Raw genomic sequence first — 104159 nt, 5'->3', positions numbered from 1 at the left:
GGAGAAGCCTGGGATTTCAGGCAAGAAAACAAGCAACGAGATCCAGGAGGATCTAGTCCCTCCTGCTACTGTGTTCTAGCACTTTTAGAGAACTAAGCACAATTTCAGGAAAAACAGCTCCATAGCAAATTAATATTTTACAAGCTCAAATAGGCAGGCCAGCTTTAAGGTTTGCATTACTGATTAGATTGTGAAGATTAGAGGAGGGTGGAATGACGCCAACACGCACATTGCTTCAGAGGAGCAGCAGCCGTTCGGTTCTCTGCCGCATTTGTGCTCGCTGCAGACTTCCACGGGGACTGTTAGCTGCCGTGTTCCCACGCGTGAGATGCCGGGAAACCGTGCACTTGGCGAATCCGCATAAGAATTAGGTGCTGTGGAAAGGGAATGCGGGATGTTGCGTTATGAGGTCTCAGCAGCAGACAACAGACGGTGGCAGCATCGAGGCAGGGAATTATGCATCTGCCTCAGAAATCGTGCAGCTTGGTCCTCCTTTCCCAGATGAAAATCCAGTCTGGGGCTCTGAGATCCTAGGCAGTGGTTCACCAAGCTGGTTTAAATGTTTTTCAGCTTGATTTCTGAAGGAAATGGGGCTTTTGGACATGATACTTTGCTTGCCCCTCTCCTCTTCCCTCTGCCCTACCTTCCCTCCTCTGGACTTCTAAAACTTTGCTGTTGTTTTAATTCAGCTGAATTTGGCCAAGGGATAAAGGTAGGGGAGATATTGAGGTTCTGTGCGTTTCATTTTTTAAAAAACCACACCACTGGGTAAAAAATTAAACCAGGTGTAGTCCCCATGGAAAGAAGAAGGATAGCATGTGGACTATTCTTGCTGGTCACCAGAGGATCTGTGCTGGGCAGAGATGCTACGACCAGCCGAGCCGTGGGGAGCTTTGGGTTGTGCCTGCATCTTGTTAGACACCAGCAAATGCAACTACAGGGCGTAAATCCATCACAAACTGGGCTGCCAGTCCTGCTGCTTGTGGGAGTGCTTCCTTTTAGAAAACATTGTCTAAGCACTAGTACTAGTCTGCTTAAGAGGAGCTTGTGGAAATGCACCTGCTGCGCTCTGGGTGAAACGCAATTTAAGCTCCCTAAGCCTCTGGGTTGCTATTTCCAGAGTGCAGTTTATTATTAGTGCCTTGCCCATGAGCTGGGAGTTCAACTCTGCTCCCAGCCTTTTATTTCTGGTTTCTCAGGAGGTGTGGGTTTTGGAGTTTTGTTTTTTCATGCACTGAGCGAGTTAGACTGTGACTTTCCTGCAGCTGATGGAGAGCTATCTCCTCTCCGTGTGCTCATGAACCAGGCCTGCTGTGGCATCAAACCACTGCTGGAAAACATTTGTGCCAAGAACTATGCAAAAATAGCACAAATAAACCTGATGGGTTTTTTTTCCAACCTCCAGATTTCTTATTCTATATATGGGACACTGAAGCAGAATGCCTCTTTTAGTTTTCAGGGGAAAAAAACATAGATTTCTGCAGACTCCAGACCTTTCAGCACTTCATAACTTCATTTCAGCTTCTTTCCTTGGGACAATTTGAAAATACCTGGAGTGGGTCAGCGCAGAATCTCTTGCTGGGATTTTAAATTATAAGATTTCATGTTGGCCTTCTACTCCTTTGAGGTTTCAGGGGGTTTTTTTGTTTGGTTGTTTGGTTGGGTTTTTTTAATGACAAGGAGGACAAACTGACTCTTTATATGCAAGCATCTACTTGTAATTTGGTGACCTGACCCCTTGAGCTGGATATTTTGTAGAGAGGAAAAAAAGTGTTGCAAAACTTCTGAATTTAGCAACAGTGAGGAAGCGGGCTTTGCAGAGAGAGGGGAAATAGTTGTCTTTTCCCATATACAGCCCTACCAGCAATGACCCCTCACCGGCTAAGGTTACTCATAGCCCACATTGCACACGCTGTTATGTACTCACCGATTAGTGGATGACCACCAATCTCTTAGTGAAACCACAGGCGCCGTTAAACTTGTCAGCCTCCTATTTATAACTTGTGCCTTTTGCATCCTCTTGGGAAATAAATGAAATGTGGCTCTTGCTAAACATGCCATCTCGCCAATCACTGCGGCGCTGGCGTTGTTGCTACACAAAAGCACGACAATGCCGTTTGGGAGAACGTCGCTGTCTTCAACTCAAGCGCGGCAGCAAGAGCCCCACGGGTCAAACTACTGAAAGGGGATGTGGCTTTTGCCTGTCTCATCTTCTCTCCCACTCTGGAGCTTCTTTGCTATCTGCCTGCATTTGGAATGATGGGCAAACGGATGAAGAGCTGTGGGGGACTCGAGGTCTGGTCTCCCTGGAAATGCACCGAGCACGTAAGAAGAGAGCAGGGAAGTGAGTCTCCTTGCTTTATTCTGACTTCATTGATATCGATATCTGCCAAGCAGCTGGGATTTTTTAACAGAGATTTCCAATGCAAACGTCTTTTGTGAGAAGGCCCCTGAAGAGAGAAGTTGTGTCCCCCACATGTGCTTGTGCTCACTTACATGTCGTAAACCTGTTTACAGGCACCGTTGACGGAAATCTGAGACTGGACCGGTGGGTAAATTTCGTGCACGTCACAGCTGTGTTACGCTGCTCGTTCTGCTGGGTACACGCTGCTTCCCTTCCTCCACGTGCTTCCGAGCACCTTGAAGCCGTGGCGATAGGCACCGTGCAGGGTTACAGCGTTTAGAAAGAAATAACGCTTTGCCATGCAGAATGCATGTTCCTGAATGAGTGGGAATAAGGGATTTGGGGGAAGATGAAGGGTCTCCTTTCCTGCCCAAGCATGGGATCATCTCTGTCCAACCACCCCCGGAGCTGCCATGTCCTCCAGCAATCACTTCCAGGCTTTCTCTGCTCTCCTCGGTCTTCCCCCAGAGCAGCCAGGTCCTGAGCCCATGTGCTTGCCTGCTCTCATGGGTGTTTGGAGATTTCCAGGGAGACCAGGCTCCCAGTTCCCCATCGCTTTTCAGCCCAACCATGAGCAAAGAGGAGACAGCCCCAGGGCAGGGGAAGAGAGCTGGGAGCCAGGAGAGGGGAGGAATGGATCTTCTTAAATACCTTTGACTGCAGTTTAATTCCCAGAGCACGGTGAAATGTTTTTCCCTTCATCTTTGCAGCTCCCCTTTAGGTAGTTTGAAGGTTGCCCTCTATCCCTGCAGACCGTGGCTAGGAAACCTCCTTTGTAGGAGAAATGCAGAGGCTGCATTTGTTTTCAGCTGGCTTCGCCATAACTTGCCTGCCTTGCGCACCGCAAAGGCACGACAAGCTTTCCCGCAGAGCTGAAGGCAAACTCAGGAACACCCCTAACGCTTGCCTACGGGGAACAGCAGCCACATCACCCGTCTGTGGCTGCTGTTTCCCTTTAAATTCTCTAAAAGCCATTCAAGTGTTGAGTTGCTCACTGAAATTTAATGTGGAGACTGGCCAAGTGATGGCAGCCTGCCAGGGGTTTCCATGTCTACCAAGAATGTTTTGCAGTGCACCTTGGGAGAGGAACATTACTTCCTTGAATTATTTTTTTTTTTTTTCCCCTCCCCTGAAAGTGAGTAAATAAAGCAGCTGAAAATTTAAAGCAGGCAGCTTTCATCACCAGCTCCTCTTTCCATTCACATGGCTACATATCCTGGCTGACAGGTCAACCCATGGTAAGACGGACTTTTTGCTCAGGTGGCGTTCAGCTGCCAGGAGATGCTGCTAAACTGTTGTTGAATTGGTCTTGTGGGAGATTGTGGTCCTATTGCAAAATATTTGGCTCTGTGCCATGATGAAGATCAGGGGGTTACAGCTTTGGAAATGGGGTGATGTTCAGTGCGTGGCGGTGTCTCTCTCCAAAGTTTATTGCTTGGGTATTTTGTAGGGTTAGGAAAGGACGCCTCCATGTTTAAAGCGCAAGACAGTTTGGGCAGGCTGCGAATTCAGCAAAATCCTGCCATCTCTGCCTCCGTAAAACAGGAATGTTGCTCATTTCCTACTTGCATCGAGGCAAATATTCACAAAATCCCTCCCAGTGCTGATGGGACGTGCGCTGCGAGAGCGGGATACAATGGTGTGATTCACTGCAACACCGTGGGCAAGGTGCCTTTGTTTCTCCGGCACCGTGTCTCCAGGCGGTTGGACTTCTTATGTAGCTGATGTGCCTCGCAGTTGCGGGTGGCTTCCAGCCCGGTGGGACAGGGCTGTCCCCATTTAGCCACTGAAGTGAGACGTTGGACACAGCCAGCGTGGTGCCGTGGGAAGGTCGCTCAAAGGCAAGGAGAGGACCACTGATCTCATGTGGCCACAGAGAGAAGGTTCTCTCCTCCTGGTTTGCTCTGCCTCCAGGGACAGTGTCGCAGTCACTCGTCATTGCTCTTACAGCAAAGGTGGGTTGCTGATGGCTGCCTGGTCTATGCTGCTGTCTCAGTGGGGGATTTGAGAACTGGGAGGGATAGGAATGGGGGGGAGACTGGGCCAGTACTTGCTCTGCTCTTCAGAGTTGCTCATGTGCTGGCTGGCACTCATCATCTTCTCCCATGCTGCCTGTAATTGAGGAGAGCCTTTCCCAGCCCTCTCAAATCAAATGGTGGCTTTCTCAGGAGGTACCCGTAAAACCCATCTGGGTGATGGGGGGGGACTGGTCTTGGCCACAAGAAATGTCTCGCGAGTTAAGAAAGAAAATCTAGTTGATTTCTGCTCTCCATCCTCCTTCAGTGAGTCTCTCGCCTATCTGTAGCTTGGCACCCTTGCTCCTCTTTCATAACTCCACATGCCAGATGCCTCTGGCTATCGGATTGCTCTGATCCTCCGACTGGCTGTATCTGACATAGCTTGCCAAGGAATGGGAACAAGGTCCCAGCATTGCAGCTGGGGTTGTGCCACCCTGCTCGGAGTGTTTGGAAGAGCCCTGGTAAAAGTCACCGTCCTCCTGCAGTCAAGCACTGTAGACCTCTGTGCTGTTCTGCAGCGCAAAAGATTCATGCAATTAAGTACTTGCTTATCTCACTGGTACGTCTTCTCTGCTCCAGCTCAGACAAATTTTCATGTCATTTTCAGAGCCAGAAGGGTTGTAATCATTCTGCTACAATGAAAGAGTAATACAATGCTGCTTTTATTATTACACAGTTTTCTGGAGACTTATCCATCCAACTAACCACTGAAAGGCTCATGGTTTCAGATAACTTTGCATAGAGGAAGAAGCTGTTCTGAGCTGAAAGATGACAGCTTGGTGCTAGCATAGGAAAGTGGGTTTGTTTGTGTCTGTTTTCCTGTTTTCTAGCTTCCTGCATGTATAGCAGCTCTTATGGAATTGGGACTGACTGACAGAGGCAGTTTTCCTTTTTAGCAAGGCCTTTGGTTAGACAAGCTACCACAGAGCAATAAATAGTTTGGAATCATGAGTCATGTTTCATTCTTGTAACTAAGTGGGCATTATGGGTTTATTTAAAAAAGGCTTCATTGTTTCTGTATTTGTTGTTACAGAGAAGTAAACCTCAAGTAGAGTCCCAGTGGATTTCTTGGACTGTCCAGCTGTCACTGTCGAAGGTAGCTGCTCTAAGGACTGGTATTTCTATCTGTTTTGTTCTGTGGAGTAAGAATTAGAATTGCTTTACTGAGCAGTAAGCACATTAGTCATGTAATGCCACGTAGTATGGTGTCCCAAATGAGCTTGTGTCTTTGGATATGATATGGGACTTGGTGCGCTTGCAGAGGTGCTTGGTGTCTTCCCAAAGTGTCTGTAAACCATATGGGCTTTCTGAAGTTCTGAGAGCAATGTAGCACCCTGAACTTTGCATAGCAGCTATGGCCAGATGGATGGGCATCCTGACTTGCCCCTCTGCCCTCAGGGTGGAAGCAAGTACCACAGGTCACACAGAGGGGGACACACCTTGAAATGGTGACCATCCCCACCATGACCATCTAGTTCTTCTCCCTTGGCAGCCTAATCTTCTGTGCTGTGTAGGACAGGGGGAGGATGGGACCGGTAGGCGCAGCTCATGATGCACAGTTTCAGCACCACCTCGTTGCAGCTGGAGTTTGTCCAACAGCCTAAGGAACTGGTACAGCTTGACTAACAGGCACAAGGAGACATGTTACTCTCAGGTACTTTTTGGTCCTTGGATCAGGACCAAAGTTTTGTCCCTTATGGTGGTGGCCAGTATGCTCCTGTTTGGTTTTGCCCCTTTCCAGCTCTTCCTTACCCTAACAAGAACCAGGTGCTACCTGGTGAAAGCCTTCAGCCAACAGCTACTGTCTGTCCAGGGTCTCGTCAATGCGTTGGATGACCTTGGACTTCTACAACTTACTTAAAGGTGTAGCGAGTCCCTGCCAGTGATGGACTTTTGGCAATGCTGGTGCTAAGAACTGGGACTGCCACAGACCAGGCACTGCATGGACATGTCATCAGAGACAGTCCCAGGACCAACTGCTGTCTAACAGAGGAGAGCCCAGGTGGAGTGGACTTGCCAAAGGTCATGTAAACAGCCGGGCAAATGGTATTTACTCCATTTGGCTGCTGAACTACAGCTGAAATGTCTTGACTGTGCACACTTCCAGGGATTAACTCTTGACTTTTCAAGCTGAGAGCCTGCGTGGGATCAATACTGTGACATTTAGTTTGCGTCTGAGCTCTCCGTCTAGCAGACACTGAGACTAGAGGTTGTAGGAAGAGTCAGTCTCTTAACTTTGTATGGGGCTTTTCTACATAAGGAAATGAGTGTGGTAAGGAAAGATGTTGAGTACATATCAACATCTTTTCCATGGCTTGTCTCCTTACACTTGTTCTGTGCCTGTCTTGCTCCTGGGCAGTCTTGCGCTGCGATCTGTCCCTGGTCTTGTCTGATATCTCCGTCTCTCATGGACAGGAATGCAGATACAGATAAATGACTGTTTGCAGTGCCTGTTACCTGAATTCTTCTGTGCATCCCGACGTGAGTCTGGAGAATTTCTAGAAGTGTTAGGCTTCTACACTGTTTTACTGCTGAATGGTAGCTCAGATGTAGAAAACATGTCTGTACCCATTGTTGGTCCCAGTTTCTTGTTCCTTGTTTTCTGTTCACTCCTGCCTTGATTGCCTCTCTTACCCTTTAGGGAAAAGGCTTGTGTTGCCTCAGTGAAAAGAATCGGGACAAGTTTGATTATCAAGAAGGTTGTGAAACTTCTTTTGCATGAGATATGAATAATTGCACACTTAGCTCCTGTTTCCATGCATAGTTTCCCAATGGCATGCACAAATACTGTGCTGCTGGGCTTGCAAGGCACACGAGTTAGAGAGTACGTGCTTGCATCAGACATCCACCTCTATGTTAGAGTCCCCTGAGTGAATCTGAGTACTTCAGCTTGTTGCTCCCATCTGCGGTGGGTGCTGTGTCTGATCTTTAGCTGGCTAAAGCTTAACAGATCCAATGAAGTCCCAGCTGCTATGACTGCCCTATTCCTTGCCAAAGCCTCAGATGATCCTGTGGCGTGCTTGTAGCAAGGCAGCAGAAATATCAAGTCGGAGCTAGCTGAGGTTATGGGCCTGGTGTCATCTTAGATTTGCATTGCATCCTCCATCTTCCAACTCAGTCCTCTTTTACTTGACACCGATGTGCATCTGAAACTCTTGGGATGTCTTGAGGGGTAAGTGAAGCTGCCAATTTTTTAAAAATAGCTTTTTGGAAGGAAAAGAAAGCTATATGATACTGGGATTTATGCTAGGAGGAACTATCTTTTGTTAGAGGGAAAAAAAAGGTTTATTTTTCTCATGTCTTCAAACAACCTCTACCTAATGGTAAGCAGCAGTTGAGGTTTCACTGAGTGATGCCGTGGGAATGGGAGGCTGCAGGCTGTTTGCCGCTGCTCTGGAGCATGCTTCAGTAACCCGTATCAAAGCTGGTATAGTCAAGGACATTCTTGTAACTGAGTGAGTCACAAAGCAGCTATTTCCAGAATGGTTGGTTCTTGTAACATGGGGTGGTATTGCCCCGGTGATAGAAAGATGTGCTGGCCAACAGAGCTGGCTCAGCATCGCTGGCCCCAGAACTCAAGAATTTGCCTGGGACCTAGTTTCAGCAGAGGAACCTGGACTATAAATAGGCTTTGGTTAAAACAAAACAAAACAAAAACTCCTTGATGGAAAAGGAAACTTGTTTCAGGAAAGCTATATTTGGAAGAAACTATGAGGGTGGTGAGACACTGGAATAGGTTGCCCAGAGAAGTTGTAGATGCCTCATCATCAGAAGTGTTCAAAGTCAGGTTGGACGGGGCTTTGAACAACCTGATCTAGCAAAAGGTGTCCCTGCCTATGGCAAGGGGGTTGGACTAGGTGATCCTTAAAGATCCCTTCCAACCCAAACCATTCTATAATTCTATGAAAGGAGACATTTTCTCACGGGGTACAATTTAGGGTGAGAATTGGTGGAGGTTTCTGTTCTTGTGGCTAAAAACCCTAAGCAGGAGGAGCAAGGTGAACTCCTTCTCTTAGAGTTTCCTTGATCAAACCTAGTTTGGTATTTCTAGAGGGGTAAAAGCTTTTAATTGCCATAAGTGGTTGAATGCCAATTTGCTGTGCCATCTATTTAAGGGCAGACCTCTTGGAGACAGTATGTTCGGTGACACTGCACTGCAACTGCCTCTCCCCAATCCCTTGAGTAGACGTTTCTAGTGACGGTGTTAAGCCTAGCTTTAATCTGTGTTACCCAGTGACACATGCAAGCATAGGAAACAAAGATTTAAAACTGAAGTCAAGCAGGAGAGCAAAATATAAAGCCTGAACCACCTGATATTGCCATCTGTAAACGAATGCTAGGAGCATGCCCTAAGCTCCTGGCTAGGAACCGTATCACATGCTCTGCGTTTAAGATCTGTGGCTGCGAACAGCCAGCAACAATTTAATTAATAATGATCTGGTCAGATAATGGGAGAGAGACCTAGAGCTGATAGGGAAGATTTCTGAAGACTTCTGTAGAAAACCACTGTGTTTATTTAATAAAAACTGTTAGTAGAAGCAGCTTAGTTCTGACAAAACTCCAGGTGTAGACTCCTTTTTTCAAAAAGAAAAGCTGCATCTGTCAATGTGCCCCTGATTGTTGTTATTGTTGTTTCATTTTTTACGATTGAAAGTCTCTCAGGTGTACATCCTTTTTTTTTTTTATTTCAAGTTTTGAAACCAACAGGACTTTTTGTGTTCAGGTTGATCAGGACTAAAACATACCTATTTGCAAAATATGTCTTTGACTATGTTCTTTCTTACCCCTGAATCAGAGCAAGATGGGGAAGCAATTGCAGTATTACATTTACAAGATGAGAAGCATGTCTCATACACAGCCTTAGATGCTCTTGAAACATCTGTGTCCTCATCGCTGCCCAGTCTACTGCAGAAATGTTCTGGACAGCAGAGCACTGTTGACACTTACCCTTTATCAATCTTTACCTTAAGAAATACTAACTGTCTATACAACATAGGTGATGGACCATGCTGTGTCTCACCCTCCATATCCAACCCAGACCTAATCTGGTCTTAAAGGTTGGATGTAAAGATGTCCACAGGGTGTTGAAGGTTCCCATCATGGATGAAGAGGAGTCAGAGCGGTCCTAGCTCTAGGATGGCTTGGTGGTTGCTCAAGTAGCAGCAAATCGCTGTCATTTTTTGCCCAGTGTTTTAAGGCAAAGCAACGAGAATTCATGCTGTAACCTGTGGCAATCTGGTAACTGCTGCATAACCAGCTGAGTTGTCCATGCAATGGGGACGGGTTAGCAGACGGTGGGAATTATCCTGGTCTGGAAGCTGGAGGTCTTATCTCTGTTGAGGACAGCATGTAGGGGGCAGGAATGTGAAGCTGTTCAGAGGAAGATAAAGAAAAATCTTGGCTGTCTGGTTTGCTGTCCATCCAAAGGAGCAAGGGTGATTAGGGCTGGGGAGAAGGGGGAGAAGAGGAAAAGCAGCAAATGAGTAGGGGTGTACTGAGAACTGGGCCGCAGAGATCATGACTTGCCTTGCCCACATCCAGGAGGGATGTCTCAGAGCTGAAATGCTGATGTAAACATCAGGACTTGGGGCTTCTGCTGCTGCTCCTTGGGGTTAAGGCTGAGAAGCAGCCTGGAGGTCTCAGACCAAACATGAGATTTGTGCAAATTCTGAGCATTTCCAGAGAACAAGCTGAGTGACTGGAAACAGAATTCTGCTGAGGAAACAAAAGCAAAAGTGAAAGAGGTGTCCCAAACCAAACTTTTACACCCCTCTGTGTCAACACAGTTTCAACACAGCTTTACCAGACTGGGGTTAAAGAGGGGAAAAACATGAATCCAAAGCATGCACAACAAGCCGCTTGACCAGAACTGTACAGAAACAAGCCACAAAGCTGACTGAGCTTGAGACCCAGACCCAAATGCAGTCAGTGGGTTGAACCAGAAGACCTTAGATGTAAGGTTGGCTCTCCAGTGTCCATCTCCCCTGGTATGGAGCAGAGCCCCTAGGCTTTTCATGCAATGCCACAGGGGAGCTGGAAATTCCCAAACCTTCCAGCTCAATAGGGAAACGCTCAGCACTGGGATCTCTGAAACCGTCTCCCCTTTCTGGAGGGGTAGGCATTATCATAAGCTCTGCCAGGGAGCAATCTCCGTCCGTATAGGATCTGGAGGCTGGCAAGTCCTCCTGGGCTCAAGCACCTATGCAAAGACTTTGAAAGGACTTGAGGCACCTGTCTGTCATCTAGTCCCTTGTGGGTGAGCACTTCCTCAGCGTGTAGAAAATCTGATTTCGATCCAAATTTTGGACTGGAAGAAAAAGGTCTGTAATTGCGCCAAAGTCCTGATCACCAGCTCTTTGGCTTTGCAGCTTGCAGAGCAGGTAGGAGGCCGGCAGTGAGCTCATTGCTCGCTCATCCTTTCCATTCCCTGGCTGCATCCTTCCCCAGTATCGTTCCCCGCTGCGTGTGAGGTTTGCTGCTCTGAGGGTCGCTGCTCTGCCTGCCTGTACAGTGTAAACCATTGTGTTGCGGCAGACAGTGAGTTATGGGCACATCCATCTCTGAAAAGACCCCAGGAGTCCGGGAAAGCGGGAAGGAAGTCAAACCAACAGAAGAACCTCTCCGAACAAAAGGTGATTGAGGCATCTCTTGTCTCCTCTTACACCCTGAGCATCCTTCCTATAGAAAATGACTTGTCCTGATCCCTCAGCCCAGTAAGTTTGAATAGTTTGTAAAAGTCCTTGAAATCCTATAGCCAGGGAGAAGGCAAGCTGCTGAGTCGTAACGTGTCGGAGCGCCTGGCAAAGAATGGGGCTTTGTTAGTGCTCTTCAGCAAAAGGGGAGGGCATGGGGCTTTTGTCAGGCAGTGTATCTGCTTTTTCTGGTGTGGAGAGCGAGTGCATGGTGGCGGCTGCTGCTTTGACAAAACGCCTGTGGGGATTTGCTGGAATTGGGGATCAGCTGGAAAAATGCTTTCGTGCTTTCGGGGGGTGGCTGTGCTCCAGTAGATGGGTTGGGGAGGACTCCGGGTCCTCCTGATAGATGGACTTGGGGATTTGGGGTTTGGTTTTAGTTTTTTTTTAGAAGGAGGGGAAATAGTTAGTGCTGGCTGAGGTGTAGCAGAGGACAGAGTTTGCATGCATCGCGTGCGGGCTGTCACACGCTCTCAGCAGCAGGCTCTGAATAGCAGGAAACGTCCAGTTTCCCAGGGTTTCCGTCTGTGAGCTACAGTAAGCGCAGAAGTCGCACGAGGGGAGAGACTGGCAGAACAAGGAAAAAAAACACAGGAGCTTCATTTGACAAACTGCTGTGGGACCGCACTCTAGGTGAAAAGGGATTAGAGCTGAGACACGCCACTGTGCAAAGAAAAACACATCCTCTCCTTTTCCTTTTCAGTTTCCTGTATTTTAAGTTTCCCCGACACATGAGCTGCAAGGGCATAGAATGCAAAATTTCTTGTCCTTCTAAAAAGGCAAATAACAAGCAATTGCTTTAGAAACCCTATTAGCACCGGTTTCGTAATTGTCTCTGTGGGTGTCTCATCTAATGAACAGGCCCAGATCTGTGTTTCAGCAAACGAGGCGGCTAGATGTGGGAGGGAGAGGTGGGAGGGGACAGCGGCCGCTCTGGGAGCACCGAGTATTTCAGGACTTGGAACCTCGCAGGAGTTGCTGCCGTAGCCTTTACCACGGGGGAATTTTAATTGGCTGCTTTATGCAAGGTACGTTGCTCTCTGCACTGGTTATTTCTGGGGTTTGTGACCAGCATTTGTTGGTTGGTTGTTTTCCCGTTGATCCAGAGGCTTCGTTTTTATGTTTAGCCATGTACTGCAGGAGGGGTGTAAGGTTAGCCTTAGCAGGCTGATTGGACTAACGTGCTGTGAGTAAAAGTCCTGAGGCAGAGTAAAGTTTGGGAGCGTTTCCTACAGGTAGAAATTTTACCTGTGCAAGCGACCAAAGGTGTGGAGTGCATTTTCCTGGAGCGTAAAACCCACTCGCGTGCACCCCTGTGCTTTATCTAGACAGCACGCTGGCCTTGCGTAAAGAAGGTATGTTATCTTTAAAGTATTTAATTCCCAGTATGGTCTAGACTTGAGGCATTAAATCCTCTGCTTGCTCTCATCTTGTGTTTTCCAGAACGGGATGATGGAGAAGCCTGTGCACGCGTGGTCCCTCTCCTGCAGGCAGCTGCCTGATCCTGTGTGTGTTGGGGCTTGCTCCTGTTCAGAGGGAGGGATTTTCCCCCTGTGCCAGGCAAGCAGGCAGCTTCATCTGGCAACACAAGCCTGATGAAGTAAGGCTGGAAACCATGCATTCACGTTGGGGTTACACGGCTTGCCTGGCAGAGTAAAGAAACCAATACCCAACTAATTAGTCAGGGTGAGAAAGGCTGATAAGCTCGCCTGGGTTTCTGCAAGGGAGGGAAGTGGTCAAAAGCTTGCAGTTGTCTTAGGTGATAAGTGAAAAGTCTGGGTCAAAGGCCCAATTATAGGGGAACAGTAAGACACTTAAGACTTTTAAAAAGTAACAAACAACTACGTGTTTAGAGCCAGAAGAGGAGGAGCTGCAGCTCACAGGAGGGACTGTTTTTAAACTTTAGCTTAGTTTAATTTGGACCTGAACCAAAGCTCTGTCTCTTTGTCTGTGGAAATTTCCTATGGCCTGGAAGCTTCCTAGACCTTGCAGCTGCTCCCTGAACTTCATAGTTTCATTACTGCCACTGCAATGACTTCAATTCCCAATGAGCTGCGAGACAAGGTTTTTGAGGATCTGCAAGAAAACCAGGCAGAATTGTGTCAAGACCCTGCCTTCAGTTCCTTGCCTTGCATTTTGGAGGCAAACAATATCAGCAAGGTCAAGAGGGTTAAGAAGATAAGATAAATTCAGTGGCAACAGGTCCATAGGCAGATACTAGGAAAAGGGTTGCACCCTTTGAGATCTCTAATGCAACGGTTGTTGGGGAATACAAGAGGAATGGACCTCAGAAAGTGGCCAAGCTTATGCTTGTTCTCCAAGTAACAGCTCTTACTGCCAGACTAGCAAGACCACTGGCCTGGCCTGGTCGGGTATTGTTTACATTCCTGTTGAATTGGAAAGGGCTCATGCAAAGCACTTTGAACTCAACAAACAGGAAATTTCTTGTGAAAGAGTTTTGTCAGAGCTTTGACCAGCTCTTCAGGTCATCAAAAGACTTGGGTTTTGGCACTCAAAGCACCTCGGTGAACTGCGGTGTCTCGGAATGATGATCAGAGGTTAGGAAGCACCGGCGACTCTTTGCAGGTCTGTCCTGCCTTCAGTGGCTTGTAATTTGTCCTCCAAGAGCACCTGAAGGGTTTGATGAAACACTACAAGCTTCCTACTACACTCAGCCTTTGGTAAAGGCCTTGGGCACTAGAGGAGAAAGGAGGAAAAATTTGGCAGTTCTTCAGTCGGGATTGTTGTTAATGTTCCTGGATTTGAGTGAGTTTAAGGAACCCAAACAGAAAGCAGAGAAAAGCTGGGTGCAGGGATTAAACTAATCCAAGCAAGTAATTTTTTTTATCCATTCCCATTCCTTTGTACGGACTTCAGCACTGCCCTGTTTCTGGCAGGTATTGGGGATGCTGCGAAGGGCCAAGGCTTTGCATGGGTCACTTGGTGGGGCAGATCTGGGAGGTTTTGTAAGTGGCATTTTGTAGTGACACATCGTTATCTTTTGGAGATTGCCTCTAGCGTAAGGAAACATCTGTGAGCTGGGAGGAGAGGCAGGTAGTGGTGTGTCAGAAGGCAGGGCAGCTAGAGGATGGATCCAGAGTCTCATTTGTGAATATTTGGTGGAGCCAGACATTTCAAAAGTGGCTATTGTCCCAGTTTTATCATGATTCTCTGTCTTCTATCACAGAGGAAGGGAAATCCCCTCCGGTCCTACTCAAGTTCTGGAGGTGCTGAGTGGAGAGGATGGTTCAGGGGGATGACATCGCTATACATTGAACTCCACATCATCTGTGAAGCAGTTCTGCTACCAGCTCTCCCGTTGTCCCAAGGGACACTCCTCTGATATTGTTTGTGCCTCTGGGTTGGTTTCCAGGCTGTAATTCAGACTCTGATACTCCGGGTCTGACTCAAAACTGCTTTGATGTAGATGGTAGCACATATTCTAAACCCCAGATTTGTAGCACTCTGTCATTCTTCTTGCTTTTTGAGGCCGTGCTGAAATCCCATTTGCTTTGGAAAAGCAGAGTGGGCATATTGGGAGTATGAGGCCAAGGGAGAGGAGCTCCTGCTCCCAAAGCTGCTACCAGAGCTGTGACACAAAAATTGTCCCTGGCTATTATCTTCTGTCTTTCCCACATTTCTACTCCAATGGAGAATTATTGAGTTCTCTTTTCTCATGATCTCCTTTCCTTTGCTGCCTCCAGACAACCTGTATTTGTTTCAGGTTTGGCTTGGAGTTTCATCCAGTAACCCCAAGTCATTCTGTGTTGCGTATGAGTTGCTGGGTCAAAATAGTTATGCTTCTGCATGCATAAGCTGCTTGTAAGTGATAACGATAATGATGATGGGAGCTACAAGGCCACGGGGGATTAAACCACTAAGTAAACGTCATCTCACCTGTGAGCCCTTATCATACGTGCCTCGCTATTTGCAAAGGCTGAATGACATCCTTAATTGTGGTGAGAGTGATCTTCTCTAGCCTTAGCTGTCAACAAGTAAAGGGTCTTACTTGAGCTGTTTAATTCTGTAGCTAGTGGAGAGACACCAGGTATGCCCAAAAGTACGCTCATCTCACTAAGGCTGGATTAAATTGACCTTCTTGTGTGCCTCTTTTTGGTTACAAAAGGTGTCTGGGATAGGTAGTTCAGCCTTCAGATACCCAGAAAGGGCAGATGGATTTTGTCCTTTGAAAGTCAACTAGAGGCTTATGGTTGTTTTTACTGGGGTCAGGAGTGAACTTCCTAAGGAAGGGACGTGAGCTTCCAGTTTGGGTTTGGGAAAGAAAGAAAAAAGGCTGGGTGAGATAAGGTTTGTGTAAAGCTTTTGCGTTCCCTGTTTTTGGAAAAAAAAAAAAAAAAAAAAAAAAGATAAAAACACACTCCCCTCCCCCACACATAGCTTCCTGTTTTTCCTGTTTTTCTGTGTTACAAAGACAAAAGTTGGAGAAAAAAAATAATTCTTCTTGGTCTGAAAAATCAATTAAGCAGCTTCAGTGTTTTCTGAGGAGAGTACTGAATGCTTGTTTGACCCTTTGTAAGCTCCTGGCTACACACTGCTATCATAAATTTCCTGAGTTTTTAATGTCATCAACATTTTGACAGCCTGGCATTGTCTCTTCTTTCAGTGCTTGAGGTCCTGCCATGCGGGTGACCAACAAACAATTTTATGAGTGATGCATAAAACTAGCACTATCAAGCCAGGCTATCTCACCTCTCATAATGCAGAAGAACATGCCTGGAGAAGAACACCACAAAAACTGGAAAGGGTTGTAGTAATATTTCCTCCACATGTGCTCCTTGCCTCCTCAGGGACTTCCTGAGCTTGAGTTGATGCCTTTGTTTTTATTAGCTTTTAATTGATTTTTCCTCCATGAACTCGTCCAGCTGCTTTTGACCGCATGTGTAATATTCTCATAGCAATGACAGACTCTTGTGGCAGTGAGTTCCATGGCTTAATTAGACGTGGTGAGGTCAAATGTGCTATTTGTCCTGAGCTGGCCCCATTGCTTGAGGGTAGAGGTGGTTGTGCTGTGCTCCAAATGTTTGCTGCCTGCCCTCATCTGTGCATGAACCTGGACCAGCCAAAAGCCTAAGGGTCTTGTGTTCAGAGTCTTGATGGTTCTGTCCATTTTCTTGTGTTTTTAAACTGTGCCTACCTACTTTCATTGCTGTCCTGCTCAGCAATTTCCCTGGTAAAGAAAATATTGAAGCAGACCCTGCCTAGTTCCTTCACATGGCTGGCATTGGCACACTCCCTGTATCCCATGCTAAAGCCTAATCCAAGTAACTGCTGCTTCTGTTCTTCTCTTCCTCCTTTTTATGCTGCTGAGGGCTGTCTTGGGATTCAGGGTTTTATTGTCTCTCTGCCCTGTTTATTCCCAATTACCTCTTAACTCGCACGTCATGTGTTTCTGTCTGCTTATGAGGTGGCTCCAGTAAGCTGAATGCTAATTCATCCTGAGTCATGACCATCTGAGGCTTGACAAGAGCGGAGTCTGAATGGCAGAATTTGCTCCAGTGTGTTGGTGTTGGTTAAACAAAGTCTGGAATTGGTTTTCCACATTACAGAATGGTCTTTGTGCCTGCCTGAATGCAGACTCTGCTAGAGCGTGACACGTGAGGGGGGATGTCGGTTGGAAACACAATTAGGAGGCATGAGGATACTTGGTCCCTAGAGAAAAGCAGCAAAGGTTGGGACAGAAAGAGGAGCAATGTCTTGGCGTTGGCCACCAGAGTTTGCCCCCATGGCCTAAGGAGCTCCTGAGTATATGGACTCTAAGCTGGCACTACTAATTGAATGAGGAGATCCCACCCTGCTCGTGGGCATGTTTATGTGATGGTACATTAAACTATGCTGGGGAATGGATCCAGGTTAAAAAGTAATCTGGCAAAGAAGGCTAGGGTCCATGGTCCAAGCTCAAACAAATCTTTCCTCTCCCCTCACACCCCTTAAGACCAACTCTTAATGCTAATCCATTCTCCCCCCTCCCAAAAAAAAAAACCAAACCCAACTATTTTTGATCACATTAATCATGATTATACTGATGTTGAGTTGACCAGGTGGAGGAAAGGTTAGATCTGTGTTCATTTTGGTTTAAGGTCCCAAGATTTATCTGTTACGTCACACACTGTCATGTGATGTAAAGTGCTGGCCTGTATTGACTCAGCCTAACAACAAACTTTTAGTAAGTTTTTCTGCTAATTTCTGAGGAAGAAACTCCCTACTGGCAGGTTTTGTGCAGAGCTGTATGTTATTCTGCCCTGTAATGTGCATCCTTTAGAGCTATACGCTGCTTGGGGACAGATGTAATGCTCATGCAAAGGGTGAGTGAGGGTTAACAGCAAGGGAGGAATTCTGGGTATCTAGAAGACAGCCTGGCAAGAAGAGAGTTTTAAATTTCAAATGTTTTAAGCTGTATCCTGCTGCAAAGTGGAGGGGCATTTACCAGTCCAAGTGTAAGTGCCCATGCTCTATATTGCATTCTTAGATGGCTTTAGATGCTTTAGTTAGAAGTAACACCATTACTGGCATGAGAGAAAGTGACCTAGAGAGTGAAAAGCAATATCTGAGGAAGTTTCAAATTTACCCTGACAGAAAAGTATCTTTAGTACCTCTTGGCTTCAATTAGGAACGCTTTTATTTACTTCTGAACTAGAGCTTGAATTAAAGCAGGTTTATCCCTGCCTCTGCAAAGATGATGGACTCGTTTGACACGAGCTGTAGTAGGAAGGTACCTCTTCATCTGCATGGCAGCAATAACTTGACTGCCCCTCAAAGGGCAGGGAAGGGAAAATTTGGCCTGTTGGAGGACTGAATGTGACAAATTGATGGACCAGCCTCGTTTCTGAGGCAGTCGGTAGTAGAAAGATTATGAACTGCAAGGATGGATGAGATTGGAAGGGCTGCAAATGCCCTTTAGGATGGCTGATGCAGGGAAAGAGAAGAGTTTAAGGAGGGGAGGGGCTACAGCAAACATGGTCGTGGCATTTATATGCCCCTTGGTTTAGTATTAAAATGCCCTAAGCACTCCCTAAATCTGGCATAGCTCATGACAGGTTTCTCCCATCTGAGAAGTGTTTTTGTTGACTGATAATCTTAACGTCAGCACAGAGGGGGATTCACAGGAGGAAGATGGAAAATGAATAGTCCTGTGGCTGTCCAGTTTGTTCCTTAATGTACAGGAGCTGATAAGACTGTTTGACTGGACGTGTGTTTCCATGAGAAACTCTGTGTCACGTCTGAAATCTATGGGGCTTTCCAGACATTTTCCTGGTGGAACAGCTGCCTCAGAGCTACAGGCTCTGAAGTAGAAAGGGGTTCTATGCAAAGCTGACAATGAGGCTCAGCATTCCACCGAAATATCTCTTTGCTTGGTTTCCTATCTGTTCCACACACCCTTCTGGCAATTTTCTGAAACGGGGTATAACAACCTGTTGTGGCTCCTCAAGACATGTATTTTCTTGCTGAAATGTGCATTTAGCAGCTTTGGACAGTCCCTATTGAGGATGAATGTTCCTCCAGATGACCCAGGGTGCTCCTATCTATTGGATGCTCAGCAACCACTTAGGTTGGTATTCGCTGCTGCGTCACCCTTTTTTCTGTCCTCGTTGCCGTGCTCAGCAGACAGGCCAAGAGTGTGATGAGCCACAGAGATCCAGCAGCTCCTACAGAAGTTGTTTCTCAAGGTCTTTTTTGTGTTTCTACGTGAATATTATTATGTGTCCCCTCTCTAATTACAGACCTGAGCTGTACAGTTTATTCTACCTTCATTTAAAGAGAATAAACAGATGTGTCTCATACTTTGGAAAATGTTCTCCTAGGGAGATCGCATTCCTCATGGGAGCCTGATGCAGGCTGGTGGCTGTTTTGTTTTGCCAGTGGAAGTCTCCATCCTCAAAGGCCGTAGACTTTCTGATTTTGCACATAAAACCAGATGCCGTCATGCAATGTGCAGCTAGCGGACCCTTCCTTGGAGGTGCACCTCCTTCAGTTCTGGCCATCAGGAGCTCACCATCTGCATGGTCTTGGACTCCCTACCAGCAGAGCCATGCATAAAGAGCAGACTAAAACCTTGCGAACCGGCTTCTGAGTGGCTCTGCTCAAGCTTGCCTTGCCCTTCATGGAGCAAACACAGAATTACAAAACCACTGAGTCACGTGAAGGCTGTGTCCGAGCTGGGGGAGGACAGCATGTGACAGCCCCAGGATTCTGCTCGGTGCTCCCATCACCCAGCGGCACTGCAGTTTTGCATTTAGTTTTTCACACACGTGAACGCATAATGTGACCTCTGTGTACCCTTGGGTGGTCCCGATTGTTTCCTTTGCCCTCTGTGGCTGAGCCAGTGTTGGTTTTGTTCGCTAGATGACGGACTTCAAATCTTCTTTGCCTGACTGGGCTAGAATAAGTGTGCAAATGCTGTTCTCGTAGAACTGATGGGGAAAGCCTGGAAATGGTGGCTGAAACTCGTGCTTGCCTTATTGGGTGATGTGATGTGATGTGGCAACTTAGGTCTTTCCTTGGTGCCGGAAGGGCTGTTTTGAAAGCTGGCTGGTGATGCTTGCCCATTCAGCAAATGATCCCTGACTGTCGTGTTCAGGCAGAAAGTAGGCCACACATTTTCCCAGGAAGGGTGAGAACGTGACTGCTAAAAAGAAAAAAAACCACCACCAAACCCAAACCAAAACACTGAGTTAAATCTGTGTCAGGTTATAATGGTAACGAGTATCCAAATGCTTCTGGTTTCTGCAGAGTTAGCTTGGGTGTCTCTACAGCGTTGTTGCTGCAGGGGTTTCTCAACTCCCGTTGAGATTTTTTGGGGTCATCTCCATAAGGTCTGGGCTCAGGTCTTCATGGGTAATAGACCCTCAATGAACCAGGATTGCATATGGACAGGAGGCAGAGTGTGGGACCAGCTGATGGCTGGATGCTGCATCCAGATCGGTGGGTCCACCTTGGTCATACGTGTAGTTCTTCTTTCAGGTGACCGTTACAGAAGGAACTGAATAACACTTAGGCTGGGGCGGTGATGTTCCCGTGGTGTTATGCATGTGCTCTTCAGCTGTGAGGAGGCTCCTCAGGTTCCTCCTGCATCTGCTCATGGGCTATCATGGTCCTGTGGAGCAAAGCTGTGGGTATCTGCACCCTTGGTTTGAGTCATTCGGTTTACATTAAGCTGGCTGTATGTTAATGAATGGGTAGATTCTCTGGTTGTTTTGGTAAGCGTTTGGGAAAGACTTTCTGAGTTTGGCATCTAGCACCCACTCTTTTTGTTTTGTACAGGATAAAACATTTTCTTGCAGAATTAAATAAGGACCAGGTGGAGACACCCTCTCATATCAGAGCCATCTGAAATGATGGAATCGTCTTCCCTCCTTTCCCCAAAATAGACAAAATAGGCTGGATTAAAAAATATAAATAAATAAAATCCACCAGACTGTTACTCAGTGAGCCTAATACAACCCCACTGACTACCTGCTGCTCTGTTGAAGCATTTGAAAATGAAATGCTGTCACACATTCAGCCTGATTCTACTCACTGATTAAGCAAGCTGCTTATGCTTAGAAATTTCTAACAAGCTTGAGTGCTCTCTAGGACCTCTGAGAAACAACTTTATCTTTGTGTCTACAAGACGGGGGATTAAGTGGTGGCAAAAAATAAACTTTTAGTCCTGTCCTCTTGGTGCTCTGGGGTGAGAGCTGGCTGGCCACTGTTTTCTTTTGCTTTTTTCCTGGCTCAGTTGCCTTCACTGGGAGGGGCCAGGAGGAGTTTGGATTCCAGCTTTTTGACCTCTTTGCATGCCTAGAGCTTTCCTCTGGGACAAAAAATAGCCTTATGGTCGTGCAGATCTTGATGTATGAAAACTTGCGAACTAATGAGATTATGGAATTTTTTAATGTTTCCCATTCTTCAGACAAATGAAATTTAAGAGGCAGTGGTTACTAAGGAGAAAACATTGTCATTCATCTGTGCAGTCACTTCAGTTGTGTCTGGATCCAAACAACCACTTAAAACCAGGCCAGCTAACCATTCAAACTGCAAAATGTCCCTTGTTCTATGACACCATTTCAACCCCAGCTTCAGGATGACCTGGAAAGGGAGTTCCTAAGCAGAGTTTGGTGACTTTAGGGAGCTCAAGCTCTTACTTAGCAAGGAATCCACCCACGTGTGAAGCTTAAAAATGAGACCTTCCCACCTAGCTTAGTCACCCCACCCAGCTGACCTTTTTACAGTCCATGCTGAGATGCTCAAGGTATTTCTTCCCACAAAGTATAAAGTAGGGTTAGGCTTCTATGTCTGACTTCCTGACATCTCAACACAAGGAGAATCAATCTCACCTATTGTTTGTAGCCATCACGGTAGACATTCAGGATGTCTTAGAGTATGCCACCAGCAGATAGCCGCAGTTCAGCTCTTCCTGGAAACAGTGCAAAGACTCTAGTTATGTCTCCATTAGTAAATAAATTAGGTCTAGCCCCATAGCCAAGTGGTTATTGCATAACTTATACATAGCTAATTTCTCCTTACCCCCCAAAGCAGCATGACTATGTGCAAGCTACCCATTTCAAATGGTCCCTGGACCATACCTGAGAACTGTCTGGGAGATGGGCTAGTTGGCATACATCAAAACTATGCCAAAGTCTCTGCCACCAATTTAGCAATGTAAATCTTTGCAGCATATATCCTCATTTCCTTGCTATTGTGAACGTAGCTTTTGAGCGTGCACTAAAACCAGGCTAAGGATAAATGTGGACAGACCATATGCAGTCCCTTGAGTTTGCTGTTTAGCTTCACAAAGTTAAAAGAATCTCAGAGTTTTGTATTTTTATCACCATTAGTAATATCAGCTGATGCTGCCCATAGTATCTTCACCACCCGGCCTTTTTCCAGAGCAGTCTCTTATGATGTGCTATTAGCTGGCTGTGTTCGCTTCCTCTGATACATTTCTTTCGGGAGGTAAGGCTGGGAAGGAGGAAGCTACAGAAGTTTGCTCACATGGGTTTGCTGCCTTTTTTTTTTTTTTTTTTTTTAAAGTTCTGCCCACTTCCATGTTAGGCAAGCTTTCCTTATTGACGCAGCGGTTGTGACAAATAACCAGCAGTGCAGTGTCCTACTCGGAAAGGAGTAACATCAGACCTCTGTTCTTCTGGAAGGTTGGATGTTTGGGCATGGATCGCACGGCTCTGCAGCTCCGTACAATAGCTTTTAATGCCAAAAAGTGCAGACTGAGGCATCCGGGCAGAAAACTGGTGAGAGATACGGGAAGATATGCTCTGCTTCATCCTGTGCTGTCTTGTACTTCATGGATTTTCTTCTAGGAGAACGAATCTGGCACTAAGCAGGTTTAACATATTAAGAAGTTTAGGGCCTTTCCGGTCATGTGGAAGAGGCATCATGGCCCACCTGAGAAGATCTTCAATTTGGGGCATCAGGAAAATGGCCTGTAGCCTCGGTGGTCTTCTGTGACACCAGCTCACATTGAGCTATTGGGTTTCTGTTTCCTCTTCTAACGTTTTCAAATGCTTTTTAGGGACAGCAGTCACACCTGTGTGTGCTGTCAAGAGCAGGGAAGGCTGATTGTTTGCAACGAGCACTGAAGCTTTGGTAGATGGATGCTCTTGCAAGGGAGTTTATGTGTGCCTTCTGTGTTGTGTCCAGGACATGTGCGCAGCTGAAGCAACTGCATCTCTGCTCCAAGTGGAGGAAACCTTCTCAGCATGCCTGGCACGGATAGATGCCCTCATCCTCAAGCCTCTGCTCCAGGCAGGTAGGTCAGAGAAGACTATTTTTTCGTCTGTAGTTCTAGCTTTGAGTCACTGGCACACGTATGAAGGGATTTATAATTGAAACTCCATGGCTGCGGACTTGCTGGAGGCTGGTTTGCTGGAGTAAGTGGTATGTAGAGATGTTTCATTTAAGACAGTGAGCTCTTAAGGATGCCTATGGCCTTTCATTCAACCTAGGACTGTGGTTCCTGGTTTTAGAGGTTAATCCAGATTCTAACCGGTATCAGCCTGTACACCCACTCCGAGGCTTGTTTCCAGCATGGTGCATGGAAATCCAAAATGCATCATCTCACACATTCTCAACCCTTAAACCATGCCCATCCTGCCTCCCTGCTCTTGGTCCGTGGTCATGCCCGTCTTTGAAGGTAAAACTTGTGGGTGCAGGTTCTGAGCTGGCAGTAAATCAGAGCAGCTTCACTGGAATAACAAATCCATATAAATATTCACAAGCCTGTCTGGCCAAAAGTGGTGCGACTGGATTAGGCCCATAGGCTGGTTCCCTCTCACGTCACCGCCTTTTTGCTCCAGCCTCCAAGGAGACTGGGAACAGCCCTTCGGGCCAGGGGCAGAAAATTTTCCTCCGGCGCTCGTGTCTGAGCTGGGGCTGAGCTTTGCAGGCTGCCCTGACCACATGGCCCACAAGAACGGGAAAGCCAAAGCCTTCGCATGGATAGCCCATGCAATTACTCAAAGGGACACAACCCTAAATAATCATCATCTCCTTCCTCCCTGGCATTGTTTTCCTATATAAATAGATGTGCTTTACGCTAAAAAATTGGGCTGAGTATTAGATATTGGCAATGTTTTCCACAAGATTTCTTGGAATCGAGGCTTTCTGATAGTGTTTTTCCCCCGTCTTTTCCTCAAAGAGCCTAGTGACCCGAAGGGAAAGGAGAACTTTAAGCTCTTCCTGCTCCTGAATGATCTATTTCAAGCTCTCTGGAACCTCACAGAAGAAAATTACCGGATACTGAAACAAAAATGCAGCACCTCTGAGTCATTCTGCATCCAGGACATTTATACTGTCTGGAAAGGAGACCTGTTTCTAAGCCTCTACATCCGGTAAGTACAGAAGCATTTTGGAGTAGCCTAAGGGACCAAATTTATCAACTAACGGGTAGGTTGGTGCAATTAATTTGCGCATTTAATTTGTTCAGCCCTGTCCACTAGTGTTCAGTCATTAGGTCAGGGAAGTGATTGCATTCAGCGCTCACGACAAGTGCTACAGAATGGAGTGTGTTTGCAGACAGCATCATAAGTAGCCTTTTTTGTAGCTTGTGAGTATGCTTGTAAGAGGCAGAATTTTTTCGTGCAATTATAGGGTTTTTTTTAACGCATCTTAAAAACGCGAAGAGGATGGGGTAGAATTTGTGCCTGGATAATTTATGAGAGCGAAGATTGAGCTGTCATCAGGAACAGAGAGACGTACACAAGCAGGTTTAAAGGACTCATAGGGATGAAGAGAGAAGATGTCACTAGACAGTTCATATTACGTGTTTGTGCCACATTTTTATGCTTTTGGCAAGGGATACGATAGCAAGTGATGGATGTACCCTGATGTGAAAAACATACTGCCCCATTGCTGTTTCTATAATTAATTACATCTGCTCCCCATCTGTCTGCAACGCAAAATAAAATGTTTACCGAAAGCACTGTAGCGTAACCTGTGCGTTGATGTCCTAGCTTGAAAAATGGTTTATGGACACCTGAGATGACCTAAAGATCAGAATGTTCAATCCCTTATTCATCACATTGGCCATAAATGTGGCCAAGCCTTTGCCAGATGGGCTTGTACCGTCTGTTCAGTTTGGACCCCATGCAGGAATGGGAGATGGGCGCACTGGCTCCTGGATGTTGCTGTTCATCTAGTCTTGGTTTTGGTAGCTTGTATGCCTGTGGAGGTAGGAGAAAGGAAGGACTACTTTTTGTTTGTTTTTACTTGGACAGCATCATTCTAGAAAGTGATGAACAACAAGCTTTGCCTTTATGTGAATGGGGTTTGGAGCAGTGCGTGTTGTTCATTTGGGAATTGATTCTGTGAATTAAAACTGGCTTGCCTTAAAAAGGCATATAAAAGATGAAAACTTGGGCTGAGGTTTCAGATGACACAAAGGAGAAGTTTATCTTAAGATCTAATTTCCTCTCATTTTGAAATTAAACCCTGCTTTTGTTGAGCGTCACGCAAAAAAAAGAGCTGGTTCCTACCCACCTCTGCTGACTCACTCTGTGCAGTCCTGATCCTACAACGTCTCATGCTTATTGGAGTGATACAGGAGGAAGCAAAACACTGTTCAGGGGCCTGAAAATCAGCAGTAAATACATGTCCCTGAAAGATGTAATAAATGATAATTAGTCTGGACGTTATACATGACTTAGCTGAAAACAGGACTGGAAGAAAGCGTGGTATTTGCTGACAAAATATGGCTCGATCTCCCTCTAGTGTGAGATAAGATGCATTGGTGTGGGACACTTTGACTTGAATTTACCGTCAATAATACAGACCTGATACTTTTACTTCAGCCAGCAGAAATTCATACATCCAAAGCTGATATCTTAAGCTCAGCCTCTGCAGATTTGCTTTCCAGGACAGTTGCGCAAGTTTACTTCTGCTTATGCTAAATGCCAGGATGATTTAAACTTCCTGTAACGATGTTAGTGCAAAAGTCGACAAGACAGTTAAACCAAGGAGCTGGCAAAGGGGACAAAAGGGGAGTGAGCCAAGGTGAGAGGTACAATAACTACATCTCTCTCTGCCTCCCTTGGAAAGGTGGACCTGACATGACATTTTCAAATGAGCTTCTTCCCTTTATCACTTAAACCTAGTAGCTAATGTGCATCTCTAATTCAGCTCGTGCTTGTGTGTGTTCATTTTTTTTTTTTCCTTGCCAACAGATATTTTGTCACTTTTGCAAACTACGTTGTAGTCCACGGCTTCGAACACGCCACAAAGAGCAAAAGGTTAGTGGGCTGAAAAATGCTTTTTGAAAAGGCTGATAGGAACACAGTGCTACGGGTTAAGACACTAAACCGGAGTGAGCAGCACCGAGCACTGCACCTCACAGTGATCTCTGTTTCACAGTCCAGCTGCCTCTCTTCTGAACTGGCCATACTGGCTGCTCCTGCCATCTTCTGAGATCATGGCAGCAGCCGTTGAAAGGTTTCCTCTACAGATCTCTCTTCATCTCTTTCTAGCCATGCACAACTCCTGTTGTAGGAGAGAAAGCCTGTAGGTTTGGAATTTGGGAGTTGAGGTAAGGGGTGGGACCTGAGAAAGGGTGATGTTGGAATCTGGCAGGAAATTTCCACTGCCTGTCCCAGATGTTATCAGAGTCTCATGGAAACAGCAAATGAAAGCATGAGCACTAGACCAGAGCAGATTCACAGCCACTTTAAGTCACCTTCTTGGTGTGCAAACCATCGTGAAATTCACGCTATATTCTGGGTCTCTGTGGGTGTGGTTCCTATTTGCAAAGACTGCTGGGCCAGAGGCAGGATGGATGGAGCTCGTTTGCCTCATTGCCTTATTTCTGTGTGTTTGGTTGTGCAAATATATTTGCACTATGTTATCTCTTGCTCTTTCAACTCTTTCTATACCCTCTCGGGGAGTGAGGTAGTATATAAAGTTTGGAAGGCAGAGGAGTGGCAATTTGCGGAAAAACTAATTAATGAACTTTTGTCTTAATCCACCATCTTGCAGTGAAGCCTGGAAGGACCACAAGGCAGTGCTGAAACAATTCCTTACAGACTTCACCTCTGAGACCTCCATGTCACTGGCCTTATACACTGTTCTTCAAAAACCTATTCGAGATCATATTGAGCAATATATACTGCTCCTTACCAAGCTGCATGAGGTTCTCAAAGAGGTACGAAGCTTTATGTGATGCTACTTGGCTGGCTTATGCTAACACCTTGTGCAGGGCTTGTGGGACTTTGTGGTGGTGGTAGCGGATCCAAAGCAGGCTGGAAGGAAAATGATTTCCAGTGGACAGCTGAGGTGGTAGTAACCAGCACCAGTGGAGTACAGCCGACCTGAAGGTCTCAAAGCAACAAACGGTCCAGCATAGTATGAGCTGCTCATCATATTGAGAAGCTGCAAAGGGTCAAGTAACTGGCTTAAGGTTGCACACTGCTGCTGGCGGCAGAGGCAATGCTAGATTTGGGAAGCTTGCCTTGGAAGTGGGGTTGGAGGGTTAACTGTCATTTGCCCTTGGATTCAAAACTGCTGAGGCTTTTCTGCAGCTGTAGCCCAGAGAGTAGATGTCCCACACAGCCATACCTAAAGCGCTGCTCAAGCCCTGCCTTCTTTTATCAGGGCTCTGAAAAGACTGTGGTTACCAGCGCCATCAAGGAATATGTGAAGCTGCAGTCTTTCATCAGCCAAGTCCTGGATGAAGCTTGTTTTACCAAGTCCTTATGGAAGTCCTTGGGCTACAAATTCACAGTGAGTCGTGGATGTAGAAAGTGGTTTTATGGGGAGCTCTTGTGGACATCTTAAACTTCTACTTACCCATGGAGGAAATTTAATATGGATTCAGAATTTGAGGGTTGGTTTAAAGCCAACAAAGCAGGGCGGTGTGAAAGCCTTGGAGAAACCTTATGGTCACTGGGCACTTTAGAATTTGAGTGCTGTGTCCAGTTCTGCTGTCACTGTCAGCTTGTGCCACGAGACAGATGGCCTCTGCAGGAACTGTTGGCTTGAGTTGTGTGTCCTCTCCCAAATCCTGATGTTTCCTGATGCTTTTGGTCCTCCATCGTGACCTCTGTGGTTCCCTCTGCAGGACATGCTCTGTGTACCTGAAAGGAGGCTGCTGGAAGATAGCAAAAATCTTCCCATCTCTGCCAGCACGAATCAATCAGACCGGATCTTGCTCTTTGATGATGTCCTTGTGCTAATTCAGGTGAGTCTGCAGTCTTTCAGAGGGATTGGAAGGGCAGCGCAGATAAGTGACAGTAAAATTCAGGTTCCTTTGATGTTGAAAACGCAGCAGAGCCTGGCTTTTGGCAAAACCTTGTCTCGGATCCATGCACCTGTGTTTTGCACTGGAGAATAAAAGAAAGCCTAATGAAGAAGGGATAGAGGAGCATCCATATAACTTTTCCCCCAGTAAATGTGTACTATCCAACCACCACAGGCACCGTTCTAGCAAGCCAAGCCCATGCCTGCATGTGAATCCCTTGATTTGTGTCCTTGCTTATTCAAAGGAGGCCTGATGGGTCAAAGTTATATACTGTAAGCACTCATGCATAGGACTAAATATGGTTGACTCTGCTAGTGGCATGGGAGCAGAAGTTGCAGGTGTTCTTGGGGCTATTTCAGGGATTTGGGGCCTGGGTGTGGGGCCGACAGGGAGTGTCTACAGCCATGGATAGCTAGATGAATAATATGTGTTCAAAGCTGTTCTGCAGCATGTTAACTAAGTCCAGCTTGGCTTGCTCTGACTGAGAGCACCTTTAATCTAATCTCTTCATGTGCACCTCTCTCTGCTTGCTCTTTAGTCATGTGCCAGCCCCTCAGGTGTCCAAACACGACTGCCTTGTGAGCTGGTGCATCTTACGGGCTCTTCCAAACACGAGCCTTTGTGATAACGTTGGGCAGTCCTACTCGGCGTCCAGCGTCTAGGCCTGAGGAAATAGGGTGGTGATTATCTCATCCAACTTTACGTCGTCGATTTCTTAGCACTGTAGTGATCTCGCGGTGAGCAAGTGGCCCCAGGCTCCCTTTATAGTCAGGAGAGAGGAACATGCGCTGTCTGGGTGTGGTTCAGCTGACCCATTTTAGATGCCAAAATTAGGATGAGTTGAATCATGTCCTTGACTCCATTCACTGGGATGAAAGCGCAGGGTAGCTAGCTCACACAGAGATACATACGTTGTAGACGTCTCTGTTCAGTGGACGGTTCCCACCCACTATGTCTCATCTGCTGCTATGACTGTTACTGAGGCTTCGGGAGATATAACTGGACTGGGATTGAACTGGTTAGCTTGGGCTGCTAGCAGAGTTCTGCTGATGAGGGCTGTGATGCTGGGAATCTGAATGTCCCTCCCTTCCCTGTTCCCCCAAATCTGGTAGGTACATCAGTGATTAATCATGGTGAACTCCACGGTGCCGGTACCTAACCTTGGCCAACTACATCCTTACCGAGAGCAGCTTTGTAGTGTGGGCATCTGGACTTTAGACAGGGAAGGGAGATGCCATATTAAATGCAGTCTTTACCTAGTATTTCAGCCACTTTAGCTTCTTCTGTTTGGTGTGCTATTGATCAAAATAGTGACTTCTTAAATGTTGTACTGTGGGTCACTATTGGCCGTGCCATCTGGAGTCCAAATCCTAGATATATCATAAGGAAAACTGGGGCATACTGGGTGTCAGGGATGATTTGGGAGTGTTGTCATGTGGTAGGGAAGAAACTCGTGTAGAGATACGTGCCGTCTCAGAAGGTCTGTTACTGTTAGTTGTAGCCATGGCATTATGGAACACCACTTATAAGTGTTAAACTGAGAACTTTCTTCCTTCTCCTACGTTTCCTCAGTCTCCAAGGTCTGTCATCATAGTGTGGGATAGATGTGTGGACCACCAAAGAGGGAATTTACAGTGCTGCCGGTCTTGCTCTGCTGTTCAATGGATTGACAGAGCAGGGGCAAAGTGTGATGTTTACATCAATAACAGGAACATCTTCTGCCTTTTGTTCCAGGGAAACAGCTTTCAGAGTTTTGATCTAAAGCTTGTGTGGGTGGATGAAAACTGCAGGGAGAAATCAGCTCCAGGAATGTAAGTGAAAAATTTCCACTTGGAGGTAAAAAAAAAAGTGTTCAACTTGATTGTGAAACTCAGAAAATGATTCAAAACTTTGTCTCATCTCCTTTCCACCCAGTGGGATTGGTTCTGGGCTATGGATAGCTGCAGCACCTCTCAGATGGGATCACAGCACTTTGGACTTGCATTGCTTGCCTTTGCTGATGTATTGAAATCAAGCAATAATAAAATTGTTTTGGCTCCAGACCTAGAGAACGAACTGATGAATTGACTAGTTGAGTACCTCCTGAGAGGGAAAAACTGACTGCAAAAGCACTATTAGCTTCTGGAGAGGAATGGAAAGAGCAGGAACTGCTGTTTGACTGAGAAATGTGTTTTTCATAGTCTCTGTAATGTCTTTTGCTTCACAGGTACGGACTCCGCATTATAACCCCGGAAGAAACATTCTTTCTCTTTGCCAAAGACCCGCAGATGAAGGTTAGCAGTGGGCAGGGTGTTTCTGTTCCGCCTGAAATACTGTGCACCAAGTTTTGAAATAGGGGAATGGCATAGAGGGGATGGCAGCTCTGTAGTGGAGGCAAAACATTGACTACGGAGTGGAAGTTGAAATCCCATTAAGCATCAGGATTTTAGCTTCAGTGGGCTCTTCACCTGCGTAAATGCAGCTGAGGCCTTTCCTCTGTGATTTTTGCCATTTTCTTATGTTTTTTAAAGCAGAATAAGAAGAAGTGTGGGGTTTGTTGGTTCCTCCCCCCCACCCCATGGAGCCAATACTGTATTAGGTGGCTAGAGGTTGCTTAGACAGTTGACGGTAGATGAAAATTATCCAGGTGCTGGAAGTGGTCTGCCCTGGGCAGTAGCGTGTGCTGCAGAGCTTGGCACAGTACAGTCCCATCAGCATGGGCCTGTGCCGAGGCCAATTAGTGGTGGTGAGAGTCAGGCTTAAATGACCTGGAAGCGTTGTGCATTGGTGCAGTATCCAACGTGCGGGACCCAAGATAAGACCTCCTGTTGGTGCTGTAGATGGGCCATAACTCACCAGCCCAGCCAGCCGAATGGCACAGAACTGATGGGAACCCAACAGCTTCTTGCCGCTTTTCCTGAAGCATCTCTTGTTGGGATCTACTATGCTTTTTCCACTCATTAGTCCGGCACTCCTCTTCCTCTGCCCCCAGGCTGTTTGGCAGTGGAAGCTGAACCAGGCTGTCCGCCAGGCACTGAACGGGAAGCGAGATTTCCCATTGTGGGGCAAAACTGGTGAAGGCACCGAGCCCCCGTCCTGCCGCTTCTTCACCTATGTCTTCAGGCTGGAGGGCAAGTTCAAGAGCGCATCCTACGAGGGCGAGTGGCACTGGGGAAAGCCACACGGCAAGTAAGGAGCCTTTTTTGCCCCTTTCCTAAGCAAGAACGTGCAAGGATAGCCCTGCTGTCTTTGTGTAGCACTGCCTGGATCCAGTGGAGGCACAGGTGGAGGTATCGATGTCACAGAGTGGCTGTGGACGTGGGGTGATCCATCCCACGCTGAGGGCCTGGACCACAGACTCTGGGCTGGCGATCTCCCAGCGTATGCCAGCCTCTCTGGTTCCTGCCTCACTTGGTTCCAGAGGGAAATCTGGTATTGAGGACAGATTCAGGGGGCAGTTGGGACAGATTTGCTTGATTTCAGGGCTTAGTCAAAGCATGGGTCCTGACACGTGACCTATTGTATTGTAGATATCTTGCTAGTGATACTGGTTTATGCAGTAAATTGTAGAGGCTGCCCCTAATAATGTGGTAATGATCACATTGAAGGCACTGCGCTGACTTATACCCGTAATTAGGACTTAGACTTGAGCTAATGTTTATTTTCAAGTTCTCAGCCTGAGGCATAAAATCTTGTCATTGTGATGACAAAAAAACCCAATAAAAAGCCTTTGCTTGTGAATGAAAGAAAAGTTTTTTCCTGTGCTATCAAAATCTATTTTAACATCCAAACTATTATCAAAGGAGTTTAAAAAAAAAAAAACACGAAAGAGGCTCAAATGCATTTCTTGGGAACATGAGAACTGTTCACTGAATTCAGCTGAAGTTTAAGAGTGAGCTGTGCCAAAAGGGAATGGTCTGTAAATCAAGGGTTAAATGGTCCCAACCAAAATCTCTTTGACGTAGGATAGAGCACAGTCTCTGTTTTTGTGAAGAAACACGAAATATGACCAACTTCCTCACACAGCAAAACAGGCTGATTTGGAAGTTTTATACTTCCTGAGTTTTACACGCTATGTTTACAGTTGCTATTGATGCAAAAAGGATGTAGAGACTTGGTTTGAAAGAGCCTTAAAATAATGAGAATATCCCCAAATCAAAAGCTTAATCCTGAATCTTCTGTGGGAGAGATTGTGCCTTGCCCCAGAATGGCTTTAAATAGGTGTTTAGAGTAAAGCTATGCCTGAGGCAGTCCTTTACATCATCCCCACCTTCCCCAGCACCTGCACTCCTAGCAGAGATCTGAAAACCACTGTGTGCAGACACAGAGGAACAACCACCTCCCCTCACTCTTTGTCTCCTCCCGTCTTAGGGATGGAGAAATGAGATTAATAAAGACTTCTGCTGCTTCAGATTAAGTGACTCGACTAAGGCATCCCAGGAAATTTGTGGCAGAACTAAGTGACTTCAGGTGCTTTTAATACCTGGGCTTTTAATTGCTTAATTACTAGGTTTTCCTTCCCACTCCTGAAATTGCTCTTCTATGTGACTTGCTACTAATACAAGGTTATAGGACAGCAAAGCTGGCCTTGATGGCTTGCCCACCTCTGAGGGAGAGGCTGGCATGGCAAAGCACATGAGCAGAAAGCTGCAGCAGTGTGAATCAGGGCTCTTTTGCAAAAACATCTGCGTTCTTCACTGTTCTGTCCCACTACTGATGACCTGGTGTGGGGGAAGGAGATGCTCTTACTGAGAAGTAGCTACAACCATCCCCATGGGCGGAGCAGGCATTCTCTCTGGCTTGCTCTTCTTTGCTAGCATTCACACGAGCAAAGCAAAAGGAGATGTATTTTAAATCCACTTAAAATTAATCTGACCGCTTCCCTGTAAATACCAGAAAAAGAGCCTGTCTCGTGTAGGTGTTTAAAACAACAGCCACGGTGAAAGTCAAACAAATGCGTCATGGTTTTGGTAGTGCACCATCTTCTATTGTCTCTGGTTGGGGAATTTGTGGGCAGCTGCCTGTGTCTGAGATGATAAAAAAATGAAAACAGTGAGTGGGTGTGGGTGGAGTGGGAGACTGGGAGGGAGGGAAATGCATTCACAACTGGGCATGGCCGTGCAGTAATTTGACCATTGCATTGACTGTTCCGGTCTCATTTTGCATTGTTACCTCGTGTAATCATTGCTACAACCCCCCCACAAAAGAGATGGAAAGATATGATCCCTTTAGGCCAGTGCTTGTCTCTTTTGTTTTCATAGTGCCTGGCACAATGAAGTTCTGGACCGTGGTGTCATTATGTTGTCTATGGGGATGTGCCGTGCTGGAACTTCAGCAGGCTTAATCACACGCTGCACTGCAATTACAAAAGAATCATGTGCGAGGTCCTAAATGGATGACCCAGCAACTCTACAAAATGCTTTTGAGATTAGGGAATTTGGAAGAGGATTCTTCCCACTCATTCCAGGCCATGAAAACATTATGGTATTAAATCCTTACAGTGCAAACCAGAGTCCCAGATGTGCCTGGAGAAGAACTTCTGTGTCTCTGTCGCCTGAGGAAATGTTTTGATGTTACCCATTTCTAGGTTGTGCCTCGATACCTTCTGTTGCAGCTGTGAATGTTGCTGGTGATCTCCCTTGTGTAATGTTTGCTTCAAATTGCAGGGGGACACTGAAGTGGCGTGATGGACGCAACCATGTTGGAGATTTCAAAGAGGGCTTGGAGCATGGGTAAGCCTTGAAAAACAAGGCATTTCTTGCTTTCAAAATACACTAAAAAATGGTTCCTTCCAGAGGTACAGGGACACTGGTGTCTTGTTGGGGGACTCTACTTACTCTTACGGCCCAATTCATCTGACCTACTTTAAACACCCGGCTTAAGCTTGAGTACATTGTAACCTAGAGTGAGTGGACTGACAGTAACTACAATAAAAGAAGTGTGGGCAGATGACCAGTTCAGATGCAGACATTTCCATCCAGCTGGATGAATCTGACCCCTGAACTCTAAATCTAGGTGAATTTATTCATATGAAATGCCTTGAAAAAGCTACTTTTAGATATCTTCAAAAACCTCTTAAATGAGGAGTTTTCAGGGGAAAGAAACCATACTATGAAATTAAAATATTATTTTTCTAAAATTTTTTGAAAGTAAGACTTTTAGTTTTCTCATTTCGACATGAGTTCCAGAATAGGTTAGATTTTTAAAGGCAAAAAATATCTCAAATACTTCATGACAGTATTAAGAAAACATTTTGTTTGGACCAAAGCAATTGCTTTGGTAGTCTAACTCAGCCCCTAAAGTGGGGAAAGGGTAGAGAGGGGAAAAAACCAACACCACTGAGAGCGGCTATGTAGAAGCAGCAATAAGAAACTGTGAGTGCAGCTCACAAGGAGATCTGCTCTTCCTTGGGCCAAATCTGTTGACAACTGGAAATAGTGTCAGAGGTAGAGCTGACCCCAACCACGTAAATCAGCTTGGGAGTCTGGAAGGTCCTTAGTTTTTAAACTTCATTCAGTGCAACTGAGTTGCCTTTTGCCATGCTGACCTCCGCCATATGCACCTTGTAGGTTTGGAATATGCCTTGTCCCACGCCAATCTGAAGACCGGTATGACTGCTATAAGTGCCACTGGTACGAGGGCAAGATGAGAGGCTATGGAATCTGTGAGTAAGTAAAACCCAACGACGGACTCTGGGGGAAAAAGGGCACTCCACTTGTTTAAAGGGTGAAATGTTCCCCCCTCAGTGTTGGAAGGCTCAGTCACAGTGTAAAACCCAGGGTAATTCAGGTGCCAGAAGCTTTTGCTTTAGAGATGGGCAGTATGGCTTCTTCCCTAGCCCTGAGTCTCCTGAGCGTTAGAAGAGTAAGAGCTTCTCTGCAAGCTATGACCATTGCAACTACCTGACGTAGCATCCTCTGTGCCCTATAGGTGAGGATATAATTTTGCATTCATGCTTGTTGTTGCAGAGCAGAGAGCGCGTGGTGTGCCATCAGCCCTGGACAGACTTGGTGGAGCACACAGCTCACTCCGTCTCCCCTGGCCACGCTGTCTGAACTAAATCTTGTGTAGAACAGGTTCCTTAATGCTAGACGAGATTGTTGGTCTGGAAGTCGTAACTGTTATCCTGAAGGGAGCTGGTTCTCCTAGTTTGCTTTTCTTGCTCACTCAACTTCTTAGCTTAAGAAATGGAGTCCAAGGTTTTATTTTTTACTCATCAAAATGCTTCTGGAAACAGTCGTTTGCACACCTGCGTCTCAAAGCGCTGCTGTGAATTTGGATTTTGTGAATCTGGAACCCAGTCTGCAAAGCACTGTATTGTGGGCACATGGTGGTATCCCAGCCTTACCCACCATCTACCTTCCATTTAGAAGGCCAGAAGAGGCAGCGGAGGCCTGCTCAGCAGGTTGTAGGTATTAACCAGTTTCATTTGCAGCCTACGGGGTTAAGTGGCCAGGGCCAGCTTGCTTTGTTTATGGAGCAGTGAGCGCAACAGCACCGTCTTTGCTTAGGTCGCACGTGGCTTGTAGCCAAATGGGTTGGCCAATGTGAAGACTGGACTGCCTGTTGTTCCTGCACATACTTACCCCTGATTTCACTGAGCCAACTGTGGCAGAGGAAAGCACACAGCCCAGCTTTCCAGCTGCTTCCTATGGGGTAGGCCATCTTCCTTCCTACAAACTGCAAGTTCTGCTCCTTATTTATGAATTAAACTCAGAGTACAGGACATGCAGAAATCTCGAGGGAACTTGGAGCCAACTGAGTAGTGTTGTGCTAGTGTCTTTGGTGTCAAATGTGAGAGCACGTCGATAACTAGAGATGACAACTCTCCTTAGCGTAAGTGCTTTCCCTGTTGTAGCAGTGGAGATCTGCTGGCCAGCATGGGCAGAGCTAAGGGGAGCTCTTCTCAGGGGGATGAGCCCAGGAGAAGGGCTGGTTGGCGAGCATAGAAAGGTGAAGGTAAATCTGGCTTCCTGCTTGATCTGATCTAATCCGACTCTGGATTAACCAGTGGTCGCTGCGTCCCAGCTGTTGGGAGGCCAAGGACTGAGTGGCCTCTCCCAGGACAAGTCCAAGCCTAAGTGTTGTGTCCTTGGATAATGTTGAAAGGTAACTGTGGAGTGACTAGCTTGGGCAATGCCCATTCCTAATAGTGGTCAACTACCGGTTCCAGAGCCATCAGTCAAATATTTGGAATATTTAGCAGGCAGATGAGCCTAATCTACTCGCTTGCCTGGCCTCCTACTCCAATAGTAGCTATCAGTCACAGTCTTAACTTCTGTTTGTCTGTCTCCCTGCAGGTATGGGAATGATATGGTCTACAAAGGTTACTTTAAAGACAACGTGCGTCAAGGGTTTGGGATATTGGAGAAATTCTCAGCTGAGCATCCATTTAAATACACAGGACAGTGGGAAAATGACAAGAAGAATGGATATGGAGTCTGGGAAGACAAAGATAGGTAAAGGTGGTATGGATCAGAGCTGGCTTTCGGTGCCTCTGTTGGCAGGGGTAAAGCCTCATGTTTTGATGGGGAGACTTGGGGATGAAGGGGGGATGTGTTCAACCCCTGCTATAAGGCTTGAACTCCTCGGGAAGCATTATATGGATTGAGCTTGTGCAGCACATCTGGCACTTGTGCTGCATGGAGCATTATATCAGGTAAAACTTGCCTCAGTAAGTGATACATCAAATTGATGAAGATCTAAGAAAATAGGGAAAAAACCATAATTTGTTTTCTACTGCATTCCAGAGGGGAGAGATACATAGGGACATGGCTCGATGATCACAAACATGGACAAGGCATTGTAGTAACCCAGTCGGGTGTCTGCTATCAAAGGACATTTCATGCTGATAAAATGGTGGTGAGTATACCTTTTCAGTGGATTCTCTAGATCAGTGGGATGTGGAATTCCCCATCAAGGGCAAGATTAAGATTTCACTTCATAATTAATCTTTGAGGGAAAATAGAAAGCAAGAAAACTTAAGCATTGGTATTTTACCATAATAATGTTTTTGAAGAACAAGGCCTAGATTAAGTCTTGTTTCTTATCACCTTCCTGAGGTGCAGGTAGAAACTAGATGTGAGACTCACTTCTTGCTCATGCTAAGACACCTTATAGGTCTGGCTGTTTGACTGACCATTAGGTCACAATTATAAACCGGAACTCATATGTGAAATGCTGCACAGTTATATATCATACTACATCTATCTTAGAGATCATTAAGTCTTTACCTTTCCAATATGAGCTTCCCTATGACAAGTTGGCTGTCCAGTTCATTGAAAGTTTAGATGTTGGTGGGGAAAGCAAAAGGAATTGGCATCGCTAGAGCTGGCTTGGAAATAAAAGCATTTCTTCTCATGAAAAATACGTGCTTAAAAAAACAAACAACCCCTTCCCCACTCACCAAATTAGGACAAAATGTTTAGCATGGAAACTTTGTCGGAAGGGCTTTCCATAAAACCTCCATCTGCAGGGAACCAAAATAAAGCTGTCTTTTGGTTTGCCAGCTGCCAAAGGCTCCTTTAACTTCACAAGGCTTCCGGGTGGGGAGCAGTCACTTCAGTTTTCCTAGTGGAAAATTGGTATGGCCAAGAAGCTTCCCTTGGAAACCTTTTATTTTTGCCAGAAAGGGCACTTTCCATCAAGAAAACCATTCCAGCGGAAAATGTGTTACAGCTCTAAAAGTGACCACATTTTCTGGCTGGTACGGGTACATATAAACCTTCAGGCCCAAAGCATGGGCTAAGCCCCAACAAGAAGAATCTTTCCCCATTGGTATAAATTATCTTGTATCTGTTCTGCATCTTGGTGCTCCTTCCCTGAAATCTGTGCTACTGTAAGCAGCCGTGGGAGTTGGGAGGTAATGGAATGAGTTATTTAATGAATGCTTAGGAGCTGCTCATTAAAGCCCCGTTGACTGCACAGCAAGGGACAAAGCTAATTCTACATAGCAACTGCCTGCCTCTTTTCACTTAATCATCTTGCAAAGAATGACACAATTGGCTACAATCACCTAAAGGTCATAGGATTGGGAGGACCACAAGTTTGACCCCTATGGCAATTTTTGGCGACCTTTCTTAGAACAAGATCCTGCCTTTTATTTTTTTTTTCCTTCTTCTAGGGAAATGAATGTAATAGTACTGTTGTTTAAAACCTCCTGACTATGCAGGACTTCTCTGTGCAGTGATGCCTAATGGGTTATCTCTAGAGCACGTCCTTGCTTTTCTCTTGAGCATTGCAATGATATGTTGGGCTTTCAAAAGGGTTCTCGGAATCTGCAGCCCATAAATAGTCCAAGCCAGTGGCTGTTTCTAGATGAATTTGAGCAGATAGGAAGTTTATGTCATGCATTCACTATTTCTACTTTCAAATGAAGGGTTCTGGGATTCTGCTCTTGGAAGATGACTCTGTCTACGAAGGGAACTTCACAGAAGATCTAACATTTGTTGGAAAGGTGAGCAGTTCTTCATCTTAGCCTTTCTATACAGTTGCTTGCTTTCCAAAGGGGACGATGGATTAATCTTCAAAGTTCATACCCTCCTGCTCCATTTTCCCCAGTTCCCCAGAAAATAACGTTTTCCTGGGTTTTGGATTTTTTTTTTTTTTCTATTATCAGTCTCATTCACAGAAGGAAGGCTGCAGCTGAGAGACTTCGAGTAGCTGGGGGCTTTGTGCATTGTTTTGGTTTTTACGGTTTTGTTTATATTGAAGGTTTTAGAGTTTTTGGCTTTTGTGGGGCATTTTTGGCTGTGCTTTGCAGCTGCAGTTGGGATGCTTTTGTATTCTTAGAACAAATGTTTTAGCCTTTGTAGTGGTTGGGAACACAGGAAATGATGTATAAACCAAACGGAGTTACAGCACCAGCACTACGCTAACGTAACCGAGTGTTAACATAGCTGAGGGATCTTGGAAGCTTAATTTTGCAATCTGGACACTGCACTGACACGTTCGACATTTTGCGGTTGATCTTTAACAGAAATATCTGCTCAAAGTGTTCATAAAGTGCCCTGTTGCAGGGAAAACTAGTCCTCCGGCTTGTTACTGAAATCTATGATGAGTCTGACAGGAAGCCTGTGGTTATATCAGACTGAGTGGATCTCAAAACAGACACTTGGTAATGACTGCAAATGAGCCCTGTCATTTACTGACTTGTCATGGGAGGAAGAGTTTGTTATCATCTTCTTCAGCCAGAAGAGTCGGGGTGGATTTTTGCAGAGACTGATTATAGTGCTTAGATACTGCTTCCTCCAAAATTAATGTTTAGTTTTAGTGGTTAGTCCAGAAAAATCTGTTCTTTATCTAAAGATGGAGTGCCTCCTGCTATTAGCAATGAGGATTTCAGGCTGGTATTCAAAGCCAGACTAGTTATGATATTGTTTGGCTTTCGATTTGATTTAATTAAAACTTCTAAGTTTGAGTCAAGCTACTGCACGTCTTTATTTGCCTCAGAGACTTCAAGGTTTTTCTTGGTAGCAGCAAACATCTTGAAATCATTCGTGGTGAATATCATGTGATTCTCCTTACCTGAGAGGCCAAACTTGTTTGTGGTTTTAACAAGCAGAGGAAAAACAGAGGAGAAATTGAAGTTTCATGTGTTCACTCTAGGTTAGAAAAAACTGTTGTCAAATTTAAGCCAGACAATTTTATAACTCAGAGAGGATATTGGGTATTTGTAAAGCATAATGCAAATGTTTTACTCTGCGGTTGTGGCGGTCTTTCCCCTCCAGAATCCTATGTGTGTCATTCAGTAGCAAGGACATGTTTTCTCCAGTGACTGCCACCTTAATGACTCTATTGCTTTGGATGCTGAAAATGTGCACCTCCGTGCTGGAAGATGTTCTTAGTCGCTGTTTCAGGAGCTGGCTCTGTTGAAAAGAGAATTTGAGATCTCGGTCCAGCTTGTTTCCTCTCTCTAATGAGATCTTGGCAGAATAACCCTTTATTTCTCCATTGCAGGGAAAGCTGTCATTTGCCAATGGCTTCATTTTGGAGGGAACCTTTACTAACAAATCGGGCCAAGGTCTTCAGATGCACGGCACCCTGAACACATCAAACGAGCAGCTGGATGACAGGATAACCAAAGCGTGAGCAATAAGAGCTGACCTCGCGGGTCATGGCTTGTATTTTGACCCTACCTAGGGGAGTATGGGATCAATCCCTACAGGGATCAAGGCAGTCCTTGCCTGAACGAGTTGATCTTAAAAACTGGTTTATATGCAAGGAAAGAAGGAGAAAAGGAGAGCACAATTTGTCATTTAATGTTAATGCCACATAGGAAGCAGAAAACAGATGTTCCGCTCCCCTCCTGCCAGCATCCACCCAGAGATACTCCCATCCTCAGACTGGAGCGAGTTTTGGAGGCTTAACATTTTCAGTGATCTGTGCATGTGTGTGCACGCACACACGCATTTCTGTGTATACACACAGATGGGTCTGAAGCTACAAAGGCAAAGCTGGGCTGCTAAAATGCATCACTTGCTCCTTTCCTGTTCCTCTGTGCTACTACATAAATATTACCGGCTGATATTGTAGAGGTAGGAAAGCTACCAAAAATCACGAAGTGAAGCACGGCACATGAAGCTCTGAAGAGCCTGAATTGGGTGCTGCTCTATGTGGAGGAAGGCTGGGGAGCCAGGATCAGAGCTTCACGGGGTGCTGATGCCGCTTTGGCAGGCAACGGTGTGAATGCAGGGCAGGAGTAACTGAGCTGAAGCTACCAGGCCACATCCTTTGGTATAGACTCTTATCCTCACGGCCAAACCCTGCAAAGGGATGCTCTGGTTGCCAGGCTGGAGGGCCTGGGTTCAACCAGGTTAACCCAAATGAGGGAGTCCCAGTGGAAAAGACAGCTACCTGTCCTCTGAGGGGAATTCCTCTTTCAAAATCCAGTTCAATTTCCTCTTCTTACCTCTTCAAAATGTTTCCAGTCGATCAGAATATCTATGTTGCAGAAACAGCTCCCATTTCCCGTGCTTTTTAGGCAGCAGTAGCTACTGGTGGTGGTTGCTCAACTGTCTTCTTGCTATCAGTCTTTTCTGCAGGCTTTCAGTTGAAATAAATAGTCTATATTTAGAAACATCCATAAGTGGAGCAGACCGCCTGTGATCAATTCACCAGCAAAGATTCAGATTATTGATGTTCCACGGACCAGGAATTTTTCTTCACCCAAAGTACCTTGTTGCCAGGACAATAGAGTTGAGTTGCTTTTCGTTGAATTACCAGTTAGGCACTGCCATCCTTCTCTGCTCCCATAGTTCTTGTGTTAATATCTGATTCTGGAGAACCTTCCATATTTGAAGGTGAAGTCTGAAATAATTGAGGAGGGATGCAGAAAAGCCTAATGCCCTGTTATGTTTTGCAGTCAGCTGGGCCTTGAGGAGTTCCCAGTGGAGAAGAGATGGAAGGGAATCTATGACCAGTTCCTGGAGTTCATCCATTCTGGCTGCAAAGAAGAAACGGAGGAGTCTTTCACAGGGTTCCACATACAAACGAGCAAGGAGCTGCGGAAATCTCAGGAGTACCTCTTCTGCCAAAGGTATGAGTATCACGTGCCCTCGTCGCAACAGAGGAGCCCATTTGTGTGGAGAGATAGTGGTTTACATTAGGGTCTGCCATGTGTTAAAGTTATGAACCCAAGCATTATCCAGTTGTTCCTGCTTATGAGACAGGAGGATGAATTTTAACCCTGTATTTAAGGTTGTGCTGTTGAAACTGATTCTTATAAGTGAAAATTTGGATGCGATTCACTTGATTAAATGTAAGCATCTGCACATGACCCCGTCATCGCTGGCTCCTCTTGTATTTGAGGGAAACCTAGCTGACTTCATCAGCTGATGCAGAGCAAACTCATCTCCCCTTAAGAGAATACTTAAAATAGATCAGACAAGCATGTGCAGGATGCAACCCAGGCTGGTTGTCAGGGGAGCCGAAGGCAATTCCATTGAAAAGTGTAGGAAAAATTCATTTGTTCTAAGAGTCTTATTGCCCCCTTGGAATCTACCTGCAATACCACTTGGGATTTAGCCCAGTGCTTCACTGTGTGGTTTTCCTTCCACACCTCTCATTTTTTCAGGGGGACTGAGGATGTATCCTGGAAGATAGAAGATATTCTTGAAGATCTTGTCCAGCACCAGGGCTTGGAGTCACTACAGAGTTATTTAGAGAAGGTAAAGTTTAAAACCATAATGATCCATGTCTGTCCACGAGACACGGACACAGGTCATAGCAACTTTCTGTTGCTTTCTGGTAGCACATATAACATTGCCAGTGACTTCAAGAGTCTTCTCTAAATTATGTGTGAATACCTACGCTTGTGAAGAAGAAGGTTATCCTTCGTCCTTTTTGGACACTCATTTTGTGTACAGCTATACAGGCCAGGAAGTGATTATAAAGCTTCACTCTTGGTTCTCAAACTGTGTCAGGGAATAACCAGCTGCTGGAAATGATTAATAAACTTCCATGCACTCTCAGTGGTTGTTTTTCACTCAACCAGCCCTTCCCTGAAGCACCCTTTGCTCTCTTTCTTGAATATCACAGCAAATCTCATCAGAACAGCAATTCTACTAAGCACATTTCTGCCTGATAATGGGAGGAGAATTGGCTTGTGGAAGCAAAAATAAACCAAAATCATAGTTGATTACCTTTAGGCTTGTTCTCCTTTGCTGACAAGAGAAGATTGGGTGGCCTTTCAGTGTTACCCTCTACTAATGGCAAGGTCTGACTTGTAAAATTTAATTTTCCTCTGTCACGCAGGCATTGAAGTCTTCCCTGCACCCACTGGGAAAGCTGCTGAAAGCCTTGGCAATAGCTTTTCAGGCAACATATTCTGGGATTGGGGCCAACAGACACTTGCTGACTATGGCACAAGAGGAAGTCAAGTACTATGCAAAGAAAATATGGGAGTTTTACCAGTAAGTCAAGCACGCCGAGTCCTTCCAATGGGTATGAGCATAGAGGGCTTGTGGAGTAGACCGTTGCGATCATTTTTCCAGGTGACGGGGCTGCTTTATTTCACAGCATATTTCTTGGGAGAGTTGCCTCTGAGTGGTGCTATGTAAAGAGTTATATGCAATAACTGAGGTCACATGGACCTAGAAAACCTTTATTATGCCCATTGCTCAGTACGTGACCCAGGAGCTTTAATGTGACTAAATCTCACTGAGTTATGGCAGCTCAATGAGCTGTTGCCCATAGTAAGACTTCATCTAGATAAGCAGAAATATGAGCAAGAAACCTCACTAAGTAACAAGGACAGCAAAGTATATCAGAGCACACAACAGTGATGTTTGATATCTATGAATGAAAAATAGCTTAAGTTTAACATGCCTCAACTCAACGAGAGTTAAGAACAGGCAGTGGAAGCGCGTTGTTGAGGCTCAGCCGATGTGGGTAGTGACTCTAAAATGAGGTGGTTCAGTTGTGTGGTTGTGCCCATGGGTCATTAGGGACTGGATCAAAGGCATGATTGGGGTCCTGTTGCTGTTTGAATATCTTTTAGGAGAAGATACAAGAAATGCCACAGTAGGCAGAGGTGGGGAACTCTGCCTCTAGCTGCACTCAGGGTGGTATTGCCTTAAAAATGAGTGGTTGGATAAAAGCTCTGTTGTTATCAGCGTAGCCTTTTGTGCTTGAGAAAGGCTGCCAGCTCTATGACGAGGGGCTGTCTGTCCCGGAGCAGTCTGAGAACAGCAGCACAGCTGATGGGAACAAGTCAGATTTGATTCAGTTCATCTGAGCTGTGTTCATGAACAGTACAACAGGGCTCACAGCTTGAGCATTGGTTCACGTAAAGGTGGGCTCAGTGCATACCTTGGAAAGCTTGCTTCATGTCTCAAGACCTTTCGGATGCAGTGTGGGGAGGGAAACCAACCTTGCTCTGCTGTGCCCCTGGCTAAGTTTCCTAGGCTGATACTTCTACACCAGAAAAAGGCAACCTCTCCCTAATGCCCGTTTAAGATGATGAAGTTTTGGCTTGGCAATACCAAGACAAACCCAAGCTACTTTTCCAGAGTATGAACATCCTCTAATGTTTATAGATGGAGTAGAGAATTGGTTGGTATGACAGATCCTGAAACCTCATGTCCCTTGAGTGGGAGTACAAGGAGATGGTGTTCAGTGTAGACCACAGTTAGGATCTCCAGAGTGACCACCCTACTCTTCAGAAGCTATGGAGAATTTTGAAACACTCTTTCCTGGTGGCTTCTGCTGGTAATGGAGAAAGCCCTCAAATACTGAAACTTGACTACCAAAACACTGCAAGGATTACAGAGAGCTTTACTAATACCCCTCTTGATGATGGGACAGCTGAGCTCCTCACTTGTGAATAACAAATTACCCTTAAAAAAAGGAGGGATGGAACTAAAGCTTGGTTCTGCTCCTCTTCTAGGGGTTTGCTCCATCTGGCACTGGAACAGAAAGGCCAACTGCCTGCAAAGTGTATGGATGAAGATACAAGGTATGTCTCACCACTGGTTGTTTAATTTTAAGCTTCTTGACATCTGAGTTGTCTTCTAAAATATATTAAGCGCTGAACAGATTGTATTTGTCCATTTGAGTCAGGTTTACTGCCCACACTTCTCTCTGAGTGTAAAGCTTTCCGTAGTTCTGCTTGAAGCATGAGAGCAACTTCTAATCGGAAATACGGAGTACAGTGTGGGAAGCGTGGCAGAGGAGGTAGAAAACATGATGTTCCTAGAATAAGAAGGTAGGAACAATTGTGGGAGACACAGGTTTAGGCGTTTTGGGAGTGGGAAGAAGCACCTGTCTTCAGCTGTCCCCATCTGGTCTGGATTTCTCTTTGCTGTAATCTGCAGCCATCCCCAGTGGGCCGAATGAAGCCAAGAGGTTGGTGGAATGGTAAGCAGCTGGAAAAGGGCTTTATCTGAATTTTTTTGGTCTTTGTCCCTTAAGAAATAACAAGTGCTGTACTGAAACAGCTCAGAAAGAACAGCTGGAGATAGGTCTCTGGTGCTCCAGGTTTCTCCCAGTGACTAAGGAGATCTTGTGGAGAAACAGTACCCTGTCCTGTCCTACAGCATAAGATGCACTTGCATCTTCAGCTTGTGGGCACACGCATGAGAGTGTTATATAGGTCACTACTGTCCAACTGTGACATTGAACTCAAAGGTGGAGGAAGGAGGGGAGAACCAGGAGAACACCTTGCAGTCTCAGAAGCTGCTTCTTCCGTTGTGTGCTGTGTGGCTCTTGGTAATATCCAGGTTACAGGTGTCACTGTAGGACTCTGCTTTGCTTTTCTCTGCCATAGTGACCAGAAGGCATGCAATGTGGTCCTGCCGCTGATTTTGCCCTGCTTCTACCCTGAGCTTTTCATGCTCTACATGCTCTATCACGAAAGAGAAGATGACCTCTACTGCCAAGGGATCATGGACCTAAGTCTATTTCCTGACATCAAGCTGCTAGAGTTTCTGGATGTGCAGAAGTAAGTGACATTTTTTCAGCCCGGGATGCAACCCCATGATACCAGCTGGGAAGGTAGCAGCCAGGGAAAGCTCTGATGGTGCAGGAGGAAAGGACATATAACCTGTTCGTGGGTGCATCATTGGCTGTAGCACTGAATTTTTCCCTAGGCTGCCAGAGGAAGTCCTGTTGTGGAGTGCCTGCAATACTGTCTGGAAGGACAAGATTGACCAGTGGAAAGCTGCTATTATCTATACTAATTTTCATTTTTGTGTAGCAAAAATCTCCTTTTCTAGCTCACCAAAGAAATGGTTTGCTCCAACTCAGGACCAATCAGACAGAGTTTATAAATGCGTCTTAGAAAGGGCCATAGTCCATCCAATGGTATCTGCTGTAACTATGCAAGCACACAGTCTCAAGACTGGGGAAAGGCTGTGGAGCCAGATGTTTCCTTCATCCGTTCCTGCAGCTAGATACATCTCTGGAAGTGATATGTGAGGACCAGTGACTCAGACTCAAGAGGCATGTGAGCTCTTCTAACACAGCATCATCCACAGCTCAAGGACTTAAGCAGGGTAACAGGAGACCCAGAGTCTCAGTTTAGCAATTTGATTCAGTCTAGACTCAGTGGAGAGGAATGGAATCTGAAAGTGCCAAAACTCTCCATTGATTATTACAGGAGCAGCTGTGAGTAAAATGAACCCTACACTCAGGTTAATGAGTCTAAGCTATTAATTCTTCCTGTAGCAGTGTAACGACAGGAGCAAACTCAAGCCTCATGCACCTACAAGACTTTAGCATCACCTTGAATGAGGGAATAAAAACAGTCAAAACTGACTTAGGGTGGAGTTAAGACATGGACATCTGCCTTCTAAATCTTCTCTGTAATCTCCTTTCAGACACCTCTGGCCTCTGAAAGACCTCACCCTGACAACCAACCAGGTAAGAAATAATGCTGAGAGCTAGCTTTGGTGTGTTCGTGAGATGACATTGGGGCTATGTGTTGGTGCTAGCTAATGATGGAGCTTCACCTAAGTAACCACAGGGCAGACTGTACTCAGAAATCAGAGCTACGTGACGTGTCGATTAGTCATGATCTGTAGCTATTGCATATGAATTTCCATGGATGGGAATATGAGCTCTGCATAGGATTGCTTTGTAATGCTCTGCTCGATGGTGTTTCAAAGACATCAGTGTTCAGAGCAGCACTGTAGACATCCAAGCGTGTTCAGAGTGGCACTGTCTATAACAGCTTTATTTTGCCCTCTTTTATGGGCAGCAGCAAACATGCTTATTTTGGGTCCAGTGCTGAGGAGCTATGTGGTGGCTCTTGGAGAGATGCTCTTACAGAGACACAACTCTTTGTCTCCCTTCCAGAGGCAGTCCCTTATCAAAGACAAGTGTTTCCTGTCTGCTACAGAGTGTTTGCAGAAGCTGATGTAAGTCACTGTCCATAACCTCCGACCGACAACCAGGGATTTTCCGTTTCTGGGAAATGCCAAAATTTACACCTGTTTACAAAAGCATTTCTGGGTCAGCCTGCGAGATTATTTAAAGAAAAGTTGTTTGTGTTTAAATGAAAAAGTAACTTCTATAGAATTCCCCCCCCTCCCCACCCCCCAAATATCAAGACAATATCAATTGTATTTAAATACAACTCTCCCCTGGCTAATCTCTCCCCTTAATTTTGAGGAGATATTCCTACAAAAAATATGACTTTGATGAAATGGAGTTTACTCGTGTCAGTGTGCATAGCAAATTGGGCCTGGCTGTGACTGCCTGGTCATGACAGAGCCCATTGCTCTGGACACATGGAGTTCACGAGGGTTATACATCCAGTGTGGCATCCCAAGATGTTAATGTAGCAAAGCAGAGCTCAATTTAAGAAGCTCAGCTTGATTTATTGGCTTGAAGTCCAGCCTAGGGGATGGTACTGCAGTAACGAGTGGGAAGGAAGTTAAAGGGGAGCAGGGAAGTGTTGTGGGATCCATCAGACAGGAGCTCTCGGGTCCCTAAGTACACTAGTCCTGGTGGGAGCCTCCCTACGAAAGCCAACGTGACTTCTTCTGGGGAAGGCAGCACAGCCTACATGGACCTTTGCCAGATGTTACGGACGTTGTTACGGGCAGAAGAACCAACCTTACAGATATGACAACTGTATTAGTCCCTTGATAGAACTGCCCAAAGTGATTCATCCCATGCTCTTTAGTTTTTATTTGAGGGACTGTGACTCAGGTTAGTCCTGTCTAAAATGAAAGACTGACACTAGGGTGAGCAGGTCATACCCAGTACTTGGGAAGACTTAAGGTCCATCTGGATGACGTTACACCCTGGTGATGCCACTTGGCACAACCTTGTTGCCTTCTTTTTGGTGCAGCCATTTGAGAAGATTGAAGGACTTTTTTTGTAGCATGACAGTCTGCTCTGATTTTTTTTTTTTTTTTTTTAGTTCTGCTGCTTTATCACTTTAGCTGTGTAGTGGAAGCATCTTTGACATGGCTGTTTTCATACTGACAGCACTACAGTGGATCCCCGGGAAAAGCTGGTGATCCTCCAGAAGACCTATGAAGAGATAGAGAGCACAGTGTCCCGGGTGGTAGACAAAGACTACAAGCTCCCCATGGATGACCTGTTACCCCTACTGATGTATGTTGTATCCCGAGCAAAGTAAGTGGAAGCTTTTCATTTCCCAAGCCGGTTGCTGTGTGATATCTCAAACGGAGAAAGGACAGGCACGTTTCCCAGCCAGATAGTTTAAATGAAAAACCGGAGTTTGTGTTTTAACATGCTTTTTCCTGAGCTGTATTGGGGTTTCTGTGTGCTACTGTCTGCCAGCTGTGGTGTGGTGGTGTTGGCCATGATATAAAGTGGCTAGAGACTTCCTGAGTGTCCATCTCTTACCCGAGAGGATAATTCAGGGTTGTCATGGGAAATGTGGTCCTACCTGCATCTCAGGTTACTGTAGAAGACAGGAACATGAAGCCTTTGAAGGCCAATTGTTGATGCCTCCAAGGCATCACCTAGATATTGTACATCTTCTATTTTCTGTTCTCAATGGGAGGCTGTGATTCAGTTTGGAGACTAGGAAGGTCTTGAACACTGACCATCTAGTAATTAGACTTCTCCTGTGTAGGAATGACTGTAAACATAACACATTTCTGCCAAAGAGGCTCTGTCTGTGCTGCTTTCATTGTAACTGCAGGAACCTGCTTACATCCAGTAGAATGAAACTGTACATTTTTTTCTTGGCAAATTTGAGTCAAAATCCTTGGCTGACTTCCTGGATATGCTTGGTTTCCAAAAAAGGGTGAAATGTTTAAACTTGGGGCCATGAATCCAGAAGCTTTTTTTTTTTTTTTCCTTTTTTTTTTCCCTGCAGTCATGTTGGATGATATGGGTTTGTTTGCTAGGCAGCTTTCTCAACTGTAAATGAGAGAGGGGAGTAAGAAAGACTGTGAAAAATGGAGGAGTTTAAATTTTATCATGACTGAGCATCTTTGCTGAGATCCAGTCATGCTGGATACCTCAAGGACTCAGCCTCCAGAAGATCAAAGTGATGCACGAGGAATCAGCAATGGAATTCCAGATCTGTGCCTCTTCTCCATAATCTGATTTCAAACACACACCCACAAACACCGGTGCCCAGAGATTTGTTCTAGTTGTGACTTTTTTTTTCTTTTCCCTAGAATACAGCACCTGGGAGCTGAAATCCATCTGATCAGAGACTTGATGGAGCCCACCAATCGAGGAGGACTGTACGACTTTCTGTTGACAGCACTGGAGGTAAGGAAATGTTTTCAACAGTGACAGCTGCAAGCTGCAGTAGCCCTTCTTGAATAGTAGATACTGATGTGCTTTACTCTCATTTAATTTTAGAGGGCTGTTTATATGCCTAGCACAGGAGGTTATTTTCCTTCTAGTCTAAAGAATATGCCTATTGTTCATTTATAATGTGCAGATTTAATCCTGCCTTTGGGGGCAGTATAGCTTCACTTTGCGTACAAGAGACCAGATTTTGGCCCAAAGTTCCAAAACTTCTCTTTAATGTATTGCTCTGTTCTTTGCCCAGTCATGCTACGAACACATACGGAGGATAAGACTCCACCAAAGAGAGAACTGCCACGTTACTCACAGCTCCTGAGCCCGAGGACCCGAAGGGAGCCTCCTCCCTGCCACACTTTCTTGACCAAACACTGTTGGATGAAGAAGCAATCATGTCACTGCTGTTCTGGCTGCCTTTAAAAAAGGAAGAATGGTTATTTATCAGATGAGGGTTTCTTGCTGGCTTTTCTCTTAGACTAGCTATGATCATAAAGCACAGACATATGGATGCCGTGGGCTAAAAGCCTTTAATACACAACCTCAGCTTGTGTTTGGGAATCTCTTGGTGGAGAGTGGCCAAAGTTTCTTTTACCCTGCAGTTTTATTTCACTTTCCTGCAGACAGCAATCATCTGCCTTGAAACCTCGTTTGACTGTTCTCTCAGATGCCGTGTTTGTTTTGCACTGGGGAACCAACAGAAGGGAGAAGAGGTTATTTTATGGTCAAATGAAACCACAAGAACTATTTTGGTGGGACTGTTTCTGGTTGGCAGAAATGCGGCATGGACAGGAGAGGCCGTCTCCATGCTCCTAAACAACCTGCTCCTGGACCAAGGCAGCTTTTTCTGTATCCCTAAGAGGAAGATTTTACCATTCCTCTTCCTACCTATGCCAAACTCAGTACCTCTCCATTGCATTGTAAAGCTGCTATTGACTAATTTCCTTGTTTTATGATACTTACACGTGTATATTTAAACTCTGCAGACTCCTGTTAAATCTCAGGGATATCACACTTGCACCTTGAACATGCTAGTGCTGCTTTGTAATTCTGCAGGAGTTTGTGTGTGCCTAAAAGGACATACATTGTCCTGGGGTGAGAAGTCTCAAATCCTGGGGAGAGAAAACATAAAACCACCTGGCCTTCTGCACTGAGAAAGCTGCAAAATGACTGTTTTTTCCTAGGTGCACAGCTTTGTGCTGACAGATCACCCACTGACACCAGTGGGGTGCAAATCAGATTAGAATCGGTCTGGGTTTTATGCTGCCTTTATAAAAGGCAAATGGATATTTGGTATCCTGTTCCTATCAGACAAAAATAGTAATGTCTGAGCTGCATATTTAGAGCAAAAGCTCTTTTGAACTAGATTTTAACCTGCTTTTTTTTTACAGTTTAAATTACAGTCTTTAAATTGTCCAGGTCTGTGACTTCAGGAAAACAAAACAAAACTCTACAGGCTGTTTTCTCCTGTTTATCACAAGTATTATGCTTTAATAAATAGTACACTGATTACAACAGTTAATATATTGGTATGAGATTATCCTAACGTATGTTTTACAGTAACTTTGTATTTAAATAAAGCTGTTTAATTTTTAAAAGATTCTAGGCTTACATAATTTTTATTCCAATCTTGCTGCTGTCTTCAGGCATTTGAAAATTTGCTTTCCTTTATTTAACTGTAGCAAATAAGTGGCTCCCTTACTATCTTGATCATTCATGGGAATGGAGAATTTGAACTACAAATTAGTTTCCTAATGTAATTGTAAGAGACACTGTCAATAAAACTAATTTTTTTTGCTTTTGTTCCCTGCCAAATCAGTAAGGAGAAAATGGCTTAAAATTTTAAGATCATTTCCTGCAATTAAAGTACTATTTTTGACCCCATTGTCTCACACTGATCACACTAAGCATTAGCAGGCCCTATGAAAGATGGCTGTTACGCATCTTCAAAGCTGAAGATGCTGTTGTGCAGAGACAGCTCAGGTGAAGAGAGAGTGAGTAGTTGAGACCCACCTTCCCTACCATGTTGGCCTATCTTCTTCCTTCCTTAACTCTATTCCACAGGGAAGAGGAACTAACTGCAGAAATTATGCCTCTTCCCTAAGAACTGCTGCCTGGATTTTTGCATCACAGCAAACTCATGCCATCCATCCAAATGAGGATGCAGTCTGCCGGACAGTACAGTGTCTAAACCCATCCTGGGTACGTTGAGATACTGGGTTCTCGGTGTAACAGCTAGACTTGTATTTTTGCTGGTTTCACACATGAAATGAAAAGTACTGTTCATCTAAGCAAATGCTTTATAAAATTGCAGTGTTTAAAGTGGTTGGTGCCAATACCAGTTGCACAGCATGCAGTGAGACTGGGGAATACAAGACCAAAAACATGCTTTCCTACCAGTACACTGATTGTCAGCTTTAAACCATTGCCTCTCACCTCTATGAAATCTCACCTTATTCATATAAGGAAGAAAGCTCCAGCTGCCTGTCTTTGAGAATGTAAACAGACATAAGTAACAGCTGTGAACTTTTAATTTCAGAGTTGCTTAAAACTGGCAGTTTTCCAGTCTAAAGAAACACCCTGCCAGAAGGTTGAATCACTGAGATGTAGTCACAGCTGTTTAAAAAAAAAAAAAAAAAAAAAAAAAAAGAAAAGAGGTCTGTTTTCTCCAGACTGCATTCTTCCATGCTCTGGGTATTGATTTTAATTTCAGGTACTGCTTCCTACTCAAAATGCAGAACTTCTACTAGAAAATAGGACATGCAAAATGCATGCATGTACAAACTCCACAGGATTACCTAGAAAACTGTGATTTTTCAGCCTGCTGACGATGTCTACTATTGTACTTTCTAAACATACGGTTATTAGTTGCTCTTACTGGTCATCTGGTTGAAAATTGAGGAAGTTCTTGAGCTATAATTCAAGTGAGCCCTAAAGGGGCAACTAAGGTAACAGTGTGCAGCCGTTTGTGCTTCTAGGCTTTCCCACCAACCAGTAAAAGCAAGAGGCATGCTTCACTGGAAATACTCTTTTAGCCCAAGGGGAGCATTCAGGTTGCAAATTGTGCTATATAACCATGCAGTAGTGCTATTTGGTGTGTTAACAGCATGGCTTTTTTAGGAGATAATACGAGGCTACTTGCTAGCTTCCCTGATTAATCAAATCTCTGCTCGAAAAAATACTGTGCCTTGAAATAGCGTGTAGAAATGCAAGAGTACATTCAAGTTCCTCCTTTTGAGCCTGGGTGGATCACATGCTTAAATTATTAGTGGCAGATTTGCTATCTGCACTAATTTGCAATCAGGACTCCAGCTTCCTGATTAGTATGTTAAATTAAATCCTGCAGGCCTTGGAGCAGTATGAAAGCTGACCCTACCTGAGACTCTCACCTTTAGAGAGATACCACTGTACAGGACACTAGTACAGTCAGCTCTTCTACATCCAGGCTACAGCTGTTCAGCCAGCTCAGGCTTCAATGGAAGCCAACTAGGGTCACCTACAAAAAACCAACAACAAAACAAAAACACTGAGCGGAGCTGCACCTGGAAGCAGGACAGGTCTTAAAGTAATTTAGCTGTGACCAGACAAAGCAGAGCTTAACTGCTGGAGCCTGCAGTACAGGTTTGCTGTCTGTGTACAGTGCTCTCGGAAGCAGAGGGAATATGGTGCAGACCACTGCAGTCTCAGTGTTTAGCCCTGACAGAACTAAGCTTGGTCCACAGAGAACTTCTATTCCCCTTCCCTGAATGTGCACTCAGTAGCAGGGGTCATAATATAATACTAACATGATTTGGGTTTTTCCTTTATCTGAGATTTTTTTCCTGTCCAATTACTCCAGATACTCAAATGCTGTCAACTTAGTCTTCTTATGAACGTACTCTCTCCCCACTCTATATTAAGGCTCTTTGTACTTAAACTGCAACAGCGATTAAACAGGGAGGAGTCAGTCTTCTACAAACACCCATTTTGCAAAAGGTTCATTTTACAAAGAACTGAATAAATAGGAAGTTAGAGTAGTGCTGTATCTATTGCTGCTTTCAAGTGGTGGAGCAATGCCTCCGGAGGTGGAGAAAGTGACGTCAGGTCTAGTTTCTTGAAATCTTCATTAGCACTCAATGATGTTAACACCTTCACAGTCCTCTTTAAATCAAACACTGCATGGAGCATGCCCAAGGTGGAAATGGCTGCTTTTGGAGTGTTCTTTGCCGAAGCTTCATCATCGAGGCCGTTTTCCAAGACAGAAATCCTGTTCTCTGCAATAACTTTGAGGAAGTTGTAGAACTCTTTGTAGTCTATACCAGTGCAAGACTTCATGATCAACTAGGGGAAAAAAAAAAAAAAAACCAGCATTGAAATGGAAACAACTCTCTTTTATTTACAGTACAAATTACAAAAACATATTTTATCAAGCTAGTAACTATCTGGAATTAGTAACCACGTGTAAGCATATTTCTGTAATTCCCCAGTGGCACTAAAATTCTTTACCTTACTTGAAATGCCACTAGCCCCAAAAGCAACAGTCTGTTTCTTCTAAGTACTAAATGGCTGTGTTCTTTGAAACTATTTTTGAAGGATATCAACCTAGCAGCAGTAACAGCATCCAGAAATAAACGTTACATTTGTTTCATACTTAAGATTTTGGAAGCATACAAAACTGCTCAGTATAGTTATGTGTTCTGAAAGCATCACTTTGCAGACATGCAGACACAGAAACCTGCTGCCACCTTCACCTTAATTTTGCTTGTTTCAGATTCACTGTTTTATCATGAATCGTCTTCAAACCAGTTCTTCTGTGTGGGGTCTGTCTTATCAGTTCTTCTGTTTACATGAAAAAACACTTATAATTTATAAAGGGGAACATAAATAGTACATAAAGGATTGATCTTGCTGCTAATACTAACCTTGATAGTTGAAGAGCAGAAGTTGACATAGCAAATATGCACTGGCACAAGCCTTTCCCTATCTTACTAAAGTAATACTTGATTTCCTGCAAAATGAAGCTGTCACTAGTTCCTACTTCCATATGAAACATGTACGAATTCCAGGTATGAGGTTAAGGACTTGTGTGTCTCAGAAATCTCAAGGCGGTGAAATGCACCCTGGAAATACATGATCCTCTAATAGAGAGTCAGGCAGCCAGCATCATGTTGTTATACCTGGCATTGTAGGTGCCAATCATCCATAGGGTCCTTCCATTCATTGATTTCCCGCTGGACAGCTGCTAATTCATCCTGGAGGAAGCACCACATTATAGCCACATTGCAGCCATTCACCCAGTTGTGGTTAATGGAAATAGTATCCTCCTGAAGGAATAATTTAAATGGTTACTAGGCTCTACATAAGAAAGTGTGAGAAAACAGCTGTAACATCACTGATGCCGCAAAATGTAAAATCATGTTCCTCAGCAAGGGAAATGCTTCTTTGGCACCACTACCACCACTGTGTTGAAAGGCTGTCTCTTCCTAATGTCCCTGGACAACCAAAGCTTGTTTCACTCTATAAATAGGCAAATGTCTCTAGTTCCTCTGTCTGAGCATACTTTTTAAGGCTACAAAGGTGGGAGAAGGTGGTGGGGAGAAAGGAACAAGTTTGTTAATTTTGGTTTGTAATCATGAAGACCAATTTGTTAGCATTTTCCATTATTAAATTACAATTTACAGTTAGAAACCAAGATTAACAACTTCACCATAAGTCCACCTCACCTATCATCCTATTTCTCAGTGACTAGTAGCATCTAATGAGGAAAAGCATAAGAAAAGAGGGTTCAGACAGCTTCTTCAATTGTACACTCTTCCAGCTTCCAGTGGTCAGTGACGCAAGGAGTTTACGAGTTCAGGCTTCCCCTTAGCCATCATCTTGAGAAGCCACTGATAGACCTTTCCTCTGTGGATCTCTCTAAACTTTTTTGCAGCCCAGTTAGACTTTTGGCATCCACAACAGGCTGTGGCAATAAAAGTTTGATCTGATTCAAGCCTGCTGCCTGATTATCTCTCCATGTTATGAAAAGGTATCAGTTATCTTACCAGATTGTAAACTTGATGATGCCATCCACTGGGGATGAAGACTATCTCCCCTGCTTCCTGCACAATTTCAACAGGGGGTTGACTTTGGTTGTAGCGAGGGTAAACACTCCTGTCCTGAAGACTAGGTGCAGTCACGTCGAAGGGCAAGTTGCCATAGCGGTCTTTCAGATACTCCTCCTGTCCTGCGGGGTATAACAGCCATTTCTTTCTCCCGCATATATTGGCTGACCAGCTATAGGAACGGAAGACATCAGCATGGAATGGAGTCCTGTGGGGCAAATCAGAGGTTTAAGTAAAGACAGAAGAATTAAAGTCTCTGAGAATCAGACATACACACAGAATCAACCTCTACTATGCAAACATGATCCCAAACTGTCATCCTCTTAATTTAATTTTGATTGTTTTATGTATTAAGAGGCCACTATATCTACATAGTATTGCAGTGTTTTATATCCTCTGTGCTTCTCCATCAGATAGTTTTGAATCTGTCCCACAAATAGCTCAGTGGCAGGAGATTCTGTGATGTGAACTGATGAGAATACTGTAAATGCAACTTTATCACCAATGCTGGACTCAAAATTTTCACCTGCAAAATATTTGACCAACTCATCAGCGCCCCTCCACGGCTTCTATTGACTCTGCAAATCACAAGTGGCTGATGATCTCCAGGGAGTTTCTGCTCCAAAACCTTATTACATAAGCTAGCTGACAATTTTTGCAGATTTTGTGTGCGCAATTCAGGGCTTTTTGAAACGCAAAAGCACTTTAACTGACTGCATAAGGACAGCTCACATCCAGAACCAAATGAGCTGCTTGAGAAACAAGACTGGCTGGGTTCAGATATAACACTGTACAGTACGGCCACACTGCCTCTGCAGCATGATGCTATCCTGAAGGACAATGTGATAAACCCCTGTAATATTAATCTTAAAAAAAGAGTATGCAAGAATGACAGAAATGACCACATTGCCTTACCATGAACCTTTAGGTCCCATGTAGACAAACCGGTAATCATCCACTGCTATAGCATCCCAGTATTCATTCAGCCAGTCGGATGAGAAATACACAGGGGTTGTATACACATCTTGCTCGGGGAAAGCTCTTAAAAAGATAACGTGTTGGAAATGGGTCTCAGAAAAATGCAACGTTGCTCCTTCTACCTCAGGTTCCAAAACCCACACGCAAAGACCAATCAGGTCTCTAGCAGGCCATTAATACTTAGCTGCCATCTCCTTTATATCAATGACAACTCTGAGTTGCACACAAAATGCACACAATAGTGCTTTTCTGTCTCCCAGGAAAGCTGTAAAGGTTAACTGCTATTTGGGAAACTCCTTCTAATTACGGCAAAGACAGCTCCTAATAAACACATTCTCTTTAGATGAGATGCCTGCGAGACTGCTTGTCCAACTGGATGACACGTTGGGGGTGTGAGGGTTAGGAGGGAAGCCAGGCTGTGGGATTTTGCCAAGTGTGTGGCCTTCTCCCACAGGTTATGCTGCCCCTTTCCCATCCTAGGCTGCATGTGCAGACTTTCTGTAGCAAGCCACAGCACTGGTGTCTGGGAAAGCAAACAAACAGAGAGGCAGAGACTGACAAATGTCCTCTATCGCAAGTCACTGGCGCACTCAAAAATGAAAACAAGAGCTGATCACAAGAAAGTTGGATTAAGAGCAGGATACACTTAAGGAAGAAGAGATTTGAATGAAAAGACATAGAAGTCCTACACAGACATGGGGAATGGACAATGCATCCACCTCGCAAGCAGCAGGCTGTAGGAGAAGGAAAGCCAGAACAGGTTGAAGAGAACTTTAACGAGCAGGAAGGTTAACAGAAAAGAAAATAGATAATAAAGAATTATAACTCACACATGCTCACTGAATTAAACATAATTAGAAATGTTCCCCTTCTTTTTAAGAAGTAAGGTTTGCACTGTAGCAGTCAAACAAAAGCCAAATGTTCCAGCCACACGGTTTCCACAGGGATAACATACAGTCATTTAAAACGTAGATGAAAAGGAAAGCACTCAAGAATGTCACCTCTTCAGGAAACGATGACCTGTTTAAGGATCTTGTCCTGTGAAGTACCCCAAGAACAGTGCAGTGTAAGACTGGTATTTTGGTGGGCAGGTGCTAAAAAACAACACTGGTGGCATTTAAACGCTCGGGCATTAGAAGATGAGCATTAAGGCTCCACAGCAGTTCTTTGCTATGCACGGCATGCAGGGTTTCCATGGTGTTCTCTTACCTGCTCAGGTGCCAGTCCTTTAGATAAAGGCACCCTCGGGATGAACGGTAGTCATTTTTAATGTACTCTTTCCAGTACTTTATATAGTCCTTGAAGGGGAGCTCCTCCTTCGGGTTAGAATTGTACTCCTTGACATCACAGTTGGCAACTGGTACTACAGCCTCTCCTGAAACATAAACTCTTTGAGACCAGGTGGGGACAGAATAACTGATACTGAAACTGAACTCCCTTAACCTTATCCACTGCAGCAGCCTCTAATATCTGGGCCCTATAATGCTAAATACAGTACAAACACATAAAGCAACAATCCCTAGCCCAGCTCTCACTACCAACACCATAATTCTAGGCAAGCATGATTCAGACCAGAAGTTATTTATTTAACGTGACCTGAATTTTTCTCTTAAACTACATTAGAAGTGGGGTATTGATTCCTGTTAAATATACTAATATTTTACAGCATCAAGAGATATTTCACTGTAACTACAGAATACCTTCCCCTTGCCTGGGGAAAGTGGCAGGCTGCTCCTCTGGTTAATGTTAAGCAGGTATATAAATTGGTATGGTTAAATTATACAACACTTTTAATTTTACTTCATCGTGGGAAAAAAATGCGAGATTGGAATCTGCAAAACATAAAGTATAGAAAATTAATGTATTAACTTAGAAAAAAGTCTGGAGAATTGCTTGGTTTTGTCCAGTGGTTCTGTTCCTAAGATTAAAAAAAAGCTGTGTCATTTAGCATACATGTTTTAATTAGGTATTAAAAATGCCATGACTTACCAAACTTCTGCAGCAGATGATCAAAGTTAGGCTTTCCATCCCAAGTAACCCAATTTCTCCTGCTGCCCCAGTCTTCAGTGAACTTAGCTGAGAAAATACAGGGATGGTTGGGAATCAAATAATCCCGGAAAAAGTCTGAGTAAGTGAATGATTCTACTTTTTCAATAAAGTCAACGTGTCCTCCGGGGAGACAGAACGCACCCTGAGATGAACTGTTGTAGTCACGAAAAAAGGCAGTGGAACAGGCAAATGTTGCCCTGTCCATGCAGGCTGGATACCCTTCCTGGCTTAGCCAAGACAGCGTTGACCAGATGCTATGGCAAAAACCCCCTGCTTTAAAACGTGATTTGAGTCTCTAAATCCATGAAAACTTACAGGAAAATATAAATGGCCAGAGGTAAAACAAGAAGTCACACAGGATCATCCCACCACGTTTGGCTAATTAGGATCTTCCATAGTTTATAAAGCTTAATGCTGGTGGGATATCTGACAACAAAGTCACCCTATGGATGTTGAAGATGTTGCTTTTCCATCACGTTCTTGCCAGGGCGACCACGCTCTCTGGGGACGACCAGCAGAGGCTGGTTCCTTCCTAAAAGAGCAGAAACATTCATTTCAGTAGGATATCCCTGCTAAATGAATTAATTGCAGGGGTGGAGGGAAGGAAACCCCCTAAATATTTGGGGCCCTGGGAAATTGTACTGGGGTTCACCCCTTTGTCAGGAGACGATATAAGCTCTGGTATCCCCCACCCTCCCCAGACCCTTCTCTATGGGCCAGGGAGCACTTACAGGTAAAAAATAATAAAAAAAAAAGGTAAATAATAGTGAATAAAAGGGAAGAGTCTGGGAAGGCCGGGAGGAGACTGAGCACAGAGCGGGAGGGAGGAGGCCCGAGGGCAAATGAGGCCACATACCCTGCAGGGATGGGCTTCAGGAGAGGGGAGACACGGGAGGTGAAGGGGAGACCGCGCTGCTCAGGGCGGGGAGAACGGGGCCGCCATGAGGCGGTTCCCCCCTCACAGAGCTCCACCGGGGGGGGGGGGGGGGAACCCGGACACCACAGGCCGTCGCACACACCGTCCCCGCGTTGAACTCCCGGTCCGGCCGCGCATCCGCGGCCCGCAAAAACGGAGAGAACAGCGGAGAAGGGATACTCACCCCCGCCCTCCGCGGGGGAGAACCCCGGGGCGAGCGGCGGCGGCAGCGGAGGGTCCAGACTCCCGCAGCCGCTCACGGAACCTCAGCGCTGAGATGGCGGAGCCCGGGGGGGGAATGAGAAGGGGTGAGCAACCCGAGCGCGGCTCAGCCAATAGCAGCGGGCGGCGGGCGCAGGCGCAGAGCGTCGATGCGGGGTGATCGCCGTCGTCTTCCCGCGCTGCGCTGAGGGAGGTGGGTGCGTGTGGGGGGAATCGGGTTGGGATCGAGGGAAAAGGGGAGAGTGGAGGGGTGGCGGGGTGCCTAGCCGAGGTTTGGAGGAAAGGTGGAGGTTGGTGGTATTTGGGTAGGGGGGTAGGAAGGGCGGTTGGGCCTAAGCTTGAGAGGAGGATGAGGATGGAGAGGTTGGGGGTCGGCCTAGGGGAAGGGATGGGGGTCTGGCTTAGAGTGGAGGGAGGGTGATGGGAATGGGGGTTGGGGTAGCTGAGTTATAGGTAGGGGAAGGAGAGACATGGAGGGGGGAGGTGGGTCTGGCCTTGGGGAAGGTATGGGGGTTTGAATGGAATAGAATAGAATATTTCAGTTGGAAGGGACCTGTAACGATCATCTAGTCCAACTGCCTGACCAATTCAGGGCTGACCGAGTTAAAGCGTGTTATTAAGGGCACTGTCCAAATGCCTCTTAAACACTGACAGGCTTGGGGCATCCACCGCCTCCCTAGGAAGCCTGTTCCAGTGTTTGACCACCCTCTCAGTGAAGAAATGCTTCCTGATGTCCAGTCTAAACCTCCCCTGGTGCAGCTTTGAACCATTCCCATGCGTCCTATCACTGGATACCAGGGAGAAGAGGTCAGAGAGCTCTACAGATCAGTTTGCCTTAGTGCTGTGGCAGAGGGAGAGATGAGGATTGCGGTGGAGCCTGGCCTAGCAGTGAAGGAGAGAAGAGGATTTTGGGTGATTGACCTATGGCTTTCTCTAGTAGGACTAGGAAAAGAATGGGGTCTCTTCTGGTACCGGGAAAAGGACAGGTACTGGGTAAAGATCTGGTGTAGCAGGTGACTGTGGTGTGTTTGGGATAGGAGAAGGAAGACTGTACTGGGAAAAAGGAAGAGAAACAGGTGGAAATGTTTTTTGGGAGGGGGGAGTTCTATCTTGAGGGAAGGAAATCGTGAGTCTTGGGGATGGCATTGGGGGAGGAAAAGTGAGAGAGCTGTGGGGGGAAAGAAGGGAAACAGAGGAGGGTACACCCTGAGGTGAGGGGGCAGGGGAGCAAGGTTTAGGAAGTGTAGATGTGTCTGTGTTTTGGGTTGGAGAGGTTGAGACAGGGTGACGATTGAAAGGAAGGCTGATAAGGTTTAACCCAGATGCTGTAGGGGCTGGTGTGGGTTGAAGGATGGGAACTGAGGCAGTCGCATACTTACATGTATTTGGGAGAGGGTGGTGGGACTTTGGTCTTCTATAAAGTTGCTTTGTATCAGAAATGGAGTGGGGTCAAAATGTTTTTTCAATAGAAGGTTGGAAACATGTTGATGTGGATAAGCCCCTCAGTCTGGAGCTGTTCTTTAGTGGGGATCTTTTCAGATGAGGAGAGCTGAATTTCTCTGTGTGCCATAGTAGAGTGGTACTGTGTGTCTATGCCTGCTGCACCTCCTGGAGGGTCACCACTGAGTACTTTATATCTTGTAGCAACATTTGGAGAATTGTAGAGTTAGAAAACTGGTAGAACTGCATTTTAGGCCTTTAGTTAAAAAAGAGGGGAAAGTCATGTGATAGACCTTATAAACTTTTTTATTATGAGGGTTGTTGGGCTCACAGGAGTGTTAAACTCATAATTTGTCAGATGGTAGCTTTGAGAATAAACCACCAAAGATAATGACCCTATGGAAACTTCAGCCATGAAGGAGGAGGAAAAGTAAACAAACACCAACACATTAGAAATGTGTGCAGAAATGTTCTGCAGATGATTACGAAGGGCAGGTGAGAAAAATCTGTGACTAAGTTTTGGAGGCTCTGAGGTAGACACATTGCGAGGGGACGGCATTCTGCTCGTGAGCTGACAGCACCTTCTCCCAGTGTATGTAGCATCACCTTGCATCTGGAGTAATTAGTAATGCTTACATTAGATTGAATGATCTCAAAGCACTTCACAAGAGAAGGTGAGTCACCTCCTTTTTATAGAAGCAGCCACGGAGTTATGTGTCAGCTAAAGAATTTATACAATGTTGTGGTGACGCTGCCGGAAATATAATCCACACCTCTTTGATGCTAATCCTAGTTCTTGCTGTATGCTGCTTTGTATAGCTGTGTATGGTACTGCAGTCGGTTTGGGGGCAGATGTGTCAAAAAGACAAACTGTTTGCTAAAAAAAGAGGTGATTTACATTATATGGATAATGTGTTGATGTTGGGGAGCCCAGATTGGGAGAGACTGCATGTGTCTGTCTGTAGACAAATGTGTAGGCAAACATAGTTCTTCAAAAAATATGAAGGAATTTATTGTGAAATCATTTAGATGTCACTTCCTCTTCCACTGCATACAGGGAAATGGTTTAAGGACTGTAACCCTCTCAAGTTTATAAACCTATTCTTGACTGCATTTACAAGTAATTTAAAGCCATTTGTTTATTTTTTTTTTTTCCTGCCAACCTAGTCCTTTGCATGGTATTCTGAAGGACTTAGATCTGTTTGTTGGTTTTTTGTTTTGGTTTTTGGTTGTTTGGTTTTTTTTTCTTTTGTTGTTGTGGGGTTTTTTGTTTATTTCTGGGTGGGAATACTGAAATGGTATGTTTTACTGCAGGTGAGGCTTTTTTCAGTGTATTTTACAAACCCATGAATATTCCATGTCTTGTAATATAAGGAATTGCTAGTCATGTTTTAGGAGGAATAGAATGGTGAGTGACGTAATGCTGAACTTCAGGTGGTGGGGTTGAAATAAAATGATGGGAGGAGAAGGGGAGAGATCCTGAATTTCAAGTAATAGTTCCTTATAGTAAACCAGCTGTCTAAGTGACAGAAGGCCTCTAGCTCAGCATTTCTGAAATGGGATTGTCAAAACTTTAGGAAGTGGGGGGGGGGGGGAAATGTTTTCATTTTGAAGGACAGTAGCTGAGCTATTTGGTCTTTAGCGGTGAGCTCACTGTTTACATCAGAGATGAAGTCAGTATATTTAACATTGCTTTTCTTTGCACAGCTCAAGTATGATGAGGCGTCCTCCATGTAGGTGCTGTACAAGCTAATAAGAGAGAAGCAGAGGCAAGGTTCTGTTTTACAAAAGGCAAAGTACTGCCAGTAGATGAGACTAAGAAGTTTCTTTAGTATTGAGGAGAATAGAGTTACAAAAGTAAGAGGACAATGATGGTTTTTAGCTGCTCAAAAACTGTAATCACAGGTTAATGCCCGACATTATATGACACAATGCATGAGTGTCATAGGTGAAGTACATATTTAGTGCCTTTTTCCAGCTAACTTCAAATAATTGTGACCGTTTCTTCTTTTGTTTGTTTAACTTTGGTAAAATTTCTCATGTGTTTTAATCCGACTCCTTGAAGTCTTGGGTTAAATTATAGTATGCTGTTGAATGTTCATAAATTGTAGCTATGTTCTGTAACATTGATGACTGTTTTCATTGCTGAATAGAATCAATCTTGGCTATCCTTACATACATCTATATTTCTGCAAGGTTTAAATTTCTTCTCTGAGAAAGGAGAGAGAGAGAAGAAAAAAAAAAAGTCATGTAGATCTGATGGTAATTAAAACGTCATTATATTGGGGAAAAATGTCCTGGAACAATGAATGGATTTAATTACCAAATAGGTTTTTGCTTGGAAATTCTGGCCTCAGGCACAGAAAGGAGCTGACTATCAGGCAAAGCCTTTAAGCTCTCAGGTGAGTCAAAAGTCATAAGACCCAAGGCATGTACACATATATATACACAGGTCAAGTGACTGCTTCATTTCTTCTCCTGGACTGAGAGGACTTGTTTTACTCTTAGATCCAGGGTTAAATATACGTTCTCTATTATTTATATATTTTTCCTTTTGGTAACGGGCATTGTAGGATTTTTGCTTTAGCTTCAGTTTTTTTTACCTGCTCTTTTGGACTTTGAAGAGAAAGAAATACTTGGGGAAAAAAATTCTACCTACGGATGGACAGTTCTGTAAAGGCAGCAGCCCCCAAAAGGCTGCCTGAGAGTTTTGCATCTACAGATAGAGGTAAGGAGCTTGAGATATGGCTTAGGAAGATCTTTTTTTATGGTGCAGTTGTGAGACTGCATCAGACATTAGTATTTTCACAGCGTTAATGGTAGGGAGCAGGCTTGAGAGAAAATGCTGTCTTGATGGGGAGCTAGTGGTGGTTGGAGAGAGTTTGTGGAACTCTTAGCTTGTGAAAATGGGCTTTAGGCTGAGATTTTACAAAACTTTAAGAGTCGTTTGCTCATTTACAATTTCTCCTTGCCTCCCTCGTACGGCTGTGCCTGGTTGAACGTGGCTGTTGCTGTTAGCAAGGTCTAGGAGTTGTTTTTCAGATGACGTTATGTTCTGTGGTGCCCGTCCCAGCAGTGAGCATTGAGAAACCTGCATTTAGTTTCAGGTTTCCCTTGTGATCTTCTGCAAGGCGTGTAATCTTTCAGTGTCTTGGTTTCATCATTATTTATATACGTTATTTATAAAATAACATCTCAGGGCAACAGCTTGTTGTGAGCAGCGTGCTGATGTTTATGAGATATTCAGAAACTAGTGTAAGTGGCAAAGACTTGCACAGGGTGGGGAAAGGAGATGTCAGGTGCTTTGTATGGGGTGGGATCTACTGCTTTCCCAAATGTGACGCACTGTTTAGATAAATTGGGAGGCTGCTGATTCATTTGAAAAAATTTTTTTTTTCTGGGTCTGATGGGAGGTCTTTCAGTAAATTTCATTTGCCTCTGCAGTATGTTTAGGATACGGGAAGCTTGAGGGTGTAATACAAGACGTTTATTTTTCGTAATCATCTGTTCGCTATTGTATTTGCTTCATATCTAGGTAGTGTCAAACAGTTAATTTGGATGTGTTTGTAAATCCTGATTAATAAAGCTATAACATGATTTAGTTTCAGCTGTCACTGATTTCAGCACTAATGTAATTTATGTTGTTGTTTAAACTGACATAGTTGTCAGTTATACTAACAAAAAATACACCATTATTAGTACATAACTGTGTATCTATATTAGAAACATTTTCCACTTAAAATATCCTGTAAAAGCCCCTGTTCTGCTTACGGCTGTTTTGGAATCCCACTGCTGATGTTTATTTCTTTGCAGTCACATTTGATTGTTAAAAAGTATTTTTCTTTTCCCTGTTTCTTTGTGTATGACAGGAAGAAAATAACCTTTAAATAAAATCATAATGATTGGCTACTCACAAAGCCCAACCAGGCTGGAAAAAAGAATTATCTCCATCAGATCTGTCTGATCTAACCTTGCTGTATTAGAGGAGTTACCTTCTTTTTCTAGATGGAGGAATTGAGGCCTTTCAGCTTTTTCTCCAAATTATGAAGTTATGGAGCAAATGATTGAAAAAGAAATAATATTTCCTAGAACTTGTCATTGTTTTGTTGGCTATAGCTACTCATTTAAATCAGAATTCTGTGGGCTTTTGCCCACAGTACAGTGTGAAGTTGTCTCTCTAGGACTGTGGTTTTATTAGGCCAAAACAGATTGAGAATTTTCCCTTTAAACTTATGGCTTATTTTTTCCATTTGCATCATTAAAATTCATAATGCCATGGAAATAAGGTATGAAAACCAAAGTAAAGTTTTTTGAGGAATGTGACATACCATGAATAGTCCTTATCTCAGTAATACTGAAGTTCTGAATATATTTAATAAAAGACGTCATTGGAACTGGACTCAGGGTTGGAGTGCTCTGTTTAAGGGATATTAATGATGCAGCAGCCTGAAAGCACTAGGAGATCTTCAGTGTGCGCTATAGGAATTCACACCAGTGCTACCTGAAAAAGGACTATTAGCTTTTATATTTGCATTAGGTTTCTTAGACATTTCCTTAAGGGGAACAGATTGTACTGAAGTGAAAAGGAGTAAGTAGTGTCAGTGTCAGCCTAACTGGGGATTTTGTGGTGGAGATCTAACTTTTCATTTATTGCACCATCCAAGTAGCAGATCACCTTGAGATGATGTTATGGTACTAATCTGTAAATTGTGCTATGATACATCAAAGGCTTTGAGAAGATAATACGTGAGTAATTAAATCACCATTACATAATGGGTGTTCACAAAGTAGTTGTGGAACGTAATTGTTCTTCAGTGTTCGTGCTGAAAACTGTAGTATTATGAAGGAGATGTTACAGGAAACAATCTGACCCTTGGGTACAAGAAGCGTCTTTGGAAATGTGGAGAGATGCCAATCCAGATATGTTTCATTTAACTTACGTTCCAAATTTGAGATTGTTTTGATGTAAGCGAGCCAGGCCTGAGGCATGTGACAGCTCTTTGTTTTCTCACTGAAATTCCAGATACCAGTGAGCAAGTCTTATAAGATTAATATTATGTCATCAAATAGCATCATGGGCTCCCAGGAAAACATGGCCTGTCACAGAGGTGCAGTGAAATCACCATTGCCCTGAACATTGTGTCCCTTCATGCCGAGTAAACAGAGTCAGTTCTGCTGGCTCTTTTAAGCATCTGCCAGTTCTGCTGCTGCTTACTCCGCTATCATGTGTGCGGAGTTGCTCTGCGTACCAGACCAGCAGCACCTCTTCCAATACCATTATGGCATCTTTTTCATCTTAACTTCCACTTGAGTCAGTCAAGGTTTTCCCAGCAGGGCTGCTAAGTTGCTTCCAGTTCTTCCCAAACTCCTATTTCCAAACATCTTTGATAGTAACTGAGCAACAACAAATATTTCACAGAACAAGTACTACAGATTTGGGGCGTTTACTTTGGCTCTGTTGTTCTATCAGAAGTTGTAGTATCCATTTGAGTTTTGTAAGATAGGTATTTTTGCAAGTCTCTCCTGAGACCAAGAGTGATGGTCTGAGATAGTGACGATTTCTGAAGAGTATATCCATTTGTGGCTGGGTGTTTCTGCTCTTTAATGATTGAGAGTTCTGGTCAGTTGTGACTTTATTTTCACCTGCACTGTTGAATGCATTGGATAGACATTCTGGGTATGTTCTGAACATACCTGGATGTTGAGATATCAGAGTGGAAGGGGAAGGACCAGTTATTTATTATGATTGTTGTAGATACATATTGATGAGCTTGCATTTTGGTATATTCTGGATTTTCTTCAGTACTTATTGGTCTATGGGAAGCTGCTTCTGATGATGAGATGAGGAATGGAAAAATTTTTACATGATCACTTTCCAGCAAAATGGAGTATGTGAAAGGCTCAGAAAAGTTAGTAAAAGTTTTTCATGATTCTGTTTTTGGTAGGTTCCTCTCCACCCCAAAATATGAACATACGCATGTGAACACAGAGAGTAATCTAATTATAAAGCACCTCCCCTGTCCGAAACAGCACAACAGTTATTAAATATCCAGGGCATTAATGCAGTAGTCACTTGAAGTTTGTGCTGTTGTAAATCACATGCTGAAACATGATGAGAACATTATAAAAGGGGGAGGCAGTGCTGTTATGGAGTGAGCAATAATATTGACAGTCCTATTCAGAAAGGGTGAGCCTTTCTGAAGGAAATATTCGGATGGTTAGAAATGGTTACCAACTTTTGTAAGCCATCCGCAGCTATTTCCAAATCTGTCTTGGGTATGCACCTGAAAGGTTACAGTGAAAGTACTAGAAGCCTGCAGTGGATGAGATTAACTATTTATGAGTATGTTTTAACATCAGCTTTTATATGTTGCTAAGGATTCTTGCTATTTTTTCTTTCTTTTTTATTCTAGTTTCTCCTTCTGGCTTTGAGGGCATTGCTCTTGAAGAAGAGGATCTGAACGGCAGGCTGATGAACGAAGACATACGTATCCATAGCTGGCCTTGTTCTTACTACTTGGACACCAGCAAACAATGGGTCTCTGGCAGACTCTCACTGACTCCTGTTGCGATCAAATTTACAGCTGACAAGACTGGGGAGCTTTTGGTCAACTTCCATCTTTCTAGTGTCAGTGAGATCAAGAAGGAATCTTCAAATTTAATCTTCAGCTCCCTTACCATCTTAGAGAAGAATACCAAGCACTGGTTCAGTTCTCTGCAACCCAACAGAAATGTGGTATTCAACATCCTTGAGCACTTCTGGAGGGAGCAATTGCTGTCAAGCCAAGGTGCAGGAGCAGAAGCAGCAGCTTTGCAGTCAACAAAGGGAAAAGAACTGACCGGGTTATTGACTGGATCGCAGAAGCAACTGGAGGACACAGCAAAAGTGCTGCATTACCAGGGCGAGCAGTTTGATAACATCATGAGAGGACTCAACAAGATCGAAGGGGATATGGATGTAGCAGACAGGTACGGTACGCTGTAGCAGCTACGGTACAGGTAGCATCCTCTGAGCTAAGCAGTGGTTGTGGGATCGTATTGTTTATGTCTGAAATTTGTGGGGCAGATCCACAGATGTCTTTAGGAAACTAAACTGTTGACTTTCACTGAAAGTTTAAGCCTGTGGTGGTCTTTTATGGATCTAGTTCTTGTTATAAGATGTTTCTATATTTCTCCTCTCCCTTTTGTGTGACATTCTTTCACCCTGGTGAAGTTGTTTGTGTGTGTGGATATATATACCTGTCCTCTGTCCTTCAGATAACTTTTCAAGCCCTTATGTGTTTCAGCCACAACTGGCAGAAATGGTAGAGGTCTCCAAATTATTAACAACCTGTAAGTTTTGAGAGACTAGGCAACTAGTTATGGGAAAGAGTTGCAAATTAATATCCCCACTGAAGGACAAGGTATGGCAGTCACATTTTTATTAGATGTCCTAGAATATGCATAATTGAAAAATACTGGAAGTTGGCTTTGGTTAATTTTGCCAGTCCCGGACCAGCCTGTTTTGCTGTTCCACAGCAAACACAACCACAGTTCTGCTTTTCTGGTTCTTTTCAAAGGAAATGTTGAATATGGCAGGTGAGCTGCTGACTTGGAGATGGTTTCCTAGAGTTATCGGGAGACAGCTGCCAGTTAATCTTTAGTTCAGGTAGATTGTACTCCTTTCTCTGTGCATGAAAGTCAGCTCTTAAGGCTGCTTTTTGCATACAAAGTGTGTGTAGTTGAGGGCTTTATATTTGCACTTTGCTTCACAAGAACTTGCTTCCCAGCTACACACAGTAGTGAGGATTGGGTCTGTGGTGCGGATGTAGTGAGGGAAATGCCTATAGAAACAGCGCTCCCTTATTTGTGCTATAAAACTGCACTGCTTTTAACCTTAGTTGGAATACTCCCTGCCTTTAGGTCTAGGTGGAATAAATACATTTCGAGGAAAAAATGAGCAGTGTTGAGTAACACTGAACTGCTGAGCTTTGTCTGCAGAGTGTGGTGGTGCAAAAACTGGAGAGAACTGGAGTACTAGACTATTTGTGGTAATCTCAGTCAGGCACTTAAGCCAGTGTATTAAAAAAAATTAGCCACCAAATGCTGCCTTTAGACAACTGAAATAAGAGATTTAGAGCACATTTGAGGTGTTGCTTAACTTTAGCTGTTGCAGACCTCAATGTGAATAGTAAATGGTTGGTGTCTTAATCAGAACATTATGACTTTACTATTTAATGATTAACGTTCAAAGTGAATTATTCTGTGCTATTCTGTATGCTGCAGGTTGGATTCAACAGCAGTCCAAAATAGACAGTAAGGTTAAGGGTGGTATTGTAATGTTTGAAGATACATAGCTATGAGTGTCTTCGTAGAAGCTCTGACACCTGCATGAAGAAACAAATACAATAAAGTTCAAACTAGTTGTTTTTGGAAAAAGCATGTGTTTTTAGACGGATATCATGTCTAAAAGAAAGTGTTGATTTCACAATGATTCTGGTGATATTCTCCATATCCTTTAATGAAAAGCCAAGATATCTGAAAGCTTCAGCAATAGCTTTTAAAGTTCTGTAGCAATAAACAATGAGTAGGAAAATAAATAACCTGCTCATTGTTTTTGGAAGAGAGTTTTGTTTTGGGTTAAGATGCACTGGGAGGTATTATTTGTCCTCATGAACCTGAAGAGCTAGATGCTTTGATTTAGAAATGGAAAAATAAAGGAAGGCATTGACCAAATGTTAGCTGAGATTCCGTTATATCTACATACATTATGAAGAGTTTGGCCAGCTTGCTCTCAGGCTAAAATGCAGCCCAGAAGCCATTAGTGAAACTGTTTTAATTGCACTGTGCTTTTTGAGGAGTTCTAACACTTAGTTTTCTAGCATAGTGTGCGTGTGTGTGTTTTTTCTCATAAAGCTGCCTCCCCCCCTGCCCCCAAAGTCTTCTCTTAAACTGATGACATCTTTCTTCATGTCCCTAACCAGTGTAGAAAATGGGGAAGACCATGACTGAAGCTCATTTGATTGTTACATATTGGGTAATTCAGACTATTAACATAGATAAATATGCTAATGTCTATTCAGGCTCTTTGACTCTTGCTTTCTTCAGAAGCTTGATGACAAGTAACTACATGGATAATAGCATGCAGGACTATTTTGCATGTGTAGCAGATTTTGTTCAGAAGGAAACTTTGGTAAAAACTTTTGTGTCTGCTAATTCAAGGTTATATGAGCAACACCAGTTTGATGGTGGTGTCTTTCATAAAAAGAATGAGGCCCCTTTATCTACTTTCATATGTTTAAAACTTTGATTAACTTTATCTTGCCTGTATGTGTGGGCTTTTTTGGATTATTAATTCTGTTGTTGTGTAAGCCTGGGTATATACAGCTGCTTTCAGTGGACCTTAGTGCAGATAAGCAGAGCTGAGTCTGACATGCTAGCAGATGTTCAAAGACCAAAAATAAACAGAAAGCCAGATTGACTGGTTCCTTTTTAATATATTACTATTAGAGGACAAGGTACTCTGGTTGCAAATTTTCATTTGTATATAAGGACTGGTCATATAGTTTGTTGATACAGAGGGGTGACTCCTCCGTGGAAGGCCAGAGAAGCTGGCTGGAGCGTTTGTTAGGGCTGTGCAGCAGAAAAATCATGACTATAAATCAGACATTGCACAGCCAGGATGTCAGTCCCTGGGGAAAGAGGGGAGGAGATGGGTGAAGGGATAAAGTGAAAAAAATTAACGCTCAAAGCTATCCAGAATAAGTTACCACAATGTAAACGGAGGTTTAGACTTGTCACATTGCAGCTGCTTTTCAGTAAGTGAACGCACATACTTTTCTAATGGTGAATGTGATGAAGTGAACCCACATTGCAGTGGGAATTTAATGACTTTTCATAGGTTAAGACACAGGCATAAGCTGTCGTTGCCCTGAAATACCTTGTTGTAACTCTGTAATACACCGAGAGGACAGAAAATGTGCTTTGCGTTCTGTAGGAATGAGATCAAGTCATTTGTTTCTGTTTAGTGACAGCAGGTAGGTTAGAGCATGGCTTTTAATTTAGAAGATGGTGTGTGCTAGCAGAGCCTTGGGCTTTTCCAGTCATTCTCTGTGTTGAACTTAAGTTGAACCTCATAGTTTCAGAATTCAGCCCTAAATCTATGATACTGTGCCATTTCAAATTCTGTTATTGCAGAACTTTCTGTTACATCTCCTTTGGTCTGTCTTTTGTTTTGTTTTGTTTTCCCTTTTTTTAAGGAGTGTCACAGCATTTTCAGAGGGCAGCGGAGAGCTCCAGACCCATTACTCATGTTGCATGCTATCTATATAAATATCTGATGTTCATGCTTTAGTTGGGAGTAGATTCTTGGAACAATTCATTCTGCCTCTGCTGTCCATGAATTCAGTGGTTGACTCTCAATATGACTTTTTCCGCTTTTCCCAGCAGATGAATTTCTTTAGGTAGGTCTGTTTTGAAGCTGGTGCAGAACTTTGATGGCTAGTAAACAAAGTGTGTTCAGTTAGAGCTTCCTCTTTCAGATTAGACTTTGTCTGCAGCCAAATTAAACAGGATTTTAAAATTGCAAAGTTCTTCTGTAGACACAGTCTGATTCTCTCATGGAAAATAAATCATTACAAAAAGTATCTGGAGAGCAGCACTGCTGTGATGCATATTTTGTCAGGCAGTACCTTTCTAGAGTAAACTTAAAAACAAATTAAATCAAGCTGGCTTGCCAAAATAGCAATGAAGCAGTAGTACTTTGTATTTTGGTCTGGTAAGGCTTGCATCTCTAGGATTTAAGTTGGTAAATCGTCTTTTGTAGCGTCAGTAAGATGACAGTGTTGCGTTAAAGATTTTATTTCATGTGGTCTGGCTTCATTAGAAGCATCTACTACAACTGCCATGGCAGTGGCAGATGGCTAATCACTGGGTAGTCTTTAAGTTATTTATGGGGTGGGGAGGAACACAATTCTGATCTGGGTTGAACTTCCTTAGAGCTTTTTTTGTGTTTGATTTAAACATAACATCTTCCCTCCCATTAGTTAATTAAGAATCCATTTGTGCCTCCAGAGATGGCTTTCCTGTTCTGCTCAGTGACTGACGGGTGGGCTGAGAAATCTCCATTTAAAACATTCTGATCAGGCTAGTTGCCTGCAGGCTGGTTTGGTTTGTGGGATGCTTCCAGCCAGCTCACCACTGTTTTCCAGTGAGGGGTTGTTTGAGCAGTGGATACATCCCAGAGAGTTGACTTGCCTGTTCCTATGCCTGCCTGCAACTGGAGATGAGCCATTTTGGCTCAGATGCGAGGCGGGTACCAGAGGCTGCTGGTGGGTAAGAGAGGAGGTGGCTGCTTGCATAGTGAGATGTGAAGTTACTGTTGACTGTGTGGGGCGATGTAGTTGGCCCCAAAATTTCCTTCTAGCCACTCAGGCTGAGTTGTCCTGAAATACAGGATCCTCTGCTAGCAGGATGGTTTTGGGTGACGGGCAGGGCACGAGAGGAAAGTGGGAGAAACGGAGCATCATAAGTGCTGACTGTGGCTCTGCCTCTTAACTCCTGTCTAGACCTGGAAAGGGGTGCTAACAGACAGCACAGCATGTGGAAAATCAAACCAAAACCACCTTTCTTCTCATTGCCTTTTTTTTTTTTTTTGGTGGAAAGAGTACTTGGTGAGGCTTAGATCCAAAGATATCTGTGATTGTGATCCTTTCTTGGGAGAGGACCCCAGAAAAGGGGAGTGGGCCATGCTGATAGAAAACACAACAGAAGGATCGTGTCCTACATATCACTGATTCTTCCTAACAGTGTGTTACACCTTTCTTGAGTACAGCTGATAAACTTAGGTGCCTGCTTAGGTGCATGTTCTTGCATAGAAATAAGGGGCGTCACTACCTGTGTTATTTCTGGCTATACAGTGGTCTTCCTTGGGAGCAGTTGCTTAATGTCTCCTAAAGTGAGTCCGATATCTTTAAGCTAAGGCACGAGTTTGCCAGCAAGGAGGCCTGTCTCCTTCAGGAGCTACACCAACACTGATGGTGAGGCAGGTGCTGGATGCCAGTGGGCAGTCTGCTGGGCTTCTCAGCCTCAACCTTGCACTCTTAGTGTTTTAACTGGCAATGGGAATTTGGGAGTGGGGGCAAAGCAAAAGGTGGCATCACACTATGGGGCTGAGGTATAAAGGAGCAGAAAAAGGCAGCGGTGGTGATGGCCAAGTGTAGAAACATTGAGATAAAAGGCGGTGTTAGCTGAAGAACAGGTGGGTGTAAATTGGCCTGAGTAAATCCAGATGGAAGCTGGATTTCTCACATCAGAACAGTGAGATTCTGGGACCACTTTCCAACATGTTAGCAAATGAAGAAAAGCTTGTTTTTAAAATGGATGGATCCTGGTAAGCCGTGAGTAGGTTTGAGGAGCGAAATAACAGAGGGCTGGATTCAGTCTTAAGAAATCTTTGTGTCTGGTAATTTGCTTTGACTGGTGGGCTAGCATGACCCTCCTACTGGCTTTCACTCTTCTAACACTCTCTTTTCTCTGCTAGGTTATTGACTGAGCTCGAATCTCCTTCTTGGTGGCCATTTAGCAGCAAGCTCTGGAAAGCGCCATTGGAAACCAAGCCAAAGGAAACTGCCACAGTTTCCGATTCGAAAAACCAGGAAGGAATCATAATTAGAATTCCAGTTATTATCACCCACAGAACAGACTCAAATGTCAAGCCAGGAAAACTCACGCTCTTCGCTTCTGGCCTGGAAATCAGTGACTGCAATTCTCAGGTCATTCACCGGTTTGAATCAAAGGATGTAGATGATATCAGAGTTCATACGCCATATGAAATCAGTGTCCGTCAGAGATTTATTGGGAAGCCCGACACCTCTTACCGGCTCTTGTCAGCAAAGATGCCAGAAGCAATCCCCATCTTGGAGATGCAGTTTAGCAAGAAGATACAGTTTTTAGAAGATGCTCTAGGATTTGTTGGTGCCAGAAAGTCTCCTCAGGTAGATCTGGGGACCTCCATTTGGCAAGCAGGTATGTGACAGACAAAGCAATTCATCTGTAAGCAGTAACACTAGTACCAAAAGTTTCCAAGTGGTTTTCAAGCTCAGAATAGTGTATAATATTTACAAGGCAAATCCTCTGCCCCTGGCCCCAACGGTGAGACCATGCTGATGATAAAATGCAAGAAATAACTGCTCGGTGACTTTAGGCCCTCTTGCCAAGAGGGAGAGGGCAGAGATAATAGAAGTGTGTGGCCCTGTTTTAGTCTAGTTGGATTTACTTTCTCCCAACTACATTTGCAAAACCTGTGACTGTAGATGCTGAAGCTGGGTGTCCCTGAGGAGCCTGACAGCTGGAACATGCCAAGCTCTCTTTAACATTGTGCTCTCAGCTGGTGTTGTCACTAACTCCACACCATTTTGTGAAAGGATTAGCTTAATTTGAGTTTCAGCTACTGGCCGGTGTTTTAACTACAATGTCATTCTTTTTCTGGTGGTCACCAGTTCAGTATTGTGCCACTCTGTGGGGAAGGGTTATTAGAAATCCATTCTTCTCTCGTGACTGCGTGCTTCGGAGTCCTCTGTCACTGCTATTTTTCCTTTTTCCAGTTCATAGCTGGAAGCATATTTTTATTAAACCTGTCGTTCAGTTAATTGTAGAAAATTTAAAACAAATTTCCAGTCCAACAAGTTTTTAAATAACATATGAGATAAACATCACGTTAATTTTCATATCTTAAAAAGTAGGATTTTGTTATTTGAGAAGTTCAGGTGTTTGGATTTAGGAGATTTTAGGTCTCAGATTAGGTGAATGCATAGTTTAATTGTTTTAAGAAAACACAGTGGAGACTGAAACCCTTTCACAACAATAAGAATGACATTCCTTACTACTATTACTACTTCTAAAATTCCAGGGAGAGTTGTTTTTTGGTTTTGTAATCCAACCCTGGATTCATTTGGAGAGCTGGTGAATTTTTGTCTTGTTAGGAGTTTATTTCTATCAACACACCTGAATCCTCTTTTTTTCCTGTTAGTGACAAAAGAACAAATTGGTGGATGGCTTTATTGCCAGTATATTAAAAACGAGTAGAAAAATGATACAGTAAAACAATAGATGAACCTATTTCTGTGCACCAAGCTAAAACTGGACTTCAGCAGGGAGGATAATGTCCTCTTGTTGACGAGTCGTCAAGGGCCATAGCTTGGAAAAGCTTGTTAATTTTTAAGGAAGTAAGTCTTGGGCATCTGGCACTAAAATGTCAGCACAACAACTTAGAGGAAAAACAACCTGCTGGTTTCTTAAGCACTGAGTTATTCCAGCAAATTGGTGTTCAGTTCCTGATGGTCTTAAGACTGGTTACATAAAATAATTGGTTATACAGCCCTACTGTGCTTAATTTCCCACTGCTCTGCTCTGTTTGCATCTGAGTCAGTGAGTCAAGGATATTGCTCTCCTACCCCCACCTGCATTTTGACTGTTTAATTTGGAAATGTCAGTAAAGAAAACTGGAGGTTATGGAAATCCTGACTTCTCCAGCTCCACCAAAACCCTGTTTGTTCCTACCCCAGAGTCTGTCGCCGTCTTGTCTTCTGTCACAAGATGGCAGTCACGGACTGCGTTTTAACCTCTGGGTTTTTTCCATGGCTGCTCACATGGTGGAAATACTGATTTTTAATTTTTGTTCCCCCCCCCCCCCCCCCCCCCCCTAAAAGCAGGGGGGAAAAAGTCTGTTATGCATGCCTGCCTCTGTGTACACATAAAATATATGTGTGTATTTTCAGATAGCGAATAGTGAATGTTGATTCAGAGACTTATAGGAGAAATATCTTTGAAGCGGAGCTATATCTGTCTTGGCAAACTGGCTGGTAACGTTCTTTGCCCTCGGTGGTGCAGCTCAGAGATGTGAACGTTTCACAACTGTCATAGTCTCATCTGGATCCTGTCTGTTTTACTAGTTCTGCCTTAAAGTTGTACATATTGCACATTTGTATAAGTAAATACAAAAAACTCTTCTTTCCTAAGAGTTTTGGCTTGATTCCACCTAGAAGAGGAATTTGTGAAGAGTTTTGTACACACCAGATTATCTGAAAGTATTTTTAGCTGCTTTGCATGTCTTTTCTGACTGTATTTTTTTGGACCAAGCCACATGGGTATTTAAATGCTCAGGACAGAGCAGTGAGATTTGCTTTGTAACTGAGGTTCTTCTGTACTGGATCAAACCAGTACTTTCCTAGCCAATAACATCCTCAATAATGGCTGATAACAGCTACCCAAGATTAAAAAGCACAAGAAATCCCGCAGTGTGTCTGCAGTCTAACAATCTAGGGCAGTGCTGTCTCAGTCCTAGCTGAAGACTGGCATTCACAGTTTTTTATCCCTTTCGAGGCTGCTTACCCCTATGACCGAGTATTCTCATTATTATGAGTTTCCAGCACTTTGTTCAGAGGTTTGGTAGCTTGTCGTCCTCACGTGGTGGCAGTTGAGTCTCACAGTCCAACTGTGTGTAACACAAACGAAACAAAATTGCTTTTTAAGTGTTTCTGTCTTTCTGTTCAATTCTCTTCCTTTTTTAAAACTAGAAAATTGCTGGGAAATGCCAGATCTCCTTCCTCATCCCATTCTTTTTGTGCACCTTTGTCATGTCCCCCTCCTGTTCTTGTCCTCAGCGAGATTAATGGAGTGAAATGGATAGATTTCTTGTTTTTAATGAAATAATTAGCATATGGTGACACTCAGCTGATAAGAAACACAAAGAATCTCGTCTGGCTATTTGCTGCTGTAGGAGGGTCTGCTGTTCCCTCCCCACTTTGTCCTCTGAGGGACACCGTGACAGTAAATTACCAAAAGCAGTGTTTTTCAGTGCCTGGTTCTTAGCCCCTCCGAATACAAGGAGCATTTGCACAGGGTAACACTAGTGCAGTGAATGACTTGCTTGTCTTAAATCTTGACGGTGTCTGAGTCCAGTGACTCTCAGGCTGATAACCAAATAATTCCAGGGATTACAAGTTTGCAGTAATTACTTGAGAGGGATTTAGGGTTTGGTACTTTTGGTTTAGCTTTTGTCTCCCTTTTCACAGGGAAGTAATGCTATCCAAAGCGGTCAGGTGTACACCGTCACTTGGCCAGCCAGCAGGGCACCAGCTCTTCGACCTGGCGGTGAGCTTTGGCCTCTGACATGCTTTCTGTCCTGGTGTACATAAGAGCTGCTGTCGCTGTTCTGTGCTGGGTCAGGCCATGTGCTCACAGGTGACAGTGGTAGCATTAGCTTCTTTCTTGGTGCCTCTTTAAGTGGGAGAGCTTCGGAGATGTTTGAAGCGCCTCTAGGAGCCAAGATGTGTGTCTCGGGTGTTTAGCACCCATCTGCATCAGAAATAACAACCTTTCCTTGCAGCACGTCCCTGCTACCCTACTGGGTAGTATCAGATACTGCAATAAGAGCTGATGCTTTAAATAAAGGACAGGTGGCATGTTACACGAGGGATTGCGTCCACGCTGCTTAGCTGGGGGTGGCTGTTAGCGTCAGTGTTGCCCTTCTGTTTCAGGGGTTTGCTGACTTGACTCTTGGGCTCTGTCCCTGACCCATCACTTTTAAATTCTTTAATTAAAAAGGTTAAAGAGAAAAGAAGCAGCAGGTGGAGAATCCTCATTTATTTGATTGGGAGTGTGTTGCTGCTTCTTCGCTCTCTGTTCAGATGAATCCCCACTGCCCAAAATGAACCCATTCTCCAAATGCTGCCTTTAATAATAAGTTGTGTCTTGGCAGCCTGGTCACTTCCAGGTTAGGTGTTGTACAAAGTACAGCTCGAATCCTTTCTAGAAGAACATAGCTTACTGGGCAAGATTGGAATAGGCTTCTCTGTGCTTGTCCCCTCGCAAACTGCTGTGGAGCAAAGCAGAGGTCAACCAGTTTGATACTAGCACTAGTCCTCCCCATTGGTACAGGAGATGGCAGTCTGACCATGGGAATTTCTCTTGCAGCCACAGGACTCCTGGGAGGAGTGGTGCAGCCTGGCTCTCCGGTGGGAGGCAGAGAAGGGATGGACAATGACCAGGTTCAGCTGCAGAAGCAAGAGAAGATCTCCCAGGAAGAAGCAAAAGAGCTGAAACAGGTATAAGTTGAGATAACTTTGATAAGAGTTGTTTCACTCCCTCTGCTTCCTTAATAACCTGCATTTTCATCATCAGAAACATAGTCATTGTCCTTAACAAAATATTCCTCTACCTAAATTTACATGGGTATATTTTAAAAATTAGTTAATCAAGCCTGTGATTAAAATACACTGATAACTTTATATTTGTTTTTAACTATTTTGAGCAAATCGGGGATTATCAGCAAAATATATTAAGTGATAGGATTATAAGCCAAGGAAAATCCTTAACCGTAACCTGTTTTTTCTGAAGATTAAGCAGCTTAACAATTAAATCATTTTCAGCTTTTTTTGTGTTTTCCCTATGCTATCTTATTCTTTTTAGTAAGGATAAGCAGTTCTATTTCAGAAGCAGCCACAAAGTTGAACACAGTGTTTTACAAACACACAGAGAGAACTTGTAGTTAGGAAATAAGTATGCAGTCCAGCAAATTAATAAAGGGGAAATAGGTTGGAGATTTTACTAGACAAAAAATATTTATTTAAAGTAATCCAGTCTGATATTGTTCCTCTAAATGCCTCTTCAAGGAATTTCTCTCATAGCTGATGTTCAGAACTTTTAGTGAAGAATCCCACTTTGTAGTATGTGGTTGATTGGAAACAGTGAGCTAACTGGAAAAGCAAAAGAATATGGTTTTAGTGGTTTTTCCATTAAAATCGGTTTACTGGTGATGATCACAGCCACATCAGAAGATGTGATTGAAGATTAAACTTTATTCTCTCCCCCCCCCCCCCCCCCCCCCCCCCGCATCTGATTCTTTTTGATATTCCATCTGTAGCTTGGTGATAGCATCATGTGAAGTCTTTGATAATTCTATTGCCTCTTAGTCAAGCCTGCAGCCTTCCAGCCCCCTTCTTTTATTTTATAGTTGGGTATTAGAATAGGGCAAATTCTGTTAGCTTGAGTGCATTTGAGAGTCAAAAGCACTTAGTAGTGACTTGAGTGGCTACAAATGAAAACTTCTTGCAAGAAAAATCTATTTATTAAAATTGACCAAAGCCAGTTGGGTAAGTGAGAGTTTAACCTTTGCAGAAGATTAATTTCAGAAATTTCTGAAACTCACTGTGCTGGATGGCGGACTAGAAACAGCGTTAAATGACCAGTGTTAAAACAAAACAAAACACTTTCAAGATTAACTGCAGCTCAAAAGACAATTCTGGTATTTATTTATACCACACCAAGCCAAGAATTTTTAAGCTAGTTAATGATTTGGGGTGAGCTTGTGGGGTGGCGTGGGTGGGGAGAGGATCTGAATGCCAAACTGACAGGCCATGAATTGACCTGATTTTTTTCCCAATAATTGCTGAGCACCTGTTCCCTGAGAGTCAGGCCTCTTTAGTCATCATTCTAGTCATGAATAATTTTAAGGTACATGCCGTAATTTCCTGTAAAACTCCTGTTTCTTTTCCTTACTAGGAATCACCACATAAATACACAGTCTTAGACCAAAACTTGCTTCTGTAACCAAAATATAATCAAGATCTTTTAACTGTAATATCTTATTTGGGCTTTTTGAAAAACAAAATGGACTATTCACCATTTAATCATTCTCCCTTCTCATCTTTTAAAGAGCTTATCTTTTATCATGATCTATGATTTTATGAAAAAAAATAAGCATTTTTTTGAAGCAACGTTGACCTTTTGGAAGATTTTAAGGGAGAGTATTTCTCAGTTGTAGTTGTACAAATAGCAGCAATCTATTATTCATGCATGTATACACTTTGTACAACTGTTGTGTATACAGAAGGGCTAGTTGTTCCTTCCTTAAATGCCAGCTTTTCAGCACTATAGTTCTGATTTGTAGGTGTACACAAGAAAGCTTAATACGGTATGAAGGGTTGTTGGTCATGGACTACTATTGAAGACACATTTTGGTACACCTTGCAGAAAAAGGTCTCTAGGAATTGCTTCCCCAGGGCCAGTTTTTGAACACCAAACTTTGTTAGTGCTTAATATTATCAAAGTGGTTGGCTGTGACTGGAGAAGCAGAGCATGGGGAGTTCAGCATCTTCCAACAAATCTTGTGAATTGGGAATGAAGCCTCTGATGATGTACAGACTGGTGTCTCTCCAGCTGCTCCCAGTTGTCCAAGCACTGCTTTTTCTCATTGCTCTAAAGTGCAAAGCAGAGTGAAATAGCTCAGGATCTTTCAGTTCTGTTAGGAGAGAATGTGGTGAGATTTAGAGGGGAAGTGTAAAGATGTAGAAGTGAAGGAAAGCATGATTGAAAGGGGGAGTTCCTACCAGTAAAAGGGAATTTGAAAGGTATAAAGGTTGGGGATGTATTCTAATGGGGTTCAAGGGCAGCATCATGGTAAACGCTATACAAAGCCTTTCAGGTATTGAACCCCTGGAAGCGTCAAGGTGAAGATCTTGAAACTACATCTGAGCAGGACATTTAATACTTATCTAAAGGTATGTCAAGGCTTTATCTAAGGTTATATTTACCATATTCAGTCATTTTATGGTTGAGCAGTGGGTTAAGTCCATAAAGAGAAAGCAGGGCAGGGAACCAGGAGCTTTGTCTCATTTCCAGCTGTGTGGCCTTAAGCAGTCAGTCATGAGCTAGGTTGTAGGGTGCTCCTTGCTGAGGTGTATGCTGCTGCTTTGTCCTTTTTTTCTCCAAGTATGTCTCATCAAGGAGCAGTACGCGTAGTCACATAGTTGTTTTTAGCCTGCAGCAAGGGCTTGTCTTTCATTGATGCAGTTGCTCCCAGAGAGCTTCTTTGCACTGCTTCAGTTCAGGTCCCACTTTGGGAATGAGCAGGATGATGGTTAAGCATGTTTTGCAAAGCATTTAGAGAGTAAAAAGGAAAAACAGTTACAAGTCCAAAGCATTAACATGCATTGAAGACAAGGATGCTTGTGGCATCAGACTTCCATGAATGAATTGAAGGTATTTGAAGTACTTATGTTGATAACGACACTGTTTTTCTGAGCAGTTTCTTCTCTTGAGGATTATGATCTTTTATTCTTTGATTATCTGTAATGCAAGTGCTTGTTTTTAAAAAAAAACCAAAAAAATCACAAAGCTCAGAAGAGCTTGGCTGTCCCCCTCATTACTTGTGATGTGGGTAAGTCCAGCAGAACTTTTGAAGTTGGAGAAGTAAGAGGAATTTGTGATGAACAGACAAATATTTGTTGCTCAAAAACAAAGTACTTGCAATAATAACAGTAGATGTTTTGCGGCAGGAATTGAATGATGTTGAATTCCTTCCATTAGAGCTGGAAGCCCTGAGCATCTGCAGTTGTGATCAGGTGCCTAAGTAAAGGACTTCACCAAGACTTCATGAAGGGACATTTATGTTAAAAACACAGAGTTTGTGACAGCATGAGCTGTGTTCCTTAGCTGTGCTATAGAGATGGAGGGAGAAGCCTACAAAGTTCCTGTGGTCTCTGGCTGAGCCTCTGCCTACCGCCTCGCTGTGGCTGACATAATGGCACCGGGTGTGGGAGGGGATATGATAATATTAGCTTAAGGGCTGTGGTCGAGGGGGGGGAATTCACTAAATTTGAATTTATTTTGCCAAACCAGTGCTTTCTAATTTCCAAAACCGTTCCTGCCAAAGAACTGTTGCCCTGATATTTACTGTGGGCAGATCGTGTATGCCATGAAGACAAAGATACTATTAAAGAAGTTAATTCTGTAACGTTGGGGAAAAAAAACACATCCCAGTGCATATCTTTGTGATGTTTGCTTCCTCGATGTCTTCTTGGGTCTAGATAGTTCCATTTCAGTCCTTTTCTACTTTCAGAGTCTCTTCAGTGTTTATTTACCCTTTTATTATGCCCTCATCTCAGGAAATCACAACTGTTAGGTCAGAAAAAAAGTGTTTTGTTGAGGAACCGTTCATTCCAAGTGCTAAATACCAAATTTGCTCATGGGATGGCCTTGTTCCATGGCCTGTAGCGATCAACTGACAACTGATCTTAACACACACGTGTAATGACCATGCCCTGGATTTATTTTTTGGAAGGCACAATACAGGGAGAGAACTGAGGTCCTCACAACTAACGCTTTGTATTTGCTTGTGTGTAACTTAAGTATTTAATGGTACCAAAATAAAAGGTGGTAGTTAAGCCTGTGGAGCTGCTTGAGTATCTTTTTTCCAGACAAGGCCATTTGTATGTTAGTGGCACCATGGGTGCTTAGTACTCCCTGAACAGGTAAATCAAATTGGACTTCTGTCCAAGATGAACTAATGGGAGAAATCAGCCACTAAGAATAAGATAGTGAACAGTGACCCTTCCATACTGTCTGAATAGCCACTGGCTCAAAAGAGCTGATGCTTTAAAATTTGTTTACTTTTGTGTGCTTCAGTTACAAGGGACCCGCTGTCCTGTCAAACTTGCCTATTCCAGTGTTTTCTGTGCTCAGAAGTTTTGTGCTACAATAGACAGCCTGATTTCTAGAGCAGGCAGAAGCACTTTTGCTAGTGGCTGGTGTAGAGTTTGGGTGTTCATACACCAAATACAACTCTGGATCAAGCAGAAGGAAGGTCTGTGCTTTGCATAGCTACAGGCACATGCTGATAGTGGCAATCCCCAACAGGAAGCATGTTGAAGTAACGTAAATCCATAGATTTTTGTTATGGCAAGTTGCACTTGTCTCATGAGGCATTGACAAATGTCCTCTAGTAAATTGTGTTGCAGTTGTTTAATGTGTTTCTGCTCTTTGCTGTCTCCCTGCCCATTTCCAGGTGCAGCAGGAGAGGATGTGGACAGGCCACAATATTTTTGGTGCAAGATCGCTCAATCCCTATTGTGGGTTTGAGCACATTGGAATATTTTAGGTGTTGTCCCCACTCACCTGCAATATGTTCAGCACAGAGGTGAAGCACTGTATTAAATCATGACAAGTTACCACTGTCAAAACCTGTGTTTACACCCTAGTTCAGAGTGCTCCAAATGACACTTCTTTGTTTCCTAATAACAGGTGAATTTGGCTGGGGAAGCTGCATTCAATAGCCATTTCTGGTTATACATGCTCTGCTTTAGCATTCAGACCTCAGTTGCACAGGGATAATGGAGTGGATGTCAGGGACGATTTCAGGGAATTCAAACTACAATTGGCAATACTTCCTGCAAATGACACTTTCTGTGTCTTATTTTTACTGCTGGATACTCAGTGTATTACAATGGTAGATGATAATTCACAAGCTTTAGCTAAACTGCATTATTATGATGGCATCTCAGGACCCAAACCAAACTGAGGTCTGCATTGTAAAATCTTTAGGATACAATCTGTGTTTGTACAGTGCCTGACACTTTGAGTTTAGGTCTTCAGGTGGTGTGGCAAAATGATGAAGTAACAGAGCTAAGTACTGAGCAGGTTCACGGTCTTGGAGTCCTCTCCTGTCATTCCATTTGTGTCTGTTGTGATTGTCTCCAGCTAAGCTGGTTGCTCGGCTCTCACTTGAGCCAAAGCAGAGAGGAGTGGGCAGCACTTGAACTCCTCCTTAAGCAGGTACATAAAATAGAGCAGATGAATCATGACCTAAACTGCACTGCGTTGTCTAGGTCCCCATAGTCTGTACAAGAACTTGGGGTACATAGCTTGGATGGACACCTCTTCTCCCAGCAAGGCCCAGGTCTGCTGTAGTTGAACACTTGACGCAGGGTGGATTTGGAGAGCAGTGACAAATTTGCTTCCTTGTTTTTTACAGCAAGAACTCTGCGTGGGAATATTAGGTAACTTGCCTGAAGTTGCACAGAAAATCTGTGGCAGAACCACAAAGATAAATCAGACTTTCCAAATTATAATCTGGTGGCATAAATCTGAGGCTGTCTCAGTGTGAGATTGACCAGTGCCTGAGGAAATGTTCCTTTAAAATGCGTCTTTGATGGCCTCATACCTGCTGTTTGGCTTTGTGTAAGAGATAGAGTTTCATGCTGAGTTTTCATGTCTTGGTTCACTGTCCAAATTACATGCTGGCACAGAAGACACTGCTCCTCTGAGCAGCTGACAGAACTGGAGCAGTGATAACTAGACATCTTGCCATCATTTTGCTTTGCAAAAATAGCGACCAGCTTTGGCCAGACTTCAGGTTCCAGTAACTCTTTCCAGCAAGCTCTGTGGACTGTGCTGGAAAAGCATCTTAACTGTTTCAGGTCCCATTGGGTTGAGTAGCAGCTCTCAACTTGAACAGTTGAAGATGCTGACAGACAAAGGGTTAAGGAATTTATTACCAGACTCTCTTAGGCAAAGAGAATTAACAGATGAAAGTGAGCCACTTGCCTTTTATTTTTGTGTGTGAGTAACCACATCATCATCGCCTGCTGTGTTTCAAGGCAGAGCCTAATTGGCAGGTGAACTGAGCAGAGCCCTGTAGCCGACCGAGTTTCCATTTTACTGCTTTCGTATTTTAAAAGCTTTTCTGTTCTCAACAATTGTGTCTTTTTCTGTATTTTAAATGTTAAGTATGCTCTAATGAATGCAAAGCCTATCAAAAGTAATTTGGTTTGAAACTAAAAATAAACTGGTTTTCATGGCAAACCTGGGCCTTTTTTTGGGCACAATTTTGATTTAAATAAATTGGGTGCCTCTTGGAGAGGTGGGGAAGGAGGAGTGTCCCTACTTCCTTTCTGCATCCTCTCGTGCCAGTCCCTGCTTTGCTACATTGCTCTCTCGGAGGCTTGCACTGCATGTCACCACATTTACCTTATGTGCTGCCTCAATGGATTTCACAAGCTGAGATGTGCTGGGTGAGGACATGGCTCAGGAAAGCTCAACCTACCGCACTGCTAAGGGTGTTTGGTGATAAACTTCCAATACTGTGTGTCTTGCTGCAGCAGAAGGAGGGGTTGAATGGCCAGAGGGCCCATTCAGGAGCATGTGTCATGCCATGATCTAGAAAGCGTCGTCAGCTGCTGCTGCTTTTGATCTGCTGTGCTGGAAAACTAATTTTGGGATGCTCTTGGATAAAACTCTTTAGTAAACTTGCTGAAAAAATGTCAGCGTGAACCATCTTTAAATCATCTGCAAATGATGAAGCACATGTCTTTCACTGCCATCCTTTAGGATGTACTGAAAGAATGAGGTCTCTTTTCTCTTAAACTAGCATAAAGAATTAGAAGTTTATTGGAGTGGAGGCTGAAACCCTGTAATCTTCTCTTAGCTGAACATTGAAGCTGGCCTTGCTCTTAGTTGGGTGAAGTGGACCAGAAGACCTTCAGAGGTCTTTTTGAATCTTAATTATACTGTGACTTTATGAATGGTAGGAGTCATTTCATGTAGCACTGGCTACTTTATGTATTTATATGTACGTTTGTATATATAAAATATATGCAGAAGAAGCTCAAAGAAAGGACTGAGGGAAAGCTACCTCTGAACTTCCTTCCCATTTCCAAGTAGTAAAGTTACTTCCTCGGGAGAGGCAAGACCTTACTTCAGACCTGTGTCCTGAATCATACACGTGATAGATCTGATCATGTAATTTTTCTTTTTGGTGCGTATCCTACACATGTCTACCACCTCCAGTTTGGGGAATACAGCCTCGCTTTCCTGTTACAGTGACAGAACCTGAAGTGTTTCAGTTGGGATAGAAACAGAGGGGGTTTTAGCTTGTAGGTTTGTTAAGAAGAGAAAAAAGTAGATTAAGCTTGATCCATGGTTTGTTTTGTATTTTTGCTTTGGCAGCCAAATTGCAAAACCAGTTATTCGTACAGCCGTATTTCTAGCTGCTTGTGATTTATGGAAAGAGCTGAGAGATATTTTACGAGATAAATCTCACTACTGTGGCTGACGTCCAGCTTTAGTCAAAGCATTTTGTCTGTGTAAAATTCCCCTGCCATTCCAGCTAGATATGATATTCCTCACTGCTTTTCTCAAACCGGTAACTTGCATAGCTGCAAACGATGGGACTGCTGTGGAATTCAGCCCCACATGTGGATAAAGAGGCTGCTGATGTTTCACAGCAGCTTTCTTGGGGCTGATTATATGTATTCTAAAAGGAAAACAAGAAAACAGAGTTCACCAGTTGTTATGAAAAAAAAAAAAAATTAAACATGTATAGAGTACAATTCTTTTCCCCTATTTTACTGAAAGCCACTGCTTTATTTTGTTAGACAGGCTGCAGTTCTGGTATCTTCAGTAGCATTACCTGGATGCTCATGTACCACAGCAGTTGACGTTGTGGGATAGTGCTGGGATAATTTGCTTTCTTGGAGACTGTTATTGCAATTGATTGGATAAACTGCTTTTATTAAGCAGATAGTGTGAGGTTATCCTCATCATCTGTGGATGCCTAAGGAAGCAGATCATGTAGGCCAGCAGAGACATCCCCTTTATGATCTGAAGCAACTGAGAAGCTGGATTTCCAGTCAGTATGATATGGTGCTTCCAAATCTCCCTCTGATACATCCGAGGGAAGGCAGCTGAGGCTTGCCTGTCGGGCAGGTGCTTTCAGTTCATACAACCAGGCTTATTAAGGGAGTAGCCACCAGAGGGAAGAAAAGGCAATGATATGACTCATGCCTTGGACTGCTGCTAAAAGGAGCCAGTGTTACAGGGTAAGGAATTAAGACAGATTTTTCTTGTGTTGTTTGGATCTCTGCTCTTGGACTTGGTTGTGTGAACTGATGAAAATTAAGTTGAGTAGGCCCCATAAGTCAGTGTACGGTATCATTATGGATGTCTCCTAGCCTTAAGAATGCATCAGCCTGGCTTTCTCCTTCCATTTTAGAGGGTTCTGCCCTGTTTGGACCAGTATCTATAGGCTTTTTCAGACTACAGGGTCTCCTCACAATCTTGGAGTAGCTCAGGGTGTTTGCTTACAGTCCCACATACAAACAGTAATTTGCTAAGTGTAGTGTAAACCGGTTGATATGTAATATAATGCTTGCAGCCTGGAATAGAGCTGTGGCCAGTGCATCTGTTGTTTCTCATCTTGGGTACAGCCTGAGCCTCTTGGCTGCCTTGATGTCCGTTCATACCACACCACCCTCTAGTTCCTTGAAAATTATTTGTTTAGTTGCCCAAGTCTCACTTTTTCCCTTCTGCTCCATCCAATGACACATCTTTCTTTAGTGGTTTGTAGTAAAACAACGTTTCTGTCCTTTGACCTGGTCCCTGCCTAACCTTGCTACGCCTTCAGCCATGTGATCCCCTTCTGGCTTTGCACCAGCTTCGCTCTCTGTCTGCAGCAGCTCTCAATGTGCGCAACATCTCAGGACAAGCTCCTGCTCTAAGATGCAGACATACCGAGGAGATAATAACAGAGCCAGCAAAAAGCTGATGTTTACACTGATTTTTACTTCTAATTTATTCCCCTCCCGTATAACCCTAACATTTCAGATTGGATTTTTCTGGTCTTTAGTTCATTGTTTAGTTCATCTCAATTCAGCTTATTGGAGCAAGACCTGTGTCTTTTCACCAGCACGCTTCAGCGCAGACTCCAACAAATGATTTGGTCATCTAAAGCAATGAAATAACTAATTGCCATGGGTCTATTACATTTCTCAAAGAACTGGCTGGTTGATTGCTGAAAGCTCTCAGTCTTTTCTTCTGACAGATACTAAAGAAACTGAAGGGCCTTGCCTTGGAGACAGAAGCCGAGCTGGAGAGACAAGACGAAGCTCTCGATTCCATCACTACTTCCGTAGACCGTGCAACGCTGAATATTGACAAGCAGAACCGCAGAATAAAGAAACTAACGTAGCGCTTGCTGGAGCCAGTGGGGATGGTATCGTGAGGAAGAGGAGGATCGGGGAACTGTGTTTTTCAAGACTGTTTCTTTAATAGACACTTTGATTGCGTGGGAGGTGTTTGCAATATTGTCTGGAATATGATGCTGCTGTTGTCGAGTTCCTGAGGGTTTTGAAAATGTTTCCAGACTTGGATGATGTTTGAAGGGCTGTTTCAGGATTAAAAAAGCTGAGACTTCTAATTGCAGTGAAATAATGATAGTGGATTCTTTACTACAGAAAATCTGTAAATATGAAGGGGTGTGATACAATCTGAATCAACTTTTCTGTGCTTTTTTATGTTGCTACCTTTGAAAGGTTTGGGTTTTTTTTTTTTTTTACTGCAACGAAGAAGTGAAGGAGAAATGAACTGCATATGAGACTACTTTAGATGATTACAGCCTATTAATTCTCTCTCAAGGTCTTTCTTTAAAATAGTTAATAGCTGAACTAAGGGCCAGATGTCCAACTGCAAGTCATTGAGGCTTTTTTTTGTAAGTTAATGCTGAGGTGAGCAAATGATGGTGATAAAACCTTGTGTTCCCTGAGCAAATAGTTTTAATAGGTTTCAATCATGCTTTTAATGTACCCAGAAATTTTATAAGAGTAATGAAGACTTAGTGGCCACAGCTGTCTGTTGCCATGTCCTGGGAAATCAAGAGAAGGTGGTTAGTTAATGTGCATTATTGGTAGAGACATCTACTTATTGAGCAGATTTTTTTTTTGCCATTCGATAAATGTTTTGCTTACTTAAGTCACTTATAAAAAGTAAGTGTCGAAGTTTAATACATGCTTCTGCTTTCCAAAAAGGGACTGCTGATCTTCAGTGATCATCTACACATTTTTCTGTGTTTTATTTTTCCCCTTTAAACTGCATACATAGTGAAGGAATTGATCTTGGAGTGGAGAAAGTGATTTTCTTCACATGTGAATTTATTCAGTTCTTGGAGTTCACTGTTTGTATCCCTCACTTAAAGTGGTTTTACATTTTTGGTAATAGTCTGACATGGGATGCAGTGTCCTCAGAGTGTCGTGAACATAGCGTTTACTTAGTGTGGTCCCTAAATACCATGTTGGATCTGGGCTGCCACACCTCTGATGGATGTTAGCGGAAGGTCTCTTGTCTCTCTGCTTTTTTGTGCTTCATTTTCCAAGGATCTCCCTACTGTTCATTTCTGACTCTCTAAATGGGAACTTCATAAGTTGTGTAGAACATCCTGTGGTTTTTGTGTCTACTCCATATTCACAGGCTGTGGGGCCAATGGTCAGAACTGTAGACATCTGTATAACATTTGATAGTCGTGGTACCTCCATCGATCTTGTGGCTTTTATTTATTTGCACTACCTGGTGGTGAAGCATTTCAAGACTTCTTATAGACCTGTATTTCTAAAATAAAAGGGAATACTGTCAATTGTTGTCTAATACATTTTACTGAGGTTTTACTTAGCTCCATCGAGAGTACAGGACAGTGGAGACCTTTTCCCCATCTAACTTACTTGATATTATGTAGGAGAGATTCCAGGTATTCCATATATCTATCACCTGTGACAGAAAACTCACATTTCATCAATTCCTACAGTTTGCCAGCTATTTTAGTTCAAAGTAGCTGTTGTAATATGTCTCTTTTTTTTTTTTAAAGTGTTTTTATATTAAAAATTTTTTCATGTATTGCTTTCAAATACAACACTTTTGGTGCAATATTTTTAACTGTGAAGCTTTGAACTGTTTATTCCACTGATAGTTCATGTGAAATTTTCCTATTTCAGAGTGATTCAGCCTACCTTTTAAAGAAAGGTACAGTAAACCACATAGAGTATAGAACCATAGAATCATAGAATGGTTTGGCTTGGAAGGGACCTTAAAGATCATGTAGTTTCAACCCCCCCTGCTGTGGGCAGGGACATCTCCCACTAGACCAGGTTGCTCAAAGCCCCATCCAAACTGGCCTTGAACACTTCCAGGGATGGGGCATCCACAGCCTCTCTAGGCAACCTGTTCCAGTGCCTCACCACCCTCACAGTGAAGAACTTCTTCCTTACATCTAATCTAAATCTACCCTCTTTCAGTTTAAAGCCATTATCCCTTGTCCTATCACTACATGTCCTTGTGAAGAGTCCCTCTCCATCTTTCCCGTAGTCCCCCTTTAGGTACTGGAAGGCTGCTCTAAGGTGTCCCCGGAGCCTTCTCTTCTCCAGGCTGAACAACCCCAACTCTCTCAGCCTGTCCTCACGGGAGAGGTGCTCCAGCCCTCTGATCATCTTCATGGACCTCCTCTGGACCCGCTCCAACAGGTCCATGTCCTTCTTATGTTGGGGACCCCAGAGCTGAAGGCAGAACTGCAGGTGGGGTCTCATGAGAGCGGAGTAGAGGGGGAGAATCATCTCCCTCGACCTGCTGGTCACACTTCTTTTGATGCAGCAGTATGTTGTTTTCAAGACCTTACTCTACATTGTTTTGTATTACTTCATATTAGTTTGTTAGTATTGGAGTAAAGTGTACTTCTGCACTGCAAGTTCTTAATTTACAGTCCAAGTTGTTACTGGCATGCACTTTACCTACTTGCTGAATATGGTGATTATATATACATACACTATGTACTGTGAAATAAAATATTGTCTGGGGTTCTCTTGTTTGTTTCTGACACCCAAATCACTGTTGTTTTACTGTGAAAGGAAGATATGTTTACACAACTAATTATTTCATGAATTTAAAAGTATACTTTGCACAAAATGTATGTTAACTGAACCTGGTGCTGACTGGGAACGAATCTCTGAACTGAATTAGTCCAAACCAGGATTGCCAAAAGTAAATACTAATTACACGTCGTTTGGTTTAGCATTCTTTGTGCCATACTTTTTATTGTTGTGGTTTTTAGTGCTAGCTGTTGCATCTGATTCAGTATTTTGTGGTTTGTGTTAGTCCAACATGTCCATACTAAAGCAAAAAATTGTAATGCTGTTTGTAAGAAGTGACCCATTCTAGAGCTGTGCATTAGCTGAATTTCATGTGCCCGGAGGACTTTCAATCTGTAATTTCTTCTTATTAAATATCTTGGAATAGTGATCTTCTCTCTTGTATTTACTTGGCTGAGAAGTTGCAGTAAAAATTACTCCATCCACCCCCTTGTCATCCTGTGGAACAGAATTTAGTGTAGCACTTCTTGTAGGGTTGGGTTTTAGGATAGGCTTTTTTTTTTTATTAAAGAAAGAGGGAAAATATTAACTGGTGGAATATTGTCAATGTGAATGTCAGCTATCCTCAGCTGGACAATGAAGTGGGCGAATGTCAGCACAGTGTACGTGGTGGGTGGTACTCTGTCCTGGAGCCTGTTGCACAGGACCTGCTCCAGCTCTTAGAGAGTGGACTAAGAACTGCTTGGACATGTCACGATTTGAACAGCTTCTCGGTACACAAGTATGAAGATTTTACTCTGATCAAGACTTCTCTTATTAGGTAATAATACAGCTTCTGTTATTGCCAGAAGTGCTTAAAGCCTCCTACATTCCCTTCTACCCTAAACCCAAGTGCTGTTATTTTCCAAATAATGTCACAGATCTGGACCAATGCTCCGTGGGGGAAGATGCAGCAGGTAACATGTGCCAAAGAGTATCCTTGTGCTTCGTTCTTCACTGACATAATTGTTATCTACATGAGGCTTAGAGACACACTTCTAGGATAACTTTTGCCTTTTATATACAGTTTGTTAGTTCTTTGCTGGTCTTTTACTACAATGTGAAAAGAGGGGGGCTCTCTTATTAGGAAACATAAGGAGAAAAAACTAATAAAAGGGATTCTAACCTAAAAAATAAAAAGGTTTTACTTGGGCAGGCTTTTCAGCCCCTGCAAAACAGAACTAGATTGTACTGTGTCATATGGTAGGTTTATAATCTGATGTGTGTTCATAGCAGCGATGAGTGAGCCTGACTGGAGCTTAAATGTATTTCTGCATAGGAGTTTGAATGTCTCCTGTGGAATCATTGAAACACTGGTAGTAAACATGGCACTTTGCAATCCTCAGACAAGTGGCGTAAGGAGCTTTTTTCAGGCAATTAATTAATTTAACCAAAGCCTCATAATAGCTGTCTGTGTTTCCAAAGCCAGTGCTTTGAAACCACTGGTATGCTCTTCACAGAAGGAAATGGAGCAAAGCTGCTTGCAAGTGTTGAAGCCTGCCTCTGGGAAGAGTGTTTGGGAGAGAAATTGGCTGTATTTGCTTTTTAATATGACAAACCATGGCAGCAGTATCCCTTGCCTCTGTTCGCTGTGTGTGAGCAATGTCAAACCTCAGCCTGGTAGAGGGAAAAATAATTTTGTAATGATCCTAGTCATAGGTTTAACAGCTGGGCTTTTCAGAGTAAAGAGCGCTTGGCTCACTTACTGCCCCGGGCTCGCGTGTTTGCGCCTTTCAGCTGGGCACAAGGCTCCTAATGGTGCTGCTTGGGCTGTCCGTTGTGGACCCAGTGGGAAGCGTGCTGGTTTGGGCTTTGCCCACCAGTCTCATCCCTGAGGCGGAGGTGCAGCATGCACTCGCTCAGCTCAGCCCAGCCCAGCGAGCATTCTGCCTTGTCAAGGTAAATACAGCGCGTGGGGCCAGCTGCGTGCGAGCCAGGGCACACTGAAGACAAAACAAGTACCCTGGATTCAAGCTACCTCCTGTTTGAAGTGGAAAAGTGTTTGCTTAATTGCTTTAAAAGTCCAGCCTGGCTTCTGTCAAGTGGTTTAATTTTAAACCAGCAGATATTAACCCTTTTATGGTTTGGCAGCAGAGGGGTTAAAGTAGTTCGAAATTAAGAAGCCCGAGTTCAGGATTCTGGCATTTTTTGATTGTTTCCTAAGAATTTAATTCGATCCTGGATCATTCAGGCTGGGAGGAATAAGAGCTGAAGAGAGGCAAACGGATGATGGTATCATAAGCTGTTGCCTTATAGTAGGCGGTGCACCTTGACCATACCAGCCTGATGCAGTTTCTAGTATGTAGTTAAGCCTTAAGCTGTCTGCTTTCCAAAAGGTGCCTGCCTGGGTGTTAGCTGTGTCCTCTGCTGCTCTAAGCTTTCCTGCTTAGCACTGTGAATTTGGTGCAGCTTAGAGAAAAAACCCATGGAGCAAGAACTGCCCTGGTTTTTTATGTGACAGCTAAACCATTGAACCATAAGGATGCTCATGGGGGTGAGACAGAAGTAAGGAAGAGGGAGAGCAATGGGGCTTTTGCCTCTCAAAAGGATGGTGTGGATTTGGGTGTAGACCCTTGTTTTGCTGGTTGAGAATTTGTTCAGGAGCTGACAGCAAAGAACAAGCTTTGGGGGACTGGGTTATATCAGGATGGAGGGGGGAAACAGTGCTTGAGATTTCTGGAAGAAGAAATTTGCTGTGCTGGGTGGGATGGGACTGCTTCAGAGAGGAGAAGGAAACTTGAGGTGGAAGGTCTGCCCTTAGTCTGACCAGGTTTCATTTCTGGCACTGCTACAGGCTCTCAGCCATGCGTATTGCTTGGGATTTAATTCAGATCCCCTCTCTTGGGGTTCATGCTCACTTTGGGTGTGCTCTCTTTGTATCAGCTGAAAACGAGGATCTTTCCTTTTGGCGGTTCAGTTGCTTATCTGTAACATGGCAGTATCACTGTTTTTCATCTCTTCAATACCGTAAAAAAGCTAATAATCTTGAGTCCTAATTTATGCTAAATGTGCCCATCCTAATGTGGAGCTACTTTTGTAATTAGGGGAGCAAACCCAGCAGTTCTGGATACTATGAATGAATGTTGAACCCACTGGAACCTCCCTCTGAATGAATTACTGGTCCCCCCATTTCACGGGTGGTGGAAGCAGAGACACCAGACCATTGACAGATTTAAGGATCTGCCTGCAAGGAGGACTAAGCCACAAACTGCACTTAAGCCTCTGAAGCATAGGGTTAGGAGCAGGACCATCTTCTAACGCTCGGTGAGGCTCATGAGGCTTTTCGTCATTGTGTAGTGTTTATCGTAGGCTTGTAAAACACTTGCTGCTTAACATTTCGCTTCTAGTTTAGACAATAAGCATTTATTTTGGCGAGCTTCAGTGCATAATGTCTGCAAGGACTGCTTTAGTCCTTCTGAGAAAGAAGGACCTATTCGGAAATGTTCTGATTTCTTCCATATGGCACATGTTTTTAGCACGATGCTTTGTACAGTGGTGAATGTTGTTTACAGCCATGAGGACGCAAACAGAGACAGGAGAGGGTAATTGCAGGTATGCAGCAATGCCAAGGGCTCCCTTCCATGACGGCATCTCCATTTAGCTCTCCTTGTGTTGCCAAGCTGCTGAACGCCAGAGGCTGGGAAAGGAATCCGTGTTCGGTGAAATGGTTTCCAGGACTTGAATTCTCCTTTAGGAAATGAACCTCTTGGGCTGCCTCCATTCTTTTCCTTGTAACTTCTGCGTAAGAAGCAAACCACACTGGAGGCTTGCTTTTTTTTTCTCTAATACACTGTATTAATCATGTGTGTTTAACACAGGGTTTGGGCTGAGTTTTCGACTGGGCTTGCTGGTTATGCTGCATGGTGAATACCGGAGGGTGTATCAACTTTAAGTCGTCTCACGGCATTCATAAAGTTGTATAAAAATCACTGCCTGCGTTGTACAGAGGTGGTAACCGGTATAGAAATTGAAATGTACCATGGTAAGGCCTCAAAATTCATATTTGCCTAAATAGACCATATGATTTCTAGTATGACTGTTTGCCAAGCCTTTACCTTTAGCTGAAACAATTCTGAACTGGAAATTATGTTTTATAGGAAGAGAGAATCAAGGTATCAAAGTGCCATCAAGTGATGATGGATACACCAAGCCTCTTGGTCACCTTTTCTCCTGCCTGTGGTTTCCGGGGACTTGTGGCTCTGAGAGGTTTCACATGAAGCTGCTTAATTCTGGACACTCTTGGCCAAGCCAATATTTTCAACTCACTCATTGGTAATCCTACAGCATATCAATGCCAACCAGAATTGGAGCTTCACCGTTCTGGTTAGAAAGCCCATATCCCATCCCACAGACCACAAGGAGAACAGTTTTCCTTCTGTTCCTTGTTCATGCTAGACTGACTTTAAATGTAATCGATATCTTGATACGTGCTAATCAGTATGCTGTCTGAATGCAAGCTTTTCAGGAGACTGCCTTTATAATGCATGTATCTCTATGCTTTCATAACTGCTAGAAGTGATACTGTGGTGAATTTTTTTTTTCCATACACATCAAGTGTTCAGCTTGACAACTGGATCCAGTTCAATTTTGAACTACTTAATAGATTCCAGCCTTTTCCTGCTGCACTGTGGGTGGAAATAAATGACAATCAGACCCCAGGTTTCATGCCACATTTTTCCCTTCTTTCTCCTGAAATGAAAGAGCCAGATCTTGCAGCCTGGTGGTAAAGCAAGCCAAGGAGCTATCTGAGAGTGCTATGTTGTGAGCTCTCAACAGGTCAGCTGCTCTGATCATTCATTTTTATATTCTTACCCAGTGGTAAATGTTGTTTATACATTTATGCCTCTTGATGAAGACTAGGACATTTGCATTTGATGGGATAAGCAAGGGTGTACAACTACCTTGGAGCTGCAGATGTGCCCTGGCTCATCTTATCTTGTTTGGGAGGTGTCGAGTCCCAGCCAAATCCTTGATGTATCAGGTAAGAATCACTTTCTTAATCTAGTGCCTCTTTTTCCATTCATGGCAAGAATTTGTAGAAGGAAGTACAGGAGGGAGGAAAGAAGAGAACTGGAGGAAGGAAAAGATGGACATGGGTGTTGAAGGGACCATTTGTTCAGTATCTTCCCACAGGCTGAAAGGCTCCTGCTGAAGTCACACGCTGCCTGTTTGTAAACTCAAGCCTCTGGTCCCATCAATGCCACTACCTGTTTAAACATGACAGGGTAATGATTTTCACTCTTTTTTAAAGTGTGTGAATCATTTTGGATTTGGATTTTTTTTTCTTTTTTTATTTTCATCTTCAAGCCCTGTTTCTCAGCCAATGGAAAAGGTGTGCCGGTCCACACCTGCTTTTGTTGAAGGCTAGTTAGTTTCTGCTATACCTATGGACAGTTTACAGCACAAATTATCTTTACAGTCCTCAATAGCTTAATCCCCTTTTTTCTTCTTGTTTATAATTGCAGGCTGTGGCTTCATACATTGGGCATTTTATACAGAGCATCTCCCATCCAGTGCTCTCACTCTGCCAAGCTAATCTTCATAAACAGCCTGATGAAGAGGAAAACTGTTTGTTCCCAGGAGAGGAAGGAATTTCTGGGTGTAAAGTTGATAATTAAGAGAAATTTATATCCAGTCACAGCTTGATCAGAAATTTGCTGTGGGATCTTCCCTCTGTATTGAAATGCTCTGTGCCTCGATTCTCTCACAGTCAACTGGGTCTTATAATTCATCCTTAGCCTGTCTTTAAGTTACTTATTGCTAAACCTTTGGGACATAAAATCACCTTTTCATTTTTAAACACCTAGCACAGTGGAGCTTTGGTTGTCACTGTAGTATGAAGAATAATCTCAGCTGAGCTATTAGTAAGTTGGTGGAGGCAGGCCCTGGAGCAGCTACCCACATCTCAGTGTAGCACCTTATCCAAAAGTTCCTTCTTTTGTCCTTGATTATATTAGCATAGTGCTAATATTTGCCTTCAAATTATTTACTGCTCATGTGTGAGCTAGCTTTGTGTGTTCAGATGGTCAGTGATCATGCTGGGTTTTGTGTGGATGCAGCTGTGGAAGAGGTGAGAGTTTGTTTCACTGGGCTCTCAAGAGGTATTTTAAAGAGGCAGAATTTCTCCTTGGACACTAGATGTTCCTATTGCACTGGGATTCGTGGATGAAAGGATCACTTTATGGTACTGCTAAGCTGTCTTTCAAGGCTGGTATGTAGCCAGGATTCCTCCTGTTTGGTCTTAGGAACCAAGGTGCATGGATTGTCATCCTGTGTTTCTTCTATAATCGGGGAGAGAGTCATGGAGAGAGACTGACACTAAAAGGCCATTCTTCTGGGTCAGACTCAGATGCCTGCCAGGACTGCTGCCCTCCACTTCCACATCTACTTCTTGCAAAATCTTCTGCTTGATATTCAGATCCCGTTCCTCTTCCCATCCCACCTTGGGGTAGGAAGTGGAGATGCCCTACTCTTTCCCCATCTCCCTTGTTCTCATCTCCCCCATCTCCATTCGACCTTCTCCAAAAATCTACAGCCATCTCCTCCTTGGCTGTCAGTAGGTGCAAGGAGTAACAGTCTTGGGGTCTAAGGCAGTTTGGATAAGTGTTTGCAACTCTGTGCAATGAAACCTCACATACAGGTATAAATTGAACACATTAATCTGAGAATAAAGCCAGGCACCCATCATTGTGTTCCCACGTGCTGGAACATGCTGGAGCATGTTTGGGTTTATTTCACAGGGCTTCCCTCTCCTTCAGCGTGACCCATCTAACTTGCTGAGGACAGGACCACAGGTTATTTCAGATTTGTCGTTTGACAGTTCAGCTTCCTAATTCTGCTCCAAAATAGGATATGTCCTTCCATGTCAAGTCCCTGCTCAACTGTCCTGCCCGTGCTGCTCTGTGCATCCCATCTGATGCACTCCTGGGGAAAGAGATGCTCTGTTTGGCAGATTTGAAACTGCGATGGTCCTAGAGGCTGGATACAATTGGAGAGACTATGGAAACACCAGCAGATCTCCATTTCGATAGCTCCAAAACCATTACATGCAATTAATCTCTGACAAAGTCATTTCTGCTGGATGTTTTATGGGCCTGAGGTTGACCTGTGAGCTTCCACTCCATAACGCTGGGTGGGAAATTCCCACAGCTGGTTGGCAGCCAGCTGAGGCTTTCTCCAAGTCAGTGTGTTTCTGAGCTAGTCCTGGGAACCTCTCATTTCAGCTGCCTCCTGTCCTTTGCGAGGCTGAGTGTGCAGTTCCCACCACAGAGAGCATTGTCCGGACTCAATGAGGAGCGGTTTGGCCACTGGAAAATCCATTCTTGCGACTGTTTTTTATGCTGAACAGGAAATTTTGGGGGCATCTGATTTTCTTTAAAAGATCTGATGGTGCAAATTGGGATGGAGAGGAGGTATTGCTGAGTATTTTGGCAGATCGACGAAAGCTGTCCAACCTACTGAGTGTTATATACTCTGAGTTTTTAGTACCCTGCTTTTCTCTTTTAATTTAATTTAATTTTATTTTATTTTGTAGAAATGGAGCATTTCCATCTTGAAATCTAGAATGAAACATTTTAGAAAGAGCAAACTGCTGCGTCCTCTGTGCACGGCAGGGTGTGAAGTCAACCTTCTGTCTCCATAGTCCTCACTAAGCAATGGCACCATCAAATGCTTCCATGCATTTATTTATTGAATTTCTTTCTTTCTGAGACACACGCTTATATATAAGTAGGCCAAAGTTTAATGTAAAAATTCCTCTTTTGCTTTCATTTCTTCAGCTGTTCAAGGTGACTCTTCTTAATTCGTTTAAAGGTGAATTTGCACTGAAAGCACTTCAGTTTAATTTGTTGTCCCCTTTATCATTAAAGGCCAATGTTTTTTAATGCTTTGGAGCCAAACCCTGCACACTGATTTGCATGACCAGACCCTGGTTGCCTGATTTTGTTGTGCTGTAGGGATCTGCTCAGGATCTCTGAAACAAATTAATTTAAACAAATATTCAAATGAATTCATTAAAAAAACCAAAACAACAAAATAAAATCAGTATTTGACACAAGAGCCAGAGCCTGGATTGCCCTTTCCCAGACATAAATGCTGGAGGACTGTGGAGCGCTCGGGTATTTTGTTCAGTGGGACTCACATCCTTAGTAAAGTACACAGACATATTTCTTTTATGCATTCATAAAAATATAAATTAAAGCAGCATGCTGTTTGAATGAAAGCATAAAATGGATCAGCTCCCAATGCACACTGTTTTAGAAATAATCTTTAGCAAGAACAGACACTTTAAAAATTATTATAAGCAAGAGACTTCTACACCATCCAGCTGTAAAGTTTTTCAGGCTATATGAGTTACCGTGTTCTCAAATCTGTCAATTTTACCACAAATACCATGCAATTTAATTTTTCCCTTCAAACTCCAGCTCCCAAATTTTGGTGATTAAGTGAGAATCTGATTTTTTAATCCATTTGCAATTATTCAGGTTGCAGAGAAGCTTTGGCTTCAGAACAACATTACAAACATTTCAAGACCAAAAAGGCAAGTTTGGGCATTGATTTCTTTTAAAATTAAGATTTTTCTGACGCTTCTATAACTCCAAGACCAGTTCAAAGTTAGGAAGCTGAGGGTCCTGTGCTCCTTCTGTAATAAATCGATGGAGAACTTGGAGGAGATGCCTCCTTTAAAGGCTAGAGGACTTTCTGCTTGTCTGCCACTGAGGCTGCCTTTCTCCTTGCTCTTTGGGGTCAGCTCTGACTGTTGCAGCCAGAGGAGTTGTACTTGCCCTGCCCTTTAGTGGTAAAATCTCCCTGCTGAGGAGGACAGCGGTGATTTTAGGACTGGGCTGCAGGTGGGCACTTCAGTGCCAAGTCCCTCCTGCCAAGCAGCTCAGCAGTGAAGTCCAGCTTTGTTCCAGGTTGCACTTAGTTAATGTAAAAGCATTAAGTGCAGTAGGTGACCTAGGAGCGTGTTACCGCTGCTCAGCAATCCCTCTCGCTTCGGCACGACACTTAATCAGGCATTTGAGTCCCAATGCGCTTTAAGCTTACCCTAAATCTTAAGCACATGTTTAAGTGTTTTGCTGACTAAGGGTGAGATTTAATAACAATGCCTGGCTTTTATATAGCACTTTCCATAAATGTCACATCGTGGGGTTTTTAGAGCAAGTTAATGGGCTGGATGAGCAGACGGTGAGGTGGACTGAAAACTGTCCGCATGGCCAGGCTCAGAGGGTGGTCAGCAGCAGCACAAAGTCTAGTTGGAGGCCAGTAACTAGCAGCGTACCCCAGGGGTCAATACTGGGTCCAGTCTTGTTTAACATCTTCATTAATCATCTGGATGATGGGGCAGAGTGTAACCTCAGCAAGTGTGCTGATGACACCGAACTGGGAGGAGCGGCTGATACTCCGGAGAGTTGTGTTGCCATCCAGAGGGACCTCAGCAGCCTGGAGAAATGGGCTGACAGGAACCTCATGAAGTTCAACAAAGAAAAATACAAAGTCCTGCCCCTGGGGAGGAAGAACCCCAGGCACCAGGACGTGCTGGGGGACACTCAGCTGGAAAGCAGCTTGGCAGAAAAGGACCTGGGGGTCCTGGTGGGCACCAAGTTGGACATGAGCCACCAACGGGCCCTTGAAGCAAGGAAGGTGAATAGTATCCTGGGCTGCATTAAGGAAAGTATTGCCAGCAGCTCGAGGGAGGTGATCTTCCCCTCTACTCAGTGCTGGTGAGGCTACACCTGGAGTATTGTGTCCACTTCTGGGCTCCCTGGTACAAGAGGGACATGGACATATTGGAGAGAGTCCAGCAAAGGACCACAAAGATGTCGAAGGGACTGAGGCACCTCACATATGAAGAAAAGCTGAAAGCGCTGAAACTGTTCAGCCTGGAGAAGAGAAGGCTTGGGGGGGTCTTATTAATGTCTATAAACACCTGAAGGGAGGGTGCAAAGAGGACGGAGCCAGGCTCTTTTTAGAGGTGCCCAATGCCAGGACAAGAGGCAACGGGCATGAACTGAAACACGGCAGGTGCCATCTGAACATCAGGAAACACTTTTTTACTGGGAGGGTGACCGAGCACTGCCACAGGTTGCCCAGGGAGGTTGTGGAGTCTCCCTCCTTGGTATTTGTATTGGTTTTGTGTGGCAAGGTTTTGGTAGCGGGTGGGGTTACAGGGGTGGCTTCTGTAAGAAGCTGCTGGAAGCTTCCCCTGTGTTCGACAGAGCCCATACCAGCCGGCTCTAAGACAGACCCGCCGCCGGCCAAGGCCGAGCCAATCAGCGATAGTGGTAACGCCTCTGTGATAACATTTTTAAGAAGGAAAAAAGTTGGGACGGGGGTATTCGGCAGCCGGAGAGAGGAGTGAGAACATGTAAGAGAAACAACCCTGCGGACACCAAGGTCAGTGAAGAAGGAGGGGGAGGAGATGCTCCAGGCGCCGGAGCAGAGATTCCCCTGCAGCCCGTGGGGAAGACCATGGTGAGGCAGGCTGTCCCCCTGCAGTCCATGGAGGTCCATGGTGGAGCAGATATCCACCTGCAACCCGTGGAGGACCCCACACCGGAGCAGGTGGGTTCCCGAAGGAGGCTGTGACCCCGTGGGAACCCCGCGCTGGAGCAGGCTCCTGGCAGAACCTGCGGATCTGTGGAGAGAGGAGCCCACGGAGCAGGTTTTCTGGCAGGACTTGTGACCCCGTGGGGGGCCCATGCTGGAGCAGTCTGTGCCTGAAGGACTGCACACCGTGGAAAGGACCCATGCTGGAGCAGTTCGTGAAGAACTGCAGCCCGTGGGAAGGACCCACGTTGGAGAAGTTCGTGGAGGACTGTCTCCCGTGGGTGGGGCCCCACGCTGGAGCAGGGGAAGAGTGTGATGAGTCCTCCCCCTGAGGAGGACGAAGCGGCAGAAAATAACGTGTGATGAACTGACCGTAAACCCCATCCCCGTCCCCCTGTGCCGCTGGGGGGGTGGTAGAGAATCTGGGAGTGAAGTTGTGCCCGGGAAGAAGGGAGGGGTGGAGGGAAGGTGTTCTGAGATTTGGTTTTATTTCTTATTACCCTACTCCGGTTGATTTGTAATAAATCAAGTTAATTTTTCCCCAAACTGAGTCTGTTTTGCCCGTGACGGTAATTGGTGAGTGATCTCTCCTATCCTTATCTCGACCCACAAGCTCTTTGTTATATTTTCTCTCCCCTGTCCAGTTGAGAAGGAGGGGGAGTGATAGAACAGCTCTGGTGGGCACCTGGCATCCAGCCAGGGTTAACCCATCACAGTCTATTCAAAAGCCGTCTGGCCGTGGTCCTGCGCGACTGGCTCTGGGTGGCCCTGCTGGAGCGGGGGGCTTGGACCAGATGACCTCCAGCATTCCCTTCCATCCTCAACCATTCTGTGATTCTGAGAAATACCAGTCGATGAATTCTAAATGGGGAAACTGAGGCATGGGACGGTACAATAGCTTCTGTAGCAGCATACAGCGGTGTCGTGGCCAAACCAAAAATGAATTCCTTGCTTCCATCCCAGTGGATTAGTCACCATGACAGGTGACTAACCTAACCGTACAGGTGTGATTGCGTGGCCCCCAGAGGCAGTTCAGCTCTGGGCCCCCCTTCCTGCGACAGGCAGGGGTCTGGGACTGGCTCGGGGACCTGTGCATAGTGCTCAGGAGTGAAAAAACACACCAAAACCTTGCTACCACTCAGTGGATCTACTCCCCTGTTGCATGACACATAGGCGACAGTTAGGGGAAGGCTGTAGCCAGAATTTGGCTGCCAACAAATCCTACCAGCCCTTGGGGCAGGAATGTAAAGCCTTTCCTCAGGAGGATCCCAGGACATTTTGTCTGCTTAATGCCAGCCACCCAATTTTGCTTCAAGGGCACGGGAGGCAGAGAGAAGCTACCAGACCAGCTGAGAAAGGATCACTTTTTTATTTGTGTATTTATTCTACTCGTTTGCTGCACAGACAATGCAGGAGATGGCAACGTGCAGCCTGCGTAGTGCTTACTCTGGTGCAAGCAGTGATGCGACTGAACTTGAAATCCCAGCTGAAGGCCACAACCAAAGGCACCATCGATGCTGTTTTTATTTCTGATTACCAATTTAAGGAGTCCCTCTTGAACCGTCCCCCCCGACTGCCTCCACCATCCGGCAGAAACAGGCATGGGAACCTGAGCTCCCAAGCAGAGACAGGGGCTCCTTTGGGTGCTCTACATCTGCATAAGAGACAGTCCAAGTCTGGGAATTAAATAGCAAAAACAAGGTCAGGAAAAAATAACAGGGCACATGAAAGAAATTAGTGGGTGACCCAGCACCGCTGAGCAGAAGGACTCATCCTGCAGAACTGCACTGTGCCTGAGCACATGCTGCAGCAGGCTGAGAGACCCGGATTTGCCCTGCTTTCTTGATTTCTGCCTTCAGAAGGGTTTCTGGAGGACTTCAGAGATACAGGCTGTATTTCCAGCTTTGCTGGGCAATGCACATCCAGCATTGTGTGCCTCAGTTTCCCCACACATCACGTGACGCTAATGTCACTGACCTTCAGAAATGGCTTTAAGGCTCGTAGTTGATAAGGGACATGATAGGATCTCGATATTATTTATTATTGTATTTATGTTCTTAGCTTGCTGGTGCTATCCAAAGACTGTGTTCTTCTCTTCTCTTTTGTATCAAGCTTTTCTTTTCCTGTAAGTGGCTGCAATTGCCCTGCTTTGATATATCTGTAGAAATACAAACTGTTGCAGTTTCTGCTCAGGAAATGAAAGCATTCCATCATTCTTCACACTAGCTGGGAAATGCAGACTGGTCAGCTGGACCAGCATCCCCAGGTGCCTCCTTGGTGCTGGCTGATGGCAGGGCCTGGAATAGCATCCACACAGGCCATGGTGGAAAGCCACTTAATGAAGTTTACAGTGTCCTTTATGCAGGCGGCTCGAGTGTTCAGCAGAAAATGAAGGGGGTTTGACTTTCTGCCTGTGGCAGGTGGAAAGAATTTGCACTCAGATGTTAGTAACAGATGCCATTCTCCCTTATGATTTTCTTTGCATGCTCAGGAAGGTGTTTTCAGCTAATGTTTGGTATGTTGTCCCCCTGGGATTCCAGTTACCTTTACTGTAATAGGATTTTAATTTTAGCTTCTAATATGAAATTATGCTGGTCTCCAGGTACATGAGAAAATAATTTCCACACCAGCTCTCTTCCATGGCTTCATAACTGCGAGCTGCAGCTGGGCGGGATGGGGGAGATGGGAGGCCAAGAGCAAAGAATATGGAGCCAGAGGTGAAAAAGTGCAAAAGGTGAAATGCATGGCTGATGGTGCTTCAGCATGACTTTCTGAGACCTCCGTCTCCAGAGGTATTAATTCCTGCACTTACTGTGCCAGGTTCTGCATAAAGAGGAACGATCCTTGACATTGCAGATGCCTGTGCCTTACACCTTCATTCATCCCACCTCACTGTAGACACATATTTGAGGCATCTACGTGGTAACTGTGGTCACGTTAGGGTTATTGGATAGAGATCAGCAGCTCCGGAGGGCAATTCAGCCTGCCTTGCAGAGGGAAGACTTGCACTCTGGTCGCAGCTGTCTCTCCCCATTGACTACAGAAGAGTAGAAGGTGCCTACAGTCCTAAACCTAGGTCGTAGTTGAGGTAATCAGACGCTGAGCATCTCAATATCTCAGTAAGCTCAGCACCACTGCAGAAGGGATAATGTTGCAAACGTCCCCCAAGGGCTCTAGATCTAGTCAAAGTTCAATGCACTCAGCGTTTCAAAGACTTGGCCTCAAAGTCAAAAGGGAGCTCAGAATTCTGAAAAATTAATATTTCAGGCTGATGTAATACACTCAGGCTAATTCCCAGCTATTATTGCAAACGCAATATACATTTACACTCACTTTTAAATTTCTCACTCTTATTAAAAAAATCAAAAT

At 44.2% G+C, this 104159-nt stretch overlaps 3 protein-coding genes across 17 annotated transcripts; 2 read left to right on the top strand and 1 right to left on the bottom strand.

Annotated features, from left to right (window-relative positions):
- Positions 1 to 3535: 3535 nt before the first annotated feature.
- Positions 3536 to 50671, top strand: ALS2CL (ALS2 C-terminal like). Of its 6 annotated transcripts, XM_052808710.1 has the most exons (27): positions 12041 to 12142; positions 12558 to 12714; positions 22770 to 22878; positions 23767 to 23959; positions 25790 to 25855; positions 26595 to 26760; positions 27210 to 27338; positions 27676 to 27795; positions 29590 to 29666; positions 30062 to 30128; positions 30827 to 31023; positions 33501 to 33566; positions 34404 to 34502; positions 36135 to 36293; positions 36585 to 36696; positions 38213 to 38290; positions 39793 to 39920; positions 41198 to 41371; positions 41909 to 42002; positions 42589 to 42746; positions 44222 to 44290; positions 45101 to 45274; positions 46152 to 46194; positions 46630 to 46691; positions 47770 to 47919; positions 48939 to 49035; positions 49322 to 50671. In XM_052808710.1, the coding sequence occupies exons 3-27, from the start codon at positions 22773 to 22775 to the stop codon at positions 49391 to 49393; spliced, it is 2856 nt and encodes a 951-aa protein (XP_052664670.1). In that variant the 5' UTR covers positions 12041 to 12142; positions 12558 to 12714; positions 22770 to 22772; the 3' UTR covers positions 49394 to 50671. The 6 variants fall into 6 exon arrangements, with proteins under 6 accessions (XP_052664659.1, XP_052664679.1, XP_052664662.1 ...); XM_052808699.1 differs by lacking the exons at positions 12041 to 12142; positions 12558 to 12714 and adding an exon at positions 3536 to 3642; XM_052808719.1 differs by lacking the exons at positions 12041 to 12142; positions 12558 to 12714 and adding an exon at positions 5498 to 5518.
- Positions 50672 to 51729: 1058 nt separating this feature from the next.
- On the bottom strand, positions 51730 to 59375 carry JMJD4 (jumonji domain containing 4). Of its 4 annotated transcripts, XM_052808832.1 has the most exons (8): positions 59038 to 59174; positions 58497 to 58713; positions 58122 to 58208; positions 57342 to 57507; positions 56070 to 56195; positions 55095 to 55362; positions 54228 to 54374; positions 51730 to 53391 (listed from the first exon to the last, which is right to left on the bottom strand). In XM_052808832.1, the coding sequence occupies exons 2-8, from the start codon at positions 58543 to 58545 to the stop codon at positions 53080 to 53082; spliced, it is 1155 nt and encodes a 384-aa protein (XP_052664792.1). In that variant the 5' UTR covers positions 58546 to 58713; positions 59038 to 59174; the 3' UTR covers positions 51730 to 53079. The 4 variants fall into 4 exon arrangements, with proteins under 4 accessions (XP_052664792.1, XP_052664775.1, XP_052664768.1 ...); XM_052808815.1 differs by lacking the exon at positions 59038 to 59174 and adding an exon at positions 59282 to 59375 and having other exon boundaries at positions 58122 to 58713; XM_052808808.1 differs by having other exon boundaries at positions 58122 to 58713.
- Positions 59376 to 59427: 52 nt separating this feature from the next.
- SNAP47 (synaptosome associated protein 47) lies at positions 59428 to 90630 on the top strand. Of its 7 annotated transcripts, none has more exons than XM_052808773.1 (5): positions 59428 to 59512; positions 67173 to 67728; positions 73280 to 73764; positions 77713 to 77843; positions 87395 to 90630. In XM_052808773.1, the coding sequence occupies exons 2-5, from the start codon at positions 67232 to 67234 to the stop codon at positions 87539 to 87541; spliced, it is 1260 nt and encodes a 419-aa protein (XP_052664733.1). In that variant the 5' UTR covers positions 59428 to 59512; positions 67173 to 67231; the 3' UTR covers positions 87542 to 90630. The 7 variants fall into 7 exon arrangements, with proteins under 7 accessions (XP_052664733.1, XP_052664714.1, XP_052664706.1 ...); XM_052808754.1 differs by lacking the exon at positions 59428 to 59512 and adding an exon at positions 61413 to 61433; XM_052808746.1 differs by lacking the exon at positions 59428 to 59512 and adding an exon at positions 63242 to 63487 and having other exon boundaries at positions 87379 to 90630.
- The last annotated feature ends 13529 nt before the right edge of the window (positions 90631 to 104159 follow it).

The sequence above is a fragment of the Harpia harpyja genome, chromosome 1 (assembly GCF_026419915.1).
Source record: "Harpia harpyja isolate bHarHar1 chromosome 1, bHarHar1 primary haplotype, whole genome shotgun sequence".
Taxonomy (NCBI): Eukaryota; Metazoa; Chordata; class Aves; order Accipitriformes; family Accipitridae; genus Harpia; species Harpia harpyja.
The sequence above is the reverse complement of the archived record's forward strand: the minus strand, read 5'-3'. Positions and strand labels throughout refer to the sequence as shown.

What these genes read in the sequence shown, in the direction of transcription:
- ALS2CL (XM_052808689.1), top strand. Translation starts at nt 22,280, where the DNA reads ATGGATCGCACGGCTCTGCAGCTCCGTACAATAGCTTTTAATGCCAAA. An exon ending in CCAAAGACCCGCAGATGAAG is followed by an intron (nt 30,129 to 30,826) that starts GTTAGCAGTGGG and finishes CTCTGCCCCCAG; the next exon opens with GCTGTTTGGCAGTGGAAGCT. An exon ending in TGTATGGATGAAGATACAAG is followed by an intron (nt 44,291 to 45,100) that starts GTATGTCTCACC and finishes TCTCTGCCATAG; the next exon opens with TGACCAGAAGGCATGCAATG.
- JMJD4 (XM_052808815.1), bottom strand. Translation starts at nt 58,386, where the DNA reads ATGGACAGGGCAACATTTGCCTGTTCCACTGCCTTTTTTCGTGACTAC. An exon ending in ATGGGACCTAAAGGTTCATG is followed by an intron (nt 55,363 to 56,069) that starts GTAAGGCAATGT and finishes TTTGCCCCACAG; the next exon opens with GACTCCATTCCATGCTGATG. An exon ending in ATTGGCACCTACAATGCCAG is followed by an intron (nt 53,392 to 54,227) that starts GTATAACAACAT and finishes TTTTTCCCCTAG; the next exon opens with TTGATCATGAAGTCTTGCAC.
- SNAP47 (XM_052808739.1), top strand. Translation starts at nt 63,421, where the DNA reads ATGGACAGTTCTGTAAAGGCAGCAGCCCCCAAAAGGCTGCCTGAGAGT. An exon ending in GATATGGATGTAGCAGACAG is followed by an intron (nt 67,729 to 73,279) that starts GTACGGTACGCT and finishes TTTCTCTGCTAG; the next exon opens with GTTATTGACTGAGCTCGAAT. An exon ending in GACCTCCATTTGGCAAGCAG is followed by an intron (nt 73,765 to 77,712) that starts GTATGTGACAGA and finishes TTTCTCTTGCAG; the next exon opens with CCACAGGACTCCTGGGAGGA.